This window comes from Bidens hawaiensis, unplaced genomic scaffold (assembly GCF_021521415.1).
Source record: "Bidens hawaiensis isolate Kalapana, Puna unplaced genomic scaffold, B.hawaiensis_p1.1 tig00018422_1, whole genome shotgun sequence".
Lineage (NCBI taxonomy): Eukaryota > Viridiplantae > Streptophyta > Magnoliopsida > Asterales > Asteraceae > Bidens > Bidens hawaiensis.
In genome coordinates this window covers 119643-246424 of record NW_027492781.1, presented here as the reverse complement: position 1 = coordinate 246424, position 126782 = coordinate 119643, and the positions used below count along the sequence as shown (strand labels likewise).

The 126782-nt window shown below is 36.9% G+C and overlaps 9 protein-coding genes, 1 non-coding gene and 8 pseudogenes across 15 annotated transcripts in view; 4 read left to right on the top strand and 14 right to left on the bottom strand.

The window, feature by feature from the left end:
- The first annotated feature begins 16730 nt into the window (after positions 1 to 16730).
- Positions 16731 to 19988, top strand: LOC143555964 (protein SOSEKI 1-like). The gene is made up of 6 exons (XM_077045418.1): positions 16731 to 17430; positions 17519 to 17588; positions 17881 to 17999; positions 18377 to 18989; positions 19113 to 19208; positions 19646 to 19988. Exons 1-6 carry the CDS (start codon positions 17283 to 17285, stop codon positions 19758 to 19760), a joined length of 1161 nt encoding a protein of 386 aa, XP_076901533.1. The 5' UTR covers positions 16731 to 17282; the 3' UTR covers positions 19761 to 19988.
- Positions 19989 to 21284: 1296 nt separating this feature from the next.
- On the bottom strand, positions 21285 to 22964 carry LOC143555971 (UPF0496 protein At3g49070 pseudogene; annotated as a pseudogene).
- A 1672-nt stretch (positions 22965 to 24636) lies between these two features.
- LOC143555983 (serine/threonine-protein phosphatase PP2A-2 catalytic subunit-like) lies at positions 24637 to 28305 on the bottom strand (annotated as a pseudogene). Its single transcript, XR_013139297.1, has 11 exons — positions 28013 to 28305; positions 26738 to 26793; positions 26541 to 26624; positions 26374 to 26445; positions 26199 to 26270; positions 26057 to 26097; positions 25885 to 25951; positions 25614 to 25805; positions 25446 to 25535; positions 25260 to 25367; positions 24637 to 25148 (listed from the first exon to the last, which is right to left on the bottom strand). The product of XR_013139297.1 is annotated as a serine/threonine-protein phosphatase PP2A-2 catalytic subunit-like (transcript).
- Positions 28306 to 29676: 1371 nt separating this feature from the next.
- LOC143555982 (uncharacterized) lies at positions 29677 to 34921 on the bottom strand (annotated as a pseudogene). Its single transcript, XR_013139296.1, has 12 exons — positions 34115 to 34921; positions 33362 to 33431; positions 32537 to 32733; positions 32352 to 32427; positions 32058 to 32141; positions 31913 to 31992; positions 31706 to 31832; positions 31032 to 31091; positions 30881 to 30931; positions 30449 to 30607; positions 30163 to 30295; positions 29677 to 30039 (listed from the first exon to the last, which is right to left on the bottom strand). The product of XR_013139296.1 is annotated as an uncharacterized LOC143555982 (transcript).
- A 1674-nt stretch (positions 34922 to 36595) lies between these two features.
- LOC143555963 (vacuolar protein sorting-associated protein 32 homolog 2-like) lies at positions 36596 to 40350 on the bottom strand. The gene is made up of 7 exons (XM_077045417.1): positions 40236 to 40350; positions 39963 to 40100; positions 38727 to 38826; positions 37794 to 37879; positions 37614 to 37705; positions 37416 to 37530; positions 36596 to 36802 (listed from the first exon to the last, which is right to left on the bottom strand). The coding sequence occupies exons 2-7, from the start codon at positions 40032 to 40034 to the stop codon at positions 36611 to 36613; spliced, it is 657 nt and encodes a 218-aa protein (XP_076901532.1). The 5' UTR covers positions 40035 to 40100; positions 40236 to 40350; the 3' UTR covers positions 36596 to 36610.
- Positions 40351 to 41641: 1291 nt separating this feature from the next.
- Positions 41642 to 42851, bottom strand: LOC143555962 (non-specific lipid transfer protein GPI-anchored 14-like). Its single transcript, XM_077045416.1, has 2 exons — positions 42374 to 42851; positions 41642 to 41919 (listed from the first exon to the last, which is right to left on the bottom strand). The coding sequence occupies exons 1-2, from the start codon at positions 42714 to 42716 to the stop codon at positions 41678 to 41680; spliced, it is 585 nt and encodes a 194-aa protein (XP_076901531.1). The 5' UTR covers positions 42717 to 42851; the 3' UTR covers positions 41642 to 41677.
- Positions 42852 to 47825: 4974 nt separating this feature from the next.
- Positions 47826 to 48814, bottom strand: LOC143555970 (F-box/kelch-repeat protein At3g23880-like). Its single transcript, XM_077045420.1, has one exon. The coding sequence runs from the start codon at positions 48657 to 48659 to the stop codon at positions 47826 to 47828; it is 834 nt and encodes a 277-aa protein (XP_076901535.1). The 5' UTR covers positions 48660 to 48814.
- Positions 48815 to 63662: 14848 nt separating this feature from the next.
- On the bottom strand, positions 63663 to 63744 carry TRNAS-GCU (transfer RNA serine (anticodon GCU)). Its single transcript has one exon. It is a non-coding gene; the product is annotated as a tRNA-Ser (tRNA).
- Positions 63745 to 63906: 162 nt separating this feature from the next.
- Positions 63907 to 65566, top strand: LOC143555980 (uncharacterized). The gene is made up of 2 exons (XM_077045428.1): positions 63907 to 64133; positions 64730 to 65566. Exons 1-2 carry the CDS (start codon positions 63921 to 63923, stop codon positions 65417 to 65419), a joined length of 903 nt encoding a protein of 300 aa, XP_076901543.1. The 5' UTR covers positions 63907 to 63920; the 3' UTR covers positions 65420 to 65566.
- A 1000-nt stretch (positions 65567 to 66566) lies between these two features.
- LOC143555981 (callose synthase 2-like) lies at positions 66567 to 79348 on the bottom strand (annotated as a pseudogene). The gene is made up of 41 exons (XR_013139295.1): positions 79177 to 79348; positions 79005 to 79105; positions 78799 to 78917; positions 78584 to 78677; positions 78388 to 78509; positions 78081 to 78186; positions 77898 to 77990; positions 77716 to 77807; positions 77439 to 77565; positions 77218 to 77352; positions 77043 to 77119; positions 76885 to 76954; positions 76786 to 76804; positions 76092 to 76231; positions 75558 to 76010; positions 75399 to 75451; positions 75274 to 75334; positions 75103 to 75184; positions 74964 to 75013; positions 74793 to 74879; positions 74552 to 74691; positions 74100 to 74213; positions 73925 to 74012; positions 73658 to 73830; positions 72934 to 73057; positions 72745 to 72845; positions 72537 to 72663; positions 72211 to 72362; positions 72022 to 72131; positions 71814 to 71942; positions 71648 to 71716; positions 71381 to 71570; positions 70775 to 71051; positions 70590 to 70705; positions 70413 to 70496; positions 69753 to 69865; positions 69443 to 69670; positions 68211 to 69005; positions 68063 to 68113; positions 67156 to 67339; positions 66567 to 67055 (listed from the first exon to the last, which is right to left on the bottom strand). The product of XR_013139295.1 is annotated as a callose synthase 2-like (transcript).
- Positions 79349 to 81439: 2091 nt separating this feature from the next.
- Positions 81440 to 87545, bottom strand: LOC143555961 (chaperone protein dnaJ GFA2, mitochondrial-like). Its single transcript, XM_077045415.1, has 18 exons — positions 87312 to 87545; positions 87137 to 87239; positions 86960 to 87037; positions 84895 to 84980; positions 84674 to 84757; positions 84546 to 84584; positions 84354 to 84443; positions 84217 to 84267; positions 84065 to 84152; positions 83935 to 83999; positions 83771 to 83845; positions 82556 to 82628; positions 82381 to 82472; positions 82227 to 82298; positions 82085 to 82141; positions 81958 to 82006; positions 81755 to 81821; positions 81440 to 81677 (listed from the first exon to the last, which is right to left on the bottom strand). The coding sequence occupies exons 1-18, from the start codon at positions 87375 to 87377 to the stop codon at positions 81572 to 81574; spliced, it is 1341 nt and encodes a 446-aa protein (XP_076901530.1). The 5' UTR covers positions 87378 to 87545; the 3' UTR covers positions 81440 to 81571.
- A 3116-nt stretch (positions 87546 to 90661) lies between these two features.
- Positions 90662 to 91766, bottom strand: LOC143555960 (pathogenesis-related thaumatin-like protein 3.5). The gene is made up of 2 exons (XM_077045414.1): positions 91437 to 91766; positions 90662 to 91364 (listed from the first exon to the last, which is right to left on the bottom strand). Exons 1-2 carry the CDS (start codon positions 91480 to 91482, stop codon positions 90700 to 90702), a joined length of 711 nt encoding a protein of 236 aa, XP_076901529.1. The 5' UTR covers positions 91483 to 91766; the 3' UTR covers positions 90662 to 90699.
- Positions 91767 to 92458: 692 nt separating this feature from the next.
- LOC143555959 (thaumatin-like protein pseudogene) lies at positions 92459 to 93318 on the bottom strand (annotated as a pseudogene).
- A 2130-nt stretch (positions 93319 to 95448) lies between these two features.
- On the top strand, positions 95449 to 100552 carry LOC143555969 (uncharacterized; annotated as a pseudogene). Its single transcript, XR_013139292.1, has 4 exons — positions 95449 to 96370; positions 96689 to 97051; positions 97578 to 99551; positions 100043 to 100552. The product of XR_013139292.1 is annotated as an uncharacterized LOC143555969 (transcript).
- A 958-nt stretch (positions 100553 to 101510) lies between these two features.
- Positions 101511 to 102054, bottom strand: LOC143555968 (chlorophyll a-b binding protein 16, chloroplastic-like; annotated as a pseudogene).
- A 2586-nt stretch (positions 102055 to 104640) lies between these two features.
- LOC143555979 (chlorophyll a-b binding protein 3C, chloroplastic-like) lies at positions 104641 to 105659 on the bottom strand. The gene has a single exon (XM_077045427.1). It carries the CDS (start codon positions 105601 to 105603, stop codon positions 104797 to 104799), a length of 807 nt encoding a protein of 268 aa, XP_076901542.1. The 5' UTR covers positions 105604 to 105659; the 3' UTR covers positions 104641 to 104796.
- A 16367-nt stretch (positions 105660 to 122026) lies between these two features.
- Positions 122027 to 122894, top strand: LOC143555978 (chlorophyll a-b binding protein 16, chloroplastic-like). The gene has a single exon (XM_077045426.1). It carries the CDS (start codon positions 122068 to 122070, stop codon positions 122866 to 122868), a length of 801 nt encoding a protein of 266 aa, XP_076901541.1. The 5' UTR covers positions 122027 to 122067; the 3' UTR covers positions 122869 to 122894.
- Positions 122895 to 123244: 350 nt separating this feature from the next.
- LOC143555976 (putative starch synthase 4, chloroplastic/amyloplastic) overlaps positions 123245 to 126782 on the bottom strand; it is a 6780-nt pseudogene continuing 3242 nt past the window's right edge. Inside the window, exons 4-16 of the transcript XR_013139294.1 lie at positions 126068 to 126782; positions 125943 to 125994; positions 125734 to 125856; positions 125562 to 125637; positions 125269 to 125453; positions 124986 to 125178; positions 124843 to 124914; positions 124534 to 124743; positions 124317 to 124442; positions 124054 to 124203; positions 123876 to 123937; positions 123720 to 123795; positions 123245 to 123624 (exon numbers count right to left, since the gene is read on the bottom strand). The exon at positions 126068 to 126782 is cut by the window's right edge and continues 342 nt beyond it. The product of XR_013139294.1 is annotated as a putative starch synthase 4, chloroplastic/amyloplastic (transcript). The remainder of the gene's footprint in view (positions 123625 to 123719; positions 123796 to 123875; positions 123938 to 124053; positions 124204 to 124316; positions 124443 to 124533; positions 124744 to 124842; positions 124915 to 124985; positions 125179 to 125268; positions 125454 to 125561; positions 125638 to 125733; positions 125857 to 125942; positions 125995 to 126067) is intronic.

The following is a 126782-nucleotide window of genomic DNA, read 5'->3' as shown; positions in this document are numbered from 1 at the left end:
AACGAATTGACTTATCTTAGCGAACTGGTCATTTGTAACGAACTGAACCCTCTAACGAACTGGACCTCTGACGAATCCGTCCTTGTACGAACCAGTCCACATAGCGAATCAGTTCAAGTAACGAATTGGACCTTCTAATTCGTTATCTCCTTTAATGAATGGCTATAACGAAATGGGGGGGGGGTTAATTCGTTATCTTTTCCTTAACGAATCAGGACACGAACTAAGGCTAGTTCGTTATCTTTCCTCAGCGAATCTACTTAACGAATCACCCTTAATTCGCTAAATTCCCGTTAGCGAACTAGGGTTAGGTCAGGGAATGTCAGAACATTCCCTGACATACCCTTAACCTCGTATTACTTTTCCGGCGCTGTCATTGCCGGAAAGCCGCCGGAAAAACGCGAACTCACCGGAAAAACGATTCTTAACTCATTTTTCACCGTTTTTCGCCCCGTTCGATCCAGATCTGAGCTAGGGTGATCCCTAAGCTCATCATAGGTTCGGTTTATACCCGATTCCACCCGGATCTCGTGATTTAAACGGTTTAACGGTGTCGGCTCGTTGTTTCGCAACTTTATCTAACGGGTTAAGCTCATACAATATTAAACTATCGTTACCTCGGATCGGTGCTCGGTTTCCTTCTTGATTTCGGATAGAGATAAGGAAGAACTAGAGAGAAATCTTAAGTGTGTGTTTTGGGTGGTGTATGGAATATGTGTGAATGAGGATTAAATGGATATTAAGGGTTTATATATTTATGGATCATGGGCTTAAGCCCATGGTCTTTCCTTCTTTCTTTCCTAACCCAAGTCCATAACCCATATTCATTTACCCAGCACTGGCCCAACTCGTATTCTATTTATCTAAACCGATAACGACCCACTATGAAATAAAGAAATTTATTTTTTTTATAATAACTGAAAGTAGGATGTTACAGTGTCTTAATTTGCCCATGGGTGGTGCATTATATATAGTATAGATATGTTTGCTTCCCCATTTTTTTACTATTTCTTCGTCTTTCAACCCTCGACCTTATCATTTTCTAATATCTTCACATCCAAACCATTTGTATTTTCCTTTTTTACTTTCCTGTATTATCCCGATGTGCTCGTTTTATCATGATATTGCCTTGTTTTGCTCCTTTTGTGCACAAATACCCGGGAAAAAGATTTCACGTAAATACATGATAATCCCTAACAGAATATGATATAATATATCGTGAAATACTAGTAAATCGAGTATGAAAACGCTTGTGTTTTGCAACACATCATCCTCCCACCGCATGAAAGAAGGTCAATCACTTTCTTCACCCACCCACCCTCTCCTTATACAGACATGATTTGGTTAGGGATGTTTTAAACGGGCCGGGATTTCTGCTAAAAAGGAAGCCCCTGTTAACTTTCTCACGGATCCTCTTGAAGGAAGGTCTACTTTACGACCAGCTAATATTCTTGTGTTCGGGTGGGCAGAGGGAAAACACGCCTGTGTGGATCTTACAAGAGTGTCTCCTCTTGCTGGGCTCAGGGACTGTGGGTTTGTTGTGGGTCATGCTGCGCTGAAGGCTGAATCGGGTAAAGTTGTTAAACACGAGAAAGCTTGTTTAGAGAATCAACATGTCTTCCTCCCATTTGCTTTTGATACATTTGGTTTTCTGGCCCCAGAGGCTGTGAATTTTTTAAGTAGGGTTCAGCGTGTCGTACACGGAACCTCTTTAGCTCCTAGGTCCCAAAGCTTCGTTTTTAGTAGGATTGACTTTGCTATTCAAAAGGGGGTTGCGGCGCAGCTTGTTGCCCGTTTACCTGCCACCTTATTATAATCGCTTTGCTTGAGTACAAGCTTTGCCAATATTATTTTGTAAATATTTTTAAGCTATTTATTTCTTTATACTGTCACACAAAAACTATTGTATAACGAATTTAACATCATTAGCAACATGCATCTATTGTTATTAAATAACATTAATATCATGTATTATTGTTACTTAGTGTCCTTAATATCATGTATTTAGTATTGTTTAATAACATAATTACATTAATATCATAGCATTATTACATTAATATCATCTATATATCATTATTTAATATAAAAAAAATACTTTTATAATGTGAATTAACTAATGTTTTCTAGTATAAAAGTAACACTTATATGCATAATCATTTTATTTAAATGCACCAAAATATCATAAGCATGTCTTCCATGAAGTTTTGTTTTGTAATTTTACTCATACTCATAGTTTTCGGTAAGCTACACATTGCTTATTGCTTATCACCCGTTCATGTTTTTTACTTCGAACCTCCTAAAATATAAGTAACACACTTGTGCTGACATATTATTTATTTTTATTGCTTTCTATATACATCTAACTAACTTAGGGAGCATGATGATGATGGGCGAAGCGTGTAATGAAAGATGGAGGCTTGAACCATGTAATCCTCAAGCTTGTTTCAATCAATGCAGGGAAAGAAGAGGGGTGTCGTCGGGAAAGTGCTTGAACGGAAATACATGTTTATGTTTGGAATTGTTAAGAACCATGGATTTTAACAAATAAAAAATAAATTTACATGTTGTTGTGGGTCAATTTTATGACTTGTGATCCTTACCAGGATCCCTTTCCGGGATCCCTAAGTACTAACGGGGGACCTAGTAAATAGGCTATAATTTTGAGATACTGGTTAGTTTCCTTCACTATTGATGTGCTAAAAGTAGTTATAAAATTATTAACTAAATATATGCTAATATAGACACTAAGTAATAATTCTAGATTCTTAAACTTAATTAAAACTAATAACCGGCAAGTGAACCGATCAACTATAGTAAAGCTAAGTAAGTCTGGATATCGAACCCACAAGACTCTTTAAATTACGTAAATTAACTAATTAGACTCGATAAACCGACACGACTATTTATTTTATAATTATTAAAGGGGGTTTTAAATTATAAATATTAAACTAATAAATTAATCTAATTTAGAAAAGACAAGTAAATAAAACAAAAAACAATGTAATTTGACTGACTCCGATGATAATGAAAAACCACCTAGACTAAAATACCATAAGTTGCAGTTTGACGAGTACTGTCAGATGTTGGGTTTGACGAGTACTATCAGATGTTGTCGATGGAGGTAGATGCCGAGTGCGAACGTAAAACTTCATGTTATTTATAAGTAGAAATGTGGTTTTTATGAGTGTCTTTTCTTCTCCTTTTGTGTTTATAAATAATTATAATCCGTTATTGGTAGATGGACTATATTAAACCTTTTGGAATTCAAATAATTGCTTATACTAAGAAACTTCTTTCTATGTGGAGATGTTTGGGCATAGGAGTTGCGGGTTCAACTTATGTACTACTGTGACATAGGATATGCATAAGTTTTTATCATATATTTTTAACATATATCAAGATGCTCAACAATATCTCAACCTACATTCAGTTCTATTATATTCAAATAATGACAAAACTCATACATTCATGTACGTGTAACTAATCATTAGGGGTGCAAATGAGCCGAGCTGCTCGCGAGCTACTCGAGATCGGCTCGTTAAAAAGCTCGAACGAGCTGAGCTTAATCGAGCTCGAGCCCGAGCTCAAGCCTAAAAGTAAGCTCGTTTAATAAACGAGCCCGAACTTCACTTATCGAGCTCGAGCCGGCTCACGAGCCTAAACGAGCCTGCCATTTATATAATTTTTTAAAATATATATTTAATAATTATTAATATATATATATATAATGTTATAAAAAATAAATAAAAATAACTAAATAATATTTATTATTTATACAGAAAATTATAATAGAAAAAATATATAAAAATAATTATATCAATTAAAAAATAACTAATAAATGGTAAACGAGCCGAGCTCGAGCTTTAGAAATAGAGCTCGAAACGAGCCGAGCTTGAGCTCGAGCTCTGTGTAAGTTAAACGAGCCGATCTCGAGCCTGGTCGAGCTCGGGCTCGGCTCGGCTCGTTTTCACCCCTACTAATCATCAAGCAGTTAACATCTATGGCCACGTGCAATATATTACTTTGTTAAAGCTACACTCCAAGACAGGTGTGTAGGCTGTTTTAGGGGAACAGGTTCGGCCGAACTCGTACAAAATTTTGTTTTAGTGTTATATATTGGTGTATTTTGACATTGAACCCACACAATTTTCAACTTCGAATCCGTACAAAACCCAAATCTAAGTGATAAACAATCGGTCGTCCGTCCCTCGAAATTTTCCGAACCCATAGAAAAATATTTCTGGCTACGCCACTGCTCCAAGACTTTATATGGCATCATGCATGGGCTATATATGTTTTATTGATGATAACGTATAATAAAGAAAAAAATGAAGAGGAAAGTTTCATTAGGTATTAAACACAACTATCATGTAAATTCAAGGTTGCAAAAATCGCTAGGCGGACCTTAGGGAGTACTTGGAGAGTACTCGGACATGGTAAATATAATATTTATAACAAAATATGTAAAGATCAATATAAATAAGAGAAATACATTTTTAAATAATAAATTATTATAAAACTTGTTAGTCATTAAGTAAAAAAAATAATATTTATTCTTTAATATTAGAGAAACACGAGTTATGTTTTTTTTAAGCCAAAATCGGCCTAAGTTCACCGATTAGATGCGATTCTGACTGAGGTTGACAACCTTTAATCAATTCTTAGTAACTAGGCGAAATTAAAAAAACTCGCCTCGACGACATACCTTGTAACGAGTACTCGAGGTGTACTCGGCCTTGAAAACCTACTTTTACAACATTATACATCACACGCACACGTATACATACAACTTAAACCCTAAAGCCCATAAACATTGGCTCGGCCCATAAAATGGACTCCAGGTTTTATATTTAGTGAAAAGAATGTGGAAAATATATATTCATTCAGTGGTTTTGTATCTCAATTGGTGTCAAGGGCTCTTAAAAGTTAAATCTTGAAACTTTTAAAAGATATTTAAAAACCTAGTACTTTCAAGTTTCATCAGTATGGCGGCTGAGGTTGCGTTTGATGTGCTTGAGAATATTCTGCTAGGATTAGATGTGAAAGATTTAATCCGATGCAAGAGCGTGTGTAAGTCATGGCAATCTTTTATATCTAGTCCTCGCTTTGTTAAAGCTCACTTGAAGCATGCTTACAAGATTGATCGTGAGAATATTGATGGTGGACATAGAAGGATCGGTGTTACTGGGATGATTTATAATACAGTCGGTAGTTTTAACTGTAACGCTGTGTGTCTTGTTGGTTCTTGTAACGGTCTAGTATGCGTCTCTCCCGTAGGCGAACTTGTAGTAGCCAATACTTGGACCAGAGAGAGCAGGATACTGCAAAAGCCTCCCTATAAAATAGTTCCAGATCTCAAGCGTGTCGAATGCTTGGGTTTTGGTTATGATGCGACTACAGATGATTACAAGGTTATAGTAGAGTTTAGGATTAGGAAGAGAACAATGGAAAAAAAGAAAACACTTTTTCATGTGCTATCATTGAAATCAAGTTTATGGAAAGTTATTGGAGAAGTCAGTTATAAGTGTGTAATGAATAAATCTGGTATCTTATGTGACGGGGCGCTTCATTGGTTTATGGGCGGTGCATGGAAAAACGTAATCATGTCATTAGACTTATCTACGGAGGAATGGAAAGAAATCCCCTTACCCGCGGACTATGAATTTAAAAACATTTACTTTCATGGAGGACTCGGGGTTATAGAAGAATATCTATGCATATCTTCGTGCTATCACCCCCAGGATGGTAAGACATGGGTGATGAAAAACAACAAGTGGGAGGTGTATAACAACAACAATAATAATGAGAGCAAGTATGACGTTGCACACAACATTTTCTGTAGGTGGGGGTGGACTCACAAAACAAGACTTGCTATGACATAACTCATGCCGATGGTATACGTGTGCCCAACGCCGGGGACTACATTCGTGCCAGTATATTTGTCAAGAGCCTCGTGTCGCCCCATTCCCATGGACAAACCAAGGTTTGATCTAAATGTCTAAATGTCTAATCTTTATTTATGTACTTATTATGAAAACACTTTTATTCGTGTTTAATAAGGTGAATTGTGACTATTGTTTTGAAACTAAACGAACGATCAATGAATGGCTAACGCTATAAAGCATACATGTCCTGACCGTCTCGTCTGGCCGGGGATGGTTTTCATTCATATCATATCAAATATCAACGAATGATCTTGCTCTTTGAACATCTGATAAAGGTATCAGCTTGTGTAAACGAGACGGTTAATCAACGCAAAGCAATTGTTATAAAATCAATGATTAAATTTAAAACTATGAACAGCAATGCGTGTTATAAAACCTTCTACCAGAACCATAAGTATGTGCTGCCAGCCCAATATGATGTCATAAACTTTAACCATGCATCCTTGATCCTTCCTCTACATCTAAACTCATTTTAGTAAAAAATAATAATAATAATAATAAACACATTTTAAACGACCTACAAAATATTATTAAATCCGCTAGCAAAGAGCTATAGGCCAAACCAATACAAGTACAACCACTGAAAAAAAAAGAAAAAAAGCAGCATACTGACCACCAAGAAACTAAAACGAACCGAATCAAATCAAAGAACCAAACGTAAGCCTAAACTACTCATTGAAACCCGCACCAATCCACCCAAGACTCCCCAAATCTACATGACCTATTCTTTATCCAAAGGAATCCAAGCACTTTTATTTCATCCGTCTAACTAGTAACTTGAACCGGGTACTCGTTATGCACCAAGGCACTCTTCTTTCACAAGCACCAAACCATGAGAATTAAGCACACATCTTGATATACGCTTTAATAAAGCTTGACTACAACCATTTTGTACTTTCCAATTATATTTAATTAAAAGTTTACCGAATTCAGGTAAGATTCGACTAAATTTCTTTATGAGGTCATTCTAATTGAGTTATTTTTCTAAATCACATTCATATGATCATAGATTCCAATGGCCAAATTTTAATCAAATGTAAGGCCCCGAACCCGGTGACCCTACTTTAGCGTCGGATTTACTCATAAACACAGTTTTTCAAATCAGAGTTTATTAAAACTTTTCGCGGAATATAAAACATCAATCATTTGTTACAAAACATTAAATCCTTTCTTTGATACCATAACACAAAACTTTATATTTAAAACATCTTTACTTCTTTCTTCGGATGCCAGCCGTTCAATCCATGCCGTGTGTCATCCTCATGCTAACTCTATAATCAGCTCACCTGCGTGCATACTAAAAGTCAGCCACGCTGAGTGAGTTCTAGTTAATCGAACGCCATACAATACATACACATACATACATATCTGTAGATACATATCCATACTTCACTAGTTCCCTTCTGTTCTACATACATACTTGCTACCATACATACATACATATCTACAATCACTAACCTCAGTCTACCGAGAGTACGTTCATAGTTCACCGTCTATACCTGTACTCAAGGTCGTGAACACGTACAAGGTTCGCAGTCCTTACCTATGTTCACCATTTATGGTACATACAAGGATCGCGGTCCATCCCTATACCATAGTACATCCACAACACGTACAAGGTTCGCAGTCCTTCCCTATGTTGCAACCTAATTCATAGCACGTACGAGGTTCGCAGTCCTCCCCTATGCTACAAAATCAGCACGTATAAGGTTCACAGTCCTTTCCTATGCTGAAATACATCCACAACACGTACAAGGTTCGCAGTCCTTCCCTATGTTGCAACCTAATTCATAGCACGTACGAGGTTCGCAGTCCTCCCCTATGCTACAAAATCAGCACGTATAAGGTTCACAGTCCTTTCCTATGCTGACGCCTATCTACATTACGTATAAGGTTCGCAGTCCTTATCCACGTTTACATATTTCATCTACTTCACGTATAAGGCTCGCAGTCCTTAACTACGCCATTACCAGCCGAGTCTATGTCCGACAGAAGCTAGAGGGATTTGCCATCCTAACTTACTATGTCGAACATAGAACTCACATGCCATTCGTGTACCTATATACACATACTTACATTATAACATAAGAACACTCTAGGCATTCTTTACCTCATTCATTTAACAACCATACCCATTGCCGTTACGTGCAATATCCGAAGATCGTTCACGCCCCGACAAGTATTCATTTGAAATATTCATACATCTTCGATATATAATATTCGTACATTTATTTTTAACCTGACAGTACGCGCAATATCCGAAGATCGTTCGCGTACCGACAAACAATCATTCATATCTATCACACATATTACATATGACATACACTTATCACTTAGGATAAATGTATTAACAACACATCGAGTATGCACACAGCCCCGAAAACATAACAAGGAATGGGGCTAGAAACTCACCTGAACACGGTTACGTTCACCGTTAATCGTAATCCCTTTCTTCAGTTGTGCACGGCTGACTGTAGAACAAGTACACGTATCAAACAACTATCACTACTCATATCATCTTTCCAGTCTTAACTACTACCCACAACGAACGGGGGTCCGGGGGCAGCGCCCCTGGCAGCGGGGTCTAGGGGCGGCAGCCCCTAGCAGGGTCCAAGGGGCAAAGCCCCTGGCTGGGGTCGAGCTGCCAGGTCAACTTGGAAAAATTTTATTTACATTAACTGTCTTAACACATTTTTCATTAGATTTTTAATTTATTTTCTAAACGAACTTGGCTTTAGGCGAAGTTAAACCTCATGCGAACTTGTCGTCAGGCGAAGTTAAACCTCAGGCGAACTTAGCTTTAGGCGAAGTTAAACCTCAGGCGAACTTAGCTTTAGGCGAAGTTAAGCCTCAGGCGAACTTGTCATCAGGCGAACTTAAACCTCAGGCGAACTTGTCATCAGGCGAACTTAGCTTGCAGGCGAAGTTCATCAGGCGAACTTAGCTTGCAGGCGAAGTTCATCGCTTGAAGGCGAAGTTGCCCAGATGAAGGCGAAGTTGCCCAGACAGCCTGCTGTTCGGTTTCTCTCCAGCATTTCGAGCGATTTTAACACCCTTGCTATGGTTCAATATCACCCACTACGCTTTCCGACCATTTTCGGTCACTTAAACACTAAAAAGCTTGGATCTTTAAACTTCAAAGATCAAGAATCATACCTTTTTGGGCTTGTTTGGATCTCCTTTAACTTGTTAACGCAACTAATCGCCCTCTCACACTCTCGGATCAGTCCGATTCTTCCCTTGGCTCGGCCCGGTTCCGGCGAAGTTAGTGTATGTGTGTGTGGAGTGTGCTTGGATAAAGATAGAATGAAGATATTTTGGGGTGTTAGGGTATTTATATCCCTGAGATCCTATGGACCTAAGGCTCATTCTCATTTAACCCATCTTAATTAATCCAAGTCCACAACCCACATCCATTACCCAACACTAGCCCGACCCATACCAACTCCTATTCTATTATTTATTTCCTGATAACCCGGGTAAACTTTCTCTCTATTATTAAGTATCATAATTAATATTACTTGGAAATTTCGGGATGTTACATCAAAACATTATTGAAACATTCATATGATCATAGATTCCAATGGCCATCATAGTATTTTTTAATTCCTCCGAAAGGAAGGGTGGTAAGTTGATCATCTACCGATCGGGGTATATATGATCGATCCTATATTTTATTTCTTTGATGGAAGGTAAGGGTCAATATTATTGTAGAGCCGTATGCAATGCATAATGCCCATACAGTTGTTCGATTCTATCTTTTTTTTCTTGTTATTCTTTTATCTTTCTTGTATCTTCCCCTCATCATGAAAAAGAGAATGATATGAATCATGCCTATCTTAATGTGTTGTGAACTTGTGTTAGGTCTTAAGAGTCATAAATTACTACTTGTACGCAATGTTGGTACTGTCAAATCATATTAGATTGTAAAATGTTACATATGATGAATTATATCCACAATCATCCATGATTGATCACGCGTGATGGAGTTTATAATTAGTCATACATCTAAACGAGTCATATTGACTTTAAAAAGTTATAATAGCTTTGTCTTCATAGGCACATTGGGTCATATTTGGTATAAATTTAATTGATTTGACGCATTACGTCAACGAGTATTCAAAATTGAATTTGGTTGACTAACGTTAATTAACTTTAATCAACTAAGTTTAACCGTAAAATTTACCATATTGCATTAGCTTGAAATTGAAACGGATTGAATAAGCTTAGCAATATTAAGTCTTTATAGAGTGTAAATATAGGGTAAAGTTAAAATATAACTGGAGACAAAGATGAGAAGTGTGAGAAAGATTTGTGGCTATAAAAAAATACCCCTCAACAAAAAATAAAAACAAATAATTAAAAATCATTCCCCTGTCATTCCCTTTCTAAAAAAAACTAAAAGACACAACGCCGAAAATAAACAAACAACACATTGATAAATCAAAAAAGACACAATATGTCTCAGAATTCAACATAATGCCGAACACTACTAGAAAAGTGAAATATTTCCGACAAAAATTTCCAACAAATTACAGACAAACAAAGATTCCAACGAGTTAGCAACGAATTTCCGACAAAAAAAAGAACTTAAAAAAAACTTAAATTTTCCTTCAGTTTTCGGACAAAGTAGCAACAAAAATTTATTTGTAGGTATTTTGTCGCTACGAATAACTAGTTGCTGACGGTTCACAGACAAATTTCCCACAAAACTTATTTTAGTTTTAATTCTTTTAATTTATTTAGTAACTAAGGTAACTTATTTATTTATTAAAGTGAAAAAAATAAGTTCCTAAAGCTTTGTCAGAAAGTTGTAGGAAACTATCCAAATTTCTAACAAATTGGCCACAAAACTATTTCTTGTTTTTTAATTTGTTTAATTTCTTTATTAGTTAAGGTAACCTATTTGTTTAATAACTTAAAAATATACTTTTTAAAGTTTTGTAAGAAATTTGTAGAGCATTTCCCACAAATTTTCCACAAACTAACTTCTAGATTTAAATTCATATATTTATTTACAAATTAAAGTGACATTTTATCTAATAAAGGAAAAACAAATGAGATTCATTATAAGTTTGTCAAAAAATCTCTTTTAATTCGTTCCATTTATTTTTCTAATGAAGGAAACTTGTTTATTTAATTAAAAAAAGTTGTACGCTATGCTAGAATCATGTTAGAAATTATTTATATTTCAGACAAATTTTTCACAAAGCTAATTTTTATTTCTTAATTCGGTTCATTTATTTAGACAAATTTCCCCTAACAATAATCTTTATATAACTCATTTATTTAGCCATTCATGTGAATGTGAATGTTTTAGAGTACGTACGTGTGTTTTTGTGTGTTATTGTACGTGTGTATGTATGTGAATGAGTCTATAGCGTGCGTGTTACTATATGTATGTATCAATCTACATGTATGAGTGTGCGTGTGTACGCATTGTTGTATTTGCATATGCTATGTATGTGTATGAGTGTGTGCGTGTTAATGTATGTGTTTGTGTGTATGAATATGTGTAGTGGGTGATAATGTATGTGTAGATGTGTTAGTATGTATGTTGGTATGATGTATGTATTAGTGTGTATTATAAGTATGTGTGTGTTGTGTTTTAAGACTGTATATTATTTACTATGTTTGACGTATTATTGGCCTTTAAGATCTAATATATCACAATAAAGGTTATATTGGGCCATTAAGAGTTATCAACGCTTTCAATATGGCCCATAAGAAAAGTATAATATGTTATTGTCTATTAAGATCTAATATAACTCATTATAACATGATACGACCTTTTAAGACCTAACATGACATTATAAAGGCCATATAGATCATTAAGGTTATGTGTAGTGGAGGGGCTACAAAATGGAGCATTTTATGCCATATGACGCCCAGTCAACAAATGGTGGTTTTTGTTTTAGTGGTGTAGTGGTGTGGTAGCAATATATATATATATATATATATATATATATATATATATATATATATATATATATATATATATATATATATATATATCACACAAAAACATATAATAATAATAATAAAACAATCACACACACCGGCGACAAATGCATGTCGCCCCCCCCCCCCCCCAAATCGCCCATTTGTCGCCCAGGGGCGGTGTTCTTGCCTTCAAAACCATATTTATCGTCCCAATTTCTCGCCCAGTACATACACCCTAAGAGCTATCAAGGTCTAATATAGTCCTTTGAGGCAAATATGACATTAAGACCTATCCATTAAAACATAATACGGGATAATAAAGGCCATACTGGTTTATTAAGGTTTATTAAGAGCTATTAAGAACCGATATGGTCCATTAAGATATTTTGCCCTTTTATTGCTCATTAGATCTAATATGATTCCCTACAACCCAACACATCACTTTAAGACTTAATATGGCATAATGGAGGCTATAATGGCTTATTATGGGCTATTATGACTAATTACAACCCGCTATAGCCTTTTAAGTGTGGGTGCATCATCCACTCTTGTTTATGTATGTATATGCGACAAGCATCCATAAACCTATTACATTACCAAAAAACATGTAATCGACATATTTATATTTGACATATCAACATTTTAAATATATATTTTAAGCAAAAATAGCATTTCATGGACCATTAAGCATAATGGTTTTATAATTAAAATAACACAAGTCTAACTATTTATTGACAATAGTTATTTATTTAATCTACACAAATGAAATAGAAGTGTGTAGGGTCAACCCACCCATGTACTCACTCCAACGCACAAATAGAAAACCCTTCAAAATTTCATTCAGCGCCATCCCAAAATTTCTCCTCTTTTCCCACTAAAATTCTATTTATGTGACCTAAGCACAGCACCGGTCCTAATTCTACTTGTCACAATCGACAGGCTCCACTGATTTGTGATGTAACCATGTATGGATTTCGTTCAATTTTATGGGTTTTGACAGTTACAACTAAACCTAATTTCCTCTAGTTTTGTTAATTGTATTCATATAATATGATGTTTAGGTAGGGGCTATAATATTTAGTCACGGTATGCCCTTCTTCAACAATTTGAGGAACAAAAACCTATATCAAAGAGTTTTTTTTTAATTGTTATTGTTTGCGGCTACTTGATAAAGTAGGATTTTTATCTCTTGTGACTCATTAGTGGATTTGATTAGGTTAGCGTGTTGTTCGGAAACTGCGCTTGGCTCGTTAGTGGATTTGAGATCGGCTCGTTAAAAATCTCAATCGAGCCCGAGCTCGAGGGTAAAAGTAAGCTCGTTCAATAAACGAGCCCGGCCTTCACTTATCGAGTTTGAGCCGGCTCGCGAGACTAAACGAGTCTATCATTTATATAATTTTAAAATATATTCAATAATATTTAATTAACATATGCAATGTTATGAAAAAAATAGATAAACTAAGTATACAAAAATATATAAAAAAAATAATTATAATTATACAAAAAATAATTAATAAATAGTAAACGAGCATGGCTCAAGCTTGAAAATCTACTCACGAGCCGAGCTCGAGCTTTGAATGTAAAGCTCAAAACTAGTCGAGCTCGAGCTCTGTGTAAGTTAATGAGTCGAGTTTGGGCTCGGCTCGTTTACACCCCAAAATTTTACATGCTGTTGTAGTTGTACTTTGTTTTAGGCTGTGAAGAAAATGGTCTTTTATTATGTTTGATATAACTATATATATGAATGTCATGTTTATGTTTTTGTTATACCCATTTTAAACACCACATGTATATGTTTTCATAACACCTGCACATTAACAGAAGCTCAAAACCAAGTCACAAAAAACAAAGTTGTTATTTGACTTCAAAATGTCTAGCACCTGTTAGTTTAAAAGCCAGTGGAGTGGTTGTTTAAAAGGTCCTATTTTGTTAATTTCTAACATCTGCTGAGTTTTGGTCATAGGTTGATAAAAATGTCGTTGAATAGAGAATGGATATATACGATGAGAATCAACAGATATGGTACTTTCAATCTGCAATTTTTAAAAAAGTAGTCTCTTAAGACAAAATTTCGACACATTTATGAGGTCAGTACACCTGAAAGGTTTGAGTTTCCAGCTAATGTTACTAGAAGTGAACGCTTAGATCGGGTTACAAATACCAATATAAAAGAGCAAATGATTTTTGAGGAGGAGCAACTTGAAGATGATGATGATGTAGACCATGACGATGAAGACGAAGACGACGATGATGAAGGCGATGACGACGGCGATTATGAAATGGTTTATTCTAATCAGCATGACTTTAAATTATTTCCTATTATACGGCTGTCAATCTTATTATATATTTTAACCATTTTTTCTTGTTAAATATAGGGTGTATACACTATGGCCGGTAGTCAATGTAATCCAGGTGGTGGTTGTCGTGCTGGCACTCGTGGTGAAAAGGTACAATATATTGTAGGCATTATGTTTGTTATTTTATTAATGTTTAAGAATTACACCATACTTTTTTTGTCATATTGTTTATGCTTAGTTGTTTCCAGACTAGAAGGATCAGTTTGAAAAGTATTGTTTGTATGTTGCATTACATAGTTTGTTTAGGCATTGTTGTCGTTGGGTTAGGATCAATTTTGGAAATCATTGTTAAAATGCTTGTATGCATATGCATGTATGTAAATATGTGTTATTTGGAGTGATGACCGGGTTTGCTAAATGGGTTTTTGGTTATGGGTTTTTGGGTATGGGTGGCACAGGGTCGGTCTGTAATCGCTAGGTTATTGTGTTAGGTTGTTAGTTGATTTTATAGTTTGTTTATATATATGTAGAAAAATTTGTGTTAACAAGTTCTTATTTGATTTTCACATATTTGCTTTGGTATATTTTAGATCGACTTATTTGGACCTGGACATTTTTTTATTATAACTCGTTGACTTGTAGCTGCTTTAAGCACACTCATTTTGACCCAAAACTATTTTGAGCATATGTGCATATGATTGATGTAAATATATATTATATATTTGATTATGTATGTTACAACAATTGTATAGGCTCAAGAAGTTGGACACGAATTATATAAAGAGCGCGATTGAGAGCTTAATTATAAGAACAATCGTTTGGAACGAATGGAATGAGAGTTGGCTAAATGAAAGGAAAGGGAGCGACAATTGTAAGAACAATTTGAAGAAACGATGAAAAGCATTAGCCAAGAAGTAATCTTAGTATGCTTTCTATTAAAACATTTTATCTGGATAATTTTGTGAACGGCATGTGTTATCTAGTTTAGTTTTTTTTTTGTTAGCGGCTGACATGTGTATTGTGGGACTTTTGTAACCAAACGTTTGTAATCGAAAAGGTTTAGGTTTAATGGATTTTATATGCATTTTTTGGTAGAAAAAAATTGCTTTTCCAGATTTTGTATTTTCGTACGTTCAGTTTGTAGGAAATTTGCAGGCAAAAACAAAAAAAGCAAAACATGTTTTCGTCGGAAAATCGTATGTGAAAACAAAATAGCAATATGTTTTTGTGGAAAAATCGTTGGTAAAAAAGATAAAAATACATTTTTGTCGGAAATTTTGTCGGTAAAAACAAAAAATGAAAATGTTTTTGTTGAAAATTTGTCAGTACCAAAACAACATAATGTATTTCTTTTGTAGGAGATTTGTCGGAAATTCAAAGTCTAATTAATTGTGTTTCTATTAATGAAAGTATTAATAATGTTATTATCATTTTTACTAAAAAAATAAAAATAATAATTAAAAACACCTGTTGGTTGGAAAGTTGTAGCTAACTAAACGGAAAAACAAAAAAGTACATTTTGTGGAAATGTTGTCGGAAGTTAGCGACGACATTATTCTGTCTCTAATTTGTTGGAAGTATTGTCAGAATTTTGTGGGAAAAATTTTTTCCTACGAGGGTTTTTTCGACAACACATATATGTCGGAAATTTGTCGGTATAGGCTGTTTTCAACAATTTTCCTACAAAAAACGCTGTTGGAAAAAAAACAAGTTTTTTGGTAGTGGAACAAATATAACATAATGTTGAGTAATATAACACAATATCAAGAAAAAAAATACACAATGTCAAGAAAAAAATTCGCAATAAAAAATAAACACAAAACACAATGGTAAATAAAATGATTTTTCCTCAACATTGTGTCTTTTTTGAATTTTTTTATGAGAACGAGGAAGACGGTGTAAACATTTTTGCGTTTTTACATTTTTTTTATTCTTTTATTAAATTTTGAGTTATGATTTTTTTATATTATTTTTTTAAAGGTTTTTTTGTGGCTAGAAATCGTTCTCATCATTCTCATTTTTGCCACAATTTGTAGAAATACTTGACCCGCAAATATATATATATTATGATTGAAGATCTTGATAAACTTAGATATATTAATTTTAAGTTTAAGTATTGACACAATATATACCGTCACATGTTATGGTTAAAAATTAATCTTTGATTGAATTCCTATTGCGTGATATTATATGTTTTCATAAAAAAAATAGAATTTTATTTTTCGATCTTGCAAACAAATAACAACCTTATTGGGACAAAGAAAACTGTCACCACTACAGTAATAAACAAATAAAAAGGTTATAAAGACTTGAAAAATTCAAACTACCCTTTAATTACGCCAATAATTGTCTCCAGTATTCTCTCTTTGGGATTATATAAACTGTTGTACACACATCATGCAAAAATAGAAGTGATCACAACATGAAAAGAAATAAAAAAAGAAACTTTTGTGGTTTTTAAGGTAACTAAAATTGGTCAAAAGCTGTTCACATGTAACATAACATATTAACATAACATACTTCTCGGGGAGTTGCCCACCTTATTCTCTATAAGCTATATAGTATATACCTCCATTTTTTGAGCTCCAAACCATGTAAAATTACCTACATACCCTTCTTTCTGTACTATGATCCGACGATCGAGTTTATCGTGTTCTTGATCAGTGTTTATTGATTATCCGAGTCGATCTACGGTATTGTCTTTCTTTCTGATCAATTGAACAAGATTTTTATAAAATTTTAATAAAAGTTTATGATTTGCATATATCTCAATATTATAAAACATTTAAGGGAAGGCCTGCTAATTATATTATATTCATGTAATTTGTTTTGGTCATGTTGTGTAACATACAGAATTAAATATTTGTAAAAGAAAGACATTCTTGTTGTCTTTTGGCATTTAGTAAGGCAGGCCGGCCAAAGAAAGATTTGGTCTATGGTTTTATTATATTATATTATTATTATTGATTTCTTTAAGGTGGTAAAGGAATAGAAGTAGATAGTTAAAGAACTATCTTTCACTAGTGATGTTTGCCTAAAAAGAACAACTTTTTGTTAGCCTGTTATTTTGTCTTCCATTTTCCTTTGTAGAAAATTAATGGAGGACAAGGCTGCTGTTGGTGGTGGTGGTGGCGGTGAAGTGAGGAAAATTCACGTAGTTTATTTTCTTAGTCGTAAAGGACTTATCGAGCATCCACATCTCATTCGTGTGCATCATATCTCACGAACCGGTGTTCGCCTTAGAGGTCAGTAGTTTATAAATGTTAAATGTATAAAAACCAAACATTTTTCTTTTTGCAAGTTTTTGATGTTTGGAACGTATTATTAATAAAGACGTTAAGAGATGGTTATCGGAACCAAGGGGGAAAGACATGCCGGAGAGTTTCGCTTGGTCATACAAGAGGTTAATTTTTTTCTCTTTCATTTTCCTTAATTACTATGATCATGTTATAATATTTGAATATGTGAGTTTTTAAAATCGAGTTCGCATTCATTTGGTGCAACTTGGAACATAGAATCAAATTCATTCTTCTAATATGGTATGGACATGCATGATGGAATATGAAATGTTATTTGTAGCAAATGTTTAACCATTTGGATCTGTTTTAAGTTAACAATTTTCATAAGAGTTACACGTTTTGACGCTTTATCATGATTGTCATGCTAAGTACATATTGTTGATGTGATTATTGTAGGAAGTACAAGGCTGGATATGTATGGCAAGACCTACTAGATGAAGATCTCATCACTCCAATTTCTGATAATGAATATGTCCTTAAAGGTTCAGAAATTTCCTCCATCACCTTTAACAATGGTAATTTTCATTTCCTTTTGAATATAATAAACACATATAACATATTTTTGGAAGTCTTTTTAACCTTTCAACTCTTCTTTATGGGTTGTGCCAAAGGCCTTTTTTTTCCCAAATCTTGTACATCTTACCATATCATACGACCATATGGACATATTTTCAAGGACATTGGTTTTAATCTATTCAAGCTTTTATAGTACTCCAAATTCTTTGTATTTTTTTTATTATTATTTTATTTATTTATTTATTTTTTTATAGAAAAATAACAATACAAAAATATATATCACAAAGCGATTACAATAAAGTGGCAGACAAACGGGCAACCTCTCTTCATATAGTGGGAAAGATGACTATATGTTAATGTTTAATAATCCATGCAGATCTTAGTTCATATGGTGAGAAAGATGACTCCAAAACAAAGTCAACTCCCTCATTCAAATTTGATATCAAAGATCCAAAAACCCCTTTGACAAAAGAATTTCAAGATCATTTAACCAACTCATCAACAAAAACATCATTTGAAATCGAAGAACCGCTTTCATTTGGCTCCGAGACCTCCACTGAAGACACAACAAAGCAACAAGAAGATTACCGGTTTGTTGACACAACTAAACATGAAGAAGTACAAAGCCAAAAGAAAACTGAAGTTAATTCTTTATTAGAAACTTACTTGAGCAAAATCAAGAATGATGATAAGATCAAGAAGAGTGGCAGCCAGAAAGAAGCAACAAATAGTTCCAACGTGTCGCGTTCTTCAAACTATTCGTTTGAAAAGAGTAGTAGTTACTCGGGCTCAGGCGCAACTCATACGTTCCTAAACTTGATCACTTGTGGGATTGTGGATACCAACGACTCGGCTATGATAATCAAACGAAAAGATGGTAATGTATCTTTTGCTAATGAAAAAAATGTTGGTCATGTTGCGAAAGGAGACAAGTTTGGGTGGTCTTCTAGAGGTCATTGGACTACTTTAGAGAAACAAAGTGATACAAGGTAAAGCTATATGAAATTTGAATCATTCTTATCTACTTCTTTCATTTAACCTCTATTTGGGTCATTTTGTGTTCTTGTTTCGAAAGATTTAGCAACGCGTGATAAGTTTATATTTTCTTACAGGAAGGAGGGATCAAAGACGAGTCATAACGTCAGCAACTCCAGTAACAAGAAGACAATTCCTGCTGTTTATAAGTTTGTCAATGGTCCTTATTGCTCGTAAGTGTAACTCCTTTAAAATTTTAAACGATTATACCTAAAAAATCAGAGTATAGAATGATGAAAACCTCGTAAGGTGTTATATATTATATATTATTAATCAACTATGTGCAGGGTACAACATGAATAGTTATAAAGAGAACTAATTCAAATCATATCTTGTAATTATGGTAGATATTATTTTAGTAAGTCATAACTCATAACTACTATATTCTATCAAATATTAACCAAATAATCTTTTGAGACAATATTTTGTGATTTTTAAACCTTTAAGTTAACCAACTTTGGTCCAATTTCTATTTCGTCTAACCAACGATTTTAGGCAAAGAAAACAATCATGTTAAGTATGTTACTTTTTTATACAATCATTCGATTTCATAGTTCTTAAACTTATGTCCCATATTAACATTGCCAAACATGTCATATTATTAATGCAGGCAGTGTGGGAGGCAGTTCAATCCTGAGAAACTTCACACCCACATGAAATCATGTAGAAGAATGAAGGCTATAGCCAAGGCTGCCAAATCCATATCCGAAAGGGTGATCGTTTAAACCAAAAGGACTAACAACAGATTTACCTTTTTAAACAGTTAACTCGACAATAGACACATTTCGATCAGTTTCTTTTTAGGAGTTAGAATTTAGATACCGTTTACTCTTGCAGATTATTCTGTATCTACTTTTCTTGTTACAATATCGGCAAATCCTTCAATGTAAAAGTTCGGTTGAAGTAATTATGCATATTAGTTAACATAGGAAGTTGAGAGTCTCATTGCCATCTAGATGCCTAGTATGCATATAAAAGCTCTTAAACCTCTACCAACAAATTAACTCATAAACTTTATTTCTTCATTTACAATTTGATTAATGTGTCAATACACATCTATACAATACGAACCGGTGCATATATTTGATGAAATGACGTGATGCATCGATTATTTTTCACTAATTACATACTAACCCACTAATATGTTTAGTTTTAACTTTTAAAATGTCCCAAAGACCACAAGTTTTATTCTTATGTTTCCTTCTCTTTGATGTTGATCATGCTGTAATCCCTTTGTTCCTTCTATTCTGTTTTCGGTACGATGTAGTCTTCATTGATCTTGTGTCCATTGACAAAAAGATTTCAATTCACATAACATATTTTTCATGATTTTTGTTTAGAGAGACCGGATAATAATCTAGTCTAGTAGTGTACTAGTCCCTCTAGTTGAATTCACCCATGTGCTACGTACCTTGCTTGTACACTGTGTGAGGTACATTATTGTGGTTCGTTTGGTATATCTTTTGTGTAGTTCCTTCCTTCATTTTGGTTTTTTAATGGTTTATCTTTTATGGGCGAACAGTTTTTTATAATATAGTTGTCATTTAAAAAAAAAGGTATATGTAGACGGTCATCTTTAGTTAAGTTTATATACTTCTTAAAGTAACATAAATGTTTTGATTGTGGTGAGTGGTTTCAAAATGTTGTAAAATAAATTCTTATACTATTAGCAAGAATTTAATTATAAGAACAAGAGGGTATAATTTAACTCTTGTTACCATTGTATTTAATATTTTGAATCAAAACAATCATTATAGCTAAAAGAGTAAAATGCGATTTTCGTCTTTATGGCTTGTTTAAATCTTCGATTTTAGTTCAATAGTTTCAAATTTGCTATTTCCGTCCATATGGTTTCATATCACTTGCAATTAAACCTGACCCCACTAACCATGTTAAGTCTGATCGTTAAACCCATCAGTTTTGTCCACTTTCTTCCCATATAAATTCAACCCTAATTCGTAAGCCCTCTCACGTGAGGTGCTGAGGTTTATTTTGAGAGAAAAAGGATATAACTAGCCCTCACGTGAGGTGCACGCTGATGGGTTTAACGGCATACTTAACAGGGTTAGTGGGGTTGGGGTTACTTGCAAGTGAAATGAAACCACATGGACGAAAATCACAAATTTGAAACTATTGGACTAAAATAACAGATTTCAACAAATCACAGAGACGAAAACCACAGTTTGCTCTAGCTAAAATAATAATATTTGTAAAGTTTGTTTTTCATTTACAAGAAATTAGTCAATTACCATTAATATATTACTTCACAGAATTTTCACAATAATGTTCATGTTTTATTTAGGAATGAATGAACAAGAAGTTATATATATATATATACTAGTTATTAAATCATGAAACCAAACTAGAACCTGAGATTTCTTTGATAACTAGGTTTCTTGCTCTATTGATGGTCATGAAACACAAGTACAAATGTTCCTCCAACTCATCAAGTTGTCCACGAAAACTAACATCATTGTTCTTCAACTGCCGACCAAACTCTTCAACACTTTGAATCCTTTTATGCCCTCTTTTAATCCAAAACTTGGTTGATGCTTGCATATGCTCAAGCTCATCACTTAACCGAGCCACTAATCGACTCACCGTATCCAAGTCACGATTCAATATATACGTCCCCTTAGCCGCAACATCAAGTTGAGCATATAACTTAGCGACTTTTTCACTCGTTCCTAGCTCCATTGTTGCAACTATAATCCCGGGTGTGGCTACAAGAGCCGCTAGAGCGTGAGTCACAATGATCACGGTTAAAGAAACCGTCACAATGACTAGAGTGATAGCCGAGCCTCGTTTGATCTTGTTTATCCTTTTGAGTTTTAAATGAGCCTTGTCTCGGCTAAACTCGAGCCTTTTGAGTAGCTTTAAGCACGCAAGTTGAACGGACTGGACCCCATGAGGAGAAGACGTGCGTGTTAGAAACGGGTTAAACGCTTTGGAGAACTCGGCTAACCGAGCTTCGGTGATAGGGGAGTTTCCTACACATGATACATTTGTATTTTCCATAGACTTTAAAGCGGATTTAAGGGACCGGTACTTGGTGCGCAAGCGGTCGATATCTTCTAAAAGGCACCCGCAAACGTTAAAGGCGTTGGCGGTTTCGGAGAAGTAATCCGACAAGAGGGCGTGGTTTTCGGGTTTGTGTTTAGCTAAGGCGAGGATTCGGGTGACCGTGGGTTGGTCGGGGTCGAGTAGGTTTTCGGCGAATAGTCGATAGGACGGGAGTCTGGCCGCGGTGACAGAGCTAACGGTTTGGTTTATGGTTAAACCGCCATGGGTCAAGTCAAGGACTCTAGCCCAAAAGTCAATGTAGGATTGTGTTCTAAATGCATTGGCATACTCTTCACATACATCTATTTCCAGTGAACTTGTTGGGCTTTGTTTGGCAGCTACAATGAATATACAATAATATTGTAACAATATTAATAAACTACATTTAAGATATCATATGTACCTATTTTGATTTATTTCATTTAAAGACAATTCATAATAATATAATATCAACATTTTACACTTATTGTTCTTAGCCTTAAAATTTCACTCTCATCCATTGAAAAATAACTATTTCATGTATATATTTTTTTTAACGAAATAACGGGTAAATATAAAATTTTAATTGTTACAAAAGTTTGTATTGATATATTGAAATTTGGACGGGTATATATGAAATTAATAACATTTAAAAGAGAAATTTTTGTATAGTTTGATGCACATATCAAAAAAATTAATTTTTAAACGTATGAATGTGTCCTAATATAAATAAAAGAGTAAACTGTGGTTTTCATCCTTGTGGTTTGTTCAAATCTACGGATTTAGTTTAATAGTTTTAAATCTGCGATTTTCGTCTTTGTGGTTTCATTTCACTTGCAATTAAACTCGACCCCGTTAACCCCATTAAGTTTGGTCATTAAATCCATCAGCGTGCCCCTCACGTGAGGGATAGTTTTGTCCTTTTTATCCCCAAATAAACCTCAACCCTAATTCGCAAGCCCCCTCGTGTGAGGGGCTGAGGTGTATTTGGGAAAAAAGGACAAAACCACCCCTCACGTGAGGGGCACGTTGATGGGTTTAACGATAAAACTTAACGGAGTTAGTGAGTCGGGTTTAATTGCAAATGAAATGAAACCACAGAAACGAAGATTGCATATTTGAACAAATCACATGGATGAAAACCGAAGTTTACTCTAAATAAAACTAAGTAAACTTTTGAACACAAAGTTAACAAAAACAAAACAAAACTAAAAGAATGAATCAGAACGATGACATTACCGTTGCAAGAATAATTCAGCTTAAATTTCATCGTACTTGCACTTGAAAACCCGTGTGTGAAAGGCGAACCGATAGAGAATATGTGGAAACAGTGCTGACTTTGAGAGTTGTGAAGGATGTAAGTGTGAATCAATTGTGAGAAAAAAAGAAACTTGAGATTTTTTATAAGATGAGGAGTCTTTTTGGTATTGATTTGAAGTTGCTTGAAAGCATTAAATTGGATTTTTCTTTCAAAAAGCTTATGGTGAAAGTGAAGAAGCCCTAAGCATTTACATTTCACATCAATAGTTTTACGTGCTACGTAACAAATAATTTATAAAATTGAACACGTGAATACACCAAATATAATTCATTAGCTTTTTGTTTGGAAGCTTTTTACAAGCTTATTGTTTTAAATAAAAAATTAATATTTTTTTTACCGTGAGACTTGTTACTTATAAATTTACATAATACTGAAAATACATCACTAACTAATAGTGTCGCGTTAAACACAATTGGTGCTAAATCTGACATTGAAATGAGTTAAAAGCGGAAAACCAATATAGGTTTGATTCAAACCTAAGACCTTTTCTAAGAGTTACTAGGACGCTTAGCACCGTGTCTGGCCCTAATATATAAAAAGAAAAGGCTACCGCTTTAAACCATCAAGTTTTTTTGGGTTTTCACTAGACAATGAGAGTAAAAATTTCGCATGTTCAATGTATGGATATACATAGAAAGATTTTAGAGATGGCGGACTCGGTTCAAAAGATACTGGAGCTTTCAACTAAGCAGTGGCTGTCAAAAGAGAAGAAAAGGCGAGTCAAAGCAATTTTCACGGTGACGTGGATGATTTGGAAAATGAGAAATAAGAAAATTTTCACAAACAAGAGACGAACTCAAAAGGTGATCGCGGATGTTAAATGAATATTCATTTCTATGGGTAACAAACCGAGGCAATAGATCGAGTTTGGATTGAGGAAGTTGATGTACGTTTAATTTTGTTAATTTTACTTCGTAAGTGTATGTTATTCTTGTGCGATTGTACTTTGTTTAGTTTCTCTCTTTGTAGGTTCTTTCGGCTCCTAGCTACTGCCCTTAAAATAAATAAAAAGATTTTGAGTTTGCAGTGAGTCTAATTATATCTGCATTATTTCTAGTAATGAAGTTGGGGTTTCTTATAAATCAGCTGACAACATATAAGTTTATAACTTATGGTTTTTTTAGAAAATGTGGATTAATTTCTGTTAACTCAAAAATGTGGTGTGACAGCTTTTATTACTTAAAAAGTTATGTGTGGATGCAAAGAATGAGGTGAGGCAACTTGAAAGCAATGTATTTAATCCCATGACTTCATTACCAAGTATATCTTCTTTTGTCCATCTAAAAATGGCAAATACTATCAAAGAAAGACTTTTTTATGTAACCGATCAAGCTCGGTCTTTTGTAACCGTTCTCATACAAAAACAGGTAACCGCTTCATTTTGGCTAAAATCGATCTCCACCAAAATCTAGTGTGACCGGTGTAGATCAAAATAACTTAACCTAGCCACTAATGCATGGTCCAGATTTTGAAAATTGAAGTGCACAAAATCAATTATTCATAAAAAATAAACACCGATACATTAATATTAAAAACTGCCATAAAGTTAGAATTAGAAATTAACTTGAGTTCCAAAAAATAATAAAGATTAGAGACCAGAAGGTTACAATCTCATGAAGAACTTTAGCCAATATTTGTTAGATCAAAACACCAATTCAACCACCGTCACGGATTTTACTCAACTTCACAGGAAATAATCAGGTGTTCTTCTCGTTACATCAAATTCACCTCTTCTCGGTGCCGGATCAAACTGCATAGCACACAAATTTTTCATTAACAATACTTCACAGATTATAAAAAATGCCCTAAGTGTCCAAAATCATTTTATTCAAAAGGTAATATTATTAATTATTATTCAAACCTGGATGAATGTGTGGCCTTTGCAATCATCAACCTCCAGTATAGAAGCCATGTTCCCGCATCGATAACAATAATTCGGTGCACTAAAGATTGTCACAACTTTTTGGTCCTATCATATACAATAACCAACAGATACGAATCAATAGTGACCTCAAAATTTAATAAAGTTTTAAGCTTTAGTACTTACATGTCCCCAGTTAAATCCCTCCATTACCAGCTGATGAGCTCTAGCAATGAGCTTTAAGTTGTTGGTATGATTGAATTGCTCAGATATGTCCTGTAAACAAAAAAAACTGGGTCAAACGGGTCACGAGCTTGGGTTAAGACACGGGTCAGATGAAGGAAGAAGACTAACCTGACCAAAGGTGTAACCGGCTCCACGAGGTGAGATGCCCCAACCGCAACGGTCATCTGGGTCAGACCACAAAAGATCACACATTGGACCCTCGTGTGGAACCTCTTGAACACGATCAAAACTTCGTATACCATCAAGCGTTTCAATAGAAGGTGACAACCCACCATGAAGACAAAATATTTCTGATTCAACCTAAAAACAAACATTATGTGATTAATGATTAAATGAAGAAAGAATAAGTCTACTAGTTAACAAATGAATAGATACTTACCAATGCAGTCAAAGGGAAATAATCAAAAAGATCTGTAAGCATCTTCCAAACATTAGCAGAGCCATACCTGTAAGGCAATGAATATCAACAGCGATATGCGATGTTTGAAACTATATTATCAAAAACTCCACAAGTGATACATATGATATATATAAGGATTCAAGACACTCACTTCCGGAGGCATTCATCATAAAACCCGTAGACTTGTGTGATCTGTAAACAAATATATTCAGATTATTAGTTAGTATGCATGTAGGCATGTCAATAGAATAATAACTTTGAAGAAAAGATTATCATTGAAAAAAGATAAATACCTGCCGACTTTCATGATTTCCTCGCAAAATAGTGAGTCTCTGAGGATACCTCACTTTCAAAGCAACCAAAAACTGAAATTTTTTTTGATAAGTCAACATTCAACAACGATATATTTGTAGAGGATGATAGATACATAAGAATAAGAAAAGAATGATTAATACTACTGTTGCTTACCGTAACAGTTTCAACAGAATAATACCCACGATCCACATAATCGCCCATAAACAAGTAGTTTGTGTCTGGACACTGCGAGTAAAATCAAGTACACAACAAATAGTAATGAAGTTAACTGATAGTTGTATACTGCAAAGCGGCAGTTGATAACATTATTTAATTTACACCTTTCCTCCAATGCGAAAAAGTTCAGCAAGATCATGAAATTGTCCATGAATATCACCACAAATAGTCACAGGGCTCTTTACAGGCTGCAGAAAAAGGCAAACATCCAAAAATTTTATAAGTTTATATCCATTTGATGACCCATTTGAGTTGCAGTCAACTGTTACATAAGCCATTTAACCAAACCAATGGTTCATACCTGGACATTGCTTTCGCCCATCAAGACCTCTTTGCCTTCTCACATAATGTCTTAACCTAAGTTCACAGAGAAACATGTATACAACTAGGGGTGAGCAATGACTGAACCGTTAACCGAACCGAACTGAAAACAAACAAAACATAACCAAAATTAACTTATAACCGAAAGGCGGTTATCAATTATTTCTTTTTTTACCCTCGGTTAACCTAAACTAACCAAACCAAACCAAATCATTCATATTTTCTAATACTTTTAGCTTTTTATACCTCCATTTCATGTATTTATACCTCTATTTCATGTATTCATCTCTCTATTTCATGAATTTATACCTCCATTTCATATCTCCATTTCATGTATTCATATCTCCATTTCATGTATTTATACCTCCATTTCATGCATTCATATCTCCATTTCATGTATTTATACCTTCATTTTATGTATTCATGCATCCATTTCTTGTGTTTTTGAGTAAATTGTATGTTTAAGTAAAAATTTTAGCCCAAATTTGATTTTGGTTATTAACCAAAACTAACAAACCAAACCAAATACACGGGAGCGATTAACCGAAAACCAATTGGTTACTTTGGTTTAGGCTAATAACCAAACCAAGCCAAACCGTGCACACCCTTACATACATCAATGAGTAGGGGTGTAAACAAGTCGGTCCGAGCCTGAGCTCGGCTTGTTTTCACTTACTTGAGCTTGGCTCGTGAGTCGCTTTCTCAAGCTCAAAATCGACTCGGGAGCTCAGCTTGTTTATTACTCATTAATTAATTTATATACGTGTTTAATTATTTTTATATATTTTGAGATAAACCTCAAAACGAGCCTAAGCTCAGCTCGAGCTCAGCCGTGCAGTTTATAATTAAAACACGCAAGTCTCGTTAATGTTCGACGAGCCTAAATGAGCTTCCCATGCAGGCCTCGATCTCAGGCTCAATAACTAAAAAACTCGGCTTGTTCGAGCCTTTTATCGATCCGATATCGAGTAGCTCGCAAGCGGATCAGGTCGATACATCCATAGTATCATCAATCATAAACAAGACACGTAAATAAAATGAGAATTCAAATTCAATTTCACATACGGAAAACACAAATTCGTGAAATTGCATACAAATTCAATCCTCTAGCGCTAACAAAACACGAATTCCAGATCCGTCAAAAACGCCTAAATTCTAACCCTAATATCGCAACCGATGTGAAATTATTCAATTAAATATTAATAGGAATAATAATAACAATAATAATAATAATAATGTAATGAAATTTTAAAACCTCAGGCTCGGATAACGGCTTGCACTGCATGAGCTGTGAGATTTGTTCGTCGAGGCTGCCGTGGCTGTTCGAAGCCAGATCTACACTCATTTTGTTACGTTAAATGTATATAACAATAATAATAATAATATTGTGTGTGTGTGTGTATAGATATGAGTATTTGAATCAATCCTAATGAATCATTAATGGAATTAGGATCGAAATTAGAGGTGCGATGATGAAGAAGAAGATGATGAAATGAAACCCTTCGAGATCGGGTTTGTTGATTCGGGTGGTGGGTTTTTTTTTGGTCCAGAAGTTTTGGTGGATTGACGAAATGGACCTTTTGGATTTAGTGTTTGGCAGTAATGGCCCTTGTGTGTTCTAGATATGATCATTTAAGGCCTTGGTTTTTTTATCGATTGTCACGTTTTTTTACGTTAAAATGTTGTTGCTCGAAATAGGATTGTAAACGAATCGAACTGAATCGAAAGGGATATTGTCCGTGTTCGTCTGTTAAACCTTTGTCGGATAAACGGCTGGTTCACGAACGAAACTTTGTGCATGTTTCCGTCCATTAAGAAATTGAGTTTGTGCATGTCCGTTCGTTAATGTTGTAATGTTAACGGATAAACGAACACTAACGGACCCTAATGGATATTAATGGACAAACATACATAAACGACTCTAATGAGCAGACAAACATAATCGATTACGTATTAATTTCAAAAGGTATGATTATTACCAGACATTACCGAACATTATTGAACGAACGCGCTCTCTGTATTGTTCGTCCGTTAAGCTTACTGAACGAATTTTTTTTTGTTCATATCCAGTTTATTTATTAAACGGACGAACATAAACGAACTTCTCGACGGACGGACGTTCGGTTCTTTTACATTACAGCCCTAGCTGAAAAGATTGGTAGACTCATGTCAATACAATGCTAACCAAACAAGGTTAGAGAAATCTTGTATGTTATTTAACATCACAATTTGTTTCTTAGTTTTGTTTAAGTGAGATTGGTGTAACTTCTTGAGAACGACTATTATGTGCCCGTCACAATAAATAGTCTCATACTTGCTACTCTCATTCCCCAGTAGTTTGCTACGATCAGAATTAGTTGTAAACTAGTTTGGTTATGGAATTTGTAATCGTATATTTGGGCATTGTCAAGATTGTTATGAAAACTCGAGAGCTAGTGACACATGAGTGTATGTTTATTTTGGAGTTTAGAGTTTAGGATCCATACGATGCTATTTGAGAAGTTTGAAAAGTTAGAGAATCTGATGTAACGTCTAGACATTTTACATTAAGTCTCTATGACGCATCCTTTATTCCAAGTTCCAATCCGAATATTTAATATCCATTTCCATTATCTTTTCTTTTAATTTTACCACTTGTCATTATTTTAGAAACATGATTAGGAGGATATAACATTACCCTTCTATAAATACTCTCAGCCAAATTTACATATCCATCCATTTGTGATTACTTATGAAAACATGTTACCAACATATTTCTTATTATTAATAAAAAATACTTTTAAAAAGAATCAACTCAAAACTTTTGTTCATGCTTTCATAAAGACATGGATCAAAGTGATGACAAAGACTACAACTAGATTGGCATACATAAACATAGTGGCACTTCCGCACTTTAAAAAATATATATCACTAGAAATTTAATCTTTACACATCAAAAGAAAAAAATGTCACTAGAAATTAATACTTTCATAGCTTATGCTTTTACCATTCCTTAATTTCAATCAAGTTGTTGAATGTCAATAGATAAAAATTAATATAATCGGGTTTAAAGCGAAAGAACCAAAAATATGTGGTTCAAGATACGAGGCCGTTAAGAGCAACACGTTCATTATTCCAAAAGAGGAACCTTTAAAGGTGTTAACCGGGGCTTTTCGAGCTTCATGGTGCATGTCACAACCACTCCTGCAAGTGCACAAACCGCAGGTACAAGACCAAAACCATATCTTGAAACAGAAAAACACGAACAAATTGGGTTGCAGTTCTTCAAGGGTGCAGCAGTATCTGAAAAATTTATAAACATAAATAAGGTAACCAAAAGCGAAACATTTTTCACTTCTAACAAAAAAGGGTATTTTAGTCTTTTCACAAAAAATAAAAGACTTTTTAAGTGTGACAAGGGATTACCTTGATATGACTCGAGTACCCATAAAGCAAGCCCACACGACACTTTATCGAGGAAGCTTAACGATCCATACACAAACGCGCAGCCATTGACATCTTCACCGACTAGATAGCTTTGCATGCTTACTCCAGTGACCTATCATGTTATGTTCTATTACTAATGTTGAAAAGTTAACCACTTTTGGTCCAGTTTTCATTTCAGGCACGTGTCCACCCGAAATAAAAACTGGACAAAAATTAGTTACCCTTTTATGTGGTTAACTCAAGTAATATCAAGAAAGTGTTGTACCGATATGAGAGCATTAGCAATGCCAATGAAGAATGAAAGAAGGTACATCATATCCTTCATGTTGCTTGGCATAAAGAAAATTGCCGAGCCACAAAGTATCCACAAAACACCTCCAATCGAAAAGAAAACTTTTAAACGTTGACCGGTCCATGTGAGCTCCTAGATGACAAAGAAGAACATTTTGTTTTTAAATCAAGAATCTTTAGTCAATCGAGTGTCTTGAAAATGTAAAACAAATATGAAAAAGCATGTTTATAAGTTAACATTACGATCGTTCTAATAATGTCGTTTGTTATGAATCTAATGCGTGTGAAGATTTTCTAAGGAAGTAATTCACTTAATGACTTAAGTTCAAATCTAAAACTTGATCGATTTGACTCTCGGAAGTCAACACGCATCAATAGTAATATCAAACGAGTTTTGAAAGGGAACCTGTAGCATGATGGAGACGATAAAGCTGCAAATGTAGATCATAGCTGGAATCTACCAAATATTTACAAATAACACAAAAAATGAGCTACATATATTAAAATTCAACAAAGTAAATCATGTCCGTATGAATCATATGAGAATGAGTACATACCAGTGCCTTAGAAGATTGGGCCATCCGTAGATCGTTAATGACATAGAATGCAAGAAATGACTACATTCAACAAAGATAAACAAAAGTTCAAGTATATGTTTAATTGTTTATACTGTCGCGTTTAGGGGGTGGCAAATGTGACCCATTGGATTGGATGGGTTGTATTAAAATGTATATAATGGGTCACAGTGGGTCAAACTAAAAAAAGAAAATGAATGAAACGGGTCAAAACGGGTGACATTTCTCAAGTTTTTTTTAATGGAACAAGAAAAACGGAGGAAACTTTTCAGTACTTTTACTATTTTAGTTTTTGATTTATATTTCGAGTTATGATTTTTTAATTATTTTTTTTGAATTTTTTAGTGAGGGATTTTTGATATCTCAACCCATTTTGACCCATTTCACAAACCCCTCATTAAAAATTAAAAAAAAATAATAATTAAAAAATCATAACTCGATATATAAATCAAAATCTAAAAAAATAAAAGTACTAAAAAGTTTCCTCCGTTTTCCTCGTTCCATAAAAAAACCGAGAAATGTCAACCCGTTTCAATCATTTTCTTTTTTTAGTTTGACCCACTCTGACTCATTATATACATTTTAATACAACCCATGGGTCACATTTGCCACCCCTAGTCGCGTTACATGAAAACAACAGGTCTAGGTGACCAAACCTGAGACACGTTGGTAATTATACGGGTAAAAACGTAGACAAGCGCAACTTGATAGTATAAAACTTTCTTAAACCAGAAAGTCCACGCTATCTTTTGATAATCATGCCCTCTAGAGTCTTCCCTCAATCTAAAAAAAATGAAAATTTTTGACTAATTAAATCACAAGTTATGGCTAGTTAAGAGTATGCATTGATCTATTAGGAATACCTCGGCTCTTTTGTCCCAATGTAAAACACGACCACAAAGCAACACCCAACGAATATTGACGAGTATGCAATCCAGCGATACTGTTAAGTTACAAAGAGTTAATATAATGAAAGCCAAACATAAACACTGTTCTTCATATCGGTACCTGATTTTCGATATCGTCTGTGGTTTTTGAAGGGTGAACATGGAAGACCGCAAAGGCAATGGCATATAAGCTAAGGTTGGCAACCTTCAAACGCGTTTTCACGAAAAAAAAGGTGGTCATTCTTTGACGTATTAAAATCCCTTGCATCTAACTGGTCTAACTCACTCCATACGCGAGTTAGACCAATCAGATGCATGAAGCCGAGAAAAAATCATTAATGAAAAATCCATATATTTTTAGTAGCATAAACTAGGTATATCGAAAACAAATGTTTTTATTGTTAAAAGTGCTTACCATCGAAAATGCATTCCGACAACTAGTCATAACTACCCTACTCGTTGAGTTAAGGGTGATGCAGTTCACCATAGACCTACATTGATCAACCAAGATTCAAGATAAGAAAACTTTATTTAATTATATTTATTAATAATTCTTTTTTTTTTTTGGGGGGGGGGGGGATTTTATAAACAAATGATTAGATGTGTGAGACTTGTGTAGCGGCCCATCCCACATTGAATACGGCTGCGAAGAAACTATAACCAATTGTTTGCAAGGTGGTGGACACGTTGCCGAAAATAACACAAGGAATACAGCTTCCAAATACGGAAGAAAATGAAACGGCTACCAGAAGAGACCCTGCTCCATGTCATATTTTAAAATGTCCAAACCTGTCCATCTACAATAAGTCCACCAAACAGCACATGCTGATATTAAATCTTTCACAAAATTATAACATATAGCCATAAATACAACACAAATCAAAATATATCATGATCCAATACTTTGAACAAAGGACAGCTAACTGAAAAATGCTACACATTTATGTTCGTAGAGTTTAAGACTTAATTAATTACCTATCTGTCGTATTGGGATGTATGTTTAAACCAATTATTTTGGCAAATTATGGGACTTCTAAGCCATAAGGTAATTGTCACTAAACAATAACCAAGTTTCACTTTTGTACCATTTCAGCCTCTATTACCGCTTTAAAACGTTGACGTGACATGTGAATGGTGTAACAAAATTGTATTATTGTTCATCAACTACTCAACACAAGTACACAACAAACTCAATGCCATGAATGCTATAAATTTATGAAACATTGTTACACGTCGCTATAAGGATTATTCGTACCGTTAAAAATCCTTTGTTTTTAAGTGACAACTTTTAAAAAAGGCTGAAACATTAAGTATGTACCGAGTACCGCTAATAATATGTTGCAATAACTGTAAATTACTTAGATAACCCTAACTGTTACCAACACTATTCAATAATTTAATGATATGACTTTCAAAGATACCAACCAGTTCACCAGCAAAAATAGTTGTGAATCCATCAGCTATCTGCCCAGAAAGCATAACAGTAGCAGCATCCCTATAAAAACAATTAAACTCATGAGTCGATAATAATTTACACCGATAATATAACCAATGGCACGCCTAACTTTCAGGCAATCTCGCTCTATTAATGTAAAAAAACAAACTATATACATACCCTAACTAATTAATCAACTTCGGTAAATTGTTTTGAAATGACATAAATGAAAGTTATGGGCGGACATAATTTATTAATTACTACTTCGTTAAGAGTAAAAATGTTTAAAGATCAAAAGTAAAAGTTACGAGTGTCATTTATTAAATTAGTAAATATTACAATAAATCGCAAAGTATTATTTATTAATTAGTATCTGTCAGTTTATAGTTAGGATTATTTAAATTTTTAAAGAAATAATTTATAATTTACTATAAACCGATTACAATAAAGTGGCAGGCAAACGGGCAACAAGCTGCGCCGCAACCCCTTTTGAATAGCAAAGCCAATCATGTTAAAAATGAAGCTTTGGGACCTAGGGGCTGAAAAGGTTCCGTGTACGACACAATGAACCCTACTCAAAAAATTCATTCGCGGCCTCTGGGCCAGGAAACCAAATGTATCAAAGGCAAATGGTAGAAAGACATGTTGATTATCTAAACAAGTTTTCTCGTGTTTAACAACTTTGCCCAATTTACGTTAAACAAATAATATAAATATTAAATTAGTATAAGAAAAAGATTTACCTAGGGGATAATCCAATATCAGTCATGAAGACCAAAAGATAAGTAAACCAACAAGCAGCAGTGATGTCATTGAGCACATGACCAACATCATAAAAGAACACAGACACCTTCCCTAACTCTTTTCCGGCCACCACCTCATCATCATCCATGATACTATTTATATATATATATACACACACTATATATATATATGTATATATATCAAGATCTACCACAAACCATACAAAAATAATTAAATCTTGTGATCAACTTATTTCAAGAATCTTTAATATTGTTTGTTATAAAGATGGTATAAAGATAAAGCTAAAAGTACTCAAAAGAGTGAATAATATTAATATTAATAATATTAATATTTGCGTGGTGTTTAAGAAAGGTGGATGCTATATGATCTATCTAGCTTTGATCACCTTTTAAATTTTCACCAGTGATGGCTGATGCTGAATCTGTGGTGGTGAGTGTGTGTGAGAGAGAATGGTGTGTTTTGGGAAGTATGGTAGTGTTCAAAAACCACCGCCCATAAGCACCAATGTAAGTTGGTCAGAGTATATGAGGTTTTTGGAATATATGTATATACGTAATGTAGTATTAATGTAACATGTGGTTTGGTGACGTGTTTAAAGGAGGTGGGGTTGAGTTGGAGTCAAGAGTGTTTCTATTTGTGGATTTTTATATAATATTATAATATATAATATGTTAACCTTGTTGTTTTAGAGGATTGAGGAAGTTGTGGATAAGTAGATGTTGGTGGTGTGATGGTGGTTAGTTGTTACAGTTATTGTTGGTTATGATGTTGGACACTAATTACGAGTAATGTATAGTAATGACAATTTTATTATTTAAGTTTAGAAGATTGTAAATGGGTGTTTTTGTTTTGGTGTTGATTTCGGGTGGCGTTTTTTATCTTTTTAATTTGGTGACTTGTATTGTTGTTTGATGGTTTGTTTTTGTTGGTTCTAGTGTCTTGCTAGTTTAATAAAAAAAATTGGTCGTTCAAAAAGAAAAGAAGATTGTAAATGGAGTAATTAGTTGAATAACAAAGATATGCAATGTTCTAATTTTAGCAAAGTTAATATACATAATTTTAAGAAAATGTAGCATCACCACAATATATTTTATGGTGTGTCTGGTTACTTGCTTTTATTCACAAGCATACCTATATCAAAGGTTTTCAAGTTAACCTTATAATAACCAACTCATAAAAAAGTAGTTTTTTGTGTAATATCAAACTCTCTGTATAAAGTTCTTATGTACCCAAAAAGGATATTCCAAGCCTTAACCATTGCGACACCATAAGATCTTAATATTAACTATTGATCTGTTGGTGATATTCTTATTTGAATATCGTGTATTCGTGTGTGTGCTACCACATCAAACCTTCAAACATCACCATTTTAATCGAACAAAACCGACATTGTTTAAGAATACTAAATTTTAACATTTCTCTAATTGTTTTCTTTACCGCAATCAAAGAAGGCAACTCACAATATCCGAATATTCAACTAAGGTAGGCAGTTGTATCAGGAAAATAACAATATTAATCTCAAAGCAATGTATTAGACCATAATACAAAACTCAATCTTTCCATAACGTATAATATTCATTTATTAGTCTACAATCACAACTGTACAATATATAAAGTAACACAGTTCTTCATGGTGTGATTTGAGTGCATCGCCAGCCATCTGCATATAGACTTCTGACTGCAGCCAAATCAATAAAACGTCATGAGGCTTTCAACCTTTTTACTTATAAACGATTCAATATAGTAAAATGAGTCAAACAGGATGGAAACCACTTAAATCAATCTAGCGTAATAATATTGTTTTTATGATCATAGTTAACATGATAATTATTTATAGGAACATTTTTAAAAGGTTTATTGGTTTTTATTAATCCCAACTAAATTCTTTTGGTCGTTGCCGGTCTCAACTAACAAATTGGCTTCTGACGGTCCCAACTTTTAACATATTTGTTCCCAACGGTCCACGACTAACGGAATCCTAACGTCGTTAATTGCAAGTCGCCGGAAAAAAAACATTTTTTGCCCGGAAAACTCAACATTTTCTTTCCAAACATCTTTGTAACTTTGAATCGGACCTTTAGGAACTTTTTTCTAGTAAAAGCCTCAATTATTGAGGTTGCCCGAACCCTAGAATTATCCTCGAAATCGGTTGGTGGTGCTCAAGTGGTGGTGGCAAGTCAATTGGTGGTGGTGGCGATGTTAAGGTGGTGTTTTTCGGCTAAAAATGTGATTTTTCAGGCCAAAAACGTTTTTTTCCGGTGACCTGCAACTAACAACGTTAGGATTATGTTAGCCGCGGACCGTTGGGAACAAATAAGTTAAAAGTTGGGACCGGCAACGACCAAAAGACGATTGTTGGGATTGATAAAAACCAATATACCTTTTTAAAATGATGATATAGAAATGTTTGTTAACCATATTGATCGGACTAAAAGCAATCCATCATCTTAATCCACGAGACAAGTAACTAACCTTTAAAGTGCCATTTCTGCTTGCAATGCAGCGAGTTCGTCTTCCTCGGCAGTGTTCTGGCGAGGAGCTGGACGTGTTGGTATCTTGCCAGCTGGCACGTGCACCAGAGCAGCAGGGGCGGTTGTGGCAGGTTGAAGAAGTTGTTCCTCCAACTCAGCTCCTTCGAGTTCTTCCAGTTCAGCTTCCAGCTCATCCTATTTGAAAAATACGGTAAGTTGATTAGTAAGGGTATATAGTTAGGGCTGTAAACGAGCCGAGTCGAGTCGAGTCGAGTCGAGCCAGAGTGTGCTCGAGCTCGTCGAGCCGGGCTCCTTTATTTTTTTAATTTTTTATTTATTATTTTTTTATTTTATATTTTACAAATTTTGATATATAAAAGACAAAAATTATAATTTTAACATACATATTATATAAAATTTATAAACTAGAGAATTTATAATTTTATATGTTTTATTTTAGTTATTCTTTTATAAGGTTTTAGGTATCGAGCGGCATAATATATGTATAATTTATATTTATTTATTTCTTGGTATGCTAATACTAAATATAAATATTAAAATTTAAAGTTTAATCTAAACGAGCCAACGAGCCGAGCTAACGAGTCAAGCCACGAGCTGAGCTGACCCTGGCTCGAGCTTGGCTCGTTTACAATTCGAGCCAAGTCAAGCCAAGCTCTTTTAGAATCGAATTTTTTCGAGCCAAGCTTTTTTCGAGCTATTTTCGAGCGAGCCGCGAGCCATGGACATTTTGAACAGCCCTATATATTGTTAATTATGTTACACCGTAGAAAGAAGGTAGGAACGGTACCTCATCAAAATCAGCAGCTGCACCCATTGGTGTTGCAAGTGCCTCCTGAATTAGCTTCATGTTTTCGGTTTGCTCATTTATCTCGTCCATAGTCTTGTCAACATCATCAATATTTCTGCAGCATAAAATTTTTTTAAATCAGATACGTCTCAAAGAAGAAAACAAATTGCGTATTTTAAGTTTTTAACGATAACTCACGTTGCCTTCTGCATGGCTTTCATTGCTGCTGCACCGGTTCTCAAAGCATCAACAGTCTCTGTGGTAGCTTTTGCACCTTCTAGCATGATCATCTGATAATCAATTCACAGACGTTATTAATACTACAATATACTGTACATACGCAATCTTTAAATATATATGAATTTGACGACATCACACCTGGTCATGTATACGTAACTGGAAGTTCCCTAGCTGTTCAACTTGTTGTTCATATAGCTTCTTTCTCTTTAAGCATTGTATTGCCGCTGAACAAAATCCAAATATACGATAAAAGTATCAAAATTCAATAACTCCATAGGTTTTTTTCATCCGTTAAATTAGGGGTGAGCACGAAACCAAAAAAACGAACCAAAACCAGAAAAACCAAAAAAACCGAACCGAATTAGAAATCAGCGGTTCGGTTTTAAACTTTAGCAAAAACCGAAATATTGGTTTTGGTTCGGTTTTGTATTTTGTTAAGAACCGAAAAAACCGAACCGCACCGAAATAACAAAAAAAAAATCAAAATAAGCATTATATTTTAACCATAACCATTAAAACAAAATCTACCGATGACTACTTGTTTAGTTTTAACATATGGTTAATAACAAATATATTTGGTTTCTACATATGGTTAATAACTAATAATACTGGTATTTTAAAGTTTGATTTTGAATTTTGATTTTATATGTATCTTTTATTAGCTTTTAATATTTGATGTCCAAAGGTTCATTATTCTATTAATCATTAGTTTATAGCAAAAAATATTATGTTCAACTTCAATATCTTGGATCAAATTTTTTTGGCCCAAAAAGTTGTGGCTCGATTAGAAAAACCAAAAAAACCACATCCAAACCGAACCGAACCCAAAAACCAAAATCGAACGGTTTTAAAAAATCATAAAACGGCGAGTTTGGTTTTCGGTTCAGTTCTAATCATATATTATTCTAATACAACCCTTCTGCAGCCAAATGAACGAAAGGTACACAAACAGACTGCGTGCATCATTACTCTATGAAAACATTATGTGAACCATAACCGTGCAACCAAAAGACTAATAAAACAAAGTATTGCTTTGTGTATAAATAAGATTAAATATATTTATGATTATACCCCTTTTGTTCTTTGCTTTAGTATACTCCTTGGCCTTCTCCACCTCTGCAGCAGCCTTCTTTAAAAGCACTTTCTCTTTCTTTTCCAGCATCTCAAGCGTCTGCAAAAGAGCACGATGTGACACATACGCAACATATATCAAAACCTATTCCTTCACAAAACATCAAAATCTTCTCTTTCTGTTGATTATTCGATCGATAATTTAGTTAATTTTAAGATAGAAGGCATATAGTGTTTTTTATGAATTGATATTCGAACTCAAGCTTCTTATCCGATTTTACAACTAGCAAAATCGCAATCGTATCCCCTCACATCATGAAACACTTTAAAGACTATAAGTGCATAACTATTTATATATCAAGTAGTAGTCGGGTCATAATACTCAAGAAAAATTCCACTAAAACATGTAACAATTAACAAACACTACAAACCAATCAATATAGTTTAAACTTTAAAACTAATAAAAAAACGTAAACCTAAGCATAAAAACATGTCTCTATTACACAAAAAACCCTAAGTCAACACTTTCTCAATAATAGCAATTCCAGGTAGAGGTGCACAAACCGGTTTGAAACTCAAAAGTGGTTTGGGTTGAAACCGGTTCGGCTTGGTCAACAAAAGTCAAAAACCGTTTATGCTCGTTTTCAGTTCGAGTTTTGATCGGTTTCGGTTCAGGTTTTGACCAGATTTTGCCTGGTTTTGGCCGGTTTTGGTTTGGTTAACCGGTTTGGAACAAGTTTTGGTGGAGAAAATATTACAAGTTCCAAACCTGCGGTTTTGACTGGTTTTTGCCTGGTTTTGGCCGGTTTCGGTTCGGTTAACCGGTTTGGAACTGGTTTTGGTGGAGAAAATATTACAAACCGGTTCCAAACCTACGGTTTATGTCGGTTCCAAACCGGTTTCTACATAATCGGTTTCAAACCGGATTCTACATAATCGGTTTCAAACCGGATTCTACATAATCGGTTTCAAACCGGTTCAGTTTCAGTTTGATTTTCAGATCCGTTCGGTTAACTAGTTTATTAGCCCACCTCTAATTCCAAGTCAATTTACAATCCATACGGAAACCAAAACAAATAAACCAATTAAACCAAAACCTTTCAAGATAAACCACAAATCCCACTAAAACAAATAACAAAAACACTACAAAAACCCATCAACACACTTCCAATCACAATATAAAACACAACCCACATCAAAAAACCATACAATATGTTATAAAAATCAAATCTTTACCTCATTTAATTTGTCTAGTGTTGTTACAGCGTTAGCTTCTTGCTTAGGTTTTCCAAATACACGGGTAAACATGATTGCTTCTGTAAAATACTCGCTTCAGTTGAATCGGTTGAATCAATTGGTAATAATATTCAAACCCTGTAAAGATAATTAACGGATTTAGATCTAATTGAAACCCTAATTAAAAACGCCCAAATTTGATCTATATATGTATATATATGTGTAAATTGGGTTAATTGAATTACAATTAAGATATGATTATAAACAGCTTACCTTGAATCTGCTGATAATTTGGAGTTGATTGTGTGAATTTGATCGGATGTAATCGAATTTGATGGATTTGGATTGATTTTTGGGTTTAATGTTGAAACTTAATATAATAATAATAATAATAATAATAATAATAAAGGTTGGGTTGTGGACCGAACCCGGCCCGGCCCGAAATTTATTGACCCCCATTTTATGGTGTAATTATTGTTTTTTTATGTGTGAGGATAAAAAGGTAATTTTATGCCTACTTGAAAGAGTTTGTTAACGAAAAATTGAAGATAGGCGAAAGATGTGTGATGGTTGTTTAATTAAGACGAAGTTTGTAGTTTCTTATACTTTATAGATGAAATGTTAAATTTGAACAAATCCTTGAACAAATCCACGTGATCTTGTTGTGTGAGTTGCTTTTCTATGTTGTTAGTTGAACTGGTTAGAGTTGTCTTGTATGGTGTGAAGGGAATTTTGTACGATGTATAGCTATAGTTTGATGTAGCAACCACGTGTGGAGAGATTTAGGTGATTTGATATCATGAGTTTCTGAGGATTAAGAAGCATTTAATATCAACCTGTTTGTTAGTAGATGAGTTGTACTTGTGTCAATATGTAGTAGCATCAAGCATGGTGTGATCTATCTCCATTCTACGCTATCACCGTTAAAGCGTTATGAAATATCACAAGTTCTCAAATAGAAGTGTTAATGAGGAGAAATTCATCCAATGTCATAATTTTTTTAAAGGAAAGAAATAACAGAGTTTTAAAAAAAATTAACATCACCGCAAGTAAAACTGATATCAAAGAAGATCAAAGTAAGTTGGAAAATTGGTGCGGATTCGACTTATTATCTAAAACTTTTTTTTTTTTTCATTTTTAGTGTTGAGTTAGTTACAAAGAATCCGGTTAATTGTTTTTCGATCAAATCAATCAACTTCTATGGGCCTATGGTTTTATTCTCATTGGCAGCTAAATAAACCATCTTAAAATGAATTAAGCCCACATTAATTCATTTAATTTTAGCATATTTAAATATTTAATTGTTTGTTAATTTGCTTGTTTCTTATTGGCATAATTATGTTGATTATAATGATGAAGCAATAACCACATATAAGAAGTGCCAATTCATGTGTTTCGATGGAAGAAATAGTGTATGGGTGGCCAAGTGGAAAGTTTGCTTTCACGTAAGAAAAGTTATATTTATTGACCTTGTAATCAACGAAACGAATAATAAAAATTGTCATAAGAGGTTAGATGTTACATTGTAACTTTGAAAACCGTCTTTATTTTCTTTGGATTATAAGTAGATGTTGTAATAGTGATTGCATTCGTAGATAAAACCGTGTGTAAGTAAAAGTTCATTTCAAAACCGAAATGAGTATATTATTATGTAAAGTACAACTAGACACTCGATAAAAATACACACGTACAAATATAATCATACAGTTAAAAAATTACATAACGAAAGCTATAACGACTATGCACGACATGACTCCCATAAGAATGATTTCCCTTTTCAACCAAGTTGTCCCTGTGCTACTCGTGCTACCGCTAGGTCGTTTACCAGAGCCACCACCACCACTTACCGCGTTAGCACTAGGCGTGGGACTACTAGCCGGAGCACCACCACTAGAAGCGTGCCCAAATTGATAGAAAACTTGTGCTTCCGTTGAATTAGGAGCCAAATGGAGAAGTTCTGCATACGATAATAAATTTAATACCTAAAAAAAGTTCCCTTTTATTTTTTAAAATGACTTATATAACTATGTACACATGTCTATTGAATATCCATGATACCACAAAGCCTTCCATTTATACTTTACTATGTTAGAAACCCGTGCATTACATGTACTAGATAAACAAAATATCAAATAATTTGAAATCAAGAGTTATAACTTATAGAATAGAAAGATATTTTAAGATAACATATAACTGAAATAGTGTATAGTTAAGTTACTAATTGATAATTTAATATATTTAAAGTCATAAGTCACTATACTTAGTTTGATATATTTAATATATGTCTTATTACTATAAATAAAAATAAGTACGAATGAGAAATAAAAAACGGAAAAATAATCTTTGGCTCACATACTTATAATACGTGGTGCAGCCAGTTACTTAATTATTAGTTATAGATAGATATTTACCAGGACATTTTGTAACATTGGCAGGTGTATGACACACCGTAGGTAGTCCTAACGCGAGAGTGACATTAATCGTAAGCCCTAAATCCGGATCATTTCGATCTTTAATCACGACACACAAACACTTCTTGTTGGTGTTCAACACTTGTTTCAAGCCACTACAACAATCCGGTGTAGGAGATTTAGCATTGCCTCCTACATACGGCAAACATGTGGCTAGTCCCACCAACTGCTCAGTGCACTCTTCCTTGTCCTTGTCATTTGCACCAAATGTCACGTGACACAACAATATAATGGTTCGAAGTAAGAACCGAAACCATAACCGAACACTTGTTTGTGAACCCATTGGAATGAGAGGTTTGAAGTGGAATGAGGTGAAGCACTAGCTAGTGGAATATGATGAAGATAGATAGTGTTGTGTGTGACCTTAAATACGTGACTTTTGCATCCAAATCGAGACAAACCAGAACTATCTTCTACATATAATTTAAAGTATGGACGGTTAGTTTAAATGATTTCTTTGTGTAAATGCTACATATCTCTCTCTAGCTTTTTCTAGAATAATAATTTTTATAGTGTGTGTTTGTTTATTTATATTTACTAGTGGTGAATAAGGATAGGAAACAAACCCAAACTCGAAAACTGAAATATTTGAGATGGTATACGCATGGGTGGATCTAGCATTGTGCAGTGGCGAAACTTAGACATACACGTCGATGGGACGGACTCAATATGTATAAAAAAAATCATAAACTAGAGGGGGGCTCAAAATTTCGGTCAGAAACAAGTAAATTTACGCTATGTATGACAACTTTCGTCTGAAAAAGGATAAATAAACACTACCGAGCATAAAAACGGAGGGGCCAAGCTCAGAATTTCGGTCGGAAACGGGTAAATTTACATTATGCATAAAAATTTTTGGTCGAAAAAGGATAAATTTACCCTACCGATCGAAAAACAGAGGGGCCGGGGTCAAATTTCGGTTGGAAACGGATAAATTTACGTTGTGTATAAAAAATCTTGGCCGAAAAATAATAAATTTACACCACCGAGCGAAAATTGAGGGGTCGGGGTCACCCATGGCCCCAACTAAGCCACGTCATCGTCCTTGTGGTAGGGAGGTCGGCTCTCCCTTCACCCATTCAAATAAAATAGTACTATGCAAAAATCTTGACCGGCACCTATGAGTATACATCGATCAATTGAGAAAATTTAAGATTGTTTAAAACTTTCGCAGTTTTGATAGGTATGGTATTAGATGAGACTCGATTGATTACCAGAACTAGTTTACACGTATCAAAACATAATAGATTAATATATTATATAGTCTTAAAATCAATTTGTATTTAAGTTTGGTTTACAGGTAAGTTTAAGATCAGTTTCCAGAGTCTCTTAATGATATAATTTTAGCCGTATAAGACCATAGACGGGTATACAAGCAAACCTAATCCGGTACGGAACTAGAATTATTTAAAACCGGTCCTTTATGATCCTAGTGGTGAATTTGGTGCAGGGGCGGATCTACAATGAAAAAGGGTGGTTCCGAGAAACCACCCGAGTTTTGAAATAATAGTGCATTTATATATAGAAAATAATTAAGAAACCACCTTATAAATTGGAAAGGAACCATCTAAAAAACATTTGAAGCACCTCCCCAGATGGTAACATGTTGGTTTGTTAACTTGGAGGTCGCAGGTTCGATTCCGGTTTTTGGAACTTTTTTTTTCTTTTACTAACTTACCTTAACATCAGTTAGGGTTCATAACACCACACAGCGCCTCTCCATGGTCTAGGTTGCCTGAAATCATTATTGTCTCAAAACAGATGTGTACTTCATAACTTCAAACTCCTATCAGTGTTTATTTAAATTTCTTTTTCGTCTTCTGTAAATTTAGTTATATTAAAATAAACTTGATAATACTAAAATGACTATTTGTCTCACAATTTCTAGTGCAATGTACATACACGAGTCATAACATACTTACAAACTCAGTTATAAATGAAAATATATTGAAGATTAACTTCCATCTTAGTCTATCACACATTCCTAATATTTGAATACAAGGGTGTCTGGTACAATTTAACACTTAATTGAGTACATGAAGGTAATGTGCATGTTAAGTTCTAAGTTCAATATGAAGAGAAATTTAAATAAACTCATCTCCGTCACTCCGTCGGCCACTCATCCCCGTCACTCCGACCATCGCGGAATGCCGGCAGCCTCACTCTGTCAGCCACTCAGCCCGTCAACCGTCCCAGTCTTCCTGCGACTACCTACTCTTACTCGAATCCTCTTATTCTCCCACTTTGAAGGTAAGTTTACATTCATAATTCATTGTTAAATGTTAATTGTTCTTGACTTCTTGTTAAATATTGATTGTTCTTAATTGTTAACTACTTAATTGTTAAGTTATTTGTTAAATTTAATTTTAGTTTGTTAGATTGTTGGTTTTAATTTGTTAGTTTGTAATTGTTGATTTGTAGGTATTATGAATTTGAAGAGATTTTTTCAAAGTGAACCATCAACCTTGGATCATCATCTTCAAGTAAACCGTCAAAAATAAATTTGAATGATCTACCATGGGATCCTTCCGAAAGGCAACCAATTTCATCTTATCACCCAAGTCAAAAAGGTAACATGCGGTATCTCTTTTATTTATATATCGTATTTTTATTATGTAATGAATTTTCTCCGAACCATCGAACCGACCCGGAATTTTTATACCCGAGTCTATGAAATTGAAACATCTAAAAGTAGTGCACCACCCAAAAAAAATTCCTGGATCCGTCACTGATTTGGTGAGACCGAAGGTAGTGCATATTATGAGCTCCATGAAAAGGTGCAACGTGAAAGTGGACATGGGGTTAAGCACTTCACCAACACCAACCCACTAAGGTGTGTGGTAGGACATGACATGGCTACTTTTTCATTAGCTTTTAGAACATGTTAAAATTAGCATTATTTATATGATTACAAACGTTGTCATGCTTTGTTGGATGACAACATCAGAAATGATGTTAAGGAAATGTTTTGGAAATAATAATAAGAAATTGTATAGAAATTAACAAGTGATAACAACTGCGACAACAATGAGTCTGTTAAACAAGTTGAGTTCGAGTCTAGTCAAACATGAGTCTGACTCAGCTCATTTACACGCTTAGTATACATCATTGGCTCATCGCACCCACCACCTACCGATTCCCCCACATGCCATCATCACCACCAGTGTTGTTGAAACCGGACCGGACCGGCCGGTCAAACCGGTCCGATCGGGATTCGGTCCACCGACCGGTCCGGTTCACACAGTTTGCTCGGCTGACAAGGAACCGGGCGGTCAAAACCGGTTTGACCGGTCGGACCGGAAAACCGGACCGGTTGAACCGGTTTTCTAAGGAAAAAATATTTTTTTTTTGAAAAAATCATTTTTTAAGCTTGATCCGTCATATTTTGACCAAATTTGTTCGGCCGGTCCGACCGGTTGAACCGGTGAACCGGTAGGCTGTCCGGTTCGGTGTCTGGTCCGATTATGAAAACATTGATCACCACCAACTACTCACTGCCAGTTGTGGTGTTTGTGGCAGGGTTGCGGCTACAAAAACAACAATGAACCGACATTGGCGACAAAGATTGTGATGGTGGTTGATGCAAGGAGGGGCAACAACAAGTGGTAATTAACAACTGCGACAACAATGAGCGGTCGAAGTATTTTTTTTCTTTACTTCACCATCTGAAAAGAATTTTGAATTAAATTTATTTAGATAAGAAGATTTTAGTGAATCTTCCAACTCTAACTTTTTAACTTTTAAGATAAAAGGATTTTAGGGCGTTTTGGTATGTAAGATTCTATAAAATTAAAATTTAAGTTTCATTCACCTAGTCAGAAAGCCACGATGTTCCACTTTGGTGTGTCAAACATATAACCGATGTTCCGATTTAAACTTTCATAACTGATCGCTTCATCTATTAATGGTTCGACTATAATAAAACATAATCCGGATATATAATTACCCGTCACTTCAAACATGCATAGATTCAAGTTAATTTCCGTTATTAACAATCCTTTTAATTTATAAAACAGATTAAGCAACAACTAAATGCATACGAAAATAAAGATATTATTTATAAAAAGTATAATATAATAATAGTTTTTATTCTATGTTCGGATATTATTGGCTACATTAAAACCAATAATGATATGTGGTGACCTGTCGATATTATATTAAATCATCTCCACCCCTTTCTCTCGGAGGGCTCAATCGAGGATGAGTTGAAAGCTAGGAAAATCATTTTTCTTCCAACTTTATTATTGGATGTGACGTAGTACATTAAATATATTATTTTAACGATCAATCAATAAAAACGACGAAATAACAAAAAGCTATCTCGCCAAATTACACCACCAAAATTTACATATAAAACACCTTACAAATAAAGGAGCCAAAGCCACCTACATAATGTTTACATATTTTCAATATCGAATTTCCGCCACTTCTCCCATGAAATGCGTGTATTCTTCGACCTATGACGAACCCAAAGGAAACTTATCGCTCTTATTTCTCCAATAAGATTACATCGGTTCACTTGTTTCCGCTCGAACACCACTGCATTTCTAGCTTTCCAAATACATCATACCGTCGTTAGACAAACCGCATGGAAAATCTTTGCTTTTCGTTTAGAGAAATGGCAGTATTTATATAATTCTAACACATCACGAGTGGAAAAGGCATATATCGCCGGCACTTTACACCAATTGGCTATTCCATTCCAAATGGCCTGGGCAAAGCTACATGACACTAAAAGGTGTTCCGCCGTTTCCTCCGCATCACCACATATCAGGCACCAAATGGAATCCACATTAACATTTCTCCTAGCCAATGCCAACAACACCGGTATCCTATCCATTTCCGCACTCCAAGCTAAAATCCCAACTTTTTTCGGAACAAAGTTATTCCACTCGATTAGATAGCCAACGTCGTTACCTACTATCGTCTACATCTCTGTTTTAAAACTTTTCACAGAAAAAACTTTTCCTTCATCGAAATACCACACGAACCGGTCAACACCCGAAACAAGTCGAACCGGTCCGAATAAGAAAATTACATGCTCGTTCCGTCTTTTTTTGACCAAGTATATATTGATTTCCCCTTATTTTCATTTTGATCTGAACCAAACAAGTACCATTTTGAAATTCTAATTTTAGCTATTACAGAATACACACTCTGCAAACCTCTACCTCTTGAGTATACTATATATAACATTAATCAAAGTAAGTATTTTAAGAATAATAAAAGCATCAAAAAGCCATTCATACTTCCAAATAGTAGCAAAGTAGTAAACAGCAAAAGACTTGTGTTTAAAGTGAAATTTAAAATTAAACCTAGCAATATCATAACTTAAATACATTTTCCAAAACATGGGGAGATTAAGGGCATACCAAATACGAAGCGATGTACATTATGTCGCATACCAAATAGAATCAGAAGCCGTTTGTTGGCCAAGCAGAAGTAGTGTTTCCATGCAGGGATGCACATAAAACAAAGGTTTTCTCCCAAACTTTTTTATTGCAATTTCAGTTATAGGTTCGCCACTCTTCCTAAATCCCTTTATGGTTGCATCTGGCGTGTTGACATTAATAGTTAACCGCTTTGCAAATGAGTTTAGAGCAACATCCTCCATCATCCATACATAGAAAACTTGTTCATTGGCCTCGACACCACGTTCAAGCACAACAAGAGACTCCTTTAGCTTAAACATCGACAAATTATTGTAAGGCTGGTTTGCCAAACTATCTGGGAGGTTTATTTCTTTAAATTCTTCCGTTGTTATATCAAATGAAATTATCATATTAGATAACCTTAATTCGTCATTCACACTAACCCTAACCCTAACCCTAACCCTAACCCTATCAGTAGCAAGCCAATATAGAATCCCATCTATATCCACCTTAAAATAGCCAAATCGAATTGATTCACGAGGGAGGTTTCTCTTAAGACTTCTCCAAACACGTGTGCTCAATGCAAAAACCTCAACTCGCCAAAAGAGAATACCTTTCATACTCTTCTGAGTATTAATATGTACAATTTTAGGGTCCATAGTCTCGCGACAAACCCCAAACCCTAAAACATTATCACACGTCCTTCGGCTTCTTACTGGCACAACAAGAGTAACACGTTTTCTAATTGGAATATTCCAAATAACAGCCAACTCCAAATATTCATACACATCGTGTCGACTGTGGAGACACAACAAGCCATGTGAGCTGCCGATTATCTTAGAACGTTTAAGCATCTCAGCCGAGAAAGGAAGAGTGAGGGAAGCTCTACGTCAGGGAAAGACATCATCATCAATAACTAAAACATATTTTGGCTCCCGACAATCAAACCTGACAACTAGACGATGGTTTTGGCCTCTGTAATGCTTAATAAAATCAGTGCTACTGAAGAAACACTAAGTGACCCCGGCAGATTACGGATAATCTGGGGGTTAAGTAGATGTTTCCCACGAGGGTTAGGTCTGGCAAAGATGGTTGTTCTTCTGATGACCTGCAAAACAGACACCGTGAGCTCGTCACTGAGAAGGGGGGGGGGGTTCCTCCTTGTGACCACCCTCCGGCGTGAGAATCAGACTAGATTGCTCTGAATATAAGTGTATATTAAGAGAAATAGCTAGAGCAGATATGTGAGTATGAGATAGTATATGATAAGATGTGATGATACCATTCCAAGGTGTTGGAGTATTTATAGCCGAAGGTAGGTTTCCAAGCAGGTACAGCCAGCTGTATAATATTCCTTTTCTACCAACTGTGGGCTACGCACGTGCCATGCTGGTGGTTGGTAGGTAGGCAGCGGCTGATAGTGACATGGCCGGCTGTGTACTATTCCTTTTCCACCAACTGCAGGCTATGTACGTGCCACGATGAGGGTTGGTAAGTAGGCAGCGGCTGATAGTGACATTAAGTACTAGAGCGTGCTGCTCGTCGTACTGTTGTCAGTGAGCTGTCACCCTGTGATTGGTTCATGTGCTGCTTTGGTCAGATCTTGTCTATTTTGTCCATACCTTGGCAGGTATAGTACAAAAGATCCTCCAGAAGCGTACGGACTGGCTCATTTGGGCGGGAGTATTCCCGCCTTGCTCATTCCTTCTTCAGGTGACTACTGAATTATTGAGAGTTAGTGCCTTGTGCGTGTAGCCTTGCTATTAGTGCGGGTAGCCTTCCCTGATGGCTTGTATCCGCAGCTGCGGGAACAGGCGGGGTACTTCACCATTGGGAGGCTTTTCCTGCGGGAACAGCTTGCGTACTGCGCGTAAGGTCTTCATCTCTCTGAGCATGGTGGGTCCTGCGGAACCAGTTGGTCTTTGCGCAGACGTCCCTCTTCAAGGTGAGTCTTGCGGGTCCAACTGGGCTCTGCTGGGACCTACCTCTTCAGCTACCGATGAAGGACTTCCATGTCTTGGAGACTGATCGGAATCGAAGCAACGATTTGACTGGAAACCTTTTCATGATCTCCACTTCGATGTCAAAAGGTAAGTTGTCGGACATGTTGATTTTGATATCAACTTGAAGCCGTGCAGGGTTTAGAGAGCCGTAAAGGAAGGCGGTATTAAATATTAATATTATTATTATTATTATTATTATTATTATTATTATTATTATTATTATTATTATTAAAGTTAACATGTCTGAGCCAGTATTACCATCTTGGGCTTCTTTAATGGGTCCACTGCAACTACAAGTAGGATGTGGGTTGGTTTGGAGTGGTTTTTGCTGAAACTCATAACCATATGTGCTACCGAGCGCAGTCTTCGGTCTTGGAAGTGGGAGTTCTTCTATATCTCTGCACGTGTCGTCCCCATAGCGATGACATTCAAGAACGGGAGAGCACTCCCGAACCTTCACGCCTCCAACTACCAGGAGGCGGAATGGTTTACCAAGATCTCCCGGATCCAGACTCCGGTTTATCGCTTTGCGGAGTCTGGGATGGTGATGCTTGGGATGAGCCGGGTATGGAAGGATGCTGGGGCAGAGGCGCCACAGATTCCCATCGTTCTTGAATACGGTTCGAATTCTATTCCCTATGGTATGCTCCATCTCTTTTTGCTGATTTAGGGTTTTTCTTCTAACTGATTTTCTGTTTATTTTCAGAGGGGAACAATTTGCAGTCGCTTCTGCAACCGCGTGAGAGCGGTGGTCCCGCTCGGTTGGGTACTCGTGCTCTCGACGAGAACGAGTTGCCCAACTTGGAGCAAACGGCGGATCGGTTTGTGGAGGTCTACCCGCCAGGCCACGAAATTCTGAGCGCCACGCGGCCAGGTAAGGGTTTCATTAACCCTCGCCCTCTTCATGCTCAAACCTCTGCTGGAGTTTCTCTAATTTTGTCATCTTCTGATGAGGAATCCGCAGACGGTCCTTTCTTCGTGAGGAAGAAGAAAGCTGCCGGCGTGAAGGGCAAGGCGAAGGTTGCCTCCACTGCCGATCAGGGGAACCGGTCTGACTCGGAGACCGAAAGTGAGGAGGCGGCGGGGAACCCTGGTGGTGGTGGGACAACTGTCTCTGAGGTTGAGACAGCTGCCACCTCCGCGCGACCAAGTTCTACGACGGTGACTGGCGTGAAGAGGCCAGTTCCATCGGGTTCGTCCCCGCCCGTCAGAACCTTCAAGATTAAGAAAACTCGTAAGTACTTTTTATTTATCTTACCCGCAATTCTTTTCGCCATTGTTTTTAATATCTTGTCTTCATGCAGGCGTGGATGTAACCGCATTCCAAAGTGATGCGGGAAGGAGCAGTTCTGGACCCACGACGGTAGGTTTGGTCAACCTACCCGAGGCGATGACCCAGGCAGCTGCACGTGTTTGCAGCATTGGTTCAGTTGCTCATCCCGTTGAGGCAACTGTTCCAACTGTAACGTCCTCTCCGCCGGCTATCAGTGCCATATTCAATGCATCATTCACTGAGCCGGTGGTGATTGTTTCTGCGGGCTCCTCCGCAGCGGCGGCCACGGTTGTGAGTTCACCTCCAGTGAGTTCACCTCCGATGGTCTCTACCGCGGCGGCTTCAACCGTGCCCCCGGCTGGTTCATCAGGTATGTTCGGCGTTGGGGCTTCTAGCCAATCTCTGCCTCCTTCCCATCTGCCTGACCTCTTAGATGGATATCCCTTAGGTTCGGGTGATGGGTTTGGCGGCTACCGGCCTGTTGTCGACCCTACAGGTGCGTAGGGTTATTTTGGCCTATTTTTTTATCATATTTTCCTAACTGCTTTTTGTTTTTGCAGTTTCGGATTCCAATGAGTTGTATGTTCTGCGGTGGAACATCCGCCGGGGAACAACCCTTCGGACGGCTGTGGACTGCGTCGAGTGGGATCGTCACGCAGCCCCAAGTGGTGCGTTGGGGGAAGCTATGTCTAGCTACCAGGAGGGTAGGCTGACGAATGAGCTTCAGATTCTCCTTTCCCGGATGCAGTCGCTCGTCGAGTTGCTTTGTCGTGAAAACGACAAGTTAAAGACGGCGCGTAGCCAGGAAGTGGCTCAGGCGCGGGCTATCCGGGAGGAGAACATGAGACTTTCCGCCATTGCTGCAGAGAAGTAAAAGGCCTTCAAGGCCCTCGAGGTTGAAGTTCAGGCCCGGCTCGAGGCCCGTTCCAAGGCTACCCAAGCTGTTAACGAACAGCTTAGGTTGGCTAAGGAAACTGCGCGGCCGAGAGGGCCACCCAAGCTGAAGCTGTTGCTGAGCCTCTGCGCGCCGAGAATGAGGAGCTTAAAGCCAAACTAGAGAGGCTCTAGCAGGCTCATGATGCCTTGGCCATGGAAGACGCCAAGAAGCTCCAAAGATCTTGGACCAGAGGGGTATGCTTGACCACACTGAGCGTAAGCTGAAGGGCGTTGAAGAGGCTGCTGCTAAGGAAGTGTTGCTTGCCAACCTTAACAAAAGTGAAGCCGAACGCGCCCGTGACCAAGCTCAAGCTGCCCTCCAGGAAACTCTGATCACCAAGAAATGGCTTCTACGAGAAGCGTTGTCGCAGGTATGCGTAGCTTCATAATGTCTTTACGCTTTTCTTTATACTTAGAAAAGTTTTTGATATATTTTTTTTCTTTTTGTAGGTTGTGCATCGGATCTTCACGAACACATCTTATGACGATGCCATGAGCGCAGCACTCAACGCTTCCCATGAGGATGGGGAAAAGGCTGGTTTCCTGCTTGGTCTGGGGTTTGTTGAGAAGGGCATCCCGCCTTCCAACTTCCCTCTTTATGACGTGGACACTGTAACTGCCTATGACCAAACAGTGAACCAGTATGCTGCCTTCCCGCATCCAGTGGTGGAGAAGGTGAACGAAATTGCTGCTGCTGATGATGGGCTAACCATTCTCAAGACTTTCCTTGAACCGCCACAGCCAACTGATGGTGCAGGTTCGAGTGGGTTTGGAGGAAGTGGTCCTGAAGTTTGAACCTTGAGATCCCTTCCCACCGTTAGGATAGATTTACATTACTGTAGGCGGGTAGATACCTGGCCATTCTTGTAATGTTTGAATTTTTTATGAAATATAAATGTTTATGCGGGTAGGACCGTCACTTTCACTTAATGACTTGCTTTATAAACGTTATATGACTTGCTCATGCATATTATAATTTAATTTGGCACTTGTGCCTCATAAACAATATATGATTCGCTCGTGCATACTTTAGTTTAACTTAGCAATTTTCCAAGTGTTTTGGATAAGTTAACCTTTCGACGCGTGGTTGTCAATAGGTTAGTGTTCAGTTTCCTCTATCATGAGTGTGCGGGTAGGACCGTCACTTTCATTTAGTGGGATTACCAAACTTTACCTATAACTGACCTGCGTGAAGGTTGTCCTCATCTCTGAAATTTTTGCCGTTTTTTGTGTTTATGCGGGTTTTGCCGCCGTCCACACGCAACGACTTCCCCACTTATTTATGCGGTGAATACCGGCATCAGTGTTTTGAATAAGTTAAACCTTTCGACGCGCGGTTGTCAATAGGTTAATGTTCAGTTTCCTCTATCATGATTGTGCGGGTAGGACCGTCACTTTCATTTAGTGGGATGACCAAACTTTACCTATAACTGACCTGCGTGAAGGTTGTCATCTCTTAGAAATTTTTGCCGTTTTTTGTGTTTATGCGGGTTTTGCCGCCGTCCACACGCAACGACTTACTTCCCCACTTATTTATGCGGTGAATACCGGCATATCAGTGTGGAAAGTTCATAAGTATAAATGTAAGACCATCAGCGTCAATGTGATAAGGAGAATCATTTCCATTAGAAGTGGCTCTAGGCCTTTTCTTTACAAGTTTGGAATTGATCTACATGCAGCCTGCGTAATTGAGCTCTCTTCCATGTTCTTGGGATGGGGGTGTCATCGAGCCTTTCGAGCCGATATGCACCTGGTTCGGAATCTCGTTGTTTACGCAGTATGTAGTCTCCAACATTGAAGCTGCAGTATCATTCGTGTTTTCCCCAACTGGGGTTCTACACGCATTAGCCTGCTCAGCGTTCATTGCGCCACGAGGTGTGTGAGTTTCCCATCTCTGACAAATGCTTCGAAGACGTCCTTCAAGTCTACGCATTCCTCGGTTGTGTGGCCTTTTGTCCTGTGGAAGTCACAGGATTTGCTTTGATCAGCGTTTGGACGCTGTCGGATAATTGGAGCCTCTGGCCATGGGAGCCTCTCAGTGGCGAATATCTCGGTGACGCTTTTGGTGAGTGGCGTCCATCTGGAGTTCCGGTTCGACAACTGCATGTTATCCTTTCCGCCTAACCGAGGGTGCGAGCCGGATGAGGTGTCAAAGTTTACCCTTGACTGCCAAATACCTAGCTTCCTCTTTTTGTTTAGTCGGGCGGTAAGGACGTTGTTTTCTCTTGTTTTCTGAGTGTAGAGGTTTGTGCTCTGGGGAAGATCCCTACCCAGTTGCTTTTCCGTTTCCGCGAAGCGTTTAGCTGCTGTCATGATGGCATCCCATGTGGATGGCATGCCGTCTTTACCCGTCAATGTGCGAATAAGCTCTGGGTATTCGGCGCATTGGATGAAAGCTGCACGAACAAGATCCTCGCTTATGGTACCCAGACTCAGCTTCTTTGAGTTGAAGCGAGTGATGAAGTCTAGTAATGACTCATCTTCCTCTCGGATGCAGTTGAGGATCGTCCATTGCTCTTCGGTATACTTTCGTTGTTGGCTGAAGTGTTGGCTGAACTTCTGCTGGAAGTCTGCCCAATCGTAGATGTGGTGGACCGGTAGACGGTCGAACCATGCTCTGGCTGCCCCAACAAGCGTCATTTGGAACATGTAACACCACGTGGGTTCCGTCCAATTGCTGACGGTTGCCCCCGCTATAAATCTGTTCAAATGATCGTCTGGGTCAGATATACCATCATATGTGCCTATATTGGACATTTGTTTGGCACTTCTCGGGGCAATTGCTTCCGCAATGTCCCTTGCAAATTTGGACGTTCCCGCATTTGCAGCAGTTGGTCTAAAGGTTTTGGAGAAGTCACGTGGGTTTCGTCCCGCGTTTTTTGGTTTGAAGGTTTCTCCAAAATTCCTTCTCGGTTGGAAGTCCGTTTCTTTGCGCTTCCCTTTCGTTCTATGACGAGGGTTTGCGTCGCTGTCGGACTCCTCCCGATCATCGTCCCAGTATTCGCACTCATTGCTCATGTTGAGCTGTTGTCGAGTGCTTCCGAATTCGTCAGCCTGTTGGAGTGAACGTAAGCGTTCATCCAACTCAGCTTGGAATTCCCTCTGACGTGCTTCCGCCCCACGCTTTAACTTGATCAAGTGTTTGGCGGGGGAGTCTCGTCTGTTGTTTCTCCAACTGGGTATCGGTGAATCCCAGTGAAGGATTGTTTACTGCACTTGCCCCGGCTTGGGTAACCGGGGTAGTGTTCGTAAAATTTACTGCACTTGCCCCGGCTTGGGTAACCGGGGTAGTGTTTGTAAAATTTGTGTACTCGCCGGTGTTCCCCCCAGTATCTGGGGTTTTAGTTACCGGGGTTTCTTGGTCACTCGCTGGCCTTGGGACCGGAGTAACGTTAACCATCTTTCCAGAGGTTTTGAAAAAAAGTGAAGAAGAATTAGTTCTAGCTTCTATGCACGGATGGCGCCAATGAAGAAACACTAAGTGACCCCGGCAGATTACGGATAATCTGGGGGTTAAGTAGATGTTTCCCACGAGGGTTAGGTCTGGCAAAGATGGTTGTTCTTCTGATGACCTGCAAAACAGACACCGTGAGCTCGTCACTGAGAAGGGGGGTTCCTCCTTGTGACCACCCTCCGGCGTGAGAATCAGACTAGATTGCTCTGAATATAAGTGTATATTAAGAGAAATAGCTAGAGCAGATATGTGAGTATGAGATAGTATATGATAAGATGTGATGATACCGTTCCAAGGTGTTGGAGTATTTATAGCCGAAGGTAGGTTTCCAAGCAGGTACAGCCAGCTGTATAATATTCATTTTCTACCAACTGTGGGCTACGCACGTGCCATGCTGGTGGTTGGTGGGTAGGCAGCGGCTGATAGTGACATGGCCGGCTGTATACTATTTCTTTTCCACCAACTGCAGGCTATGTACGTGCCACGATGAGGGTTGGTAAGTAGGCAGCGGCTGATAGTGACATTAAGTACTAGAGCGTGCTGCTCGTCGTACTGTTGTTAGTGAGCTGTCACCCTGTGATTGTTTCATGTGCTGCTTTGGTCAGATCTTGTCTATTTTGTCCATACCTTGGCAGGTATAGTACAAAAGATCCTCCAGAAGCGTACGGACTGGCTCATTTGGGCGGGAGTATTCCCGCCTTGCTCATTCCTTCTTCAGGTGACTACTGAATTATTGAGAGTTAGTGCCTTGTGCGTGTAGCCTTGCTATTAGTGCGGGTAGCCTTCCCTGATGGCTTGTATCCGCAGCTGCGGGAACAGGCGGGGTACTTCACCATTGGGAGGCTTTTCCTGCGGGAACAGCTTGCGTACTGCGCGTAAGGTCTTCATCTCTCTGAGCATGGTGGGTCCTGCGGAACCAGTTGGTCTTTGCGCAGACGTCCCTCTTCAAGGTGAGTCTTGCGGGTCCAACTGGGCTCTGCTGGGACCTACCTCTTCAGCTACCGATGAAGGACTTCCATGTCTTGGAGACTGATCGGAATCGAAGCAACGATTTGACTGGAAACCTTTTCATGATCTCCACTTCGATGTCAAAAGGTAAGTTGTCGGACATGTTGATTTTGATATCAACTTGAAGCTGTGTAGGGTTTAGAGAGCCGTAAAGGAAGGTGGTATGAAATATTAATATTATTATTATTATTATTATTATTATTAAAGTTAACATGTCTGAGCCAGTATTACCATCTTGGGCTTCTTTAATGGGTCCACTGCAACTACAAGTAGGAGGTGGGTTGGTTTGGAGCGGTTTTTGCTGAAACTCATAACCATAATTGATCGTCGGTTAATAGAAAACTATAGTCATAACTGATCTGCTATGACCAGTGGCGGGCCCAGGATTTTTTGCCAATGGGGTCCCAATGTTTTCGGTTTACAAAATTTTCGGGTCGGTCGTTATTCGGGTCGGGTCGGGTCGAGACGAGGAACATAATAAAACACGGAAATATGGTGTCATTGGAAACGAATAAGTAGAAAAAATCTAGATTAGAAACTAGATAAAACATACACTTTTAATTCATTTTTATTTATACCCGAAAAACATAAACGTAAGCTATATATATATATGGTCTTACATAAATAACCAAGACATGAAAAACTAACTCTTACACAAATAAATGATTAATTATAATATACATACACAAAATAAGTAATAAAAAAATATGTAAAATTCATGTTGTCATTATATATGTCGCATGATGATAATGGCTATATGAGAGAAACTAAAGAAAAAACATAAATAATTAAATACCCTAACTAAATAACTACTAATATTGACTAGAATATAAAAAAACAACAAAAACTAAGTGTAGTGAAGCTTGAACCTGCAACCTCCCAAAGAAAAAACAATAAACTTTCCACTAGACCAGTTCAGCCTTAACAGTATGGGTTCCAAGTATTAATTGTTATGGGGTCCTTACAAAATTTAATATACTGCCTCTAAGAAATTTTTAAATAACATTGGTGTCCCGGGACCCCGATGGGACCTATATGGGTCCGCCCCTGGCTATGACAGTTTTAGTTAATCGGTTTTGTAGATTATAACGAGTTGGTTAGGGCATGCATAGTGGGCGACAAATGCCCACAAATTAGGGCGATATCTTTGCTAAACACCCCCTTCCCCACGCCGATTATATGGGCGGTAGGTGGGGGGCGACTTCTTTTTATCGCTAGAGTATATGTGTTACATATATATATATATATACACTAGTTTGATCCTCCCGTGTTACGGGGGTTTATTTAAGTTTTTATTTTTAATCGTTTTCTTATTTTATGATGATTTATTCTATTTATTAACGTAGTTATGTTTTAATTTAATGCATATATATATCTATTAGTTTGTTATTATATTTTTTAGCGTATGAGTTTTTTCAATTGAGATATGTTGGTTTTTTTAGATTTTTAACGAACAAACATAAACGAACACATGCATGTTAATTTTTTTTAAATGAACAAACATGAACACAAATATTTGTTTAATGAAAAAGGGGACGTTGATGTAGTTGACGATGATGGGTAGCATCGGAAGTTAACCGGCGATGGAGATGATAGACCAGCATTGAGCTCATTCCATAAAGCTTTGGTAGTCTCAGCATACAATACGCTGTCGCTTATATCTCGGGTAAGAGTATTGAGAATCCACGAGATAACCATATCGTTGCATCTTTTCCAAACAACCAATTGTTGGTCATCGCTTGGCATAACCAAGGTATTATAAACAAAACAAAGTTTGTTTTTAGCTGAAAGAGCAATAGTCATAGCTCTCTTCCAAGCTCCAAACTCGATCCTATCAAAATAATTTGATACTAGAATCATACCAGGATGATCTGATGGATGAAAATAAAGATGATTGGAAGAATCAATGATTGAAGAAGCTGAAGTATTCGTATCAGCCATAAGTCACAAAAGAAAGCGTATAAAAGTAACAACAACGTATAAGATACTTATACGTGAGATCAATGACAGCGTATAAGACTGTGCGTAAAAGTCTTATACGTGTGAAAACTTATACGGGGAAAAGAACAAAATGTCTTATACGGGAGTATAAGAACAACGAAAAGAACGTATAAGTCAAATGACTTATACGGAAGCGGATGAAGTTATACGCTAAAAGAAATATACGGCGATGAGATGACTGCCGAAAAAACAGTTGAGATGATACCGGAAAATTGACTCTATCGGAATACCACCAGAAAACGTATCAATCAAACGCAAATTTAATCATGACATATCAATCCAAAAAAGACAAACGATGAAGATGAAATGAAAATCGTATCCGAAGATAACCGAAAGAAATGAAATCAATTCAAACGAATTGAGAAAGATAAGATGATGTGGAAAATGGATCGAGCAAGATGCTCTGATACCATGTTAATGTTCAAAGAACGAATAACATGTGAAGAAAGAAAGAAATTTTTTTTATTATCTGAGAGATTAATGTTCCAACTAACTCAAATAACAAATACAAAACTATATATACACACACTATACACGGCCGTATACTTATATACATATACGCCCGTATAAGAAGGTACACGGGTGTATATGTACATACATATACGCCCACATAGCTCGTAATAATTGAATTATCAAGGAAAGTGGCTTGTTATTGATATTGTGTTCATGTAAAGATGGAGAAAGCATAAAAAGATAGAAGTTTACACCATCTTAAAATGCTTTGTCATACCGAATCCGCCCACTAAATATTTTAACCAGTGTTTTGATTGAAAAATTAATTTGTTAGGTTTTTTCAATTTTAAAGAAAACACAATATAAATGATTTTAAGTACTTCAATAAAATAGAGATTTGGTTAAAAAAATATTATTTTATTCATTTTTTTCAACCTAATATTATTGATCTAGGTGTGTAATTTTGTCATTTTTCTCCCTTCCTCTGTCTGTCAGAGTACTAGAAATTACAATTCATATGCTTTTGTATGGCTTGTTTTACGCGGTTTCGGCTTTTCTATGTCTAACAAGATCATGATGCTATGATTTTGCGTTTTTTTAAATGCATAGAGAAAGAGAGATGACAAAGTCCAGCATAAGGTGTACAAGATCTTGAATAGTGTAGACCACGCCATTTAAAAAAGGCAAAATCATGTGTCTTTATATTATTTGCTTAAAGCTTTGTAATCACATGATTTACTTATTTCTCTACAAGTCTAAATTGCTAAAAGTTTTTATGTTGAAATGCATTGTAATTTAGCTGGACAAAATAACCCTGACATTATCTCTCTACCTGTTGGCGAACTTTAAGAGCTATGATGGCCTAAACATGTTGAAAATCTACAAATAATCAAGATTGGCCTCTACTTGTGAGTTTCCGAAAGTTTTTTTTTTAACACATGTAAAGTTTTTAATCCAGCTAATAAATAACCATCTTTCGTTACTTTGACAATTTAATCCAAAATGGATATAGCCATATAGATGCATAAATTCAAGAATCTTAAAAAGTTCAAAGTTAGATATATCGCCAATATATCAGTGATGTATCGATTATCGGTTCTTGACGAAATATCAATCAGAATATCGGTACCGATAACATCAACGATATTGATAGATATTGGAGTGATATTCCCGATATCAGTGTTTTAAGTCTTAATTATCAACTTTTAGTGCTCAATGTTAGGGGCTGTTTGGCAACTGCTAAACCATTAAGTGCTAAATGATTAAAATGTCTGAATGATTAAGAGGGTCTGAGCCAGTAAATGCTGAATGAGTAAATTGTTGTTTGTTTGAACCTCTGAATGATTGTGCAGAATTACTATTTTAACCCTTTAAACTATTTTGCGGTGAATGAAATATATATGTTTAGTCATAACTTATTAACTTCTAATACTTGTACTAAATGACTAAAACTTTCATTACAACCAACCAAAATATATCCTAAAACAAACTTTCATTATAACCAACCAATGTTAACTAGTTTTATATCCGTTCGATGAACGGGAACTTTAGTGTTATAATGACAAAAGCCATCGCCGACACCACCACCACCGATAATCATAACTAGTTTAACGCACCGGGTCGGGCCGTTTATTTTCTCGAAATCTTAGAACATGTAACGGTCTACAAAACCATATCATTGCCATCGCGCCGGGTCAGGCTGTTTATTTTCTCAAAATCTTAGAACATGTAACAGTCTACAAAACCATATCATTGCGCGTTTTTAATGTTTGAAACATAAGCTCTTATATTCTTAACAACCATTTATAATTTACAAAATACCTACAAATGCATAAACGGTACAACTACTACTACATATAGAGAACACTAAATCTTAAGACCGATGTATTTAATCTCTAAGGTTTACCTATAAAAGCAGCAAACAAAACCCTTAGCGAAGACAGCCTGAATTGAATGCCTGAAAAACAAAAACCAAAACAAACAAAACCAATCAACAAAATATCACTATTTGACTTTACACTCTTAACAAATAGCAAAAACTTGAAACAAATATATTGTCTCCATACCTATTGAATACTCCTTTACCAAAAAAAAAAGGGTTTCTTTAAAATATTCATACTCTATCCATGGTAAAGTGTCCAAAAAATTTCCACCAGTAGACAGAAGTAACCTTGGATAATGATCTAATAATTTATAAAGGAAAACCAAAATTCCATTAAACTAACCTTGGATATTATTGTTAGTCTGGAGTTGAAGCACCTTGGTTGAGGTCAGCAAATCTCATCTCGGCCCGCATCGAATGCTTCTTCTAGCTTATCCAATGTTTTGAGCCCCAATGTCCACACAATCCGTAAAGCTATCCACAAATGTGTTATACATCTTTAGACTGCAATGGTGATCATCACCAAATTAACATATCAGAAAATCATCATAACATCAATACATCATTATATATATATTTAAACAACATACACACATATGTATACATATGCATACTACATACTCGTATATAAGCGAGTTCATAGTTGGCCCGTTAGATATAATAAACATTAAATGTTAGAATTTGGGCAAACCTTGTGACGCTTTTACGGAGTTCATGTCGGGCTCTCAAACACCAATATACATAGTGGGGCAGCAGAGATATAGCAAGGGAAAAAATAACACTTTTGATGAAGAAAAAGGCTTCATATAACCCGTACACATGATCCTACCCGTGCAGCATTTCCAGCATCTTACTGCCAAAGAAAAGTATCCTAAACCAACACACACCATATCATAGCAACACCAAAAAGTAATGAGCATGCTATTAGCACAAACAATAAACTAACAAACTAACCTTAATGTATATGTTTCCTCTACTTAATCCAACGGTTATTTTCGGTTCAGTTTCGGCTAGTGGTTCGGTTATCGCTCACCCCTAGCCCATATGATAAAACAGAAAATCAAACTCATTATGCATCCAAACCTCCTTAAATTGACATAAGAAACTATTGTAATTAAGAATTACATTTATAATAAACTAATCTTTAACCAACTTCTTCAAAACTATGACAGCCCCACTAAGCCCAACCCTAAATAATCAAACTTGATTAAACTGAATAGATTGAATCAAACAATAAAAAAATGTATTAAACAGAAATCAATTATATATAGAAATCAGAAATCGATTATTGAATCAATTAAGGATGGGAAATAATCAGTGAATCGGAAATTGAAATTGAACCCGGTTAGGATCGATGGTGAGAGGCTGGGGTGGAGATGAAGAGTTGCGATGAAGGATCGGTGGTGAAGAGGGTGTATGATACAATCGCTGAATAGTTTTGGAGGCTGAACGATTCAGATATGTATTGGATGATTCAGATGGCATATTTTAACAAAACGATTAATGTATCGATGGTAGAAGAGTATACTGAATTATTAGTGTTAAATTGTTATATATATGAACTAGTTTTAGAAACTCGTGTGTTACATGGGATAAATTAATGTATGAATTACAATGAATAATTTAAAACAAATAAAAAAAATATAATTAAGTCTTTTTATATTATGTAAAAAAAATTTATTACAAATAGTTTTCACATGAATGCTATACATTTCATACCCGGTCATATATAAAAAAGACATCAGATTTTCTTTTTGAGCAGCTTTCATGTTATCCTTATAAACACATTGTTATTCAACTATTACAACATTCTTATCTACCCATACTAATAAAAGAAAATAATTATGGATATATGACATTCTGAGGTTAATTTTCAATATAAAATTCCCGTCAAAATCATTTCTCTTCAGTTGATGTAATATATTCTAGCAATGTACATTAGTATAATATGTAAATATTTATTTGTATAAAAGTGTATAGATATAATACAAATATAGTTTAAAGAAAAGTGAATAATTTAATTAGATATAATATAAATGAAGTGTAATTTTTTTTAAAGAAAATATTGATCCTTTTATATATAACACAAACCGAACTACATCTGGATAATGGGTAAGCGAGCAACAAGCTGCGCTGCTATCCCCTTTTGAATCGCAAAGCCTATTCTACTAAATATAAATCCTTGGTTCCTCGGGCTTTGCGAGTCACTGTGGACAACCTTCTGCACCCGCTCCAAGAAGCGAACCGCCTCGGGAGCTAGGGATCCAAAAGTGTCGAAGGCAAATGGAATGAACACGTGCTAATTCTCCAAACACGATGTCTCATGCTTAGCAACCTTCCTAGACTCCGCTCTCAAAACCGCCTGTCCCGGTACGAAGCCACTGTCTCTCAGCCCCACCAACGGGGACACCCCAGTGAGGTCAACACACGCATGCTTACCCCCTGCCCAGCCAAACACAAGAACATCCGCAGGACGCAGGAAGTGAATAATCATTGATATATGCCATATATTAGTTTTGGAGGGAAAAAAAACATTGTAAGGATTAACCATAAACTGACATGTGTCACAATTATTTTACTTTATTAGAATATGTATATTTTACATAATATTGAAAGTAACAGATATCCCACCAATATCTCAGTACGATAACCGATATTTTTCCGCATTAACTGCATCTTCACGATGGTGTTAAGCTACTTTTAAAGTTATTAGATTATACCATGACTACTTGATTAATATGTATTATATTATAACACGTAAACATCAAATGTAAAATGATGTTAGTGATGGTACACGGTGATTACGAACGTTAAATGTTATTATGTAAAATGAAAAAACAAAAAAATCGACGCCTGAGAGATTCGAACTCTCGCGGGGAAACCCCATGTACTTAGCAGGCACACGCCTTAACCACTCGGCCAAAGCGTCGACATGTCATTAGCCTTAGTTTCATTTTTAAAATACTATAGCACACAAACCACCCATGTGCCACCCTTGAAAACAACGCTCACCAAATTAATCAATCAATCAAACAAACAAACACCTTCTTCTTATTATTATCTTCTTCAATTACCACCACCAATCCACCATAAACCACCACCACCATGGATGACCGTAACCCTAACCATCAAAACCCATCTTCCGACACCGACAACTTCCTCCTCGACAGACCCTACCTCCACCGTCTAATCCACCATCTCACATACGACACGTCATCGTCTTCATCATCATCTCGTTACCACTCGCCCACCTTAAAATCCGCCATTGATGCCATCCCTAGGGTTACCATCACTCAAGCTTTCCTTGATATCGATCCGGTTATTCATCTTCTTAATTACCCATTAAAAATCTTTTCTTGATCTTCTTTACCCACTAAAAATCTTGAAACTTGTAACACTCTGTTTGTTTTAATTCCAATTTTCTTACATGGGTTCTGTTTCAGTTGAAATTTTGTTACATGGGTGTTGTTTCAATTGCAAATTTTTTCACATGGGTTTTGTTTAAATTGCGGTTTTTTACATGGGTTTTGTTTAAATTGCGGTTTTTTACATGGGTTTTGTTTCGATTGCAATTTTGTTTCAATTGCAATTTTGTTTCATGGGTTTTGTTTCAATTGCAATTTTCTTACATGGGTTTTGTTAAATTGCTATTTTGCTATATGGGTTTTGTTTCAATTGCAGTTTTCTTACATGGGTTTTGTTTAAATTTCAATTTTGTTACATGGGTTTTGTTTAAACTGCAATTTGTTACATGGGTTTTGTTCAAATTGCAATTTTTTTTCATGGGTTTTGTTTGAATTACAATATTTTTACATGGGTATTGTTTCAATTGCAATTTTGTTACATGGGTTTTGTTGGGTTTTGCCCGAAATTGAAAGAAAGATTATAAAGTTACTGTCTTTTTTCTGTTGTAGATGGATCACAGCCTCTGTGCTGTTTGCAAGGAGCAGTTTGTAGTTAATGATGAAATGAATCAGTTGCCGTGTAAGCATATGTACCATCCTGATTGCATACTTCCCTGGCTTTCCAATCACAACTCGTGTCCAGTGTGCCGGTTCCAAATGCCGAAAGAGACTGTTAACCGTGGTATGAGGCGGTCTAGGGTTTTTAGATTTAGGGATTTGGTGGAGGATGTGGATGATGAGGTTATGTTAGGGATTGGATTTAATAACCTCGAGAATCGATATTTGGAGTCCGATACTATGTCTTTTGATATCGGACAGACGGTCGAGGTCGATGTGTTACCTGATTCGGATCGGACGGATGGCGTAGAGAGCGCGTCGGGCTGGCGGGATTGGCCTGTGAATGGGGTGGACGTTGGTGATGGCAATCATGGAAGGAATGTGTCTGGTTGGCGGAGATGGCCGGTTAATGCGCGGGCTGTTGATGGTGCGGATAATGTGTCTATGTTGGGCTGGCGGAATTGGACTGCGAATGGGGTGGATGTTGGTGATGGAAGGAATGTGTCGGGTTGGCGGAGATGGCCGGTCAATGCGCAGGCTGTTGATGGTGGAAGGAACGTGTCGGGTTGGCGGAGATGGCCGGTTAATGCACGGGCCGTTGATGGTGCTAATGTGGGCCATGTTGATGTGTCAATTCCCTGAACTGTGCAGATTAAGGTATGTTATAAACACGTCTTCAGTTCATAGTTATTAAAAGCCCTCACTTCTTGCGCCTAGGCTCATTTTTCTGGCGAGGCTCAATGAATTCGCTTCTAGTTTCTAGGCGAGCGCTTCGGCATTGTCAATGCCAAGAACATGAGAACATAAAAGCCATGCAAAAGAAACGCAAGGGTTGCTATTGTAACTTAGATCTAGGAGAAGCCACATGCATTATATTGATACATTTGTTATTCAAGTTTTAGAATTACATTGAATTTTGAATGTTCGCCCTGCTTGCGGTGTGTGCATATAATGTATATATGTGTGAACCCTCGGGTGGGCAAAAGTGAAATTACACTAATTTTGACGTTATTTTACTAATCTCGTGAAAATAACGTTAAAAGTGGCGGAAGTTAATCAGGCATCATGTGGTGGCGTTGATAGCCGAAAGACAAGGGTGCATGCACCAGTCGGTGGAGTCCCGATGATTGAGTGTTATGCGCCTTATGTTTGGGGCTTGATACAAAATTACTATCGAGCCGGGGGTCTCACCGGAAGCAGCCTCTCTATTCCTAAAGGGTAGAGGTAAGGCTGTCTACATCTTACCCTCTTCAGGCCCTACCATAGCTTTGCTATTGGTGGGATATATTGAGTACGATGATGATGATGATGATGATGATTGAATTTTGAATGTTATATAATAGTTTTTGTTTATTTTATTGGAAGAATAGTATAATTTTTCATATACAAAATATATTTTTAATTTTTATTTAAGTGCGCTTATTTTTTCTCTAGCCCTCGCTTTTTTTGCGCCTTGAGTGCGCGTAACGCATATGATAACTATGCTTCAGTTAATATTTAGCAAATTGAATATGTTTAAAATATGCATCGTGTATTGTGTTCTTATACAAGGCATATTTACGCGTTATTGATCGATAACACCTGATCTTACCATTGTTGTGTAGGTTTGCCTCACCATTGCATACCTATTGATGGAACGAATCTGCTACCGAATACAGAATACAGATGGGTGGGCTTCTTTGCAGCACCAAACTATGTAATTATAGATTATTAGCATAGGTTGTTTTGGATAAAGAATACCATTATATATAAGATTATAAGCTATATAGAGTTTTGTTATATTTGTCTCTTTGTCGCTTTGTCGTTTCCGCTAGCATAGTCTGCAATCTAGTAACTTAATGCCTTCTTGGTGTCTATTATATGTCTAGTTCAAAAAGAAGTAGAAGATGTGACAATATGTCAATATATTATGATTTTACCAGTATACATGTCTCAATCTAGTTACGAAAATTTATACAAAACTATAAACTTAATACTCTTGCTTGCATACATACACAATGTTATCGCCCTAGAATATGATCGAAACTCACTCCTTGTTGCGGGCAGACTTGTCTTTCTTTGGGCCGACACCAAGAATACGAGACATTTGCAGACCTCTGCTAAATGCTTGGTTGAACAGCATTCGTGTTTGGAATTCTGACACGAATGGGAACCAAGCCAAAATTGCAACTGGCGTGAATAGGAGCAAACCTATTATCATTTCATAATATTGCGCTAGCGTTTTAACCGATGACCAGAATCCAGACTGTCTCAGAAATGGCCTTAGAGCTTGCGCAATCTAATACATCAGTCATCAACCAAACATATCAAACCAATATTACAACCTTCATAAAAAATGATGATATAAGTAACTTAATATCGTAAATAGGCTCGCTCACCTGAAGCATTCCCCAACCAGTCGGCATTAAAGCGAGGAGGCATACTATTATATCCTTTACGGTCATATGAGGCTGTGCGATTATGGTAGTCAAGATTGAAAGAAAAGTGAGAGACTAATCCTTTAATCAACCGGAACGCAAGCTGGTAGTCATTGCTAAGAGATTTTTTACAATATGACACCCCCTGAAAACATAATATGCAAATCATAGTTATTAACTAGGAGTGTGTGTGGTGCGGTTCGGTGCGGTTTTTGACTAAGACCGAACCAAAAACCAAACTTTCGGTTTTATGATTTTTTAAAATCGTTCGGTTTTGGATGCGGTTTTTTTGGTTTTGCTAATCGAGCCAAAACATTTTTGGGAAAAAAAAATTGATCCAAAATATTGAAATTGTGCATTATATTTTTTTTTCTTTAAACTAATGATTAATATAATATTGAATATTTGAGCTTCAAATATTAAAAGCTAATAAAAGATATATTTAAAATCAAAAATCAAAATCAAAACTAAAAGTACCAGTATTATTAGTTATTAACCATATGCATCAACAAAATATAGTTGTTATTAACCATATGTTTAAACTTAATAAATGGTCGTCACTTGTCGGTAGATTTTGTTTTAATGGCTACGGTTAACATATTATGGTTACTTTGATTTTTTTGGTCATTTCGGTTTGGTTCGGTTTTTTCGATTCTTAACAAAATACAAAACCGAACCAAAACCAATATTTTGGTTATTGCTAAAGTTCAAAATCCGAACCGTCGGTTTCTAATTCGGTTTGGGTTTTTAGGTTCAGTTTTTTTTTTTTTGGTTTTATCAGTTTTTTCGGTTTTGTGCACACCCCTATTATTAACTATCAACTACCAAGTGTTAAATTAATTAAAAATCAGTTTCATTTTGAATCAACCTTCATTACAAGTAGTCCTGCAAAGATCACAAGCCATGATATTCCATAAACCTGCAATCAAGAAACATATCAACACTATTAGTTTATGCAAACTCATTTATATGTTTTATATCTATAACAATGTATATAATATATATATACTAAATACCAGAAAACTTTTGCTGTTTGTGATGTTGAGATGATACACAAGTCCAAACTGATAAATAAAGAACCGAAACGCCAACAAAATCTCCATAACCGTACCCCTTATACCCGACGAAAGAAGATGTTCTTGATTTGTTTCCCACCATGATTCCCAGCTTTTATTAGCAGACACACCAATCTCACCTTGGTTACTTATCCACTTGCTCCAATCCGTCCAATCATCAACGATCTTCGGCCATTCAAACCCCGACGGATTAAAAAGAAACGGAGCGAAAAGCCATGTTCCCACCATGAACCACATCGATATTGTAATCAAAACATATGCTAGTGAAATTCTATAAGACTCACCAAATATCTCATACACAACAAGTAATATAAAAAGCTCAATTCCTTTAACGAAATGACTACGCGAATATAGCCTGTAGTTTTCCGCAAACTTGGCATGAAACACAACAAACCCACGACATGTGGCTTGGTATTGTGCGCCCCCATGAAGCAAAGTTCTACCGTAATAATGTGTTTTCGTACCAAGAGAAAAAGTGAAGAACACGGAAGCTAATTGTAGTTGCATCAACACAAAGTCGGTAAACGCACTTCTGAACCCTCTTTCTAGGCCTATTTCCATTATCATCGGAAGCGCCATAAGAAAGCCGATTTGAACAAAGGATTGAGACGCAAGTGCCACTTGCAACGGGTTGTTTTTCATGATCGCTTTATTTGTAGTCAACTCTCTCTCGAGCCCGCTTGGTACAAGATACAGTCGACCGTATAAGAACACGTATACTATAAGCACAGTCAGCTACCACATGAAACAGTATCAGATAGTGTATCATTTAAGAACTCTAAAAAATTTAAGAACTCTTCGGGACTCTTACCAACCAAACATTTTTTTAAATTTTTTTTATATATTAACAATATCTAAGAATAGTTTTATCAAATTTTATATAAAAAATTTGTATTACATATATTAATCACAAGTTTACATATGTGTAAAATTTATGTACTAACAAATTTACATGTGTAAAAAAAACATATATACGTATAAAAACTAATTTTTCAAAACTGTAATCGTATATATATATATATATATATATATATGTATATATATATATATATATATATATAAATTTTATAAAAAGCGTTAGTTTTCAAGAGTTTCTTCAAATTCTTAAATAATTTAAGAGTTCTGTAATGAAACTCATCCAATATTAACATATTAATTAGCAAATTAGTTGCCAATGTGTTGAAGTAGAATCCAACAGTAGTGAAATAGCACGAGAGCATGCGGAATAAATCAAATCGGTGTCCAAGCCTATACATATCACGGCTCATTGTTTGCGCTCCATTTCCGTTGGCTATCTTTGCCTCAAACAATGATATCTGGTTGAGGCCCACATCTCTTCCTTTTCCAACTTGTATGTATATGATGAGTAATGTTTCCTCCGCGCAATGTAGAGTTAAAACCTGAAAGAAATTTGGTAATCGTGAACTATATCGTTTAAAGTGAATAAAAACACAAAAAAAAGCTTCAACCACAAAACTATGCCTGCAAATATGTCTTCACTCAAGTTAATAGTTTTTGACGCCTTGCTGATACCCCCTCGGGTCAAGTGAAATAGTCTTTCGAAAACATCCGGATGCCCATAGTGAAATCTGACCCTGAATTATTAGAATGATTTTAGCAAATATATATTATGTATCTAAAAATATAAAAACTTTGATGTGGGCCCAAGTGTAGAAAACCGGGCCATGATGTTTCTGGAGGCCCACGATCGCGCTTCCAGAGGTGCTGCACGAAAATGGGCTTAACTTGGGCTACGGGCCTCTGTTTCAGGCGTGCTACCAGTCAAAACGACCGTTGGAACGTGGGCCACGTTGTGGTAACCCGTTTATTTTTCTGAAATAAGGCTTCTAGATACACTTTTGGGCCACTTTTGTGTTTTTCGTCTAGTTTTCGGGTTTTGTTTTGGGCTGTTGTTGAGCCTTTGGTTGTTTGTGTTGGCCCAAACCTATTTTGGTTTCTCTATTAATATGTTATGAATGCATGTGACTGATCATTGACCAATTATTGAATAAAAAAACCAGTGTTTGTCAAATTCCTGACTTTTGGGTCGAATATAGGGGTTTGGGGAAGGATCATCACGGGTATTCGTAGAATCAACGTGATTTGCCTTCGTTCTCTATTAGTACGCTGCATCAAACTTACTTTAACGGGTTAGCCAACAATCTTTGTCCGATAGTTACAAAACTAGTCTCCTGGTTAGACATGAACCATGCAAGAGAAGAAACACTGAAAGGCACAAATAACATATAAACATAAAATTAATGTTCACCAAATAGAGAAATGAATATGATATATGATACAAAAGAAATGCATATTCACCTGCCGGTGAATATATGCTCCCTAAGTCCGAGTATGGTTGGAGTTCGAACACCGTGTTTGATAAGAAACTCTTGAAGCAAATTCCTCATTTTAAAGGCTTCTTCCATGTAGTTGTCCTTCGAGATAAAGTTAAAAAATAATTATAAATCTTGCTCATATAAATTTTAAGCAGAAATTAAGAGTACCTGGTTCATGTCTATTGTTTGCAGGCCTTCTCCGCGTGTGAAAATTAAGGCATGATTTTGATTCTCTGGTTTTCCCTCACCCAACATGGGGGGCCCGGGAAGTTTTATACGGTATATAACCTGATCTAAATTTTGATCGCGGTCTGATGCATCTGCAGACATTGGCATAGCTTTCACAAGAACTGAATAGTAAGACATATTATCAATCACCTTCTCCGACTCATCATATCTAGGTTCTTCCACCTCATCAATATACGCAACACGAATAGAAGGATACCTACGGATGGGTAGAAAATAGAAAAAAAAAAGAAATGCTTAGCGTGTCGTAACGTAAAGTGATAACTTGTGATGCAGGATTATCTCCGATATCTTTTATTTTTATATTTATTTGAATTTCCTATTTTATCTTATTTGGTTTCCTAGTTTAACTATGATTCTCACCTATAAGTTGAGATCAATGGTTTATTGTTTATGGAGTTTTTGATTAAGTTTGATATTATAAGAACATTGTTCTTTGAACCTTTGGTTCGTTTATTCATCTTTGTTAATCATGAGTGTCTTGAGCCATTGAATGCTTCCGAAACTGCATCAACTTGAAAGTCTTACTTTGTCATAAGCCTCAAAATGTCATGAGCACGAGCGTCGTTTGATCTTTTCTGGATGCCATATTGTTGACACGAGACGACGTACGTGAACTTCATATCTGCGACCGCTTGACACTGTGCCAATAGTGATCTTTCATTCTTCAAATATTCTTCTGTGGTAGAATCAGCAGCCTTGTATCCTTTCATTAACTCTGCAATATGCATTACATTTTCAAATACCATGAGCAAACTATCAATTATTAAAATCGTTAGTAATATTATTATGTACCGTCGTCCTTTGCCATGTCAAGGAAAGCCTGAAGTTCCAACGCTTGCCGATAATACATCATGCCTCGTACTAATTTATGTTTAATGAGGAGTCATATTATTATCAGAATACAAAAGTTAATTATGCAAGTTTAGCTCTAATTATAAATTAATAACAATTCAGGTACCGGTCTTGGTAAGAGTTTGGCCTCTATACGACACCCAAAGGCGAAGTTCTTCTTCAGATTCCGGACCTGCAGCTTTCTGTTCTTCTTCATTGTTATGTCCCACCCTCTCTATAAAATTGTTCCATTCATCTGAAAAATATTTACATGGTTTAACGGAACACGTATTTTAACATCAAAGTGGAATTAAAAAGTACGAAAACAAACTGACCGGGGAAAATTTTCTTTAGGTAATAAAGGATCGAAACTTCATCTTCATTTGGCCTTTCCAAATTATCCGTAGAAAAAAGCACATCTTCATTGTAGTAAGGAGTCAAGACCCTTAAAAGATGAAGGTAACATGTAATAATAGAAGATTAATTTCTAGACTTTCGTTGTAATACCGGCTAATGAAACTTACGAGAAAGATATCATATTTCTAACTTTGGGTGCCGCAGGCATGTCCATAAACAACGAGTTTGAAAAGAACGAGATACGCCTTCTGGCTTCCAAGTTTGATGGTACATCCATTGCAGATTCTTTTTCGGTAAGCAAGAGATGAAGCCTATTAATCTAGAATCAACGACAAGATGATGAGCCTTTGAAATCATTTAAATTGCTAACTACATTGCTTAAGAATAATGATCTTCATATATTAAATAAAATGATCCAACTACAATAGAGAGGTGGATAAGCACGCAACAAGCTGCGCCGCCACCCCTTTAAGAATTAAGTTTATAAACTTACTTTCTCTTTCCAAGTTTCTGTCTCAATAGTAACAGGAAAATTAAGTTCCGCAAAAAAATAATCTTTATTTTGTGGCGCTATCGCTTCACGAACTGCATAAGATCCACCATGACTCAACTCCAACATGCTATATGACAAAGGAAAGAATTCAATTAAAGTTAAATAAACGGAAGAGACTTAAAAACCGTCGTTGGCCATTTCATTTTACCTAGAATCAACTGGCTCGTTTAATATGTCTCTTTTGACCACCTCGAGCATGTTAAGTAGCACGATTACAATGTCATCCTTGTCACTTGCTTCATTCCGTTTCTGGAAGCAAACGTTTCAATTACAGTTTAATATTATTGGAAACTTTAAGAGAATATAAGGAAAACAAAGTAGTATTCGAGTATTCGACCAAAAACTCGATAAGCTGAATGAAATGATCAGTGAGACTAGGAAGTGCACTCGTATCCAACACATTTACAAGATCTCCCTCCTTTATGTGATAATCAACTTTTTCAAAAATCTCAGTAATGACACTGCAAATACACCAACACATCATAACAATTAAGTTAATAAACATTTACATTTAGGCCTGTAAACGAACCGAACGTTCGGAGGGAAGTTCGTTTATGTTCGTTTATTTAATAAACGAACAATAATGAACAAAAAAATTGTGTCCGTACAATTAAACGAACGAACATGAACACGTCTTTCGTTCGTTATGTTCGTGAACGTTCCTTTATGTCCGTTTATTTATGTTCGTTTACATATTAATAGAAAATAATTATTTACTATGTGTATGAGTCATCTAGTTAATGTTTTATATTTGTTCCTTTATGTTCCTTTATGTTTGTTTATGTTTGTTTGTGTTCAATTACATTTGTTCATATACATTCATTTATGTTCTTGTATTTTTGTTCAATTATGTTCGTGAAGTGTTCGTTTAGATCTTAAACAAACGAGCATGAACATGTTCATATAATAAACGAACATGAACACAAATATCTGTTCGCTTAACTGTTCGTGTTCATGTTCATGTTCATTTAAAGTTCAAACAAAAGAACGCGAACATGCCTTTGTTCATTTTCGTTCGGTTCGTTTACATGCCTATTTACATTGAATGATGATTTACGTACGCCTTTTCACGTTCCCCTCGGACAAGAAAGTTTAAAATATTTTTGCATGAAGCATAGCATTCCTGTACGGCGAAGAGCATATAAATGTCTGCATTTAGTCTCTTTTGCAGTTCTCGTTGACGGTCGCGGTCTTTTGCCTTGCTGTCCCTTGCCATGTCAAAGGCTATTGGAAGCTGCAAATTGCATGTTGCAAAGTCAGCACATATACAATCATATATCCATTATCCTCAATGTTCATGAAAGAAAGTTATTCGGTAAGTATTAAACCTTGCTAGCGAGTAAAAACGGAGGCCATTGAACAAGATTCAAGTCAAAATCAGCCCAGTGTGGCATGAGTAAATGGTCCTTTTCCCTGATAACATAAAAATATTATGTACAAATCGATCCGAGTGAAAGAAGGTTAAAATTAATTACATGTATGTAATCATGTCCAAAGTATCTATTGCTTATCAAATCTTCCTCCCTGAAACATGTGATAATTTTATTCCACAATTGAGCAAACCTTGCCGTCGATACTTTTTTGGTTCGTTCCTGAAGTAAATACCAAAAAATCAAACTCGGTTGGGAATATATTTAAGGATAGATAATGTTGGGGATTTCTGCAATCGTATATCTTAGGAAATTTGAGATTCGTGAAACACTTTCAGATCAAAACTATTTGTTGGTTCCCAGATGTTCTGACCGGATAAAACTCAGATTGAGTGAAAGAATCAGTATGGAGATTGAGAGAGTTTTTGGAACCAGAATGTTTATTGTATGATCAAGGCAGTTTCAAAATGCATAATAAATGTTACATATACCTAAGCCATCATTTAAGCGTCCCGAAACTAACAAACTCTAGTGTAATACTGTAAAATGTTATTACCCTAAAAGGAGCCAAAGAGCAAAGAAAACGAAACCTTATCCAATATACGGGCTAGAGTGTCGTCGTTTTCTTTCTTAACGCTTTCATTATTTTCAGCTGGAATCAAGCAGTCATTAAATGCACCCGGAAGTTATTGAAATCGGCTTCTCAACATACCTAAAGTTCGAATCTAAAGAAACAAAGCGAGTAAATGCCAATACTATGCAAAAACTAGAAAAGTAGTAAGTATATATAAACAAAATTGTAAACAATGCATTTTGGATCATTAACCTCTCCAAGACGTCGAAATGCACCGTATATACCACCAAATATTGTCGAAAATATGGCATACCATATCTGAGTATCCATGAAGTAGACCTGTAAAGATTAGAAAAGTCACTTTAGAAAGCAAGTTTTTGCAAAAAGTATAAATAGGATAGTACTATGATATTATTAACATACTAGAATGATAGGAGACCAGAGTGTAATCACAATACCAATATTGCTGTTAGCTGAAAATAAATAAACCAAGAACAATATATGAATTAAGCGGTATATATCCATAAATATATATCATATAGGGGTTCTAAAACTTGATTACCTGGAGGGAAGAACTCGTGCCATTCGTAACGTCTTATGCGAAGTCTCATAATTGCTTTCGTTGGGGCCACTAGAGGCTGTATCTGCAACATGTAATCCTCATTGAAATCAGAATTAGTATTAAACTATTAATTATGTTTCACAAGTGAACGACGAGGATAAAAAGAGGCACCTCCAAGTAGTAACTGAAAGCCAACTTTGCCATTATGAGGAGTACCCAGAATACCGTGTACCTAAAATGAGAAATCGTATAACATAAATCAAGGCGCGACGTTGTAGTTAATACGGAAGTCATACTTGATAAGGGAGAGCAGATCTTCGTGCATTCCCCTCCCAACGTAGAGCGGAAGCTGCAAATTTTATTGACATTATGATTCATTGAAATTCATTGAATATGAAATTTGTAGGCTTAATATGTGTTATTGTGAAGAATAGAAAGGAATAATATTGTTGTACCTGAGACCACCACATCACGAACTGCACAATTTTGTAATCTGATCGCTCTAGATTGCGACGTATAAACGGTAGGAGAAACAATAATCCAGAAAGGATATTTGGAGACAAGTAAATAACAACTGCTATAATATAAACAGAAGGTGAACTTGGTCCATTACCGAACCAGTTCTTAATGGTCTCCTCAAAACCTGAAGGGTGCTTCCAACTATACGAATATGTTGTCGGTAAAACAATCACCCAAGCTGCCGCAGAAAGCGCCTTCAGAATATATCGAAGTTTCACATTAAATGACATGCCGAACCTTGCTTTCCACATCATAGCTACGTCAAGGACAGCTTGTGCAAGTTTTAAAACCGCGGCTGTTATGAAGATGCTCAACACTTTCTTGAATACAACTCCATCAAAGACGGAACTTAATGGACCGGACCCATTCCATGCTATTATAATCATCGCCTTAAGAACGGAAGAGTCAAGTTAATAAAACGAAGCATAAGTCATGCAATATGAAAGAAGAGAATCAAGATAATTAATTACCTGTAAACACAAGATAAAAAAGCTCCACATTCTATCGAAGCTCCTAAAGATATGCCAGTATGAATCCGTTTCAACAAAATTGATTTTTCGTACGGGGTGATCGTTTTTAGTAGGTTTTTCACTAGTAGCTTGTTCTTCACCTTTACCAGTATCACCGGTATCACCAGTATTAGATTCAATATCCTGGAATAAAAGCATGTGATATATTTAGTACAAACGCGCCCTGCTAATTAGTGTATATATGTGTAGCCCCTCTAGTGGGCAAAAGTGAAATTGCACTAATTTTGACGTTATTCTACTAATTTCGTGAAAATAAGTGGTGGAAGGTTAATCAGGCATCATGTGGTGATGATGATGGCCGAAAGACAAGAATGCATGCACTAATCAACCGGTGTCCCAATGGTTGAGTGTTATGTGCCTTATGTCCAAGGCTTGATGCAAAACTACTAACGAGCCGTGGATCTCACCGGAAACAGTCTCTCTATTCCTACGGGGTAGAGGCAAGGTTGTCTATATATTACCCTCCTCAGACCCTACCATAACTTTGCTATGGTGTGATTACTAAGTACAATGATGATGGTATTTAGTACCGACATATATGGCTAACTTGTCTTGATACTAAGTTGTGTGTAGATTATATGAAAACTTGATGTAGCAGGTACAATACTTACATCATTTACGGCAGGTTTTTCACGAGTCGCAGATTTTTCATCCTGAATTAAAAGCATTTAATATATTTAGTCTCTGACTAGTGACACAAATATGTGGTTAATTAAGTTAACTCAATACTTACATCATCTTCTGGGCAAAAGAAAGTAGGATCCTTACGCATTGGCCAACCCAGACGAAAGCAATCGGGTGACCTACAAATATTTGTACATACCAATAAATATATATCGGGTTGAATACTTGATTTACCATTAAACGATACGTGAACAGAAAGCACGATACCAAAAGAATTCATTTAGGTCATCATAGTTTCTCCATTGAGAATGTTTTGCCTTCCCCCCTTTGCTTCTTTCAGCTTCCTGAACATGAAAATAACGAAAACACATGCGTTTGAAACCGAACACACAAATACATAAGCTGCAAACATGTTCCATATATGTATACGGTTATACCACACCTTTGCTATTGTTTTGTAGATAGGATACACAACTTTCCACAAGAATGCCTCTTTTCCACCTCCATATGCAGGTTTTATAGTCTCACCGTTGGGACTGACACTACCAGCCAAAATACTATATACTTCAGTTGCCATCTGTGGAACAAGGAGATAGCGGAAAACTTTCAAAGTGAACATGAACGTAAAATTGATTACGTATAAGTATATACTGTGATGCATACGTTATGATAGATATAGCAAAGGCATTCCGGCATGAATCTCAAGTTTGCTGCTTCACCCCATATGAGAAGATATAGACCCATGTACAACAACTTTCTTTGTTGCACTTCTTTTTGAACAATTGGCAACCTGTAAAATGGATGACGGCGGTAACACATTGTTAGTTAGTCGATAGATATGATTTTATACCTTTATACTACACACTCGAAAACAGTTTTAAGATAATAGCTATCGGATACTAACCATAAATTAAAGAACCTCAAGGAAGGCTTTACTTACCAAAGACTACTTTTGCGACCCAAATATTTGCACCACTTCTTGTAGTTTTTAAAAAGTTTCTTCATAACTTCAGTAACCGCGGAATCCTCCAGCTTTTTGAAAGAACAATATGAGAAAACACCATAAGCAATATTAATATAGGTACATTATTATCTTAGACCACATGTAAAGTATTATGATACCTTAGGTTGTTGGTCAGGATTCGGAAACTGGCGAATGTAAACATTTGCAAGCAACAAGATTAAGTGCTCTCGTTGATTCGAGACATTATCTTTCTATGAAGCAAAAACAAGTCGCATTAATAATTTATCATGATATATTATAATGTTATATACCAATTCCTAGTAAGCCACCAAACGGCTAACCTGAAAACCGAAGATTACTTGCAGCCAGTCAAGTATGTCATCATGTGCTTTCTTTTTGTAGCCTTCGGGCCATGGAAGTCCCCTAGTGTTACGGAGTGCAGAAACCGTAACTTGAATATACAAGTTTTAACAATGTTAGTATGTAATATGAATATAGTCATCTACCATTGATAAAAACTAGTATTGATAAAATATGCGAGTCAGGCTAAACGCGTTATTTGTACACGTTGACCTATACATATATACGTGTGCGTGTCCAAAAGATATATTATATCCAAAATATTTATATAAAATATTTTAACAAAATATGGAACTCACCTCTGGATATCTCATTATAGCTTGATTTGAACTATCAGGATCAAGTGGAAGTATATTATAAGGAACATACATCTTGGTCTTCTCAGCAATCTCATTGTGAGCTTCCAAAATCTAAGCATACAATAATTACATAATTCATTTTAAGTTATTAAAATCGCTAATATAAACTTCTACTATTTAGTTACCTCATCCGCCACCTCTACAGACTCGGTGAAGTTAACAGCCTTTAATACATCAAACAGAACAGCCGCAGTATGATACGCTTTTGTAAGCCGAGTACTACTACAAGTAAATTTCAATAATTAGAAAACACATTGTGAAAATTTCAAGGAAGACACAACTCAACAAGAGATATTATTATTATTATTATTATTATTATTATTATTATTATTATTATTACCGGTCAGCTTTATCAGCCTTTTGTAACGCTTGAATGTACTTCCTGAAGTAATGTCGATAAAAATCCTGCATTACACGAGCATCACTCTTTGTTCGTCCTTCTAACGTTGTTTCATCTTCCTATAAAGTTTGTAACACATCAGATCAGTTAACTTATTAATATTCAATATTCATTCGGTGTGTGTGTGTACACATAAACATACATACCCTCTCTAGACGTTGAAGTAAGGCAGTCTTGAATTGACGAACACCACGTCCACTCGATTTAGGATCTAGTTTGTGAGCTTTCTCGAAAGCATAGAACCGACCTGAGTGTGTACATATTAATGTTATTGCTCATTAAAGGGAATTATAAACATAATAATATAATGGGACTTACAAAGGTAGGCAACTCTTGGATTTGCATGCTCAACTTCATTAGCAACACGAAGAATAGGTGCGATTTCAACAAGTGATGAAGGCACCACCTCACTGTCCATCATAGACTCCATGCCCAAACCACTAAAAGTTTGAGTCCGCATCTGGTCAGACCCTCTTCGGTTGCACGCCATTGTTTTTTTTTAAATTCTGTTAAGAAAAAAAAATATCAGCACCAAATTAAAAGAATATCCCAAACATTTGTTACATGTACTTGTAATCAAATATATTATAATCAAATATAGTTTGAATATCAAGAGAACTTGTTTACACTTTAGTGAGTCTCACCTTTTTTGATGTATCAAAAGTTAAAGTTAGCTTTCTGTAGCTGAATCCTTTCTAATTTCCTTGATAACAAAGGAGTATTGATTAAATGAAAATAATACAAATTAGAGGGAAATTCACGGTGGTGACGGTGGTGAATTGATATAAGTGTATTTGAGTAAAAATGTAAAACGATTAATTTTGGAATAAACTCTCTAATTCTATTAACCAAGAAAATAACTCAAAACTTGATTACAGCCGTTATCATGACTCGATATATATAGCTAAACATAAACTCGTTTAGACTATAACTAGGACTCGTAATAAAAACCATTAAGATAATCAATCCAAACTTGATAATTATCAATAACCCTCTAATTAACTTTACATGCAATCAAGACTCCATCCTTGTACCGCAAGCCACATATAGTTAAGGGACGGTTCGGTAGTTAACTACACCATAAATTGGTACCAAGAAAGAGTTTTGATAATCTTAAGTAATCCAGAAAACTGAATTCTGAGTTTGATCAATCAAAAAACCAATAATAATAATAATAATACATAAAACAAATGATTAAAACAAAGAATATTACACGATGATGAAGACGATGAAGACGACGGTGAACTTACAGGATAATATGAAGCTGAAATTAATACTATTGTAGTGAAGTAGCTTTTATGATTATTTGAATGGAAGAATTGCAAAACTTTCAAGAAAAGAGCTTTGTGATAAAAGAAAGAGTTGAAAGAAACACATAGAGAAAGATGGAGGGAAAAAGCAGAAGCATTACCTAACAGAACTTAATCGCCAAGAAAACGCGGGCAACTTAGTACATAAATAATTCAACACTATGTTTTATTTTATATTTATTTTTGTGTTAAAAAGGTTTCATGAGTATTATTACTTTTAGTACATGGTTATAGTACAGTGCTAATGACTTATTTATAAGCTTTTTGCATGAAATCATTATTTTATACATGAACCAAACAAACATGAAGGGCACGTTCGTGTTTATTTATTCAACTTTAAACGAACACCTAATTGAATGAATATTTATGTTCATATTTTTTCGTTTAAAAATTGAGCATGTTTGTATTCATTCATTAAAAAAATCTAAACGAATTTATGAACATAAAAGAACATATTTGAACAAAGACAAACGGACATAAATGAACACACGTAAAGGAACACAAACAAACCGAACAAATATATGAAACATTATGTAGATGATTCATACAAAAAGACAAAAACAAACATAAGTGAACATAAGTAAACGAACATTTACAAACATAGATGAATGAACGGAGCATGTGCTCATGTTTATTCGTTTATGAAAATAAACAAACTTCCAACCAAACGATTAGCAAACAATTCACTAAATGTTTGGTTCGTTTGCATACATACCTACTTGCAAGTAGAATGGTAATCAATTTATAAACATTATCCAAGACAAATTTTCTTCTTTATGTAAACAAGTTAACTTAACTTAATCATCTGGAAGAAAATTATTGGTATGGTTAATAAATGAAAGAGATGTGTTATAAAATATTATTTATTATGATTAATTGTATAGGAAGACTTTAGTTTTTACATATATTGTAGTTCTTTATAATATAATATTATTATATATGTAAAGACCAGTACGTAAGTAAAAAGTACACCCCACAATCAAATCTTTGATATATTTGCTTAAGATAACTACTTTCCTCTTTCATGTCTTGTATTTTGTCTTTTTTCTCACATGAATACCTACTAGCTACCAAACTATCTTCCACGTCATTTTTATACTTTTTTGGTAATTTAACCACAAGCAAAAAAAAAAACACTTTACTTAATCATGCAAAGAAGTACTTTGACTCGAACCCGCTACACGACCCGACTCGACTGTATTATCAAGTAATTATTTAATATGTCACAAGGTAACTTATGTTTTACAAAAAATAGATATTTGGTAGGTAAATATAACATCTAGTAACAATAATGGTTAGGGAACCTAGTCTTGATCATAATAAGTATACATCATATCAAAAAGCTCTTTCTGTGTTATACCAAAAACAATTCTTCAACCGCCAATCGTGAAGCTCGGAACAGGCTAATTAGATCCTGTAGCAGCAGCAACCTGTTTCTCATCTTCTTCGCTGATTTCTTCGTTTTTGGAGAACTCTTCAATCAGCTCACGTTGCTTTTCGGTCAATTTCCTGATTATCATATAATAGAAAAGATTAAAAAAAAACTCGAGTAAATATTACCATTTAGTTAAAGATGGAAAACTTACGTCGGGATGCTAACGTTGAAGTGTACATATTGATTTCCGTATGAATATGAGGTCCTGGTTTTAATTCCTGAGATTCAAACACATTAAAAATTAAAAAATAAACAATAACTCTTTTATATATATATATACACACACACACACCTAATGAATATGCAAATTTAACCAGAAAATGAATTAAGAACCGATAAAAATTCGAGACTAACCTTTTCCCTTTAAAACTACTTGTGAACCTGGTTGTGTGCCCGCACGAACCTGCACATTATAAACATAAAATGATATTTAACAAAATAAATATTTGAAAATATTATTCACAAAGATTCGAAAATCAACCTTAAGAACAACATCTCCTGTTAATGTCGGGACCTGAATGTTTGTTCCCAAAATTGCCTGCACGAAAATAAACTCAAGTAACCAACCATCTCGAAAATTTAACTGCATAAACATTATAAAACAAAACATGTGTATTAATTACCTGACTCATACTCAGAGTAGCGTTCACATGAATGTGGGCCCCTTCTCGCCGGAAAATAGGGTCTTCTCGCACCTATAAAGATTGCAATTTAAAACATGAACCATGTAAAATAAGCAATGGTATTAAATTTAATTTTAGTGTTACTTCGAATTACCTTAATAATAACAAAAAGATCGCCCGGTTGGTTGCCATCGGGATCCGCTCCACCACTTCTCGGCACTCTTAACTCTTCATTTGCATCAACTCCTGCACATATGAAAGACCAAATAGCTTAAAACTTTGTACTTGATACAAAAAAAAATAAAAAAAAAAAATTCACGGTAACATACCTGGCATGATGTTTAATTGAACAGTTTTCTGTCCTCTCACCACTCGTAGACCATCACATGACTTGCAAAAGTTCTGTGAAGCCAACAAGCCTCATAAGTCAAATTCCATTACTAATGGTAGATGAGTAAAAAACAACTAAACGTGCCACATCAGATTTCCACTCATCCACTTTCAAACACCCTTATATTCCACATAATCACCTACTTCTATATTTTATTTCTATAAATTCAGATACTTTTATAAACTAAAATACTTTTATAGGTATCTTATTTTTTATTTTATATTATTTAAAAATAAAATAAGTTCTAGTAAATAAATTTAATATACAAATTACAAAAGTCATATAAATAAAAATTTAAAATTACATAAACAATAAATAAACCAACCATACGCAAACACATAAAAAAAATTACATTTTTTTAAAATTACATAAACAATAATATTTTTTTATTAAAAAATTTTACCGTTGAAAGTAAAACAAACTAAAATAAATTATTTTTTAATTTAAAAAAAATTAAAGTGGGGGGTTGAAATTGTTTTCAATATTTAAATGAAAACTTAATTACATTGGGCCCACTTATCATGTTTACTTCCATCCAGTTTTGTGGATATGCTTTAAACTGAACATCACCTCCAATGTGGATTTATCCAGTTCACATTGGAGATGCTCTAACATTTGTTAATCAATCAATCAATCATACCCAGTGAAGTCCCATCAACAGCAAAGCTATAAGTAGGGTCTGGGGAGGGTGGGATGTAAGCACATCGTACCTCTATCCAACGGATAGAGAGGTGGCTTCCAGAGAGACCCTCAGCTCTAAAGTGTATATGTATGAAGCAATATAAATGAAATCAAAGTTCAACAGTAATATAAAAATATTAATAATACTAATCGTACCCTTAATAATAATAATTCTAATACTATATATATGTAAAGAAAATACTATTCTGGTGTGTGACCAAAATAAGGGAAATAGAAGCCCTAACGTATTCTTTTCTTACTAAAAATCCTTAACTTTAATTTTACTTCTCCAAGAATTCCTATCCTCCAACATGTCCTCGGAGAGGTTTAGATCTATCAAATCATGTCTAATTCTCTCGTCCCAAGTCAATTTAGGTCGTCCTCTACCCCTCCTCCCCTCTATAGTAATGTTTTCTACGGATCTAACATTTGTTAATCTATATACATATAATATTATCGTAAGAAATGTTACCTTGATAAATTTTCCAGTTCCGCCACATTGAATGCAAGTGGACTGAACTTTAAATGGACCATTTTGAGTGAATACCTGCGACCGATATATACACTTTTAGAATAAAATCCATTTTATAACCATAATAATTAAGTATTTAATTTTATTATTTTACAACCACTAACCATGCCTGCTCCTTTACATCGCTTACAAGTTTCAGGCTTTGTTCCATGAGGAACACCAGATCCACCTGCAATTAGTTAACACTTATTTCTTTGCCATATAACAAGTAAAATGAGCCTAAACTTTTCATACCGCAAGTCTCACAAGACATCTCGGTAGTAAAAACCACATTTTTGGTACATCCTTGCACAGCCTCCATAAACGAAAGCTCAACAGAAGTCTGTTAAAAACTTTACATTAGATAACGAGACAAATGCATGAACAAATAGATATAAAGTTACTACCTTTACATCCTTGCCGACGAAGCTTTGAGTAAACGGGTTGAAATCAAATATCTAATTCGTAAAAAGTGAGAAAAGTTAAAAGAATTACATGTCGGAAAAAAGTTTACATGTCAGCAAGTATAGAGTATAAAACTTACATCACTAAAATTTTGGAAAGGATTGTTCCATGGACCGTCACCTGGCCCACCTCCACCATTAACACTAGCTTCATAAGCCTCATGACCAACCTATAAAACCATTAATCAAGTTAAGAAAACATATATATAACAACAGTAATCAATAATCAATAATGTAATGTAAAACATATAATGTATATTTTAAGTTTGAACCTGGTCATACTCTGCTCGTGTATTCTCATCTTTCAAAACCTGGAAAAAAAAAAACTAAATTGATATATTTTCTTGATAGAATCTTAACATTGCGTAATTCGATAAAAGATTGGGAAAAAAAACTAGACCTCGTATGCCTTTGAAATTTCTTGAAATTTAGTTTCTGCTTGTGGATCATCTTTGTTTGCATCCGGATGCCATTTCTTTGCTAACTATAAATGCGAAAAAAAAAAAGTTATAATAACAATTTAAAATCAGAAACAAAAGAGCACAAAATCAATGCAAAAAAAAACACAGTGGAAAAAAGGGAAAGAAATAATAGTTTCAAGAAAGATACACAGTTACACACCCCATAATATGCTTTCTTGATTTCTGAAGAAGTTGCCTTCTTACTCACTCCAAGAGTATCGTAATAATCTTTTGACGCCATAAATGCTGATAAAAAAAATCATCAATACTAAATAAAATGGATCTGTATTTTGATAACGCAGACAGAGGTACGTAAATGTACAAACAAAAGCTTTTGACTAGAAAATCCTTCTGCACTCTTCTTCATAGTTATATTTTAGTTCATATCGTTAACCCCTTTTTAGTGTTTAAAATCTTCAATATGTACAAGTAAATTCTAAAGGGTCCTGCTAAAGAAACACCAGTGATGCTATTCAAACACCAAGTGACGTCATCATAGGGGCCGTATGATTTCCTGATTGGGATCAGCGCCAGTGCACCGCATCATATGGGTCGTATGATAGGTCGGAAAAGGTCATGAGGGACATATGACTTTGTCATTTATCGTAGTCTTTTCTTTGTCAGTCGTTCGTATGATTTGGCCATCATATGACCCACACAGCCATTTTCGCTTTATCATACGGACCGCATGACTTTTATATATGACCCGTTTGACTATCATATGGCCCGTTTAATAGGGGTGTTCATGGTTCGGTTCGAAACCGTGAGACCGTCCAAACCGGTCATCGGTTTGCTTTCACGGTTGGTTTTTTCTCTTAGTTTTCAGTCGGTCGGTTTTAAAAACTTCAAACCGTATCGAACGGTTTGGTTTACGGTTTATATCAAAAACCAACCGTAAAAAACTGGACCGTATAATTTGATTATATATAATCTTTTAAATACGTTATATCATATATATATATATATATACACACACACATATTATTAGACATAACTAAATTAAAATTGAATGATCTATAAACGAAATACATTAATATCTTTCTGCAGTTTTTTTTAAATTAAAACCTAAAAACAATTTTCAATCCTAGCACCTAATCTTGCTTTTCTACAAATTGGGGCAGCATGCATTTTATTAATTTGTGGATAACATTTTTACCCCTTTAACAGCTTGTTTGGACATATTGTGTATAACAACTTGTTAAGAACTCCAAATTTTTAAAAGCTTTACTAATATGTACCGCATCTTATTTAGACATCTTACATAAAAGACTAACGGGACTAAACCGTGAAACCAAACCGTTAGTAAGGGTTTGGTTTGGTTCGGTTTAAAAAGTCAACGGTTTGGTTTTGGTTTGCAAAAACCAAAAACCGTTACTAACGGTTCGGTTCACGGTTTGATATAAAAACCGCGAACACCCCTACCGTTTAATCGCCAATCAGCCTAACATACATCAGTGATGTCTGAATGGCATGGTGTTTATGTAGCTCTGCCTTTATGCAGATAAAGACTAATTTGCAATAGAGCTAGGGTCGTCCAAACTGCTTGACGTTCGCCCCAAATATGCTTGAAAAATGCTCGTTCAATTTCGGATCGTTTCGACTTGTAAACAAGCCAAACACGAGCAACGGTTCACTCGCTTCTGTTAGATCGGCTTGAATTAATTCTTTTTATATATATAATTACACACACAAATTTTTTAAACCCTTTAGGATTTTTGTCACACCGTCACTTTCATGGTTTCATTTGCTCACTTCAAGTTTTCAGGCCACTAGAAGTTTGTTTTCATGTAAATAAAATTCAACTTCAAACTTGTTTCTTAAAAAATATTCTAATGTGTAAAAAAAATATAAGTAATTCTCAAAAACTCCCTCAATGCTCAATAATAAAACGCTCGCCCGATTTTGACTCGGTTAGTAATTGGGCCAATCAGCTCGGTCCGGTCTGTAAACAAGCCAAGCACGAGCAAGCCCTCGCTCAGTTCAGCTCAACTCGTAAAAAATTCCTAATTTGCAATACGGCTCTTAAACATATTAAACCTACCTTTAAAAAACCAAACTTTTTAAATAAAAAAAAAATACCCTTTCGATTTTGGCTCAGCTTGTAAATAATTCAATTAACTCGGTTCGGTTTGTAAACATATTTAACCTAACTAACTATTAAAAACCCAAACTTTTTAACAAACCTATAATAAACCAAACAAATTAAGTACAGTACCACCACTTACCCGTGCCATGAATCGATCTAATAAACCCGCAATCGGCTTTACCCGTTCCAAACCCGGGCCAATATCTCGAACTCCCCACTACATTACAACAACAAAAACAACATAAAAAGCAAACCTTTATCAATCTTTATTATCAAATAATAAATTAACAACACCACAAAAAGATCACAACTTTACCATTCCCATAATTAGAATAAGAATTAAAATAACTAAAACCCCCAATTTGCCTCGGCGAATAAAACCTTCGATAACTTCCACCACTAAACTGCGAATTAAACAACTGTAAACCAACAATTAGTCAATTACAACACACACCCACATAATAACATATTAATATAGAGAAGGGTATTACTGGGTTGTGAGAAAGAGATCTGCGGGCAAGTCTTGAGACGAGTTTAATGGCGTTTGAACGACTCATTTGGGAGTGTCAAATGGTTGTGAATTGGGTTGGTTTTGAAGGGTTGTTTGTTAATAAGGTTAAACCCTAGAGAAACCTTGGTGAGTGGTCTGTTGTACAAGGTTTCTTTCCATGTTTCCTTTTTGGTGGTGGTGGTGTGTTGACTTGTGGCTAATGTGAAGAACAAGAAACCCAATGGGCTAGCGGTAGGCCTCTAAGCGAACCGAATAAATACGAATAAGAACGTTTTCGTGTTCATTCATTTAACTTTAAACGGATATGAACATGAACGCTTAAGTTTATTAAGCAGGTGACTCTTCAAGATAACATTTAACTATTTTCTATTAACATGTAAGGGAACATAAATAAACGGACATAAACGAACGTTTACGAACATAAATGAACGAATGAAACATGTGTTCATATTCGTTCATTTAATAAAACGAACACAAATTTTTGTTTATGTTCATTCATTTATTAAATAAACGAACTTCCCGCCGAATGGTTCACTAGCAGTTCACCCAATGTTTCGGTTCGTTTACAGACCGAATCTACGGGTGTTGAGTTATGTTTGACATACCAAAGTAACTAAGTTACGGCTGAAGGAGTTTTTGTTCACGCTTTTTCTACTGATAGAAGTTACTGCTAGTGTAACTGAAAAACTGCTAACAGTTAAGTGATGTATTTTTTTCATGAATAGTTGTAACATTTCAACTTAACTGTAGTAATGGTTCCATGCTTGTATAATAAAATGTCTTTGGTCGTTTTCATTGACGTTTTTCGTACATGTAATTTACATACTTGTTCATTGATATCATTTACAATTATCCAGTTAAAGATTTCGAGTACCATCAAAGTAATTTGAGAGTGATGGAATATGCTTATCAATTTGATTGACCAAATAACAAAACCGACTTATATTTTGATAACTGGATAAAGGATGATTCGGTTAACCAAAACGATCACTTACTAGTTTTTGATAGTCAGTATCCGGCTATGGTTTTGTTTTAGGCATTCGCCGTACCAAACCCAACCAAGCTCACCCCAACGTAGGTCTTGAGTCAAGAGAGTTGAGTTTCTATCATATAAATTGTACATAGTTACTTAGATCACCTAAAAGTAGTCAACAAGTCAATTTGGATATACTTAAACTAGTCAAATAGTCATAACGGTCAACTATTATAAAACTTTAAAAGCGTTCAAATAAGTTAGCACCACCCGTGTACCAACTACTTGTTGTTGTAGCTATTCCACCGTTGCCACCACCACAAAGAACCGTCCCCAAACCACCACCACCCCAACGGCCCAACACTACCTTAGTGCGCCCCACCATCGATGCCATGAATAGTCACTACTTTTGTATGTTTGTAGGCCACGTTGCCTGCAAAGTCGTTGCATACTCTAGCTCGTTCGTGGTTTAAGGAAGGAGTACGCAAGCAAGATAAGGTTCTCATATAACTATTTGGATTCAAAATATATTTCTTTATGTGAAAAAAAATGATTTGGTTCTAGATTTGCAAAGACTACATGTCACACTTGCTCACTATCACCTTTTATGAAACTATAATTTAATGTTTTAATTGACAGTGTGTTTCCGAAGACTTGCACAAGGAGGAGTATGTTTCTGAAGACTTGCACAAGGAGGAGTGTGTTTCCGAAGACTTGCACAAGGAGGAGTGTGTTTCCGAAGACTTGCACAAGGAGGAGACGGTATTTTTTTTTCCTTTTTAATAAGATGTTTGACAAAGTTGCACTGCATTTTACAAGTTGTTCTACTATATACGTACAGTCGTAGACGTCCATTTATGCCAATATTTTACAGTGTCACAGGACAGATGTTGAAGAGGTGGAGGGTCATTTTAAAGAATTGGAAGACGAGTCTGAAGTGGCTGAGATTCTTCTCGGGTATATATTTTCATTCTTTAGTGCATGACATGACTATGATTTCATAATTATGTTTGTAAACATTAACCTTCTTATATGTGAATGTTTAAATTGGTTTAAAGTGTTAAAGAATTGGATGGATATTTTAAAGAATCGGAAGACGAGTCTGAAGTGGCTGAGATTCTTCTCGGGTATATATTTTCATTCTTTAGTGCATGACATGACTATGATTTCATAATTATGTTTGTAAACATTAACCTTCTTGTATGTGAATGTTTAAATTGGTTTAAAGTGTTAAAGAAGTGGATGGATATTTTAAAGAATCGGAAGACGAGTCTGAAGTGGCTGAGATTCTTCTCAGGTATATATCTTCATTCTTTAGTGCTTGACATGACTATGATTTCATAATTATGTTTGTAAACATTAACCTTCTTGTATGTGAATGTTTAAATTGGTTTAAAGTGTTAAAGAAGTGGAGGCCGGATATTTTAAAGAATCAGAAGACGAGTCTGAAGTGGCTGAGTATCTTCTCGGGTATATATTTTCATTCTTTAGTACATGACATGACTATGATTTCATAATTATGTTTGTAAACATTAACCTTCTTGTATGTGAATGTATATATATTTTCATTCTTTAGTGCATGACATGAGTCGAGATACTGTACAATAATGTCTTAACGTACGGTATGTCTTAACGTAATAAAACGCTCAACCAAAAACCTAAAACGCTCAGCCAAAAACTAAAATGCTCAAAAAACTCTCATAAACGGTTTGGTGAAGAAAAGTAAAAAATTGATCAATTAACGATCCAAAACTGTTCGGTGAACTAATGATTAATTGGATAATATTGACGATTTCGAGATCTTGTGATGTGATTTCATGGATCGATTTCATGAAATATAAGTATTCCTGTATTCTTGTACGTTAAGTAATTATTGTATTGCATCTTTTCTCATGATTTCATAATTATATCTGTAAACATCAACCTTCTTGTATGCGAACGTTTAAATTGGTTTAAAGTGTTCACAACCTTCTAAACTGGTTATATATATATATTTTTTTTGTTTGCAGGTTGTCTGAAAGCAAGCCAATGACGGTTGAAATGAAGGTACCTTCCACCCCCTCTTCTGTTGGCATCGTGACTAGAAGCAAGGCGAAGAAGACGACTGGAAAGAAGGTTTTTTTCCTTCTCCGCCCCTTGCAATAAGAAAAGGAGGTATGCACCTAAAACGCGACGCCTAAGTGATATCTCGAGGGAAAGTGACGAAAAGCGAGTTGCATGATGTAGTGCGCGTTTTCAAGTTGATAATTATCGTGTCAATATCGTTCGTTGTTTCTGACTGATTATATGTTGAAATTGGTATTAATATCCCTAGAAATTTATAATTAACAATAATCATAAATCGTTTTATATCGTTTTATTTGCTGAAATCAGATAGTATAGACTTGTAACCAACTTAACAGAATATGATCAAGTAATCTGAATTCCGGCATGTGTAAGTACTCGTTTGATCATCAAAAGCATAGCTATAAGAAGTCGGGCAACCTTGTTTGAAATACTGCGAGTATTTTGTCGCTTGGCACGTGTCAGGGTTTTGAAACGGTCCGGTGCAACAATACTCGGGTGTATGGTAAGCCGTGCACGCGCTCTTGCAGGCCACCGTCTCACCATTTTCCCCTCTCACAACCAGATTATCCGGACAATGCAGGTTTAAGTCCGTGTTACACCTAACACTCATACAAACACCCGAATCACCGCGTGGGAATATAGAAATAGGCAAGTTGTAGCCGTCCACGAGACTCACGTCGTAGAAGTCAAGTGGGCTGTCGAGGGTGAACTCCGCTAGGGATGCTGGCGGTTCACCACCAGCACCTCTGCAGTAGAGACCGCTTCCGCAGTCTCCAGTGGTGCAGGTTCCTTCACCATGAATATTAAACGTGCATCCGCTTCTACCCCATAAGCGGCCGGCCCATCGTGCTGGGGTCGTCACGTTTCTTGATTGTTGAGGTCTGAGCTGGAAACCGCCTTGCATGAGTACAGGTTGCCCACCGTTCGGTTGGATAGCCGGCCATATGGTGTTTTGACATCTGTTTTCAAATGTAAAAACCGCTGCATCAACACCTGCAACAAAACATTCGAAAAATAATTTATGTTTACAAAATTAAAGAACTAAAATTTATAATTTTATTATACCAATGGAAGATAGAAGTAGGAGCACAGAGAAATGAAGAAAAGTCATTACAGAATGAAGGTATGAAATATGCAAGTTATTTAGACACCTTTATATAGTATAACATGTTATCAGAATGTATAGGTATGTGACACAAAGATTGTTGCCTAGCTGCACTTCTTTTTTTATTTCTTTATCAAACTTTTCAGCATCCACTTCATGACACTCCTAAATATTTTCCAACTGAATTTAACTCAGGCCATGTCACCTCTATATGCAATGTCACCCGACCCGTGGCTTGTTTTTGATGGTTAGTACCGACAGCGAACAAGATTTTCATGTATGAAATTTTTAAATACATTGTCCTACACTTTTGACCCGTTGACCCGTTTCTCTTCAAACTAGTTGTTACCTGGACTGAGATTTTTTTATATCAAATATGTCATTTTTTTGATAAATTTTTGGTTTATGACAATTTTACCCTTTTTAGTATTGTATTAAGCTTCTCTCCAAAACACTCTTCTTTAGGTGGTTAGTTTAAGTAGGTAATGGTTTTAGTTTGGGCTTGCTTGGTTTTATAATAATAGGCTTAATTAGTTAATTTAACTATTTAAGTAGTTTAAGGGTTATATATTGATTTTTTAATGAGTAAAAAAATTAAATTTATTATTTTCATGGTGTCACACTAAATATATTTTCATGGATGCCACTGTAAAACACGTTAGCGTGTCATTCGTATTTCGGTTGTATAGATTGTACTACATAAAAATATGTTTTCGGTGTCACGTGACCCGTAACTGTAATGCTAGGTCCGCCTCTGGTTCGAATCATGAATAGATTATTGTGCAGTTGCCTAGTTCTTGCTTTGGCGCGATTAGTTATTGTTATTATTATTATTTTTTCATTTTGGCTTATAATTTGTGTATATTTATGCTAGCTACAAGATGCATGATCCATCTAAGCTTATATAAATGTTTGCAAGTATATGTTTGAAATAATATTATACAATCAAAATCATTTTATTTATTGCAATGAACATAATATGGAATATGAGGAAATAGATATGTAATTAATTTATAACCAAGTGTCCAAGTTAACAGAATATGATCAAGTAATCTGAATCTCTACAAGTAACAGTAGTTAACGGATCATCGAAAGCATATGTATAAGCAGAAGGACAAGCCCGTTTGAAATACTGCGAGTATTTCGTCGGCTTGCATCTATTCAGATTCTGAAACGGTCCGGTGCAACAATACTCCGGTGTCTGGAAAGCCGTGCACGCGCTCTTACACGCCACAATTTCCCCACGGTCTCCTCTCACCACGAGATTCGTGGGACAATGCAAGTTCAAGTCACTCTCACAACCGACACTCGGGCAAACACCCGAGTCGTCATATGGGAAAACCGAGATAGGCATGTTGAACCCGTCCAATATGCTGACGTCGTAAAAATCTACGGGCTATCAAGGGTGAACTCAGCTATAGAAGCCGGGGGCTCACCGCCTGCGCCATTGCAATAGAGACCGATTCCACAGTCTCCCGTGGCGCAGGTGCCTTCACCGTAAACATTGAACATGCATCCGCTTCGCCCCCAGAACCGGCCGGACCAGCCTTTGGGGGCGGTCAAGTTTCTTGATTGTAAAGGTTTTAGCTCGAGACCGCCTTGCATGAGTTGCGGTTGGCCACCGGCTGCTTGGATCCCCGGCCATACGGTTTTGTCACATCTGTTTTGCAATGTGAAAACGACTGCGTCGACACCTGCGAAAAAAATACCGAAATGTAACATCTAAAGACGAAACCGAATGATTAAAAAAGCCGAAAACTTTAGGATAGTTACTGAAGGAAGACAGAAGTATGAGAATGAATAAATGTAAGAATGCCATTACAGGATTGAAGTGAACATGTGTTATAGTCACTTATATAAGAAAACCAATATATATGAAGGTTTGTAAAGATGCAAACCTTATGGTCTTAAAAATAAGCATAACTAAGGAGTACACAGGTTTGCAACACAAAGACTGCCGCCTTCATTTGTATATGGATTGCATGATACAATATTTAGTTCTTAAATTTATGATTTTAATTCATAGTTTTTAATGTTAGTTATATAAATGGGTCCATGTAGTTTAGCAAATAAAAGGTTTTTGGATATGGCATTTAAAGGTAACGGGTTTGGTATATGTGGTTTTCATCTTGTCACATGGTTGGGGTCAACGCTAACTTTTGCTAAAAGTTTTGTTAAAATTTAAAATGATTGTTTTGCTCTTTAGTTTTTTTTTTAAAAAAACAATGAATTTCCTTTTGTGTTTAAGACTTAAGAACAAGCGTAGTGGTGCCACGTTGTGGCATTTTCATTCCAAAACGCCGGAGGCACCCCCCCCCCCCCCTCTCTCCCGACCTTTTGGCTAGGCATTTTGGAGTTGGCATTTCCTATAAAACACGAGCATGACACGAGTTTTGATAAAATTGCGTGTGAAGAGGGGAGAGAGAAATATATGTAACTATTGTAGAAGAGTTGTGACGTTTACCCACTACGCCACCTTTTGCGAAACTCTCAATTGATGCCACATGACGCAAAATACCTAAAGGTGGACGTTTTAACTACAAATAGTCCCTTTTAATTTACTTTTGTAATATATTTGTCGTTCAAATAACTCTTATTTTAAATCTATTTTAAATTTACTATTGCAACCGTTTTCAGGTGTGAAGTATAGACTTTATTTTGTTGTTGATATTTTACGACTGGAATTTATGTTTTAAGTTTTAGGGTATGTTTGGCAAGAAGCTTTTAGGAGTTTTAAGCTTTAAGCTTTTACGAAAATGCTCATACTCAATTAAAAACTTTATTTGGTTCAAGTAGCTTAAAACTTTAAGGTCAGGAGAAAAAGTTTAAAGCTTAAAACTTCTACTAGTAGCATTTAAAAAGAGCTACAAGCTTTTAGCATTTTAATTTAGTTAAATAACCTTCTAAAATAAATACATTTACTATAATTGTTTTTAGTTATGCCAATTTTAGTAATTTATGCATTTATTAATAGTTCCAGCTACTCTGCCAAACATCTAAATATATCTAAAGAGCTACAACTTCAAACCATCAGCTTCCAGCTACCAGCCACCAGCCTCCAACTACAGTTACCATCTAGTTTTGCCAAACATACCCTTAATATTAAATTAGTTTTCGAATGTGTTGGGATCCGAATATAACTTTTAGTTATTATTTATTTATTTTTATAATTTCTCAGATAGTTTTGTGACCAATTTTCTTTTCTTTACCATTTTTTAAATAAATATTTGTAATTGTTTTGAGGCTTCACATTTATTTTCTCCTTTTTCTATCTTTGCGAACAAATCATAATTTAAATTTAGATTTTTTTTTTAAATTTTTTGGCGATAGTTTTGCAATTGAATAATATAAACATTAGCATACTATAAACTTTAACATCTAAAAAGCATCTTCATATAACGGTATAAATATAGCCACACAATGCTCTTAAAAAGTCAAATATAAATAAACTTTCAATATTCAATCGTAAAAGTTAAGAAAAAATAGAAGTTAAACGTCAGTCTCCAAACGATCAACAAATTCAAAATTTTCAGTTTCTCAAAATTAATAACAATAAAAATAACTCTTAAATTAGAAGAATGAGATTTATTCAAATTAAATCTTGTCATGAATAATCGATTTATTTTTTTTTTAGCCGCAACAATATTTATATTCAAACAATTCCAAGCAACGTGTCAGTCATAACTCATAAACTCATTCAGCTCATCACATAATTCAAAGTCACACTTTGACCCATTGAACCTTAGATTGATTGAACCTGAAGCCATCATAAATTTAATGTTTCTTGTCCCAGCCAATAATTCAATTCAATACTGGTGGTGGTTGTTACCATCATAAGTCATAACTCATAAGTCATAATTCATACCATTTATGTTTTAAATGTTTAGCTGAATATAATGTTTAGCTGGATATACTAATTCTGTTTAGACCGCGAAAAACTGTTTATTCATAATCAACTAGAAACAAACAGTCATGAATAATAATAATAATAGAAGTATGTTCATCTTCAATCTTATGATAGTCCTCACAACTCTACACTATTATTGTATTTCCACAACTCAACTTACTGATCAACATGCTCTCGAAGCGATCAAAGCTCAAATCGTCGACCCGTGGGGCACTTTATCGAAAAACTGGTCTACAAAAACCTCCATTTGTAACTGGGAAGGTGTCACTTGTGGTTCTAAATCTCAAAGAGTCATTGAGTTGGATCTTTCTTTCATGGATCTTGTTGGTACAATATCTCCACATATTGGTAACCTTTCATTACTCTCATTACTTGACCTCACCAACAATAGTTTACACGGCTCTATACCTCCGGAAATCGCAAAGTTGCACTATATGAAAGAAGTGTACATGGGAGGCAATAATCTTACAGGAAGTCTACACTTATCATATTTTAACAACATGCCTAAACTTGAAATATTGCATCTGAATAATAATAATCTCACCGGCACTCTTTCTCCGAATTTTCTTGATAACACGACGAGTCTAAAGACACTGCGGTTAAGTCACAATTCGTTACACGGAAACATTCCAGATGAAATTGGTAACGGATCTTGTTTGCGTGATTTTCACGTGGATAATAACCGGTTAACTGGTTTTGTGCCACCGACGTTTTTCAATCTATCTTGTTTAAGAAAGATTGAGTTATCGGTGAATAGTTTGTCAGGGAGGCTGCCAGATGATATGTGCAATGATCAGCTCGGTGAGCTCGTGATGTTCTTTATATCTGACAATGAATTCACGGGACCAATTCCGTCTAGCATCGATAAATGCCGGCAGCTTCAGTATCTATCCATGTCATTTAATAAATTCAATGGCATCATCCCAAGGGGAATTGGGAATTTGACTCTTTTGAAGGAGTTATTTCTTGGTGATAATGACTTGCAAGGTATGGTTTTAAATTGATTAAGCAAAAACTAAGTTATATCACTATATATGCAATATTTTTTATCAAATTTTTAAACCACTAAAATATATTTTCTCTTACATCTGGGCGTCTTTTATAAACCACATTGATTGATCTTGGAGTCAGAACATCACTATGCATAACTCGTTGAACTCAGCTAATTAAGTATGCAATAATGTGTGTGTGTATGTGTGTGTGTGTGTTACGATGCAATTACTAGGTTGATATACATAACTGATAACACACAAACAACAAACCAATTACATTAATATATACGAGTTTGTGCTTATGTTTAAATAGGTCCAATTCCAGCTGAGATAGGCAACTTGAAAAGGTTGGAGATATTATCTAGTTTTGGAGGGAATTTAGAAGGACATATTCCCCAAGTCATATTCAACATGTCATCTCTCAAGTCAATCAATTTCAATAGAAACAGTTTGTCTGGAGTTCTATTCCTGGATATTGACATCGGTCTACACAACCTTGAAGAGTTATACCTTTCCAACAATCAGTTTAGCGGCCAACTTCCGGCTGGTTTCTGGAAACTGAAAAAGATTCGAAGGCTTGGGCTATCGGTTAACAACTTTACCGGAAACATTCCTTCAGAGGTCATGAATCTAACACAGCTGACACATCTTTATCTTGGAAGTAATAGACTCACAGGTGTGTTTTATAATTTACTATTTAGTTAAGGATCATGCTATAGCTAAACCACCCCCATTTGACTTTACACCATTAATATACTCGTCACAAAACATTTAAACGGCCGTTTTGACAAAAAGTAAAAAATTATTGGTCAGACCTTTTAAACAATATCCGGACAACCATTCTAACCATAAGAGGGTCAAACATTGAAATTATATCTGGGCTGCTATTATGAACATGGACAGTGAAACTTTGAAAATTTTTGGTCAAAACAGTCATCCGACATCTATTCGTACGGTTGCTTGAAACAATGTGGAATTAGATGTCAGATAGCGTGTTTATATATGGTCCGTTAATTATGTCATTTATGTTGCAAACGCAATTAATCTTTTGGTTGATTTTTAATAAGCAACCTTAAACAACCCCTTAAGGTCTCTTTAGGAATAAACGGTACTATAAGTCTACAACTAAATAGATCATATGAATTATATGGAGCTTCTCTTTTTATGAAATCGAGTAATTTTATTACTTAACTTTGTGGCAGGAATTATTCCTGATGAGATCAACAGCCTTCATAACCTTGAGGAATTGAGTTTACTAAACAATACGCTTGGCGGAAGCATTCGGTTCAACATCTCAACGCTAAAGAAGCTGGACTTAAATTAGAATTTGTTTTCAGGTAATCTCCCCGCCGACCTTGGTTTCCGGCTTCCAAATCTCCAAGAGCTATATTTGGGCGATAACAAATTCCAAGGAACGTTGCCAAGCTCAATCATCAACGCTTCCAAACTATGGACGCTTGAATTATCTACGAACTCATTTTCTGGTTCCATACCGATTACAATTGGTAGATTAGAGCGACTAGAACGACTACATTTCGGAGAAAATTATTTCACTAGTCAGGGCTCAGAGTTAAACTTCTTGTCATCATTGACAAATTGCCGAAGGTTGCGAACACTCGCTTTTGCGTATAATCCCTTGAAGGCTTTCCTTCCCACTTCTATCGGTAACCTATCGACATCTCTCCAAGTGTTTGAAGCATTTGGATGTGGAATCAAAGGCATTATTCCTAGTGGACTTGGCAACTTGTCTAGTTTGATAAGGTTAGCTTTGGACATGAACGAGTTAAACGGAAACATTCCAACATCACTTGGAAAGCTGCAAAATATTGGCCAATTGTATCTTGAAAACAACAGATTACAAGGAGGTATTCCGCAAGAATTATGTCGTTTGAAGAACTTAGGCGAGTTATATTTGAGTAAGAACCATCTCTCGGGAACCATACCACCATGTTTGGGAGATATCAGTTCGCTTGCGTGGTTATTCTTGGACTCGAATGGATTAACATCCACGATACCATCGAATCTGTGGAGCCATAAATCACTTCTAGTCCTAAACCTGTCCTCAAATACCTTAACCGGATATTTGCCACCAAGTATCGGAAGCTCTAATTCACCTCTTACCGGATTGGACTTATCATTTAATACATTGTCAGGTAATATTCCAAGTAGCATTGGTGGCTACCAAATGATGAACAAACTATCATTGGCTCATAATAACCTGCAAGGCGCAATCCCAGAGTCGATCGGCAAGTTAATAAGTTTAGAACTTTTGGATTTATCTAACAATAATCTATCTGGTGTGATTCCCAAATCCTTAGAGACACTCAGCCATCTTGAATACTTAAATCTGTCTTTCAATACGCTACAAGGCGAAATACCAAGTGGAGGACGGTTTAGTAACTTCACCGCTTCATCGTTTATGCGTAATAAATATCTATGTGGTGTACCAAAACTGGGAGTTTTGCCTTGCCTAAGCAAACAACATGAATCTAGAACTTTGTCTTCTTTGAACTATATATTACCTATCATTGCATCAATGACTAGTTTAGCTTTAGCTTTATATTTACTGAGAAAATGTAAAAAACGCAAACGAACAAATGTGGAGCCGCCTTCACTTGTTGAATGGACAAGAGTATCATATTACGAACTTGTAAGAGCAACCGAATCATTTTATGAAAGCAACTTAATTGGGAAGGGGGCTTACGGGGCGATATTCAAAGGGAAGCTCTCAGATGGTGTAAATGTTGCGGTAAAGGTTTTTAATTTACTCTCCGAGGGCGCAGTAAAGAGTTTCAATGTTGAATGTGAAGTACTACACAATGTTCGTCATAGGAATCTTGTTAGAATCATTAGCAGTTGCACTAACTTGGATTTTAGATGCTTAGTTATGGAATACATGTCGAATGGGAGCCTCAAGCAGTGGCTATACTCGCATAACAATCATCTGAGTCTTGTGCAACGGCTGCAAATAATGATAGACGTTGCATCGGCTCTGGAATATCTACATCATGGTCAACCAAAGCCTATTATTCATTGTGATTTGAAGCCAAGTAAGGTCCTCCTTGACGAAGATATGAACGCTCGTGTTTGTGATTTTGGGATCGCCAAAATCTTTGGTGTAGAGGAATTCAAGTTAAGAACTACAACATTAGGAACAATCGGATATATGGCACCAGGTAAGGCTCTTTCAATGAAAAACTTAGAGCTAGTTAAAGTGAAGAAAAGATATATTTAATTTATATAGGCACACATAATATTTTCCACATATATTACGGGTTGTATAACTTTATACAACCCATATGATATGTGAATGTTATACGACCCGTATAACTTGTCAGTGGTGTGTGCCTGTGTGGATTGTATGTTAGTGGTGTGCGTATAGTATGACCCCTAATTAGTGATAAAAAGTTTTCCCAAAAAGAAACAAGAGAAAAATTACCGTTTACATCCCTTTGGTTTTAGGGAGGAGACACAATGACTCCCTGAAAATTTTTTTGAACTAGTTGAGTCTCTGTGGTTTCAATAACGAACCATTTGAGTCCCTGCTGTTAATTAGCATTGTTAGCTTTAGGGGTAGATTCGACATTTCATCTCTGTATATATATACATTTGGTATAATTAAATGTATCAACAAATTTTAATTAATATGCTACTTTGTCATGCATAGAGTATGGGATAGAAGGAATAGTGTCACCAGGAAGTGATGTCTATAGTTTCGGCATTCTATTGTTGGAAACGTTCACGAGGAAGAAGCCCACGGATGAAATGTTCTGTGGTGAGTTGAGTTTACGAAGTTGGGTTCTTGAAACAATACAACGGTCATTTTTTGAAGTTGTTGATGAAGATTTGATTGACGAGCACTTATATACCAAGCAAGAATCGTTGGCGTCTATTTTCAGTCTGGCAATAGATTGCACCTCTGAGTCATCTTCTATGCGGACAAGCATGAAAGAAGCCGTGGTTAAGCTTAGCAAAGCACAGGAGAATTTCTTAGCAAATAATTAATTTATATATCTTGTAGCGGTGAAAATAAACAACATGCATAATTGCATTAAGAATGAAGAATAAATACATTTGGTTATGTTGAAATGCTTTGTGTTACTGTCTTAGCATATGATTATTGCTATAGGTTTGATTAAGTTATGAAAGAAAATGCAAAACTTTGATTTGAAATTTTTGGATTAAACCAAGTTAAAAATTGCAATGAAAATACAAAAGCAAACATTACAAAAAGAGTTAAAAGGTTATGAATATTGAAAGACTTAAATTGATGATACATTGTTTAATCGGCTACATATATATAGGTGCAGGGGAATATTAGCGTACAAATGAAATTAACGTGCTAAACGTGAGAATCACGTAGAGTAATTATGAAATTACATCATAGAGTAATTAGATAATTACTCTACTTGATTCTCACGTTTAGCACGTTAATTTAATTTGTATTTGATCCAAACCCTATAGGTGTATCTTATATCGATCCTACGACTGACTTAGACCACGATGCATGTACTTATACACGAATCATATGATCTTTGCTTTATATATATATATATATATAACCCGTCCTACTATTGACACAACCAAATAATATCACAAAGAATAAACATCAAGTGTTCACATCATAGGTAAACAGAAAAAATAACCAAACCTTGTGCAGTGATCACGAGAAAGAAATTACTTGATCATAAATAAAACAAACAAATTTTGTAATCTTTGATTTTTTTTTTTTATTTATATTTTTTTAACTTCTTTTGAACCGACATTTGGAACCTCCGTCGAACTGTCGTTTTGTTAGTGTGCTGCTTCTACTGAATTTGTTAGTGGGCTCGTTTCGTTGCAGCCCAAGCTAGAAGTGATATGTTTGAAGCCCAACAAAGATTGATTTTTTTTCTTTTCTTTTTCTAATTTTCTATTGTCACCCACTCACTAAGGTGCACACAATACCCGATTCTGAACCAAACTTGAAACCGGTTCCTACCCATATTCGACTCACGGGTATGACCAGGTATAGGATTTCTCCCCGGAATCGGAAATACCCGGTCAAAACCCGACCCTACCTTACCTGAAAAAAACCCAGAAAAGCCGGTCAAATACTCGACATACCTACAACTGGTTCCTGTATGTCAAATGATTTACTTCCCGCGGACAAAGTGTGCAATTATGTAACCCTCCATCGCACCCATCAAGATCACTTGAGTGGCCTAAGATGCCCTAGGCATGCATCAAACTTGGGTTACCCAGGTAATCAAGCCCACCTTCGCTAAAGATTTGGGCTCCTTCCTTGAACCATACAACCTCACCAAACTTCACATCGTTACGGGTCAAAAGCTCTGGGAAGACACACCCAAGAGCCCCAAGCATAGCACATCTAGTGTGGATGACTTTAAGCTCACGGTTCTTGGAAAATGTCTCTGGGTCAGCAGAAAGCCCGATAGTGTCCCAACTGTAGTCACTAGGGAACTCACCATTGAGATACGATGGGACCTCACAGGAGAATGGGCCTAGGTACTTGACACGGTATGGGCCATACCACGGGCTTTCTGATGGTGCATCATTCTTGGGTGTTGCAGTTTTCCTCTAGAAAACCCACCCATTTCCAAGAGCTTTGAACCAGATGGAGCGGTTTTGATTGCTTGTCCGACGAAAAGAGATGAGAGACCTGGTGGAGGCAGCCATTGTTTAAGTTTGTCAGAAGATGTTCTAATTTTCAAAGTTGTGAGTATGTGTGGATTTTGTGAGTTCGTTTACAGGGTGAAAGGGCTAAGCACTTGGTTAGAGAATCACAATGACAAACACCTGTTTTTGTCTTAAACCGACAACTCAACATGCCATATAAGATTTTAAACCAACATATGAAAACCTTTATGTCTCATCCAGTGATTAATACACATTGATATTTCAAACTGTCACCTCATCATCTACTTTTCGCTTTAAATAATCTATATATTTTACAATAAATTATTTTATATTTCTTAAATATTAAATAAATCAAATAATAAAAAATAAAAAACATACTAAATAAAACTTAAAACATAAACATATTTAGAAACAGAGGGGGTCCGTTGACCCTCCGACCATTCTCCGGCCATGCATGTTTTGATATTTCTTATTAAAGTTTTGACCCTCTATAATGTTAGTTGAGTAGTGCTGCGATGATTAAGAAGTAAAAAGAAGAAAAGGCATAGAAGAAAGATTTCTCACATGAAATTTTGATCTGTGTTAATCACACATCATGTGAAGAAGATGATTCCATAATAGGGGTAGTTTTGTAATTAGACATTTGAATATGAAAAAGTCTATGCTAGGTCCAGAGTCAATTAGAGTGTAGTGTAACAAAGTACTTTTTTAAGTCCTTTAATAATAGCACCAATAAAAATAGTATTATTATTATTATAATTAATAGTTTATAGTAAATCTCTTAAGACTTTATTTTTTGTTTGTTTTGTACGTTTATGTTTATCTAATCAATCTTAGAAATTTCGGTATTTTTAATTGTATTATACTTCTAATGTATAAGACTTTTTTTTCCATTTTTTACATCATTAAAAATATTATCATTAAATATTAAGACATGTATTATTGACCCTCTGACTTCAAGTTTCTAGTTCCGTCACTGTTTAGAAACACACCTAAAAAAATTAAAATAAAAACAAACTGAAACCGAAATAATAGCTAACTAGGCCATAACATTTTGGTATCCTCTCAAACAACTTCACGTGCGTTACTAGTGTTTTTAGGTTCATAGTTGATCTGTCCGTTAAGAATTTGGTAATTTGATATATGTATCTCTATTGTGATTGGCACACACAAATCTTACATTATTAATTGAAGCCAACTACAACTTTTTAAGATTTCACCTCATTTGTCTTGACAAATATGCTACACTGAAAAATTAACCGATTTCTTGATCGCTGGCTGGGTGGGCCCAAGATTGATAAAAGGAAAACGTAATTTTGGGTCTTTCATTGCTCTAATGAAACCCTCGGTTGTTTTATTCGATTCTCTTTTATATGATCAAAATGAATACAAACCTATGCTTTTTTATTCTCTTTCAACGGTCCATGCTTTAATGCTTTACCACCATATATAATTATATACACACACACGTTGGTAACACAAGAACACACCTTTATTATTTAGGAATATTAGATTTTAATAATCTAAATTTTGACCCATTGGTTGACGTGGTAAATGTGATCTAGAAAAATCAACCTAAAACGCAACAAGTAATAAACCTAGAAAACCAATAAATCAGACCACGAACGACAGTGAACTGTACCTATCAAACGTAATATAACTTAAGGAAGTCCGAGATATCGAACCCTAGAGGCACTATCAATAAGAAAACTAGACTTACTAATACTAAAAGATTTATTTGATTATTTAGTTCTAAAAAATACGTTTTGCCTTAAGGTCTTTGATTTACCCTCTTATCACGTATTATTCACGCATCATTCTTTATTTGGTTTGATGGGAATGGAATACATATTTGGTGGTGAGGATTGACATCATATGTCATATAATATGACTCATATTGTACTCCTTGAGATATTTTGCTTTGATTATTTCTAAAACTTCATAAAAAATATTACCCGTCTATATATAAAAATACATATAAAAAAATCATATGTGTCACTCTTTCGTTGCTCCCTCTATCCTTGCTCTCAATCCACTGTGATTTGAGGTTTCTCATGTGTTTAACCTGAATTCACGGGTATATGTCACACTAAACCCAAATAGTCCTTAAATTAGTTACAAAAACCTAAAAAATGTAACAATGGGACTCAAACTCATATATAAGATTATATTTGTGTGAATTTTAGGGGCTTAAGTTTTGTATATTGTATAAAAATTGCTCTGAAGAATGCTATTTCATCTAAACTGGGTGTTCTTCGATGACCGGAGCTAGGGTTCTAAGGTTCCGACGGTCCCTTAGATTTTCCACTGTTCTTTTATTTGAATTTGATTAAACTTATGCAGAGTTTGAATGCCGTCGTCTTTTAAGGTTCATAATAATAGATTAAAAGTAGATAAAACAGTATTCTAAGAATCTAAGGTTGGTACTTAGTAGTGATCATGTATTTACTGCATTTGAACGTTAGACAAAAGGATGTTATTAGCCACTTTAGATACTGAAACTATTATATACTTTCTAACACTTCTAAGGATATATATATATATCTACACCAAAATGCTCTATGGTTTATTAGTTCTAGATATGAAATTATTATATACGTTGTTTGAATATTGTGAGGTCACCTCTACAAAATGAAAGACTAAGCTCATTATAAATAAGAAACAATACGAACATTCAATAATATAGTAATTAATATACAAGGAACTTAACGTGTTATAACTTATAACACCCTTACAAAACATTTTTCAATATATATTGAATAATCCGTAATGTCAAATAATTTACTTCCCGGGGACAAAGTTCGTAGCATAAGACCACGCGTTGTTGGCAACAGGGTCCGCAAGGTGGTCAGCGAGGTTCTCCAACGGTCCCTTACCAGTCACAATGGCTTGAACAAAGAACCCGAACATAGAGAACATGGCTAGTCTTCCGTTCTTGAGCTCCTTCACCTTCAACTCAGCAAAAGCCTCTGGGTCATCAGCAAGGCCCAAAGGGTCAAAGCTACCACCAGGGTAAAGTGGGTCAACAACCTCACCCAAAGGCCCACCGGCAATTCTGTATCCCTCAACCGCACCCATCAAGATCACTTGGGTAGCCCAAATGGCCAAAATACTCTGAGCATGGATCAAACTTGGGTTACCCAAGTAATCAAGCCCACCTTCGCTAAAGATTTGGGCTCCCGCCTTGAACCATACGGCCTCACCAAACTTCACACCGTTACGGGCCAAAAGCTCTGGGAAGACACACCCAAGAGCCCCAAGCATGGCCCATCTAGAGTGGATGACCTCAAGCTCACGGTTCTTGGCAAATGTCTCTGGGTCAGCAGAAAGCCCAGCAGTGTCCCAACCGTAGTCACCAGGGAATTCACCAGTGAGGTATGATGGGGCCTCACCAGAGAATGGGCCCAAGTACTTGACACGGTCTGGCCCATACCATGGGCTTCCAGATGGTGCAACCTTCTTGGGTGTTGCGGATCTCTTCATGGAAACCCGCCCATTTCCAAGAAGCTCAGAACCAGATGGAGCGGTTTTGACCGCTTGCCCGACAAAAGTGGATGAGAGAGCCATGGTTGAACTTGAAGCAGCCATTAATTGAGAAGGTAACACTACTTAGTAAATTAGTAGTTGAAGTAGGTTGACAGCTTGAGTATTATGACTACTTCAAAGTGGTATAAATAGTTTTATGATTGACTAGTATGCTTATCTTCAATATCTCCAACTTGATCTTCATTGGTGAGTGATATTTGGCGGGTGATATCTTTAATGGCTAACAATGATAATTTCTATGGATCAATGAAAACAAGACATGTGTACAGTTTTGTATCTATCCAGATTTTCTATCCAAAAATCTAGTCATTAGATGTTTTGTTCATGACACAATTCACTTGAAGAATATGTGACTCTAAGGGACCTAGCATAATGTGTGATATAACTTTATATGTGTTCAAAAGATTGTCTATATCCTTAACATATATATAATACATGAAGTGAAATGAAATGAGAATCATTTTTAACGTACGTTTGATTAGTGCTCAAAAGTTTAGTTAATGAATTTACAGATTTTACTAAGATATTAGTAGAAATTCATGAAAAATATTTGTATTTTAGGTGTGTTGTTTCTATATATTTTTTTATCGTAAACTTTATCACTGTTGAGTATATCCTATTTTTGTCCGCCTATCAACACTGGGTTAAACTAATATGAACCGTGACGCCATATTGTGTATAAATTCACGTATAGAATGCAAATATATAAATTTAGGCGAGGAGAAGTAAACTCATGAGTCATGATTATATGCGTGAAGTTATTTGTACAAGTAACACAATCAAAAAATTGTTTCTTTCACTACTTTTTCAGGTATAAATAAAATATAATATAATATTATACAATATTATATTATATGCAAAGTAAGATGTCAAATTCTTAAAAATCAAGATCCTACTCAAGTTTTACATATTTTATTGAACGTACAAGTATAAAGCATACACATGAATACATGATGCTCATGAGTGCAACAGCAAACAGATGTAGCACAAAGTACAAGCCTTTGTTGCATGAGAATCATCAACGACATATAAGTATATAACATTCTTGTCCAACACAAACGAGGTGGAATATTAAAAACTTGTGGTCTGTGTAGCACAGAGCTGTGGCTTCCAGAACCGTATTTGAACGATAAACTTGTTAATAAAAATAAATATTCAGTGTTATCTGACAGAGAGTTTTTACCTTTGTAATTTTGTATATTCCAATAAGAAAATTCAGAAAAAAAGAAAACAATTTAAGTATGTATTTTATCAAATATGTGATTGAAATAATAAAATTTACGTTGGTGAATATTTGAGGTGGAGTATTCCTTATTGTAAACTTCTTCTTGAATGTGGTAAGTCCGTTCTTAGTTTAGAGTCTATGTGTAGTTAGGGGTGAGAAAAAAAATGGTTCGGAATCGTCGGAACCGAGGAACATGAACTGAATCGATGCATTAGAATCGCTAACGTGTGTTATCTTACAATTCCAGATTCTCAATATTTTGCATTAAACAGTTCCCGGTTCAGTTCCGGGTAAAACCGACGGTTCAAGACATAGAACCGAAGAACCGGAATATTAAAAAAATTCTAAACAAAATTAACAATCTTGATTTTTAATAGGGTAACTTATTAGACATAATTCTATTCAATCATTCTCTAACTCAAATCTTCTTTCTTTGAGTTCAATGCCTAACATCCAAGATCAATTTTGGTTCGAGCTTTCAAGATAATATGATTATATGACCTATGATTTATTTATGATCTTCCTTCAATCTATCATCATCAATGATTTATTTAACTTCAATAATTAATTTTTAGTCAAAAATATAATGGATGTTTATGTTGTAATCTAAATTAATTTTATTGTGAAAGAATATATACAATTATATAAATTTGTTTTGCAATTTGCAAAGTGTGCACGACTCATTTGATTAATAACTGATTGAACTGATCCTGGCATATAACCGATTGGCGAGAACCGACCTTATCGGTTCTAGAACCAAACCGATTTACAATAATAGGGTCCGGTTTCAGTTCCACTTTAAGCCATTTTCGGTCTTTGTGGTGGTTCACGTACGGTTCTCACGGTTCCAAACCATTACACAACCCTATGTGTAGTCATGGAACCCCACTATAGGGTGTTTTGCGATACGTGTGATCCCGGTCGACAATAGAATTTTTACGTATGAAGTGTGAATCTTTACAAACCTTGTCCCCCACTAGTGATTCGTACAAAATTCCCATTGGCCCACCACCAAAGAAAAGAAACTCCCACTACGTTTCATGTAATTAGGGGTGTCCGAAATATTCGATATATTAAATTTAATATTATTATGTTAGTATAAATGAACTATTAAGGCAAATCCTAGCTCACGTTCACCAACCTCTCCTTCCAGTATTCTCACCGTAAATCCGTCACCAATCGCCACCACCCTCAGCCTCGTCGATTCTTCAGTCGCCACCGCAACCCTTGTCAATCGTCTCACCGTTTGTTGTTTGCTTGTAATTTGATCAATATCTGTTTAGTCTGTTGGATTGGAAAACTTACATCTTAAATTTTTGTAAGTTTATTTTTAAAATAGTTTTTTTTTCTTTTAGATTTTCCGATATCCGATTCACTATCCAACCTTCGGATATCTGAACTTTGGACTTCGAATATCCGAAACTTCGAATTCGGATAGTGACTTTCACTATCTGAAAGGTCCGGATATCCTAAATATCCTATCTCAAAAATGGATCTTGATCTCAATGGCGAAGGATTATTAGGGCCCGGGTGGCCCTGGCCCCCCAGTTTTTATACGCGGTAGTGTAAATTTACCGGTTTTCGTCCGAAATGTTTTATACGTGGTGTAAATTTAGCCGTTTTCGACCGAAATTTGATATACGTAGTTTAAACTTTTGCCTTTTTCGGCCGAAATTTTTAATACATAGTGTAAAATTTAGCCGTTTTCGCCTAAAATTTTATATACTTAGTGTAAAATTTAGCCGCTATCGCCCAAAATTGTCTATACATAATGTAAAGTTAGCCGTTTTCAGCCGAAATTTTCTATACATAGTGTAAATTTAGCCGTTTTTGGCCGAAAATTTAAGTCCGCCCCCCTTTGTTTGTGAAATTTTGTATACATTTTGAGTCCCCCCGGTTGTCTTAGTGCAAGCTTCGCCACTGCTTGATCTAAGATGCTCTTAACTTCATCGTTTTTGTTTTACATTTAAGTTTTAATGTCAAACGCGATCTTTTCGACAGTCACAACTCTCGGTTGTTTGATCATGTATCTCATGATGTTGTGAGGGACTACCCTAGTGTTAACTTGAATGGCCTACAAGCCAGCCCTGACCAAAATTTATTATGAAACGAGTATAGGAGCTTCACGTTTGATTAGATTGTTGAATGATTTCACCTTTTGATTTTCTTTAAATAGGAAGATATTTGTCGGTTAGTGTTTTAGCTTGTTTGTTTGGTTTTTTGGATTGTTATAGCCACGTCAACCTACCACGAATTCATCGTGTTGAAACGCGTTACGGGTTTTTATATCGATTGTCTTGCTTGGTTTGGGAACCGTCTTTCTTTTCCGTGAAATGTTTTCACAAAGACGACGAAAGTCAAGAAGAGGAAAGGCGTATGGCGGGATCGTTGGCACCTTGTGTTTTGTGTGGGTAATGTTTATCATCATCCCCGGTCTCTCAACGTACCACAAAACTCTCCCGAAGTTGAAATAGTTGTGGCAGTTCCGCCGTTGGGAACAGATCATCAAACTCAACCTCAATATCGACTCTCAACGTCACGCCAGAAATTGAAATAGTTGTGTCAGTTCCGCCATCCAACCACAATGTTCAACTTCCGGTGGTTGACCCATTCAAGAAACAGTAAGAAAAAAACATATATACTCTGTCAGACTAAAATTGTTAACCATTTATGTCACTCGTGACCCTAGCAACCTACACGGAAATATTTTAACTTTTTATTATTTATCAACGGTAAAATGTTCATTTTGTAGGGTTTTGGGCTTCAAATATTCTACACGTCGCTCATGACCTTTGTCACGTACACTGAACTGGTGTTAATTAAAAGTGTTACTTTCGCGGCTTTGCTTGTGTTTTACGGTTTCGGAAGTGCGTTTTTTTCCACTAAATGGTTGCTGCAAAAAGAAATAGATCCAGACGAGGAAGAGCATATTTTGGGCTCATGGGATCGATAGGTATAGTGGCGGTGATGGTAGCTACCATCGAGTTTATCGATTTGTTTAAGAAAAAAAATAGAGAAATATGATATATATATAATAATAATTAAATAAATATGATATATAATAAACAAATAAAAGACAATATATATAAAATGATTGATTAGGGGAATGGTGTGAGTTGTTACTGGATGGGAGTTGGGTTTCTGGAGATGTACACCATTCCCCTAATCAATCATTTTATATATATTGTCTTTTATTTGTTTATTATATATCATATTTATTTAATTATTATTATATATATCATATTTCTCTATTTTTTTCTTAAACAAATCGATAAACTCGATGGTAGCTACCATCACCGCCACTAAACCTATCGATCCCATGAGCCCAAAATATGCTCTTCCTCGTCTGGATCTATTTCTTTTTGCAGCAACCATTTAGTGGAAAAAAACGCACTTCCGAAACCGAAATACACAAGCAAAACCGCCAAAGTAACACTTTTAATTAACACCAGTTCAGTGTACGTGACAAAGGTCATGAGCGACGTGTAGAATATTTGAAGCCCAAAACCCTGCAAAATGAACATTTTACTGTTCAAGAATAATAAAAAGCTAAAATATATCCGTGTAGGTTACTAGGGTCATGAGTGACATAAATGGTTAACAATTTTAGACTGAAAGATTATATATGTTTTTTTTTTGCTGTTCCTTGAATGGGTCAACTACCGGAAGTTGAACATTGTGGTTGGATGGCGGAACTGCCACAATGAAGATGTAGGTCCCAGCAGAGCCCAGTTGGACCCGCAAGACTCACCTTGAAGAGGGACGTCTGCGCAAGGACCAACTGCTTCCGCAGGACCCACCATGCTCAGAGATGAAGACCTTACGCGCAGTACGCCAGCTGTTCCCGCAGGGAAAGCCTCCCAATGGTGAAGTACCCCGCCTGTTCCCGCAGCTGCGGATACAAGTCATCAGGGAAGGCTACCCGCACTAATAGCAAGGCTACACGCACAAGGCACTAACTCTTGATACTTCAGTAATGTCACCTGAAGGAATGAGCAAGGCGGGAATACTCCCGCCCAAATGAGCCAGTCCGTATGCTTCTGGAAGATCTTTTGAACTATACCTGCCAAGGTATGGACAAAATAGACAAGATCTGACCAAAGCAGCCCATGAACCAACCACAGGGTGACAGCTCACCGACAACAGTACGAGGAGGAGCACCCTCTAGTACTGTTTGTCACTATTAGCCGCTGCCTACTCACCAACCCTCACTGTGGGACGTGCGTAGCCTACAGTTGGTGGAACAGTGCATAGCCGGCAGTAAAGGAACAGTATACAGCCGGCCTTGTCACTATCAGCCGCAACCTATCCACCAACCAGCATGGCTCGTGCGTAGCCCACTGTTGGTAGAACAGGAATACCATTCAGCCGGCTGTACCTTCTTGGAAACCTACCTTCGGCTATAAATACTCCAACACCTTGGAATGGTAAGGACATTATCTGATATCTCATTATCTTATCTTCTCTAGTAATCTCTTAATATACACTTATATTCAGAGCAATCTAGTCTGATTCTCACACCGGAGGGTGGTCACAAGGAGGAACCCCCCCTTCTCAGTGACGAGCTTACGGTGTCTGTTTTGCAGGTCACCTGAAGAACAACTTTCTTTGCTGGACCTCATCCTCGTGGGAAACATCTATTTAACCCCCAGATTATCCGTAATCTGCCCGGGGTCGATTAGTGTTTCTTCATTGGCGTCATCCGTGCATAAAAGCTAGAACTAATTATTAGTTTTTTCAAAATTTCTGAAGAAATGGTTAACGTTACTCCGGTCCCAAGGCCAGTAAGTAACCAAGAAACCCCGGTAACCACAACCCCAGCAACTGGGGGGAACACCGGCGGTTATACAAATTTTACGAACACTACCCCGGTTACCCAAGCCGGGACAAGTGCAGTAAACAATATTTCACTGGGGTTCACTGATGCCCAGTTGGAGAAACAGGCGAGGCTCCCTCGCTAAACACTCGATCAAGTTAAGGCGTGGGCCGAAGCACGTCAGAAAGAGTTCCAAGCTGAGTTGGATGAACGCTTGTGTTCACTTCAACAGGCTGACGAATTCGGCAGTACTCGCCAACATCTCAACATGAACAGTGAGTGCGAGTACTCGGACGATGAGCGGGAAGAATCCGATACCGACGCAAACCCTCGCCATAAGGCGAATGGGAAGCGTAAGGAAACGGACTTCCAACCGACAAGGAATTTTGGAGAAACCTTTAAACCAACGAACGCGGGGAGAAACCCACGTGACTTCTCCAAAACCTTTAGACCAATTGCTGCAAATGCGGGAAAGTCCAAGTTTGCAAGGGACATTGCGGAAGCAATCGCCTCGAGAAGTGCCAAACAAATGTCCAACATCGGCACTTATGATGGTCTATCCAACCCAGACGATCACTTGAACAGATTCATTGCGGGGGCAACCGTCAGCAACTGGACGGAACCCACGTGGTGTTATATGTTCCAGATGACACTGGTTGGAGCGGCCAGGGCATGGTTTGATCGTTTACCGGTCCACCACATCTATGATTGGGCGGACTTTCAGAACAAGTTCAGCCAACACTTCAGTCAACAGAGGAAATATACTGAAGAACAGTGGACGATCCTCAACTGCGTTAGAGAGGAGGATGACTTTACTAGACTTAATCACTCGCTTCAACTCCAAAAAGCTGAGTCTGGGCAACATAAGTGAAGATCTTGTTCGCGCCGCTTTCATCCAGGGCGCCGAATACCCAGAGCTTATCCGCACGTTGACGGGTAAGGACGGCATGCCATCCACATGGGATGCCATCATGACGGCGGCCAAGCGCTTTGCCGAGACAGAGAAGCAACTGGGTAGGGATCTTCCCCAGAGTACACACCTCTACACGCAGAGGACCAGAGAAAACAATGTTCGGATCGCCCGGCAGAACAAAAAGAGGAAGCTAGGTATTTGGCAGTCAAGGGTAAACTTTGACACCTCATCCAGCTCTCGCCCTCTTGTTGGCGGAAGGGATAACACACACTCTTCAAGCCGAAAACACCGGTGGACGCCACTCACCAAAAGCGTCACGGAGATATTTGCCACCGAAAAACTCCCATGGCCAAAAGCTCCAATGATCCGGCAGCGACCTAATGCGGATCAAAGCAAATCCTGTGACTTCCACGGGACAAAGGGTCATAGTACGGAGGAGTGTACATCCTTGAAGGATATTGTTGAAACATTCGTCAAGGATGGAAGACTTGCACACCTTGTGGCATCAATCAAGAAGGGAGGAAGGAATGATAACCGGTACAGAGGCAACGGACGAAAGCCCGTTGACATCAGCATCAACATGGTTCATGGCAACATCAGAGGAAGAAAAAGGCGAACGACAGAACCATGCGTGTGGAAGGAAGCTGAGGTGCGCTTCCCGCGAGTGCCAGGAGGACCCAGCAAAGAAGGCCTTATCGTCATCAAAAGCCAGCTGGGGCACTACATCACTTCCCGCACTCTTGCTGACAACGGCGCCTCGTCAACGGTGATGTACAGGCAGTTCTTCGACAAGCTAGATGACGAAGACAAGGAACGCCTGGAAACGGTCTACGCCTCGATGGAAGGGTTCGACGGCAGCACAAACACCCCCCTGGGTATCCTATCTTTCCCCGTCACTCTTACGGACGGGAAACACTCCCGCACAGAAGATGTGGACTTTGTCGGGATGGCAAGATTCAACGCCGTGGTATCTTCAGTCCACGGCATGATGGGATGGCCAACAGCTGAGGGTGTAGCGATGATCACCGGCATTCCCCAGGTATGCATCGCATCTGTCTCATCTAAACCCAAACCAAAGATGGCTAAACCAACCATCACCGAACCGGAAAGATGGGCCTTCAATGGCAAATACCCTGACCAGGCCGTTACCATTGGCCCAACAGTCGTTGATCCCACGCGCACCTTACTCAAACGCTTACTACAGAAAAACGCTGATATCTTCGCGTGGACACCAGCTGACATGACTGGCGTACCCCGAAGTAAGGCAGAGCATAAGCTCAAGTGCGACCCAGCTGTTACGCCAGTCGTACAAAAGCGCAGAGTAATGGGGCCAGAACAAACTAACGCGTGTAGAACCCAAGTCAAGGAACTCCTTGACGTAGGCATCGTACGCGTTAGCAGATATCAAACATGGGTTGCAAATCCCGTTATGGTACCGAAGAATAACAAACAATGGCGCATGTGCATAGATTTCAAGGACTTAAACAAAGCATGCCCCAAAGATTGTTATCCGTTACCCGAAATTGATCTTAAGGTGGATTCGTTAGCACCGTTTCGCCTTAAATGCTTCCTGGATGCGTATAAGGGGTACCATCAAATCCACATGGCCGTTGATGATCAGGACAAAACCGCTTTTCGGACGCCCGATGGCACATTTTGTTACCAAATGATGCCATTTGGACTTAAGAATGCCGGGTCCACATACCAACGCCTGATGGACAACCAGTTTCATGCCCAAATTGGGAGGAACTTGGAAGTCTACATGGATGACTTGGTCATCAAAAGCCCTGACGCAGAAGCGATGTTGAAAGACATCGAAGAAACTTTCAACACGCTCAGGAAGATAAACATGAAGCTCAACCCGAGCAAGTGTTCCTTTGGGATGGAAGAAGGGAAGTTCTTAGGGGTCATCGTCACTAAAGATGGCTTCAGAGCGAACCCTGAAAAGGTCGAAGCCATTATCAAAATGGAATCGCCTACTACCATCAAACAGGCTCAGACACTGAATGGACGACTAGTCGCACTTAATCGCTTTTTGGCAAACCACGCGGATAAGTCGTTTCCTTTCGTGTCAACATTGAGAAACTGTTTAAAGAAAACGCACTTCCGCTGGACACCAGAAGCGGAAGCAGCTTTTCAGGAGATTCGGTCACGCTTGATCGAACTCCCAACGCTCACAGCACCAGAAGCGGAGGAGGAGTTAATCCTATACCTTTCCGCAACAGATAGAGCAACCGGGGCGGTCCTGCTAGTAGAACGAAAAGGCATCCAGATGCCAATCTATTATGTCAGCCGTATCCTAACAGACGTAGAAACCCGGTACTCTACCCTCGAAAAATTAGTCTTAGCACTTGTACACGCTTCACGCAGGTTAAGACGATATTTCCAAGGTCACCCAATCACCATTCTCACCAACTTCAAACTTGCAAACGTTCTACGCAAACCCGAGTTATCGGGACGCCTAGCCAAATGGGCAATTGAGTTGGGGGAATACGCGATAAAGTATAAGCCAAGACCAGCCATAAAAGGCCAGGTTTTGGCCGACTTTATTGCAGAAGTGCCTGCATCGCGGGAAAAAGAGTGCCAGGAAGAGGCTCAACCCTCTCCAGCACAAGACATCAATGATGTCTGGCGACTCTACACTGATGGAGCAGCCAGTAACGAGGGTTCAGGCGCAGGGTTGAAACTAACCAACCCAGCAGGCCAAGAATACACTTACGCTATTCGACTGGATTTTCCAAGTACGAATAACGAAGCCGAGTATGAAGCATTCTTGGCCGGGCTGAGAATTGCGCGTAAGATGGGAGTGAAATACTTGGAAGCCCACGTGGATTCCATGTTAGTAGCCAACCAAATAAACGGGACGTACACGGCCGTGAACGACACAATGGCCCTGTACCTCGCACAAGCAAAAACCCTTATGCGCGATTTTAACGATTACAAAGTCATACACGTCAAGCGTAGCGAAAACAAATCTGCGGATGCGTTAAGCAAGCTTGCATCATTAGCCTTCACCCACTTGGGAAAGGACATCCGCATTGAACTCCTCGGGGCACCTTCAGTCCCGCACAAGGAAATTTGTGTCATCCAAACCGGCACAGAAATGTGGATGACACCAATAATAAATTACCTTGCGGCGGGTATACTACCAGAGTCAAAAACACAGGCAAGAAAACTACGCTGTAAAGCACTGAATTATCAACTCATCGATGACATCCTTTACAGACGTAACTTTCTTGGCCCACTCTTAAGATGTGTGGACAACCAAGATGCTGACTATCTCCTAAGGGAAGTACACGAAGGCATCTGTGGAGTACACGCAGGACCACGCGCTGTTGTAGCTAAGCTAAACAACACGGGATACTTTTGGCCGGGGATGCATATGGATGCGCTGGCATACATCAGAAAGTGTAGGTCTTGCCAGCTCTACGCACCCAACACGCATCGCCCGAAGAATGAACTTGTTCCAGTCACCTCTTCATGGCCATTTCAGAAGTGGGCCATCGATGTGACAGGCCCATTTCCTACAGCAGCAGGAAACGTTCAGTTCCTAGTGGTAGCCATCGACTACTTCACCAAGTGGATAGAAGCAAAACCCTTAGCCCAAACAACCGCGAAACATATCAAAAAATTTATTTGGGAATTTATTATTTGTCGTTTTGGACTTCCACAGAATTTGGTGAGCGATAACGGCACCAACTTTGCTGACAAGAAGCTACAAAAGTGGCTGGAAGAACTTCAAATCACCCACACCTTTACCTCAGTGGCGCACCCGCAGGGTAATGGTGAGGTAGAAAGAGCAAATAAGAGCATCGTCGAAGGCATAAAGAAAAGACTCTTGGAACACAGATCCGGCTGGGTGGACGAGCTTCCGCACGTCCTTTGGGCAAACAGAACGCTGAAAAAGGCCAGTACGGGAGAAACCCCGTTCAGCCTCACTTATGGCACTGAAGCCATGGTCCCGGTCGAAATTGGTTTACTCTCACCAAGGGTCTTGATTCAGCCAGAAGACAATGATGCGGAAAGACGGTTAGACCTTATGCTAACCGAGGAACGCAGAGACTTAGCCGCAGTGCGTGAAGAGAACTACAAGCGACAAATGCAAAAGTACTACAACACGCGGGTAAAACTCTGCAACTTCAATGTAGGAGACTACATACTGCGTAACAACGAGGCTTCGAACCAACAACGCCCAGGAAAACTGGCCCCGGTCTGGGAAGGGCCATACATTATCAAAGAAGTTCTGGGAAAGGGCGCATACCGGCTCGAAAGGCTCGATGGCACTCCCATCCCAAAGACATGGAATGGAGCTCAATTACGCAAATGTTACATGTAGATCAATTCCAAACTTGTAAAGAAAAGGCCTAGAGCCACTTCTAATGGAAATGATTCTCCTTTCACATTGTGTTGATAGCCTTACCTTTATACTTATGAACTTCCCACACTGATATTCCGGTATTCACCGCATAAATATGGGAAGAAGTAAGTCGTTACGTGTGGAAGGCGGCAAAACCCGCATAAACACATAAAACGGTAAAAATTTCAAAAGAAAAGATAAGGAAAACCTTCACGCAGGTCAGTTATAGGTAAAGTTTGGTCATCCCACTAAATGAAAGTGACGGTCCTACCCGCACAATCATGATAGAGGAAATTGAACATTAACCTATTAACAACCGCGCGTACAAAGGCTAACTTATTCAAAATACTTAGAAAATTTCTAAGGAAAAGATGAGGAAAACTTCCACGCAGGACAGATATAAGTAAAGTTTAGCCATCCTACTAAGTGAAAGTGACGGTCATACCCGCACAATCACGAAAGAGGAAACAAAACTTAAACTTATAATCTGCCACGTTAAAAAGTTAACTTATCCAAGTACTCAAGAAATTCCTAAGTTAAATAAAAATATGCGTGAAATAAACAAGGCAAGGCGTTGGCAAATAATCTTTATTCCATCGAAATTCAAATATTACAAGGATTTCTGGGTACATACCCGCATACAAGAGAATCTATACAAAAGTAAAAATCTATCCTAACGGTGGGAAGGGATCTTCAGGTTCAAACTTCAGGACCACTCCCCCCAAATCCACTCGTTCCCGCACCATCAGTTGACGGTGGCGGTTCAAGGAAGGCTTTGAGAATAGCTAGCCCATTATCAGCGGCAGCAATTTCGTCCACCTTCTCCACCACCGGATGTGGGAAGGCAGCGTATTGGTTCACTGCATGGTCGTAAGCAACGTCAGTATCTACGTTATATAGAGGGAAGTTAGAAGGCGGGATGCCCTTCTCAACATATCCCAGATCAAGCAGGAAACCTGCCTTTTCCCCATCATCGTGAGAAGCGTTGAGGGCTGCGCTCATAGCATCATCGTAAGATGTATCCGTGAAGACCCGATGCACAACCTACAAAAAAAATATAAATGTCAACTTTTCCAGGTATAAAGAAAAGCGTGAAGACATTATGAAGACTATACATACCTGAGACAACGCTTCTCGAAGAAGCCATTCCTTTGTAACCAGAGCCTCCTGGAGGGCAGCTTGAGCTTCATTACGGGCGCGTTCGGCTTCGTTCTTTGTAAGGTTGGCAAGCAACACATCTTTCGCTGCAGCCTCTTCGACGCCCTTTAGCTTACGCTCAGTATGCTCAAGCACGCCCCTCTGGTCCAGGATCTCTTGGAGCTTCTTGGCGTCTTCCATGGCCAAGGCATCATGAGCCTGCTGGAGAGCCTCTAATTTGGCTTTAAGCTCCTCATTCTCCACGCGTAGAGGCTCCGCAACAGCTTCAGCCTTGACGGCCCTCTCAGTTGCATTCCGTGCGGTTTCCTTAGCTAACCGAAGCTGTTCGTTAACAGCTTGGGCAGCCTTGGAACGGGCCTCAAGCCGGGCATGAACGTCAACCTCGAGGGCCTTGAACGCCTTCTCCTTCTCCGCAGCAGTGGCGGAGAGTCTCCTGTTCTCCTCCCGGATGGCCCGCGCCTGAGCCACCTCTTGCATACGCGCCGCCTTTAATTTGTCATTTTCACGACAAAGCAGCTCGACGCGCGGCTGCATCCGGGCCAGGAGAATTCGAAGCTTCGTGCTAAGCCTACCCTCTTGGTAGCTAGCCATTGCTTCCCCCAACGCACCATTGGGAGCTGCGTGGCGCGCCCACTCCACGCAGTCCACAGACGTGCGAAGGGTTGTTCCTCGGCGGATGTTCCATCGTGGAACATACACTTCATTGGAATCCGACACTGCAAAAAACAAAAAGCAGTTAGGAAAAGATGATAAAAAAAATAAAAAAAATAAAAAAAAAAACAGCCAAAAGAACCCTACGCACCTGTAGGGTCGACAACAGGCCGATAGCCGCCAAACCCATCACCTGAACCTAAGGGAAATCCATCCAAGAGGTCAGGCAGATGGGAAGGAGGCAGAGGTTGGCGAGAAGCCCCGTATGTACCTGAAGAGCCGGCCGTACTCGCCGGTGCCGGAGGAGGCATAGTGGAGGCCGTCGCGGTGGAAACCAACGGAGGTGAACTCACCGGAGGTGAACTCACAACCGTGGCTGCGGCGGCAGAAGAGCCCGCAGAAGGAACCACCGCCGGTTCAGTGAAGGATTCCGTAAAAATGGCACTCACAGCCGGCGAGGATGAAGTTACTAGTGGAACAGTTGCCTCAACAGGGTGAGCAACTGAACAAACACTCGAAGCAGGCGCAGCCGCCTGGGTCATCGCCTCGGGTAGGTTGACCAAACCTACCGTCATGGGTCCAGACGCACTCCTTCCCGCTCCACTCGGGAATGCGGTTGCATCCACGCCTGCACGAAGACAACATATTTAAATATAATGGCAGAAACATGAAGTTAAAATTATTAACTTTACACTTACGAGTTCTTTTGAGCTTGAAGGTGCGAACACGCGGGGACGAACCCGATGGAGCCGGCCTCTTCACGCCGGTGACCGTCGTCGTCCGGGGCTGCTCGGAGGTGACAGCCGTCTGAACCTCCGGAACAGTGGTCTCACCACCAGGGTTCCCCGCCACCTCCTCACTTTCGGTCTCTGAGTTAGACCGATTCACCGGATCGGCAGTGGAGGCAACTGTCGCCTTACCCTTCCCGCCGGCAGCCTTCTTCTTCCTCGCCAACAAAGGACCATCTGCGGATTCCTCATCAGAAGATGACAGTATCAGCCGGCCTTGTCACTATCAGCCGCAGCCTATCCACCAACCAGCATGGCTCGTGCGTAGCCCACTGTTGGTAGAACATGAATACTATTCAGCCGGCTATACCTTCTTGGAAACCTACATTCGGCTATAAATACTCCAACACCTTGGAATGGTAAGGACATTATCTGATATCTCATTATCTTATCTTCTCTAGCAATCTCTTAATATACACTTATATTCAGAGCAATCTAGTCTGATTCTCACACCGGAGGGTGGTCACAAGGTGGAACCCCCCCTTCTCAGTGACGAGCTTACGGTGTCTGTTTTGCAGGTCACCTGAAGAACAACTTTCTTTGCTGGACCTCATCCTCGTGGGAAACATCTATTTAACCCCCAGATTATCCGTAATCTGCCCGGGGTCGATTAGTGTTTCTTCACACAACTATTTCAATTTATGGCGTGACGTTGAGAGTCGATATTGGAGGTTGAGCTTGATGATCTGTTCCCAACGGCGGAACTGCCACAACTATTTCAACTTCGGGAGAGTTTTGTGGTACGTTGAGAGACCGGGAATGATGATAAAAATACCCACACAAAAGGCAAGGCACCAATGTTCCCGCCATACACCTTTCCTCTTCTTAACTTTCGTCGTCTTTGTGAAAACATTTCGTGGAAGAAAAAGACAGTTCCCAAACCAAGCAAGACAATCCATATAAAAACCTGTAACGCTTTTCAATAGGATTAATTCGTAGTAGGTTGTCATGGTTATAATATTCCCAACAAAAAACATGCAAGCCAAAGCACTGCCAGACAAATGTCTTCCTGTCTAAAGAAAAATCGAAATGTAAAATTAGTCAATCATCTAATCAAACATGTAACTTCTTTACTCGTGTCGTAAGAACTTTGGGTCAGGGCTGACATGTAGGCCATTCATGTGAAACTCGGGTTCCAGTGTTTTGCTATGGCGGGATGAAGAGCACGAATGTTGCAGTGTTTCGCTCGGTCTACAACAGTGTAATTTTCTTCCTATTTGTTTAGTAAATTTGAACTTATTTGTTAACCTCTATCTCCTATTATAAAATTTGACAAATTCTAGAAATGTATTGAAGGTTTATTTATTTATTTTTAAACAAAATTTTTTTGTATTTATGTATCGATACTCTTTTTGTCTTTGTCACAGTTCTCTAGGGACTTCTTGTATATACTGATTTATTCTAAGCCATGTCTTACAATTTTTCCTTGGCTATTGTTGAGTGGCCGGTATCACCAGAGAATGGGCACATGTACTTGATACGGTCGGGACCGTACCATGGGCTTCCTGATGGTGTAACCTTTAGTTGGATGGAGCGGTTTTGGCTGCTTGCCCGACAAATGGAGATGAGAGAGCCATAGGCTGAGTAAATTAGTAGTTGACGGCTTAAGTTTTATGAGTTATTCAAAGTGGTATAAATAGTGTTGTGATTTACTTGGTTGTTTATCTTCAATATCTCTATCTTGATCTTCATTGGTGAGTGATATTTGTTGGGTGATATGATATCTTTGATGGCAAAGAAAGATAATTTCCCTAGACCAATCATAACAAGACACGTGGACAATTTTGTTTCTATTCGGATATTCGATCCAAAAATCTAGTGCTTAGATGTTTTGTTCATAAATCATAACTCAATTCACTTGGAGAATATGTGACTCTGAGGAACCTAGCATAATGGGTTATATAACTTTATATGTGTTCAAAAGATTGTCTATGATTTTAACATCTACAATATTGGGACTAAAATAAAATGTGGATTATTGTTAATGCTTAGTTAGTGCTCATAAATTTTTTTAATGAGTTAACAGATTTTACAAGATATATTAGTTGAAAATCACCAAAAATAATTATATTTTAGGTGTCTCATTTCTATATACTATTATCATAAACGAACAACTCCTTTAGAATAACCTATTTTTGTTCGTATACCAACCTTTTTCATCAATAACGGGTTAAACTAATGTGAATCGTGACACCATATTGCGTATAAGTTCACGTATGCATTTGAGTAAAGTTGTTCTTACAGATTTAACATGCTTAGTAAAATATTATGCTTTATATGCAAAGTAAGATAAGATGTCAAGTTCTTATAAATCAATATCCTGCAGCTCAAAGTTACATATAAGTATATAATTACACATAAGTATGTAACATACTTGTCCAAGACAAATGAGGTGGAAATAATATTAAAAACTTGTGGTTTGTGTAGCACAGAGCTGGCTTCATTTAATAATGTAAGATACAAAGATTTTGTGTGACCAATCACAATAGAGATACATATATCTCTAGATAACCAAAAGGCTTAGCCTTTCACCCTATAAATAAAACTCTCAAAATCCACACATACTCACAACTCTCAAAATCACAACATCTTCTAACAATGGCTGCCTCCACCATGGCTCTCTCATCCCCTTTTGCCGGGCAAGCGGTCAAAACCGCTCCATCCGGTTCCGAGCTTTTTGGAAATGGGCGGGTTTCCATGAAGAGATCCGCAGCACCCAAGAAGGTTGCATCATCTGGAAGCCCATGGTATGGCCCAGACCGTGTCAAGTACTTGGGCCCATTCTCTGGTGAGGCCCCATCATACCTCACTGGTGAATTCCCTGGTGACTACGGTTGGGACACTGCTGGGCTTTCTGCTGACCCAGAGACATTTGCCAAGAACCGTGAGCTTGAGGTCATCCACTCCAGATGGGCCATGCTTGGGGCTCTTGGGTGTGTCTTCCCAGAGCTTTTGGCCCGTAACGGTGTGAAGTTTGGTGAGGCCATATGGTTCAAGGCGGGAGCCCAAATCTTTAGCGAAGGTGGGCTTGATTACTTGGGTAACCCAAGTTTGATCCATGCTCAGAGCATCTTGGCCATTTGGGCCACCCAAGTGATCTTGATGGGTGCGGTTGAGGGATACAGAATTGCCGGTGGGCCTTTGGGTGAGGTTGTTGACCCACTTTACCCTGGTGGTAGCTTTGACCCGTTGGGCCTTTCCGATGACCCAGAGGCGTTTGCTGAGTTGAAGGTGAAGGAGCTCAAGAACGGAAGACTAGCCATGTTCTCTATGTTCGGGTTCTTTGTTCAAGCCATTGTGACCGGCAAGGGACCGTTGGAGAACCTCGCTGACCACCTCGCCGACCCTGTTGCCAATAACGCGTGGTCTTATGCTACAAACTTTGTGCCTGGAAAATAAATGTATTGAACTGTCATGTTAAATGATATATGGTTGTTTTTCGGCTTGATTTTTATGGCAAATGAACTGCACGCACACGCCACGTGTTTTGGCTTGTATTAAAAATTATTCATTCTAATCGAAACTAATTTAACCCGTTAAACCGTCTGCCCCACCTAGCCACTCTAGCTTTACACCACACATTCTGCTTCTAATCATCACAGTACCAATAAGAAAAACGCGATAAAGATTTAACGAATCACTAAATCTTATTAACAAAAAAATATGCATCTTTACATGTATACGAATAAGAACCTCTGTAAAATTTATCAAATGTTTTTTTACTGTAAAACCACATATGCACATGATTTACATCCGTAAGAAATTGTTTCACCAAAATAAACCATTTGTGAAGGGAAGTAACTAGCGCCCTCAAATTTCTCTATCGGGTTATGAACCATTTGGTTGTGGTCTTGTGTTGCAGATGTAACATTTGCAATTCACTTCAGTACCATATAGCCCTTTGATGCAATGTTCACCTTCAAAAGTGTATATTTTCGGAGAAAACTGCTCTAGGTTTTAGAAACAGGCAGATTAGCCAGCTGCCCGACGAGCGGCCCGGGCTCGGGATACAGATTGTAGGTAAAGTTCTTCATATTGTGATGCTGATGTGTCCCAACTGAAGTCTATGTTCATGACCTTGTTAATTAGCTCTTGCCAACTTTCATTGTCATTCATGTAGTGGTTGAATGCGCGGTCAAATGCACCGTTAAACACCTGTGTGTCGACATTTTATATCAAAATGTGTATATATACATGAAATAACATGAATAATGAAAATAAATATTTTATATGCAAACACAGATATTTACCTGCTCATCTGGTGTTACAAACGTATATCCGTTTCTTAACTGAACTGGAATGGTATCATCATCAACATCAAAAACACTGCAAAAAAAGATTTAGAGAATCAAACTCCCATAAATTAATCTCAACGGTATATGTCCGATATCGAGTAACAATGTCACCTGTCATTTAGACCCCCTGTCTTTATGGCAATGGGGATTGCACCATATCTCATGGCTATCATCTGAAAATGCAGAAACCAAATAAGTATAATAATAATCATAGCCAACTAATCCGTCTTCTAATGACAGACTCAACTATTAACATTCTACTGTTCTATCGAATCTACAAATGGCGCACCTGTGTTAAGCCACAGGGCTCAAATATAGATGGGATGATGAACATGTCTGATGATGCATATATTGAATGCGATAGAGCCTCGTCATACTTGAGAATCAAGCGAATATGCTCGTGATTTTCAAACTTTTTTGCAATCTCCTCAAATTCCATCTACAAATGAAAGCTTAGATAGGTATGCTTAATCTTCTGATATGTGCATTGACATACTAAAAGTATACAACAGAAAAAAGATTTGAGTTTTTGCTAAAAAGTTAGAAGTTTACTCGGATATTTGGCACAGGGCTCGAACCAAGCAATACAAACTGTCCACCCAATTCCAATGTCCGATATATTGCATGTCTGATGAGATGCACACCCTTCTGTGGAACCAATCTTGTTATACAGCCAACCTGTGAAACGATACATTAATATGATACTATGCAAATATCGTTTTACAAGTGTGACATATAAATAAGGTTTTCAAGGAGACAAGAAGGTTACCAATGGCCTCCTGCCATCAGAAAAAGAAAGCCCAAGTTGTCTTTGTAAAGCTTTTTTATTCTCAGCTTTTCCCTCAAGATCATTGGCACTGAACTGGAATCTGAGAAAACTGTCGGTAGTAGGATTCCAATAATCAGTATCAATTCCATTCAGAACCCCAACAAACTTTTGAGCATGAGCATTAATGGTTGCATGAAGCCCTTGTCCTCCCTGTATGATAGATTAAATTTTCCTCAAATGTACCAATCACAAGCATGATATTCGTTTTTTACACTGAATGAGATTAAATATATGAAGATATATCATTACCTGCAAAGTTCGCACCTCTTGTGCATATGTTGGTGATACCGTTGTAACAATATTAGAGAACACGATTGCACCCTAAAACACATAACATGTTAGTAAGTACACACAAAAAATAATAAAAAAAGAAACATATTGAACTGTAATACCTTAACAGGATTGATTCTGTCAGGTGATGAGTGGTCTTGCATCCTATCTGGTCTGTTTAGGTGGCGAGTGTCAAGACCACAAGATGCTATCTCTGATGCGGGTGCAGTTCCTTGATACTCAATTATGGCATGTGAAGCATATCCTAGCAGAATTTAGTCCTTTGGGTGCATATAGATCCCAGTAAAGGGGTGCCTGAATAACAAGAAAACAAGATAATAACATCATTACAAACCTATAGATGGGATAAAAAAATACTATAAACCAAGATATAATCATCCATACAACAAAAGCTGTTTGCCAGTCATGACAGTGAATAATATCTGGTTTTTTGCCAGCTTGATGAAGCAGCTCAAGTGCAGCCCTGCTGAAGAATGAGAAGCGGTTTAAATCATCAGGTTCCCCATAGGTTTTTCCTCTCCAGAAAAATTTAGCAGGGTGAAGAGGCTCGATAAAGTAAACGGGAAGCCCTAAATATGAAAAGTGAAAACAAAGATTTTAACTTCAGATCATCATACAAGCAAAAAAAAACTTGTTTGAAATCAGATGCATATATATACAAGGTGAGAGATTTTAACCTTCAACTGTGCCAATCCAGATTTTATTTTTGAACAGTTGGCCATCAAAATATGACTCTACCACTAAATCTAGAACCTGTACAGAAATAGATATACATGACCGGTATTCAAAAATCTTAGGATTCTTTTGACATGATGATCAACTTAAAGAGGGGGGTGAGGGGGGACATACCTTCAAATCTTGAATGCTTTCATACTGCATACAATCGTATTTAGGAAGAACAATTTCCACAAGGTGTCCTTTCTTCTGTAGTGCTTTACTGAGAGCGGACAACACATCCCCTAGACCGCCAACCTAGAATTTAGAAAGAAACGGGGATAAAGTTTACCCAAAAATCCACATTGAAGCAAATGCACAATGCGCTATACGAGAAGGTTTACCTTAGCAACCGGAGCCATCTCAGCAGAAATATGAATGATATGCAATCCTGGGCTACAATGAGCAAAATTCATTGGTTTATACAGTAGCATGTTGGAAATGTGAATCACTGTAAGATAATATATACCTGGATGATTGAGATGTCAATCTGCGAAAAGCAGCAATAATTTCACGTTCATTTTTATCTTTGCATTCCATGTAAACATCATGAATACGTGCATCCTTCTTCCATGTCATCTCCCTTAGCAACTTAGCCTCATCCCCATGAATTTTCTTTTCAAGAAACCAAGCATCAACCATGAGCAACAAACGGCTCCAGAACTCCCATGGCATATCCACATGTTTACCTGATGCTTTTTTCTTACTTTCTTCTTTCAAATTATCAAGTGTATCTTGAAATTCCTTCACCGAATCTTGATATAACTGAACATAAGAATGTATCTCTGCATCAGACTTTTCAAGTCGTTCTTCAAGTAGTTTTATTTTCTGTTGCATTAAGTTGTTGTACTGTTGCAACTTTTCAGATGATAATTTGTATATGCTAGCATCTTCAAGAGATTCCTCCAACCTTTCAACCTTCTTCCTCAACTCTTGGTTTTGTTGCAACACTAAAATAGCTTGATCAGCCTGACTAGTTGACTTATCAAGTAATACTTGCAAATGTTCTACTTTATCCCATAGGGTTTCACACTCTGATCTCAAAGTTGAAAGTTGTGCACCGTCATCCTGTGAAAGACTAAGCTTGTATTCCATTTCCTTTAGTGAAGCCTCCAAAATTTTGCGTTCTTTCTCCAGCATTTCAACACGTTCATCTGTTCTTTTAACTTCATTAAGCTGCTGTT

What these genes read in the sequence shown, in the direction of transcription:
- LOC143555978 (XM_077045426.1), top strand. Translation starts at nt 122,068, where the DNA reads ATGGCTGCCTCCACCATGGCTCTCTCATCCCCTTTTGCCGGGCAAGCG.
- LOC143555963 (XM_077045417.1), bottom strand. Translation starts at nt 40,034, where the DNA reads ATGTTTACCCGTGTATTTGGAAAACCTAAGCAAGAAGCTAACGCTGTA. An exon ending in TAAAGCAAAGAACAAAAGGG is followed by an intron (nt 37,880 to 38,726) that starts GTATAATCATAA and finishes GATTTTGTTCAG; the next exon opens with CGGCAATACAATGCTTAAAG. An exon ending in AAAGCCATGCAGAAGGCAAC is followed by an intron (nt 37,531 to 37,613) that starts GTGAGTTATCGT and finishes TTTATGCTGCAG; the next exon opens with AAATATTGATGATGTTGACA.
- LOC143555962 (XM_077045416.1), bottom strand. Translation starts at nt 42,716, where the DNA reads ATGGGTTCACAAACAAGTGTTCGGTTATGGTTTCGGTTCTTACTTCGA. An exon ending in CAATGTTACAAAATGTCCTG is followed by an intron (nt 41,920 to 42,373) that starts GTAAATATCTAT and finishes TATCGTATGCAG; the next exon opens with AACTTCTCCATTTGGCTCCT.
- LOC143555960 (XM_077045414.1), bottom strand. Translation starts at nt 91,482, where the DNA reads ATGACTTTTCTTCATTTCTCTGTGCTCCTACTTCTATCTTCCATTG. An exon ending in CCTACTTCTATCTTCCATTG is followed by an intron (nt 91,365 to 91,436) that starts GTATAATAAAAT and finishes GTTTTGTTGCAG; the next exon opens with GTGTTGATGCAGCGGTTTTT.
- LOC143555979 (XM_077045427.1), bottom strand. Translation starts at nt 105,603, where the DNA reads ATGGCTGCTTCAAGTTCAACCATGGCTCTCTCATCCACTTTTGTCGGG.
- LOC143555980 (XM_077045428.1), top strand. Translation starts at nt 63,921, where the DNA reads ATGGATGACCGTAACCCTAACCATCAAAACCCATCTTCCGACACCGAC. An exon ending in CTTTCCTTGATATCGATCCG is followed by an intron (nt 64,134 to 64,729) that starts GTTATTCATCTT and finishes TTTCTGTTGTAG; the next exon opens with ATGGATCACAGCCTCTGTGC.
- LOC143555961 (XM_077045415.1), bottom strand. Translation starts at nt 87,377, where the DNA reads ATGAGTCGTTCAAACGCCATTAAACTCGTCTCAAGACTTGCCCGCAGA. An exon ending in GATGTCTTGTGAGACTTGCG is followed by an intron (nt 84,000 to 84,064) that starts GTATGAAAAGTT and finishes AACTAATTGCAG; the next exon opens with GTGGATCTGGTGTTCCTCAT. An exon ending in CAGGAGATGTTGTTCTTAAG is followed by an intron (nt 82,007 to 82,084) that starts GTTGATTTTCGA and finishes TATAATGTGCAG; the next exon opens with GTTCGTGCGGGCACACAACC.
- LOC143555970 (XM_077045420.1), bottom strand. Translation starts at nt 48,659, where the DNA reads ATGCTTAAACGTTCTAAGATAATCGGCAGCTCACATGGCTTGTTGTGT.
- LOC143555964 (XM_077045418.1), top strand. Translation starts at nt 17,283, where the DNA reads ATGGAGGACAAGGCTGCTGTTGGTGGTGGTGGTGGCGGTGAAGTGAGG. An exon ending in TTCGCTTGGTCATACAAGAG is followed by an intron (nt 17,589 to 17,880) that starts GTTAATTTTTTT and finishes TGATTATTGTAG; the next exon opens with GAAGTACAAGGCTGGATATG. An exon ending in CTCCATCACCTTTAACAATG is followed by an intron (nt 18,000 to 18,376) that starts GTAATTTTCATT and finishes TAATCCATGCAG; the next exon opens with ATCTTAGTTCATATGGTGAG.